General features: G+C 41.8%; 2 protein-coding genes across 3 annotated transcripts; one reads left to right on the top strand and one right to left on the bottom strand.

The window, feature by feature from the left end:
- The first annotated feature begins 269 nt into the window (after positions 1 to 269).
- On the top strand, positions 270 to 92,638 carry mfsd4aa (major facilitator superfamily domain containing 4Aa). The gene is made up of 10 exons (XM_034167395.1): positions 270 to 610; positions 41,027 to 41,225; positions 41,307 to 41,570; positions 48,034 to 48,163; positions 51,503 to 51,618; positions 66,081 to 66,254; positions 74,780 to 74,927; positions 75,021 to 75,091; positions 85,442 to 85,562; positions 92,470 to 92,638. The coding sequence occupies exons 1-10, from the start codon at positions 384 to 386 to the stop codon at positions 92,526 to 92,528; spliced, it is 1,509 nt and encodes a 502-aa protein (XP_034023286.1). The 5' UTR covers positions 270 to 383; the 3' UTR covers positions 92,529 to 92,638.
- On the bottom strand, positions 9,172 to 40,105 carry LOC117507524. 2 transcript variants are annotated; one of them, XM_034167393.1, is made up of 4 exons: positions 39,598 to 40,105; positions 25,745 to 25,827; positions 14,626 to 14,780; positions 9,172 to 11,986 (listed from the first exon to the last, which is right to left on the bottom strand). In XM_034167393.1, exon 4 carries the CDS (start codon positions 11,737 to 11,739, stop codon positions 10,111 to 10,113), a length of 1,629 nt encoding a protein of 542 aa, XP_034023284.1. In that variant the 5' UTR covers positions 11,740 to 11,986; positions 14,626 to 14,780; positions 25,745 to 25,827; positions 39,598 to 40,105; the 3' UTR covers positions 9,172 to 10,110. The 2 variants fall into 2 exon arrangements, with proteins under 2 accessions (XP_034023284.1, XP_034023285.1); XM_034167394.1 differs by lacking the exon at positions 14,626 to 14,780.
- Positions 92,639 to 111,699: the final 19,061 nt, after the last annotated feature.

The following is a 111,699-nucleotide window of genomic DNA, read 5'->3' as shown; positions in this document are numbered from 1 at the left end:
CCATTGCATAAGTGATCCCTGAAGGTCACACCAACAAGGGTTGACCAAGACACATGTAGCAAGAGCCAGTTTTGACCATGTTATCACTGCTGAGAAATAAAAATAAATAATCTGGTCTAAAGTCATTATAACCAAAAAAAAAAAAAAAAATCATACTAGCTGCAACTAATTAAACTTCATTGTATCATTCCACAAATGTCAGAGGATTGTGCTGAACAGTGGCATCAACCAATCAGCATCATGCCTGTCAGTGGGCACTGTTTAAACTGCACAGTGCTCAAGGTGAAGCAGCAGTGTTTACCTTCTCTGACTGCCCATTTGGTCTTTTAGTGACTCATTCTAAATGAAAACCTGACAGCTCTGCCTGCCCGTATATCAACAAGATGCTGGATGAACGGATCTGGACCGTCTTTAAGAACTACTGGCAGCAAACTCTGACCTACTGGAGTGTGTTTTTTAGCTTTGGAATGTGCATTGCATTCCTCGGACCAACAATTTCAGACTTGAGGTGTCAGACTGGCTCCACCCTGCAGCAGATCACCTGGGTCTTCTTCACACAGCAGTTCTTTCTGTTGTTTGGCAGCAGCTTGGGAGGACTCTGTAAGAAAACGTGAGTCTGACTAACAAACGTTTGGACAGACTTTTTTTCGAATAAAGTACTTCTGTGGTCAGGTTAGTATGTACTGCACCTCTGGAAAGTTTTTTATGTTTTTTTGTTTTTTTTAATGTTACCAGTGAAGCAGATAAGTATGATTTCTAGCCAGAATTGTTCACTTGGTGATGCAGGCATCAGATTTGACATGAATGTTCTTCATAAATCGGTGTTTGAGAAAAAAGCGCTGGCCACTTGAAAATCCAATATGGCGGCTAGGTAGGGGTTAATGAAGAATTACACAGGGGTCAAAATCTAAAAATGCTCCAGTCATTTTGAAAAGTATCACACATTATTTGTCTGATCATAAATATTCCAAAAAGGTAAAGTTTGGACTATCTATGACTGAATGTTATGGAGTTATGGGGTAAAAACAGCAAGAATGGTGACAAAGGCCAATTTCAGTTTGTACAGAGGTCAAAAGATAAAGTTGCACCAATTTTTGTAATATGTGATGCAAATTACTAGTTGAGATAATGGGGTTTTAAAAAGAAACAGTTTGCACTATGTGTCATGCTCAGGTGTTACGTTACAGGGTAACATATGTCACATACCATAGAATCCAGTGGACGTCGACATTGTTTGACATTTATTTTGCAAACCAAGCATTCAACACAGTCAAAACAACTCCATTTATTAATCCTATTAGTTCAACCAATAATTTGCACCACGTTTTACCAAACTTGGGGCAACTTTAACTTTTGACCCCTGTACAAACTGAAATTAACCTTTGTCACCATTCTTGCTGTTTTTACCCCTTACGTCCAGAACATTCAGTCATAGATCATCCAAACTATACCTTTTTGCAATCTTTGTGATCAGACACATAATGTGGTATAGTTTTCAATATGATTGGAGCATTTTTAGATTTTGAGCCCTGTGCAATTCTTCATTAACCCCTACCTGGCTGCCATATTAGATTTTCAAGTGGCCAGCACCTTTTCCTCAAACACTGATTTATGAAGAACATTCATGTCAAATCTGATGCTTTCATCACCAAGTGAAGGATTGTTTCAGTTATCTGCTGCACTATACAGCCTTATTCTAAGATAAATTGTTTAAATTGGAGTAAATTTGTTTTGTCCATTTTTTGTTGCCAATTTATTTTTAAAAAGCTAAGAATTCACACTCACACCCTTTGCTCAATACTTTGTGATGCACCTTTGGCAGCAATTTACAGCCTCAAGTCTTCTTGAATATGATGCCACAAGCTTGGCACATCTGTCTTTGGGCAGTTTTGCCCATTCCTCTTTGCAGCACCTCACAAGCTCCATCAGGTTGCTCCAGAGATGTTCAATCAGATTCAGGTCTGGGCTCTGACTGGGCCACTCAAGGACATTCGTTACCCTGAAGCCACTCCTTTGATATCTTGGCTGTGTGCTTAGGTTCATTGTCTTGCTGAAAGATGAACCGTGACCCCAGTCTGAGGTCAAGAGCTCTCTGGGGCAGGTTTTCATCCAGGATGTCTCTGTACATTGCTGCATTCATCTGAAAAACATCCCCACAGCATGATGCTGCCACCACCATGCTTCACTGTAGAGATGGTGCCTGGTTTCCTCCAAACATGACACCTGGCATCCATACCAAAAATTCAATCTTTGTCTCATCGGACCAGAGACTTTTGTTTCTCATGGTCTGAGAGTCCTTCAGGTGCCTTTTGACAAACTCCAGGTGGGGTGCTATGTGCCTTTTCGCATCTCCTCCACTCTCCCTTATCTCTCTGCTTTTAATCTTCAAGTCCCTACTCCACCAGACTGTGAATTCCTCAAAACTATATTGGATTCTGGATCTATTGGACTACTATTGGATTAACCATGGAATTGATCAGCTGGTCTCTGAACGCTATTGACACCATTTTTTCTACAAGAAGGTCAGGACCGGGGGATCCTACCTGCCCAGATGGAACGTATCCTGCGGGCTATGTCCTCGACTCCAGGAGTTCATGGCGTGTTGCATGCTTGGCGCCTTTCTCTGTCGGGGATGTTGAGGATTTATTCATTTTTGGTCTCATGGCAGCAGGGCTGGTACTTTTTGGCTTATGTGCTGCCCTGATCTACCAGAAAATTGGCAAGACGGCGGCATCAAGAACCACAGCCCCTCGCTTGTCCATCATGATTAACGAGGTTGGCAAGGCAGTGCATTCTCAGACTGCGTTGACTCTTGAACTCAGACGCAAATTGGATGACACCTTGGAGCTGATGCATGCCTTGCAGTTGAAGCTGAAGGTTTCGGAGGCCGGTGAATATTCTTAATTCATAATTGGGATTTGGCTGTGCGAGTGGAACTGTTAAAAGTGTTTTTCACTGCTCGGCTGCAACACTACAGGCTATCTAGCATCAAGGTCAATTGCCCACTGTTTACCTCCAGAGGAATTTATCCAGGCTCTGGTGAGATTATTCTGCTCCATTCTTATCTCAACCCACAAGGACAATAAACTGACACTTACACATGGACTGAAGCATGCTCCAGTTTTCTCCTCTCACCTCTCTTCCTGCCCCTCCCTCCCTGCGGCAGGCCTCCGTTCTTTCCCAAGCTGGCAGGCAGCGCAACTTGATAGTTGCAGCGGCTACCAACACACTCACATTGCCTCAATTGGAAAATGGACTGTTTCAAGTTTAGTGCACATAAACAATGTCAAATGTATATGTGTTGTCCTAATTCTGATGTGTGTCATTATTACGGTAAACAAGTAATAATTGTAGATCAATTGCTGTTTGTATGTGGAATGTGAGTGCGGAAATTTCGTTGTTGTTATGACAATGACAATAAAAGCTATCTACATCTACATCTTTTACTAAGGAGTGGCTTCCATCTGGCCACTCTACCATACAGGCCTGATTGGTGGATTGCTGCAGAGATGGTTGTCCTTCTGGAAGGTTCTCCCCTCTCCACAGAGGAATGCTGGAGCTCTCACAGAGTGACCATCGGGTTCTTGGTTACCTCCCTGACTAAAGCCCTTCTCCTCCAACTGCTCAGTTTAGATGGGTGGCCAGCTCTCGGAAGAGTCCTGGTTGATACGAACATCTTCCATTTATGGATGATGGAGGTCACTGTTCTCATTGGGACCTTCAAAGCAGCAGAAATGTTTTTGAACCCTTCCCCAGATTTGTGCATTGAGACAATCCTGCCTCAGAGGTGTATAGACAATCCCTTTGACTTTATGCTTGGTTTGTGCTGTGACATGCACTGTCAACTGTGGGACCTTTTTATGTAGACAGGTGTGTGCCTTTCAAAATCATGTTCAAACAACTGAATTTACCCCAGGTAAACTCCAATTAAGCTGCAGAAATATTCCAAGTATGTGGAAAAGGGTGAAGCCCTGTGAATACTTTCTGGATGCACTGTACACTTTACTGTGAATTGCTGGAGCAGGGCTCACTTTACTTAGCATCAATGTGCACACTGTTTAATAACAAATTGTAAAGGATAGGAAAACCTCACACTGTCACCATGGGTTATTCCTCAATGTTTGACTTAACCAAAGTTTGCTTTAGTTTGTTTTAGTCCAACAGCCTTCATAATTATGTTTCTGTATCACAGAGCATGCTAATGTAACCGGCATCAGATCTAGGGGTATCTGGGCCGGCAACATGTGATACACAGGCTAAGGAGCACTGTGGATCTGTGGTGCCCTGGCTCTACGCGCACAATGGATCACTGTGGATCAATGAGGAGAGACAGCAAATTAATATCCTTGTCAAGCCAGCGCCATTTATTTCTGATTTTTAACAAAAATATCTTTTATCCAAACTCTCAACATAACTCACATAACAGAAAAACAGGATCTCATTTTCAATGCGGGTCAATAAATTGTATTATATGCATGAGAAAGATGTATCAATGTCCATTAAAAAAAGAAAAGTGAATCCTGTGCAAACAAAATATAAACTGCAAAAGCTGCGTAAATAAAAGATGGAGAATTAGAAAAATAAATTAAATTGAATCACTGAAACAGGTTAGTGATAACCAAAATAACAAATTTGTAATAAAAAGAAACTTTTTGGACATAGCTGCATTACAACTCTTGTGCTAACGCTTCTAATTCAGCTTAAACATTCACAGTATTTTCCACTGGCAATATGTGCAACATCGTGACAGCAGCTTAACAATATAAACAGTGCTAATGCTCTCTCCAAGAGAAAGTCCACGGTGAACTCACCTCTGCACACTGGAAACAATAACTTATTTTACTAACCTGTACATACACCTACCTGTCTCAAATCATCAGTATGAGATCAAAGGATTTCATTTATAACCTTGTTCTACTGCATGAGACATGCAAACTAGCATGTCGGCTAATAATAGCTCTCGGCAGATACACTTCATTAACTACACAACTAAACGCTATATATCTGTTATAGTCATCCTAACACACAGGAAAGTGGTTTCTCAGTCATTCACGTTTGTGTGAATATAAACTAATGAGTTTAGAGGGTGTTTTTACAGTACCTGTGGATCAATGAGGAGAGACAGCAAATTAATATCCTTGTCAAGCCAGCGCCATTTATTTCTGATTCGCGCCAGGTAAGGCCTGAGAAGAAATAGCTCTGTCTGATCCACAGGAGCAAACAAGCGCCATCTACTGATTTGGTGGAGTAGAATCCACGCATCTGTGATGCGTTCAAGTCACTCTACTAGAGTAGTTCTTTACAGTATTATCTCCAAAAAAAAAATAAGAGGGGGGTTTGCTTCATAATAAAAACTCTGTCTGTAGCATTTTCAACCTATTACACTCTCCCCTGCTTTAAGAGATGTCTCCGGACATCTAGAGCCAAATTAACTCCAGAAAGTCAAGTGTCAAGGAAATCGGAACTTCAAAGTAACGTCTTTCGCAGTTGTACAAGTGAATGTCTTTTAAGTCAAGGTCCATAGTATCACAGGTCTAACATGCCCATACCAGTGGGTAATAACAGGGTTCGGGAATAGCTGGGTAATATGGCATGGGGTAAGGGACACAGGCAAACATCAGGTTTGCTCCAGGCCTCCAGGGCTGGTAGGAGGGTTGTCCAGGGTAGTCATATGTGAGTATTTCTCGAGGTTTTGTTGCTCGGGTTGACCTTCTCACAGGCAGCACTTCCTCTCCCAATGGCTCCGTAACAGGCACACTCTTTTCAACCTGCTCCTCTGTACCTACATCCTCCATAGTGTCATCCCTTCCTGGTTCCTGCTGTAGCTCCTCAGCTGATGGTATGGCAGACAGCATCTGCACCTGCACTGGATCTGGCACTGCAACTGGCTCAGGTTCAGGTGGCTGCTGCATTTGCGCTGTCTCAGTTACCGGTCTCGTTGGCTGAAACTCTGGAGCTACCGCACTGAGTTCACTGTGTGGTTTTGACTGAGGTACGGGAGGTCTGACTCTCTCCCTATGATACACAGGTACGGTCCTGAGACAATAGGGGTAGTCTTCCTCTTCATCAGAGTTTTCAGACTCCTGTTCCACTGTGTTTCTGTCTTTTACCTCAGTGTGGTTTTTTTGTACTTTTTTGGCTGCCCGCTGACTTTCATCTTGTTCCAAGGGTAAGTCATTAACAAGTAACAGAAGGTTACGATGCAGGACACGGAGGTTCTGGTCTCCTGTTTCTGACTGAACTTTGTACACAGGTCCATCTCCAATCCTTTCAACAACGCGATGAATTCCCTTTTCCCAATAAGCTCGAAGTTTCCCTGGCCCACCCCTCTCTGACAGATTTCTGACCAGTACCCGATCTCCAGGCTGCAGCACAATGCCTTTAACACGCCGATCATAGGACTTTTTTCCTTTAGCAGAGGACTTTTCACTATTTTCTGAGGCAATCTTGTATGCCTCCTGCATACGAGAAGCCCATTTCTGTGCATACTGTTGTCTGGACTGTGACTCTTGTTCAAGTTTGAGATCAAAGAGCAAATCAACAGGCAAGCGTGGGGCTCTTCCATACAGGAGAAAGAACGGTGAATAGCCTGTTCCCTCATGTCTTGTGCAGTTGTATGCATGGACTATGTGGGGCAAGTGGTCTTTCCACTCAGCCTTTTTCTCCTCTGGTAGAGTTCGCAGCATCTGTAGAAGGGTCCTGTTCAGACGCTCAACAGGGTTCCCCTGTGGGTGATAGGGGGTAGTTCGAGAGTGGGCAATTCCAGCCAGCTGCTGGAGTCTCTGGAAAAGGCTGTTCTCAAATTCCCGCCCCTGATCATGATGTAGCTTTTCAGGGTACCCGAAGCGTGGGATAAAGTCATAGAAAATCTTTTCAGCTGCTGTTCTGCCTGACTTGTTCTTGGTCGGGTAGGCTTGTGCAAAACGAGTAAAGTGATCTACCAAGACTAAGATATATTCATAGCCACCTTTACTTGGTTCAAGGTGGAGATAGTCAACAGAGATAAGCTCAAAAGGGGCACTGGTTGTTATAGAACCCATTGGTGCTCTCTGTGGGATGCTTGGTCGTTTCTGTTTAACACATGGGCATTGTCGAATGACATAGTCTTCAATTTCATGCTGCATAAAAGGCCAATAAAACCTTTCTCGAGCCAAATGAATAACCTTATCTGCGCCAACATGCCCCATGTCATCATGCAGGTGTTTCAGAACAGTCAACTTCAGTTTACTGGGGAGAACCAACTGTTTCCTTTGCCCTGTCTGCCTGTAAAGTATTCCTTTGTCAAGTGTGAGTCTGTTCCATTCATGTACTAGTCTGCGTGTCTCCCGTCCCATTCGTCTCTTATCTTTATCATTCGGACACCATCCACTTTTTTTTTAGGTTTATCACCTCACAGATAGGAGCATCTCCCTTTTGAGCTGCTCGAACACTTTCTGGAGTGATAACCGGAGTGCCTTCATGAGGTATTTCATCTGCGCCAGCATGCAGTTGCAATGTGGCTACCCATGGCACATCACTGTCTCTTTGAGCGTTGTCCCCCTGCCAGATGGCCGAGACTACATCTGGGGGCATTATTTCAGTGTACTCATGCAGGTGGTCATGAAGTTGCACTGGATATCGTGACAGGGTGTCAGCATCTGTGTTTGACTTGCCTGGGCGATATCTGATGGTGAAATGGAAATCGGCTAACTCACCCACCCACCGATGTCCAACTGCATTCAACTTGGCTGTGTTCAATACATAAACAAGGGGATTGTTATCCGTGTATACAGTGAAGGTGGGTGCATAATAGAGGTAGTCTCTAAACTTATCACAGATTGCCCACTTTAGGGCAAGGAACTCAAGCTTGCTAGAATGGAGATGGTAGTTCTTTTCAGCAGGCGAGAGTGTCCTTGAACCATAAGCGATGACACAGAGTTGGTTCCCCTGTTGCTGATAGAGCACAGCCCCCAGACCTTCATTTGAGGCATCAGTGTGCAGAACAAAGGGCAAATTGAAGTCTGGGTAGGCTAAGATGGGCGGACTGGTTAGCATGTCAACAAGGCGGGATACCACTGCACTGTGTTCTGGTGTCCATTGGACAGGGACTTTAGATGAGAGCTGGCCCCCTTTTGTGCCGTTAGGCTTGGTCTTGTTAGCTCGAGCTCCGGTAGATGTCTGGCAAGACTCACCTGGACTTTCTATGAGCTTAAACAGTGGCCTGGCTATCCTAGAAAAGTCCTGTATGAATGTCCTGTAATAGCCTAGAAACCCTAGGAGGGCTCTGACCTCTCCTACATTCTTTGGCTCTCTGTCCTTTAAATGATGAACTGCCTCAAGGTCTTTAGGGTCTATCTGAACACCTTCACTGGTCACTAGACGCCCTACATACCTGATCTGCTTTTTGAAGAGTTCACATTTTTTGGGGCGTAATTTCACACCATGCTCTCTCAGACGGCAGAGTACCCGCCTCAAGTCATCAACGTGGTCGTGAAAGGTCTTTGAAAAACAGAGCACGTCATCCAAGTAGGGAGAGCAACACTCATCCCTTAGGCCATCAAGGACTCCCTCCATACAACGTTGAAATGCCGCCGGGGCGTTGGTAAGGCCGAATGGGAGGCGCACCCACTCGTATAGCCCCCAAGGAGTGGTAAAGGCAGTCACATGTCTGGAGCTCTCATCAACAAAGCCCTGATGGTAAGCACTACCTTGATCGAGTATTGAGAACCACGAGTACCCCCCGAGGTTATCCAGCAGATCTTGGATGCGTGGGAGAGGGTGGCGGTCGGGGACAGTTTTGTTGTTCACACCTCGGAAGTCAACACACAGACGTAAGCTCTGGTCCTTTTTTCTGACACAGACCACTGCAGATGAGTAGGGTGAGGTGGACTTTGTGATCCAGCCCTGACGGAGCAGGTTTTGGACATATTCCTTTACCTCTTTGTACAAAGGCTTGGGGACTGAATTGTAAGATGTTTGGACTGGAGTTTCATCCTTTAAGTGGATTTTCAGTTGCAAATTTGGAATGCAGCCAATATCAGAATCATCCTGAGCAAACACATCTGATTCCTCATACAACATGTCTCTGACAATCTTTTGTTCATCCTCTTCCAAATGTGACACATCGACAGGTGGGTACCATTTTGTTTTGCCATGTTTGTGATGTCAGGTTTATCATTTCTTTACCCTGCCTGTCTGTACTTTGTTGAGCCGAGTTTACAGTGGGATGGTAAATGGGCTCTGAATCACCGGGCAAACAGTTAACTGGTTTCACCTCAGTAACTTCCACCAATGTACCTAGAACTATTCTCTTGGGGAGGTAGATATCATGTTTTGTAGGGTTCTGAACAGGGATTTTAACAGTTTTCGTTGACCCACTGGGAACATCCACTAACGCAGGAAATGGCTCTAGTCCCTCAGGGCAGCTACTCACTACATTGGGTTGAAAAAGCATTGCACCACACCTTCGCCATTCTCTGACTCTACATTTAACCTCATAAATCTGCCCTGCTGGAATAGTTACACCTCTCTTCCCAGTTCTGAGGCTATACTCAGGAGTCATCTCATCAGGGGTCAAAATCTGAACACCAGAAACAAGAGCATCCACTGCACTGTCATTGATACTTAAAGCTTCCTTGAGTAAAGCAGAAATGTCAGTCTCACTTCTGTGTTCTTTGTGTGATTCAATTATCTCAGCTATGACATTACTGCCTAGGAGAGGACAGTTAAGAAAGTTTTGACTGATTAGTAAGGGTACTTGTATGGTGACATGCCCATGACTCTTGCTACAGAGCTGGAGTTCAACATCTGCCCACCCGTCAAAGGGAACATCTGTGCCATTAGCTGCAGTAATCTCCAACTGTCGGTCAGACAGTAGGGATTCAAGCGGATTAATTTGGACATGAGGAAGTGTTTCTTCTAACCAGGCTCTCCCCACCATCGTCACTTGAGCCCCTGAGTCAAGTAACATCTGGAAAGGGACTCCATCAACAGCACATGAAACCATACATCGGTTCCCTATCAGTTGCGCTAGACGTTTCTTTGGTTGTGGTTGACATGGTGTATTTACCCTCTTAGGGTTGGCTGTTTTTGAGTGGCTAGCCGGTGCCGGGGGCCCACTGGCTATTGTGGTCACTGGCTGCCCCTTTCCAGTGACCTCACCCCGTTTCCCGACATCTTCTTTTGCAGACAACCAATGGCCCGATGTCCGGCTTGACCACAAGCAAAACAGTGAGGGCAGTTCACCTTGCTCTGTTGTACACAGTCACTGCACCTGCCCCGGGTCTCAGCTGTTGGTACCGGAGGATGAGCCACTGGTTTGCAGAGGTTCACAGGTGTCATGTTGTCAAAAGGTTTCACCATCTGGGCCAGATGTTTGGTCAGTGAGGACACCTGTGCAGTCAGTTCTTTAATAGCAGAACGATTAGCCTGTAACTCAGTGTCAACTTTAACCTGCTTAGCTGGGTCACTACTGTCAAGCTGAGCTGTGCTTACAGTCACTGGTCGAGTTTTAGCTACGGTACCAAGACGTTTCAGTCTCTCTGCCTCCTCACTAGTAGACTTGGTGATTTGGTCTAAGAGAAAATCATCAGTAACCTGTAACTCTGTAAGAAGGGGTTTGAGATCATGTCGAACATGAGTGCTTTTCTCATTTAACCCTTGGTAAAGCGTGTGGAGAAAGGTACCCTGAACAAGCTTTTTGTCATAGCTAAACTCAGCATCAGGCTGTTGTGACTCAAAGAGAACACGCTGTTTCAAACCCATTATCCTGTACAAGAACTGCTGTGGGCTCTCTTTGTCTTGCTGTTTAGCATTACTTAACTCTTGAAAGAGTTCTGTACTGTTTTTGTCCCTGATGTGTGCGCAAAGAAACCGCTTTAGTTCATTCACAGTTAAGCCACCTTTATGAGTAAACATTTCCCTGAATGCACCAGGTTTTACGATCCTAATCACAGTACGAATTACTTCCGACTCAGTAAAACCTTCTTGTAACCCTTCATCCATTTGTTGGCAAAGGTTACTGTAAGACATATCTGAACCAACATCAGTGATTTGTCCACCATGCAACTTAAACTCTCTGCGTGGGAGCAGAGCTGTAACATCAGTCAACCTCAATACCTGGTCTCCGACACTGGAAGACTGACTCACTCCACCAAGGGAAGCACCAATGACACCTGCTGTGGGTGACTTGACTGATGCTGTGGAGGAGGGATAAGTAGGTGGCACACTGCTGCTCCTTCTCGCAAGTGATGGAAGCGAGTGAGGGTCCCTGTCCCCTTCAGCTGGACACGCATTTCGGTCAGGCAGTGAGGGTGGCAGAATGGGAGTGTCACTGTTCAAATTCAATGAAGGGATGGGAATATCTACGGCTGGTGTTGCTGGAGGTTGGTCGGAATGGTTGTAGTCAGGGGGAGGTGGAGTGGAACATCCCTGTAGATTGGTCATCACAGCTCCTGTTGCAGGGGGCATACCCTGACTGGCTTCAACTTCTTCGGTGTCGGTGGTAAGCAGGTCACTCAGCATGTCATCCAGGAGAAGGAGTTGGGCCATGCCTTCATCCTCCAGGGTTTTCAACTTATCACTTCTTAGGTAGTCAACGATCAGATCATACAGCTCTGGTTCACTCAGGTGGTCCACGCTGCGCACTACACCGCCATCCTCAACTGAACTTGCAACTGTCATTAAGTGACTTATACTCAAGCCAGAAAGTCTCTTTTGGATATTGTAGATCAGCATTCGCCGTGGTGTGACAGTGGACATGGTGACACAGGTGGCCTCAGCTCTCTGGATGACGTACTGGAATACAGCCTTCCCTGAAGCTTTGGACAGGAGTTTCACACTGTCTTGGCACTCACTTCACCCAGCTGTGATGCTAGATGATCCCGGACGAGCCCCCAAAATGTAACCGGCATCAGACCTAGGGGTATCTGGGCCGGCAACATGTGATACACAGGCTAAGGAGCACTGTGGATCTGTGGTGCCCTGGCTCTACGCGCACAATGGATCACTGTGGATCAATGAGGAGAGACAGCAAATTAATATCCTTGTCAAGCCAGCGCCATTTATTTCTGATTTTTAACAAAAATATCTTTTATCCAAACTCTCAACATAACTCACATAACAGAAAAACAGGATCTCATTTTCAATGCGGGTCAATAAATTGTATTATATGCATGAGAAAGATGTATCAATGTCCATTAAAAAAAGAAAAGTGAATCCTGTGCAAACAAAATATAAACTGCAAAAGCTGCGTAAATAAAAGATGGAGAATTAGAAAAATAAATTAAATTGAATCACTGAAACAGGTTAGTGATAACCAAAATAACAAATTTGTAATAAAAAGAAACTTTTTGGACATAGCTGCATTACAACTCTTGTGCTAACGCTTCTAATTCAGCTTAAACATTCACAGTATTTTCCACTGGCAATATGTGCAACATCGTGACAGCAGCTTAACAATATAAACAGTGCTAATGCTCTCTCCAAGAGAAAGTCCACGGTGAACTCACCTCTGCACACTGGAAACAATAACTTATTTTACTAACCTGTACATACACCTACCTGTCTCAAATCATCAGTATGAGATCAAAGGATTTCATTTATAACCTTGTTCTACTGCATGAGACATGCAAACTAGCATGTCGGCTAATAATAGCTCTCGGCAGATACACTTCATTAACTACACAACTAAACGCTATATATCTGTTATAGTCATCCTAACACACAGGAAAGTGGTTTCTCAGTCATTCACGTTTGTGTGAATATAAACTAATGAGTTTAGAGGGTGTTTTTACAGTACCTGTGGATCAATGAGGAGAGACAGCAAATTAATATCCTTGTCAAGCCAGCGCCATTTATTTCTGATTCGCGCCAGGTAAGGCCTGAGAAGAAATAGCTCTGTCTGATCCACAGGAGCAAACAAGCGCCATCTACTGATTTGGTGGAGTAGAATCCACGCATCTGTGATGCGTTCAAGTCACTCTACTAGAGTAGTTCTTTACAGTATTATCTCCAAAAAAAAAAATAAGAGGGGGGTTTGCTTCATAATAAAAACTCTGTCTGTAGCATTTTCAACCTATTACACTAACGTCTCCCTAAAATGTCTTATAAATCACTTCAGATGTATTATCTGGTTTAAATAAACAGAGTTTTTAGATTTAGAAGTGTTTATTTCTTGCTCATTTTCACAAAAATATATGAGAAAAAATGTCATATATGATTTCCACACTTTTAGTTAAAGTGACCAAGGAGTACTAGTCTTCGTGTTTAGTAGCTAGCAAATTGTTAAAAAGTAATTAAAACATGTCTTCTCCCAGTGATGTCAAAGATTCTGCATGCAACTGGACTCATCTGCGATCTGTTTTTTCATCTGTTTTTTGTTTTGTTTTGTTTTGGGGGGGGGAGATTTCAGAATCAAATTTTATTGCCAAGTAAGCTCTCACATACAAGGAATTTGATCTGGTGTCATTGGTGCATACAACAATAAAAAGAAAAGCAAAAATACATCTGCAAGAAGTAAAGGAGTCAAACAGACAAATAAGCAAATAGGCAAGACTATGTTCACTGTCAAATAAATATAACATAGTGGAATGGGGCTGTGCAAAGGCATGCAGATGTGCAGTACTTTTCAGTGCAGGGATGAACAATCTGTACTTTGTGGGAGTGAGGGGAGGAAGGCAAGGTAAATGGGGTCTCTGGCATTATTTATGTCTAGTTGCGGATGGAAAGAAGTTGTTTTTGTGTCTTGAAGTTTTGGTCCTGAGCAGTCTGCCAGAAGGGAGGGCGACTAAACGTTTGTGTCCTGGGTGAAAGCGATCAGCCACAATCTTCCTTGCTCACCTCAGGGCCTTGAGGTGTACAGGTCCTGTAGGGATGGCAGATTGCAGTCAATCACCTTCCCTGCTGCAGTCTGCACCTGTCCTTAACAGTGGCGGCAGCATTCCAGACGGTGATGGAGAAGGAGATGATGGACTCAATAACGGCAGTATAGAAGTTCACCATCATTACACTGTTTTGGCAGGTTGAACTTCCACAGCTGCCGCAGAAAGTACATCCTCTGTTGTGCTTTCTTGATGAGAGAGCTGATGTTCAGCTCTCACTTGAGCTTCTGGGTGATGGTGATCCCCAGGTAACATGAATCTGCAAGTCCCAAGTCAAGTCTCAAGTCAGCTTGCAAACACTTGGTGGTCATTATGACTTGAGACCTGACTTGGGACTTGCAGATTCATGACTTGAGAGTGACTTGATGGTGACTTTGTGCCACCTCAGTTCTGAAGTCAACAATTTATGTCCCTCTTCACCATTACTGTTTCTTCTCACATCCCCTTGTTTTACGATATTTCTTTTTTTTTTTTTTTTGGCCCTTTGTTGTGATCTCTTGTGGTTTCACTGTCTGTTACTACTTCCTGGTTTAATCCTTCACTCTCCTATGTGTCAGAGGTTCTTTTTACTTCTCATCTGCCAGATTATTGTGGTTCGATACAGACTTCTCATGGTGTTTTGTAATGACTATCATTCCAGGGTCTGAGTATGTTTTATCGCAGGGGTGTCCAAACATTTTTTAGTGAGGGCCAAATACAGAAAAATAAACAAACACACTACAGGAGACATATTGACACATGAATACTGTGTGTATTTCTAACTCACCTATAATGTGAAGAACATTGCACTCAGTGGGAGCAGTGATGCTGTCCTTTGGATTGAAGGATGGCTGACATTTCAGGAGAAAGTTTGGTGGTTGAGACACGAAGGACTTCACAGAGATGGCTATCAGTCATTCTGGTTCTCAGTCTGCTTTTGTTCTGATTTAACAGAGAAAATGTTTGTTCATATATGTATGTTGAGCCGAACAGGCTCATCATTCTTTTTGTGTGGCGTCTCATCAGAGGAAACTTGGCATTATCCAAACTCTGATAGAATTCAGGGAGGGAGAGAAGCTGATGTTGACTGGTGGTTGGCTCTCACTGCGGTATTGTATCACTTCCTGTTCCGGAGCACAGCGGTGTTTTTCTGTATCTGTTAGCTGTTTAATCTGCGCAGTTAGATTGATCTAGTTAACTAGATAACGATTTGTTTCACAGTGTAATCTTCACGTGCCTTAACTAAAGCACTCCCTCTGCTGAATCACCTCTAAATTATTTACACATTATACACTTTGTGTGTTTTTAGGAATCCGCTAGCTTAGCGCAGCTACTAGCTCTTAGCCGGTTTAGCATGGCGGCTTCTCCTGTCTCTCCCGCACTTTTCTGCTCTGGGTGTGAAATGTTTAGTTATTCCTCGGCCTCCTTTAGCAGTAATGGTACTTGTAATAAGTGTAGCTTATTCGTAGCTTTGGAGGCCAGGCTGGGCGAATTGGAGACTCGGCTCCGCACCGTGGAAAATTCTACAGCTAGCCAGGCCCCTGTAGTCAGTGCGGACCAAGGTAGCTTAGCCGCCATTAGTTTCCCTCTGGCAGATCCCGAGCAGCCGGGAAAGCAGGCCGACTGGGTGACTGTGAGGAGGAAGCGTAGTTCTAAACAGAAGCCCCGTGTACACCGCCAACCCGTTCACATTTCTAACCGTTTTTCCCCACTCGGCGACACACCCGCCGAGGATCAAGCTCTGGTTATTGGCGACTCTGTTTTGAGAAATGTGAAGTTAGCGACACCAGCAACCATAGTCAATTGTCTTCCGGGGGCCAGAGCAGGCGACACTGAAGGAAATTTGAAACTGCTGGCTAAGGCTAAGCGTAAATTTGGTAAGACTGTAATTCACGTCGGCAGTAATGACACCCGGTTACACCAATCGGAGGTCACTAAAATTAACATTGAATCAGTGTGTAACTTTGCAAAAACAATGTTGGACTCTGTAGTTTTCTCTGGGCCCCTCCCCAATCGAACCGGGAGTGACATGTTTAGCCGCATGTTCTCCTTGAATTGCTGGCTGTCTGAGTGGTGTCCAAAAAATGAGGTGGGCTTCATAGATAATTGGCAAAGCTTCTGGGGAAAACCTGGTCTTGTTAGGAGAGACGGCATCCATCCCACTTTGGATGGAGCAGCTCTCATTTCTAGAAATCTGGCCAATTTTCTTAAATCCTCCAAACCGTGACTATCCAGGGTTGGGACCAGGAAGCAGAGTTGTAGTCTTACACACCTCTCTGCAGCTTCTCTCCCCCTGCCATCCCCTCATTACCCCATCCCCGTAGAGACGGTGCCTGCTCCCAGACCACCAATAACCAGCAAAAATCTATTTAACCATAAAAATTCAAAAAGAAAAAATAATATAGCACCTTCAACTGCACCACAGACTAAAACAGCTAAATGTGGTCTATTAAACATTAGGTCTCTCTCTTCCAAGTCCCTGTTAGTAAATGATATAATAATTGATCAACATATTCATTTATTCTGCCTTACAGAAACCTGGTTACAGTAGGATGAATATGTTAGTTTAAATGAGTCAACACCCCCGAGTCACACTAACTGCCAGAATGCTCGTAGCACGGGCCGAGGCGGAGGATTAGCAGCAATCTTCCATTCCAGCTTATTAATTAATCAAAAACCCAGACAGAGCTTTAATTCATTTGAAAGCTTGACTCTTAGTCTTGTCCATCCAAATTGGAAGTCCCAAAAACCAGTTTTATTTGTTATTATCTATCGTCCACCTGGTCGTTACTGTGAGTTTCTCTGTGAATTTTCAGACCTTTTGTCTGACTTAGTGCTTAGCTCAGATAAGATAATTATAGTGGGCGATTTTAACATCCACACAGATGCTGAGAATGACAGCCTCAACACTGCATTTAATCTATTATTAGATTCAATTGGCTTTGCTCAAAATGTAAATGAGTCCACCCACCACTTTAATCATATCTTAGATCTTGTTCTGACTTATGGTATGAAAATTGAAGACTTAACAGTATTCCCTGAAAACTCCCTTCTGTCTGATCATTTCTTAATAACATTTACATTTACTCTGATGGACTACCCAGCAGTGGGGAATAAGTTTCATTACACTAGAAGTCTTTCAGAAAGTGCTGTAACTAGGTTTAAGGATATGATTCCTTCTTTATGTTCTCTAATGCCATATACCAACACAGTGCAGAGTAGCTACCTAAACTCTGTAAGTGAGATAGAGTATCTCGTCAATAGTTTTACATCCTCATTGAAGACAACTTTGGATGCTGTAGCTCCTCTGAAAAAGAGAGCTTTAAATCAGAAGTGCCTGACTCCGTGGTATAACTCACAAACTCGCAGCTTAAAGCAGATAACCCGTAAGTTGGAGAGGAAATGGCGTCTCACTAATTTAGAAGATCTTCACTTAGCCTGGAAAAAGAGTCTGTTGCTCTATAAAAAGCCCTCCGTAAAGCTAGGACATCTTACTACTCATCACTAATTGAAGAAAATAAGAACAACCCCAGGTTTCTTTTCAGCACTGTAGCCAGGCTGACAAAGAGTCAGAGCTCTACTGAGCCGAGTATTCCTTTAACTTTAACTAGTAATGACTTCATGACTTTCTTTGCTAATAAAATTTTAACTATGAAAAAATTACTCATAACCATCCCAAAGACGTATCGTTATCTTTGGCTGCTTTCAGTGATGCCGGTATTTGGTTAGACTCTTTCTCTCAGATTGTTCTGTCTGAGTTATTTTCATTAGTTACTTCATCCAAACCATCAACTTGTCTATTAGACCCCATTCCTACCAGGCTGCTCAAGGAAGCCCTACCATTATTTAATGCTTCGATCTTAAATATGATCAATCTATCTTTATTAGTTGGCTATGTACCACAGGCTTTTAAGGTGGCAGTAATTAAACCATTACTTAAAAAGCCATCACTTGACCCAGCTATCTTAGCTAATTATAGGCCAATCTCCAACCTTCCTTTTCTCTCAAAAATTCTTGAAAGGATAGTTGTAAAACAGCTAACTGATCATCTGCAGAGGAATGGTCTATTTGAAGAGTTTCAGTCAGGTTTTAGAATTCATCATAGTACAGAAACAGCATTAGTGAAGGTTACAAATGATCTTCTTATGGCCTCAGACAGTGGACTCATCTCTGTGCTGTTCTGTTAGACCTCAGTGCTGCTTTTGATACTGTTGACCATAAAAGTTTATTACCGAGATTAGAGCATGCCATAGGTATTAAAGGCACTGCACTGCGGTGGTTTGAATCATATTTATCTAATAGATTACAATTTGTTCATGTAAATGGGGAATCTTCTTCACAGACGAAGGTTAATTATGGAGTTCCACAAGGTTCTGTGCTAGGACCAATTTTATTCACTTTATACATGCTTCCCTTAGGCAGTATTATTAGACGGCATTGCTTAAATTTTCATTGTTACGCAGATGATACCCAGCTTTATCTATCCATGAAGCCAGAGGACACACACCAATTAGCTAAACTGCAGGATTGTCTTACAGACATAAAGACATGGATGACCTCTAATTTCCTGCTTTTAAACTCAGATAAAACTGAAGTTATTGTACTTGGCCCCACAAATCTTAGAAACATGGTGTCTAACCAGATCCTTACTCTGGATGGCATTACCCTGACCTCTAGTAATACTGTGAGAAATCTTGGAGTCATTCTTGATCAGGATATGTCATTCAAAGCGCATATTAAACAAATATGTAGGACTGCTTTTTTGCATTTACGCAATATCTCTAAAATTAGAAAGGTCTTGTCTCAGAGTGATGCTGAAAAACTAATTCATGCATTTATTTCCTCTAGGCTGGACTATTGTAATTCATTATTATCAGGTTGTCCTAAAAGTTCCCTGAAAAGCCTTCAGTTAATTCAAAATGCTGCAGCTAGAGTACTAACAGGGACTAGAAGGAGAAAGCATATCTCACCCATATTGGCCTCTCTTCATTGGCTTCCTGTTAATTCTAGAATATAATTTAAAATTCTTCTTCTTACTTATAAGGTTTTTAATAATCAGGTCCCATCTTATCTTAAGGACCTCATAGTACCATATCACCCCAGTAGAGCGCTTCGCTCTCAGACTGCAGGCTTACTTCAGCTTTCAGGTTCCTCTCCTGTGGAACCAGCTTCCAATTCAGATCAGGGAGACAGACACCCTCTCTACTTTTAAGATTAGGCTTAAAACTTTCCTTTTTGCTAAAGCTTATAGTTAGGGCTGGATCAGGTGACCCTGAACCATCCCTTAGTTATGCTGCTATAGACTTAGACTGCTGGGGGGTTCCCATGATGCACTGTTTCTTTCTCTTTTTGCTCTGTATGCACCACTCTGCATTTAATCATTAGTGATTGATCCCTCCACAGCATGTCTTTTTCCTGGTTCTCTCCCTCAGCCCCAACCAGTCCCAGCAGAAGACTGCCCCTCCCTGAGCCTGGTTCTGCTGGAGGTTTCTTCCTGTTAAAAGGGAGTTTTTCCTTCCCACTGTCGCCAAGTGCTTGCTCACAGGGGGTCGTTTTGACCGTTGGGGTTTTTTACGTAATTATTGTATGGCCTTGCCTTACAATATAAAGCGCCTTGGGGCAACTGTTTGTTGTGATTTGGCGCTATATAAATAAATTGAATTGAATTGACTCTTCAGAGAATCATCACATTGCATTTCAATCAGTTCTAACTGCAGACTCTCTTCCACTTCTTCTGCATCCACCAGTGTCCCTAATTGTGTTCCTCTGTGAATATGTGTTCCATTGACTTCTATGTTGGGACCTCTGTTGTGTCTTAGGGCTTCTGAGTTTGCCTGACTAACACTGGTGCTGTCATTCACCATGTTTATGTTCTGACCAATGTTACATGTCTCATCTTCAGAGTTTATATAATGCTTGATGGACTTTGTTGCCTTAAATGGACTGCTTCTATGATAATGACCCACTGCTTGATTGAGATCCCTCCTGAGGTTCCTGTATGAAGACTGTTGCTGTAGCTGAAAACTGTGTTCCCAGTGTTTCCTAATGAGTATTCTTCTCAGTGACTTATCCTGTTTAATATTCTCAGCATCTTCCAGGTGAAAATTATTCTGTTTCCCCTCTCATGAGCATTATTGCCAGTATAACAAAGTGATCATTCGTGTTCCAGTGACGCCTGAGTTTCAACTTTTGCTGTACACCTTGACTGTTGAATTAGCTTGACATCTCAAGGAAACTGTTGCTAATTTGTTTTTTGACTGTCCTTGTGTTGTGTGTGCCCTTTCTCTGAACTATATTTATCCTTCTGTAAGACTGCAGGTAGCCAGATAACTTGTGTTACAATCAGTGATGCCGGTAACGCGTTACTTAGTAACGCGTTACTCTAATCTGACCACTTTTTTTAGTAACGAGTAATCTAACGCGTTAATCTTTCCAAATCAGTAATCAGATTAAAGTTACTTCTCCATGTCACTGTGCGTTACTATTATTTTTCATTGTGGGTCGATAGCAGCATTAAACTTGGTCCGCGGTTTTTTGCAGCTGCTCGACTCGTCCTCGCCTCTTAAAGCGCGGTGATCAGCACACCTGCACTGAACTTTACAAAGACATTTTTATACTTTTTTTCCTCCTTTATTTAGAATTCTGAGCTGAGCCGCTCTGTATCTGGTCGTTAAAAACAGCTGATCCTCCACGACGCGTCAACAACTAACACTATTTTCCACTCAAATGCACCTAAACTCTCTTTCTGAGGACCACATGATGTGAAAACGCAATAAAACTTTCTTACCTGTAAATCTGGTCATGTTTTCTGCATAAATAAATGTTATCCATTCTTTGTGCTCAAACGCCAAAGCAGGGGCGAATCCAGATGGAATGGGGGCGTGGGGCAAGGATGTGCCCCCCTCCCCCACAACACCCCTAGATTAAAGGTGCAATTTTGAAGCCGTTTTTTACTACAACTAATATTGCTTAAAATAATAATAATTTCGACAAGTAAAATGTTTAGAGAGAATTTAAATGTTAGAAAAATGTTAGAATTTAATAGTTACCTTTATAAACAATGTAGGCTCGAAATTGCAAGTTTTACTGTTACAGTGCTGTCAACAGTTAAATATGAGATCAAGAAAGACGTCTTTATTTTACTTTTTATAAAACAAGTATTTATTTTCATTGAAGTCAAGAAAGGGTGACTATAAAGGGAGTTTTGGCAAAACAGGTATCATTGTCATGTTGAGGTGGCAGAGGGTTGTTGTCGGCAGCTGGGAAAAGTAACTAAAAAAGTAACTAGTAATCTAACTTAGTTACTTTTACAATTGAGTAATCAGTAAAGTAACTACGTTACTTTTACAATTGAGTAATCAGTAAAGTAACTAAGTTACTTTTTCAAAGTAACTGTGGCAACACTGGTTACAATGTTCTTAGACTTTGGATGTTTGTTGTGATAAGCCTGTCAGCTGGACTCTGCCTGCATCCTGTGTACTTTGACCTATGCCTGTTTAAGTTCTGTTCTGTAATAAAGTTGATTTAACACCACTTAACATTGTTATACACAAAGAGATGGCTGATATATATATATATATATATATATATATATATATATATATATATATATATATATATATATATATATGTTTGTGTGTGTGTGTGTAAGGATTAAACAACTCAAAGCCGTGCATTATATGGTTTGAATGCATGATGTGGAGTCTAAAACACCATGATGCGAAGCGGAGTGGTGTTACTCCGCGAAGTGCATTCAAACCGTATAATGCACAGCTTTGAGTTGTTTAATCCGCTTATACCATGGTCCCACACAGTGAGCTAACACACAAATATTTATTTAACAGATCTTGATAAAAATGTGTAACTATTTGGGACTATTTTATGCCAGTCTCAAGATATTTTCATCCTTGGCAACCGTTCTCTTCTTCTTTCCCATCTTCAGTCTTGTCCAGTTCGTCCAGTGTTAAATCTTTACGCCATTGCTTTTGCTGCTCTTCTCATTTGCTCTCCTTCTCTTTCTGTTCCTCAAATGTTTTATTTTGGCCAAAAATATTAAAATTCACTTGGAAATCCATGTTTTATCGCGTTTCTGTCATTCACCTGTCAAAACACAGCTGATTTGCACCAACTGATGAAGTCCGGATTGAAAAGACATTCCTCCTTTGGGGAATTCAGCCCAAACTGTGAAAAGACAATGAAGATGAATGGAAATTCATCTCCACAGTGTACTAAATCACAGGTGTCATGACATGTCCCATGATTTGCTTTGTATTTGGGATTATTTCTTGCCACCACAACCTCCACTCCAGCAGCTTCCATTCATTCTAATGGTGTAGTGAGTGAGAGGTATCATGGCAGGCTTCCTTTATCTGCTGAGCCTGAGATTCAGCAAATAACAGCAGATGTACAGAGTTTTGTGATTGTGTCATAACTGTGGCAGTGGACATTAGCCTGAAAGAGGCAAATTATTTATTTATTTAGGGGTTGGCGAATACGAGGTGGATTATTTATTATATAGAGGTAGATTATATATATATTTTTGGTCCTGTCGCTCTGTGTACCTCACAGCTGATTCACAGCACACACACAGACAGACCAACACAGAGTGAAACATTAACCCACATAGAGTCTGGGGTGAGTATAACCTCATACATAAATCATACATTAATTCCTAACACAAGGCCAGTGGAGCGAAACTAAAGCACAACTCAAAATTGGCTCAACAAAGGAAAAATGACCACAAATCTCAACAACAATTAACAAACAAAACAGAAGACAAGGACAACACAATGACAACATGAGGACAAATGGTGATTCACAACAATTTTCTTATTTAGCCCACATTTTACAAAGGACAGACATTGAAACAAACAGCAAAGATTTGCACCATAGCTGTAGATTATGCTACTTAATGCAGACAATGACAAATAGTGCAGAGCGCAGCGTCTGGCTGTGCGTGTCTGAGAGGGAGAGCTGAAGAGAAGATGGAAGCTACCATATATTAGTTTGCTGTATGCCATTTAAAGAGCCTTTAATATATCTGTCAATAATGAATCATTTATGAGCCTTTCACACTAAACGCATTCAGGGCTTTAAATGCATCACGCATCGCTCAGAAATCATTATTTTCAGTGAGAAGCGTCAAGACCGAGCTAATGGCATAAACCGAGCTAACGCGATGCTCCGCCGGGAGCGTGCATTGCCGTTTGTCGTCAGGCCCCCACGGTCACAGTTCAAACCAATCCAACTTTCAATGCTCTGTACTGTGACGTAGCTTCACGCATCCAATAGAAACACACCTCAGGCCAAAACACGGGAGACTACAGAGTGCAGAAATATGTATACACAGTTTTCTGACGAAAATCCTTACAATTTGTTTTTACCTCAAGATTAATTTGATTACTGTACAGTTTGAAGTAAGAAAAAACATTTCTTACATTAGAAAACTTGTAATTAATAGTTTTAAGTAAAAAAAAAAAAAAATAGAAATCATTGTTCATCTGTTAATTAAAACCATAACGTATCTGTTGTTGTTGTTTCAGACAAGATAACTGCTTGATTAGCATTATATTAACATTTATTTTTAGACCAATAAAATAGCATGAAAGTAATGTGTACATTTTTAGGTCTGGTACATTCATTCATTCATACCTGCATTTCAAAGAGATGACACCATAAACAAATATAAATATTTCTTATAAACACAACAGATGTGTCTGTTAATTAGGATTTCTCAATGTGAGATAAACCTCATGATGAAATCATTTTTTAATTTAGTCATTTCAATATTTAATTATGTCCCCATGCAATATTTGATTGCTTTTAATGTTGTGATCAGGAGAGAGTATTGTCTAAAATATGAATTTGACTATTCTAGCGATTGTGAATGCTTTGAAATTGTGCACAATAGGGGCAGGGCTTCTTCTACCAGTGCAAGTGTCTTTTTGACTGAACTTTGACTTCATGGACATGTTTAATGATTCATTCATTAAATGTTAAAATATAAAAGCAAACAGCTTTTTCAAGTAACAAAATAGTTTCTCTTCAAAGAGCTTTTGTTTTATTTAGAAGCGTAGCAACAGGTGTTGGTTTTCAGAGACGACAGGTGAGATGGACCCTCAGGACATTTAACCAGATGAAGGTCTCCGCTGCAGCTTCGACCTGTTGGTGGAGTTTTTGGAGATGCTTTCCTCACATTTTGAAGAGCAGAGATGTTCTCTTTTTACTTCTAGAGTTCAGGTTTTGGGGTTCAGCTCCATTACTGGAAGTTCTGAAGTGAACAGTTTAAAAAAAAAAATCTAAGCTATTTAAAGCTATTTAAAGTTGAGCCTTTTCTTGTAGTCACAGCAGTAACAGAACTGTGTAGCTTTATTTGATAAAAATAAAAATAACAATAGATTGAACAATTCACAAAACAAAACATGAAGTCAGCTCAACAGAATGATTCTGCAGCTAAAGGCTAAGCTAATGGATAAATCTTCAGCAGTGCACTACGTCACATTTTATTCTCACAAACAGGTGTAGGTGTGTGTGTGTGTGTATGTATATACATATACATATATATATATATACATATATATACATATACATATATATACATATATATACATATACATATATATACATATACATATATATATATATATATATATATATATATATATATATATATAGATTGAGTGGGTCCGCTCGATAACACCGTCTGCTGTGTCTCGCTCTGCCTGGGTCTGCGGCCTGAACAAAGGCTGCTGTGTCTTGTTCTACCTGGTGTCGCAGTCTGATCAGTCTTCCCACCTGATCAGTCACCCCTTGGCTCGGCATTACTCCGACTAGTTGCTGAAGAAAAGCTCCTCTGAGCAGGGTGATATGTGCCACTCATTCTTCTGCTTTTTTCTCTTAATATTGTGATTAAGACTGGGAGACTTTGCTTCGCTTTATCCTGATGTAAAGCCAAGATGGTGACTGTCTTGCTTGTTCACCTGGCCCTCAAAAAGCCAGCTAGTGATGTAGAAATCCCCCCCCCCCCCCCCCCCGCCATGTCCAACACGTTCAGTGCCTTCAATGCATTCTTTTCTGACACTTTTCTGCTTGGGACTCCGACGAGAGCGGTCGCATCTCCTCCACTCTCCCTTATCTCTCTGCTTTTAACCTTCAAGTTCCTACTCCACCAGACTGTGAATTCCTCAAAACTATATTGGATTCTGGATCTATTGGACTACTATTGGATTAACCATGGAATTGATCAGCTGGTCTCTGAACGCTATTGACACCATTTTTTCTACAAGAAGGTCAGGACCGGGGGATCCTACCTGCCCAGATGGAATGTATCCTGTGGACTATGTCCTCAACTCCTGGAGTTCCTGGCGTGTGGCATGCTTGGTGCCTTTCTCCGTTGAGGATGTCGAGGGTTTATTAATTTTTGGTCTCATGGTAGCAGGGCTGGTACTTTTTGGCTTATGTGCCGCCCTGATCTACCGGAAAATTGGCAAGACGGCAGCATCAAGAACCACGGGCCCTCGCTTGTCCGTCATGATTAACGAGGTTGGCAAGGCAGTGCATTCTCAAACTGCGTTGACTCTTGAACTCAACGCAAATTGGATGACACCTTGGAGCTGGTGCGTGCCTTGCAGTTGAAGCTGAAGGTTTCGGAGGCCGATGAATATTCTTAATTCATAATTGGGAATATTCTTAATTCATAATTGGGATTTGGCTGTGCAAGTGAAACTGTAAAAAGTGTTTTTCACTGCTCGGCTGCAACACTACAGGCTATCTAGCATCAAGGTCAATTGCCCACTCTTTACATGACAGGTGACATTATTCGGCTCCATTCTTAACTCAACCCGCAAGGACAATAAACTGACAGACTTACACATGGACCGAAGCATGCTCCAGTTTTCTCCTCTTACCTCTTGTCCTGCCCCTCCCTCCCTGCGGCAGGCCTCCGTCTTCCCAAGCTGGTCATGCGGCGTTGACTTGACAGTTGCAGCAGCTACAAACACACACATTGATTGCCTCAATTGGGAAACAGACTGTTTCAAGTTTAGTGCACATAAACAATGTCAAATGTATATGTGTTGTCCTAATTTTGATGTGTGCCATTATTACGGTAAAAAAGTAATAATTGTAGATCAATTGCTGTTGTATGTGGAATGTGAGTGCGGAAATCTCATTGTTGTAATGACAATGATAATAAAAGCTATCTATCTATCTATCTATCTATCTATCTATCTATTCAACGCAAGCAAATCCATCAAAATGATCAAATGACACATTCAGTACTGAAAGGCCCATTAGTGGGAACTCTGCTGCCCTACCCATGAGTGCCTGCAGGTTACAGGTTGACCAACAAGTCAGTGTCTCTCTTTTATAATGATTCTTAATTTTGCTGAGGATACTAAATTGTTTTATGCAGGGCATGATGTTTGACTCAGTATGCTGCAAAATGGTTGTGATAAATCAGTATCAGTGTCTATTTTAAGTTGTTACAGTTGGAACACATTTTGTAGTTCATCCCTTGTGGCATCTACAGAACAATCATTCTTGCATGTTTTGTTTTTGTTTAAAAAAAAAAAATGCCATGTGCCAGTATGTATAGAAATCAATCACCAAATGGAGTGAGTGAGTGAGGCTTTTGTATCAGGTCATTGTGGGTAATTCTCTGCTGTGTTGTACAATACTTGCTGTGAGAAGGTGTTGTTGCTGTAATTTAGTATCTGTGAACTATACCATCGATCACTGTTACTGTTACTCTTTATGTTCTGTTTTTCTGGTAGGTGCTGCCTGCTCAGAAAAACACCTGTGGTAGCAGCACACAGGAACACACATTCATTTTGTCGGTTTGTGGTGTCATTCAGCAGGGCATGACATTTATTTACGTCTGCTTGAAATGAGCATGACTACTAACTGTATTTTATCTTTGGAGCCCGACGATCAATGAACATATGAAGAAGAACTCAAACTAGTGACATCATCACAATCTCTGTACTTGTTAGCCCACCCACCAAATGTCACCACCGACCATCACTGGGTACACAGCCTGGGTCTGTGACAGCTCTAGTTTCTTACCTTATAGACTGGACAAGACCTAATTATCACTGACTTAATTTACATTTTGATATGTTTTGTTTTTGTTAAATCTGCATCAAATACAATAGTGATAATATTAATAATATTAATAATAATAATTATTATTATTTCAAAAATACTGCTTGATGAACAAAATGAGTGTAATATATTATATACTTGTACTTCTGTTTTCATTTTTACACCATTTTTCAGCCCTGTTCATGTTTCTTTGTAGATTTATTCATACCTGTGCACACAGTATGACAGTTTTTTTTTTTTTTGTATTTTATGTTTTTTTTACATTTCCTGGAATCTCCAGAGAACCCAGTTTAACATCACAACACTATGAACTGTGTCTCACCCCCTGATGCAAACTCTGTGAAAATGAAGAAATCTTTGAATATTCTCCTTATGGCTACATAATTTTCATGCACATATGTTGTATTCTCATTGCAGATCTGGAAGTGGACAAGGAAAGGCATTGAGGTTATTTAAATTATATATATATATATATATATATATATATATATATATATACGTGGTCTATTAGAAAAGAAACCGACCTTTTTATTTTATTTTTTCAAAAACGATATGGATTTCATTCATATGTTTTTACGTCAGACATGCTTGAACCATCGTGCGCATGCGTGAGTTTTTCCACGCCTGTCGGTTACGTCATTCATCTGTGAGCACACCTTGGGAAGGAGTGGTCCCGCCCCCTCGGTGGATTTCCATTGTCTGGAAATGGCGGAATGAAAAGGACTTTTTTCCATCAGAATTTTTCAGAAGCTGTTAGAGACTGGCACCTGGAAACTATTCGAAAAATTTATCTGGCTTTCGGTGAAAATTTTACGGGCTTCACAGAGAATAAGGACTGTTACTACACCTTTAAGGACTGCTTTAAGGGTGGTCGGCGCGCCGCGCTCCGAGCTGCGACGACGAGGCACAAACCACCGGATCATTTCTAAACGGTTGGGACATGCCTGTCTCGGCTTTCAGTGCTTACCAGTCGAGTGAGTATAAGAGAAATTGTGGAGAGCTGGACATGTCCCAACTTGTCCTCTAACACTCCAAAACGGAGGTGTTTCTTTGTCTCGCTTCATCAGCGAATCGGTCGTGATGCGCGAAGTCTCCGCGCGGCTTTCCATGACAAAATCTCTGGTTAAAAGTGAAATCTGCCGGAAAATGGCTGATGTCCAGCTCTTGTGATAACCAGAGAAAGAGCACACGATGGTCTCGTATCCACAGAGCCATCCGTTTAGAAATGATCTGGTGGTTTGTGCCTCGTCGTCGCAGCTCGGAGCGCGGCGCGCCGACCGTCCTTAAAGCAGTCCTTAAAGCTGTAGTAACAGTCCTTATTCTCTGTGAAGCCCGTAAAATTTTCACCAAAAGCCAGATGAATTTTTCGAATGGTTTCCAGGTGCCAGTCTCTAACAGCTTCTGAAAAAATTCTGATGGAAAAAAAAGTCCTTTTCATTCCGCCATTTCCAGACAGTGAAAATCCGACGAGGGGGCAGGACCACTCCTTCCCAAGGCGTGCTCACAGGCGAATGACGTAACTGACAGGCATGGAAAAACTCATGCATGCGCACGAGGGTTCAAGCATGTCTGACATAAAAACATATGAATGAAATCCATATAGATTTTGAAAAAAATAAAAAGGACCATTACTTTATTGACAGACCTCGTATATGGATTTGAATCACGTGAGATTACATCAGACAAGCTTGAACCCTCATGGGCATGCGTGAGTTTTTTCACGCCTGTCGGTTGCGTCATTCGCCTGTGGGCAGGCTTTGAGTGAGGAGTGGTCCACCCCTCCCGTCTATTTTTTCATTGTTTAGGAATGGCTCAGAGACTGCCGCTTTGCTTGATCAAACTTTTTTCAGAAACTGTAAGGCACATCCGAGCGGACACCATTCGAGAAATTCACTTGGTTTTCGGTGAAAATTTTAAGGGCTGATGAGAGATTATGGAGTGTTACTGTCACTTTAAGGACAACCCACAGAGCCGGAGGGTGCGCCGCGCTCCGAGCCGCCGTCGTCAGCCTGTTTTGAGCTGAAAACTTCCAAATTTAAGCCTCTGTTGACCCAGGACGTTGTGAGAGAACAGAGAAGTTTCAGAAGAGGTCGGGATCAGCAGTTTATCCGGACATTCCACTGTTAAAGGAGATTTTGTAATGAAAGACGTGTGGACGGATTCGCGCGTCGGCAGACAGCTGCTCATGCACCACAGAGAAACACCTCCGTGTTGATAACCATTCGTACAATTCAGGCGGCTTTCGATGGTTTTCAGTTGAGTGAGTATCCGAGAAACTGTTTAACAGCTGGACATGTTCAAACTTATCCCGTAACGCTTCCAACGGAGGTGTTCCTCTGATCCCGACCTCTTCTGAAACTTCTCTGTTCTCTCACGATGTCCTGGGTCAACAGAGGCTTAAATTTGGAAGTTTTCAGCTCGAAACAGGCTGACGACGGCGGCTCAGAGCGCGGCGCGCCCTCTGGCTCCATGGGTTGTCCTTAAAGTGACAGTAACACTCCATAATCTCTCATCAGCCCTTAAAATTTTCACCGAAAACCAGCTGAATTTCTCGAAAGGTGTCCACTCGGATGTGCCTTACAGTTTCTGAAAACATTTTGATCAAGCAAAGCGGCAGTCTCTGAGCCATTCCTAAACAATGAAAAAATAGACGGGAAGGGTGGACCACTCCTCACTCAAAGCCTGCCCACAGACGAATGACGCAACCGACAGGCGTGAAAAAACTCTCGCATGCCCACGAGGGTTCAAGCTGGTCTGACGCAATCACACGTGATTCAAATCCATATGGTTTTTGAAAAAAAATAAGGTCAGATACTTTTGTAATAGACCTCGTATATATATAATTGAAAAACGATCCATATTAAATCCACTGTAGGTAATGGGAGCCACCACAGAAAGAGGAAGAAAATGAAATCAACCCCGTACAATTTTTGACCATGTCAAATGAAGGTGAAATGTGTTTGTTATCATCATTGTCATGGAAATCCTTTGACAGCAAGGAAGGTGGTCTCTTGCTCGATTACTGGATGGGATGGTGCACCCAGAGATGACTGAACAGGAAACTCACCGAGTAAATAAAACTTAGTGGAGCTGCACCTGTCAAGGTGACTTTGAAATCCCACACGTCCACCTGGAAATGTGCTTATCAAGCCGGTCTGAGCTTGCAATTTGATAACAAGACTCACTGCAGGGCTGACTGAAAGTAAAAATGCCCTTGATGTTTCTTTTTCCTCTGTTATTCATCAGGCTGCTTCAACAAAACTGAATTTAATGTTCATGTTTGTTTTAAAATTGAAACAAAATTTACAAAGTACTTTGTGAGAAAAGGAAAAGATACAGTAACCAGGACAAAATGTGAGACAAAATATGATAGAATTTCCAAACTATCCAGTAAAGTGATTAAAAACAAAGATAAATATACAACCCCAAATCAGAAACTCTTGGGACAACATGGAAAATGCCAATAAACAAAACCAAATGCCAGTGATCTGAACATTTATGGTATAACCCCAATTCCAAATAAGTTGGGACATTGTGTGAAATGTAAATAAAAACAGAATACAATGATTTGCAAATCCTCTTCAACCTATATTCAATTGAATACACCACAAAGACAAGATATTTAATGTTCCAGCTGATAAACCTTATTGTTTTTGTGCAAATAACTGCTCATTTTGACCAGGTTAATTGGAAACAGGTGAGTGTCATGACTGGGTATAAAAGGAGCCTTCCCAAAAGGCTCCGCTGTTCACAAGCAAAGATGGGGTGAGGATCACCACTTTGTGAACAACTGCATGAAAAAATAATCCAACAATTTAACAATTTCTCAATGTTCAATTGCAAGGAATGTAGGGATTCCATCATCTACAGTCCATAATATAATCACAAGATTCAGAGAATCTGCAGAACTTTCTACAAAGCAAGGCTGAAAACCAACATTGAATGCCCGTGACCTTTGAACCCTTAGGTGGCACTGCAGTAAAAACCGACATCATTGTGTAAAGGATCTTACGGCGTGGGCTCAGGAACACTTCAGAAAACCACTGTCAGTTAACACAGTTCGTTTTAACACAGTTAAAACTCTACCATGCAAAGCAAAAGCCATACATCAACAACATCCAGAAATGCCATTGCCTTCCCTGGGCCCAATTTCATTTAAAATGGACAGACGCAAAGTGGAAAAGTGTGCTCTGGTCTGATGAGTCCACATTTGAAATTGTTTTTGGAAATCATGGACGCTGTGTCCTCCAGACAAAAGAGGAAAATGACCATCCAGATTATTACCAGCGCAAAGTTCAAAAGCCAGCATCTGTGATGGTATGGGGGTGTGTTAGTGCCCATGACATGGGCAACTTACACATCTGTGATGGCACCATCAATGCTGAAAGGTACATCCAGGTTTTGGAGCAACACATGCTGCCATCCATGCATCTTTTTCAGGGACGTCCCTGCTTATTTCAGCAAGACAATGCCAAGCCACATTCTGCACGTGTTACAACAGCATGGCTTCGTAGTAAAAGAGTACGGGTACTAGACTGGCCTGCCTGCAGTCCAGACCTGTCGCCCATTGAAAAAGTGTAGCGCATTATGAAGTGCAAAATCCGACGGAGACCCCAGACTGTTGAACAACTGAAGTCATACATCAAACAAGAATGGGAAAGAATTCCACCTACAAAGCTTCAACAATTAGTGTCCTTAGTTCCCAAACGCTTATTGAGTGTTGTTAGAAGGAAAGGTGATGTAACACAGTGGTAAACATACCACTGTCCCAGCTTTTTTGAAATGTATTGCAGGCATCCATTTCAAAATGAGCAAATATTTGCACAAAAACAATAAAGTTTATCAGGTTGAACATTAGATGTCTTTGTGGTGTATTCAATTGAATTCAGGTTAAAGAGGATTTGCAAATCATTGTATTCTGGTTTTATTTACATTTTACACAACATCCCAACTTCACTGGAATTGGAGGGTTGTACTTTGACTTCTATTTTATTGCAGACAGTATGATCCCATGATAATTCATATTTGTTATACATTCATTGCTGCATTTAAGGCCTGCAACGCATTCCAAAAAGTTTATAAAAGAAATTACAATTAAATTATCAAGTTTACAGCCAGTTTTCTTGAGACAAGTCAGGAGATGGGTAAGGAACATTTCTGTTTCAAATGTGACTGATATTATCAAATGAAATAAAGTTGACCACACAAAACATAAAACAGAATTTACAATGTACTTTGTGAGAAACGGAAAACAGTAATCAGGATAAAAAAAATGAGACAAATATATGATATTAAAGAAATGTCCAAACTGTCCAGTAAAGTCTCTGGACTGGACTCAAAGCCACGACAAGCATCATATGCCACTTAGTACACCACCTGTGGGAGAGGATGTGCACCGCCATGGGATCAGTGCCCTGCACTGCAGAAGGCAAGAGATAACTACAAATGAGTCAGTCCAAGGGAGGGCACACCAAACATGTCAGCAAGCACAAGCAAAGCTACACAGCAAGCATAGGTTTTAGGGCACAGACCCCAAGCCCAAATGCAAGGCATGACCAGGACTCTATAGAAAGGGCAAGCCAAAGTACCTCCCTGGGTCCACCCACTGGGGCACAAACCAGATGCACTCCTAGGCATCACTGTATCCTCCAGGATCAAGGTCAGCCCAGGGGACCCAATTGCTCAAAGCAGGCCTTACTCTGCCAACATCCACCCACCAACCATCCCACAGGCCTTGCGTGAATTTTTGTATGAAGCTGACTGGAGGTAGCAAAGGAAATCAGGAGGCAGCAGGAAGGTGGCCCACCGATGAGGAAAAAAGTGGCACCTTTCTCCCCAACAAAAAGTCTCCAGTGACAGGCTTCAAAGCAACAAAAATCCTCAGGAGTGATGATTGCCTCTCAAGCACCAGGGGGCCCACAGACATTGACCCACCAGCACAGTCAAGGACCTAAGGGAAGTGGGGGGCAATGGGAGTACTACCTCCCCATACCTCCCAATGACAGGGTAAGGGTCAGAAATGGGGTGCACCAAGAGAGGGCAGGTAGAGAGCCAACCAGGCCCTGTCCCAGACTAGCACAGATCACCACCAAGTAAACCTCAAATAGCATTTAAAAAGGGACCAATCCAAATAACTGGATTTTATATATATATATATAAACACAACACTTTTGGTTTTGCTCCCATTTTGTATGAGATGAACTCAAAGACCTAAAACTTTCTCCACATACACAATATCATCATTTCCCTTAAATATTGTTCACAAACCAGTCTAAATCTGTGATAGTGAGCACATCTCCTTTGCTGAGATAATCCATCCCACCTCACAGGTGTGCCATATCAAGATGCTGATTAGACACCATGATTAGTGCACAGGTGTGCCTTAGACTGCCCACAATAAAAGGCCACTCTGAAAGGTGCAGTTTTATCACACAGCACAATGCCACAGATGTCGCAAGATTTGGGGGAGCGTGCAATTGGCATGCTGACAGCAGGAATGTCAACCAGAGCTGTTGCTCGTGTATTGAATGTTCATTTCTCTACCATAAGCCATCTCCAAAGGCGTTTCAGAGAATTTGGCAGTACATCCAACCAGCCTCACAACCGCAGACCACGTGTAACCACACCAGCCCAGGACCTCCACATCCAGCATGTTCACCTCCAAGATCATCTGAGACCACCCACTCGGACAGCTGCTGAAAAAATCGGTTTGCATAAGCAAAGAATTTCTGCACAAACTGTCAGAAACCGTCTCAGGGAAGCTCATCTGCATGCTCGTCGTCCTCATCGGGGTCTCGACCTGACTCCAGTTCATCGTCGCAACTTTGCACAGCCATTGAAGAGGAGTGGACCAACATTCCACAGGCCACAATTGACAACTTGATCAACTTTATGCGAAGGAGATGTGTTGCACTGCATGAGGCAAATGGTGGTCACACCAGATACTGACTGGTATCCCCCCCCCCCCAATAAAACAAAACTGCACCTTTCAGAGTGGCCTTTTATTGTGGGCAGTCTAAGGCACACCTGTGCACTAATCATGGTGTCTAATCAGCATCTTGATATGGCACACCTGTGAGGTGGGATGGATTATCTCAGCAAAGGAGAACTGCTCACTATCACAGATTTAGACTGGTTTGTGAACAATATTTGAGGGAAATGGTGATATTGTGTATGTGGAAAAAGTTTTAGATCTTTGAGTTCATCTCATACAAAATGGGAGCAAAACCAAAAGTGTTGCGTTTATATTTTTGTTGAGTGTATATATATATATTGCGTTTGATGCAGTTACATTTGAGTCATTTGAAAGGTTAACAGTGAAGTTATTAGCAGTCAGTCTGCTCTGTGTCAGCCTGATCCCATCAGATCTCAGAAGCTAAGCAGTGCGGGATCTCATTAGTACTTGGATGGGAGACCTCTCTGGAACACCAGCAGCTGTGTGTGTTTCTCCAGGTAACACTGGAGTTGCGTCAGGAAGGGCATCCGATGTAAAACTTGTGCCAAATACCAGTGCAGATCTGGCTGTATCCGCTGTGGCAATCCTGAACAAAAATGGGAGCAGCCGAATGGACAACAACAACAACAGTGAAGTTATTAGTCAACTAAGTGCCATTCTTGAATGTATATTTTTTGTTTTATATATCTGTAAAACTGTCAGTGATACAAAGTGGTAGGACACAACTGCAGGACTCAGACATGCAGGGTTCGGTACACAAAAAGGCTGGCCATTACCAGTGGTGGGCACAGTTCAGCTAATCCGATAGCAGATAATTATCGAAGCTAATGTTTTTGCTAGTGGATTAGCTTTTCAGATAAGTTATAAAACCATCATCGGACCAATTATCTTCCAATAAATTTAGTTCCGTTAACTTTCAGTCCGATAACATTTTTTTGCTGGTAAGGTGAGCAAAGTTTAATGGTCAAAAACATTTGTAAACCCTAAAATCAAACATTTTAGTCCATCTGTTGTGTGTTTGTAGCAGACTTGGCTGGCTGCCGCTTGCTGATGATGTCATCATTAAGTGCAAAACATGATTGCCCGGTCGACACAGGGAGCATTGTGGGTACTGTAGTTCAGGTTCACTTTGGACGTTACAGCGAGTCGTCCACTCGAGACAAAAAAAAAAGACAAATTTTAACATTATTTTATTTTATTTCTTTAAAAGGACACTTTATATGGATTATTTATTCAGATGAATTCTACTGAAACTAACAGGTAAGAATTTATATTTACTACGTGTATTTTACTCTGCCAATCAATAATGGATGTACTTTGGTTGTTTAAGCCACAGGGTTCAAAGCATGTGAAAAAAGCAGCAGCTTTTAGCTCGTAAATGACGGTGTATCTAATACTATGATAAACTGTGACTTCTTTAACTTTTCAGTTATCTGATTAATGGTTATCGAAGCTAACTTTTGGTTAGCTGTGCCCACCACTGGCCATTACAAACAAAAGTATCCAAAGCATCAGGTGGAGAACAGGGTCCAAAATACAGGCAGGTAGGTCAAAAACATGGCAAGGCAAAAACAGGACTAGACACAGAATGAAATGCTCAAAAGAGGCACATGGCATAACAATCTCACAAGGAGGTGAGGGAAAAGGTGCAAAAAGCAGGTGACAGTGAGCGGCGCCTACCGCGCGGTGGCCCGTGCAGCTTTGGGACTCTCAGATCACGTGATGTCCACTTGATCCCCACGTACAGACAGAGACTTAAACTCTCTAAACCTGTTGTGAGGACGTCTAAAGTGTGGAGCAATGAAGGTGTAGAGGAGCTACGCGCGTGCTTGGCCACCACGGATTGGGATATGTTTGAGGCTTCAACACACAGTCTAGATGACTACACGGACACTGTGATGTTATATATTCATTTCTGTGAAGACAGCATCATCCCACAGCGTACCAGGGTGAGATATAACAATGACAAGCCCTGGTTCACACCTAAACTCCAGCAGCTCCGTCAGCAGAAAGAGGTGGCTTTCAGAGAAGGAGACAGAGACAGCTATAGAGGTGCAAAGTACAGATTTAGCAAGGATGTGGCAAAGGCTAAATCCATGTACAGTTCACGTCTGCAGCAAAGGTTCTCTGCCAACGACTCGGCCTCTGTGTGGAGGGGGTTGAAAGAGATCACCAACTAAAAGCCCAAAGCACCTCGTTCGATTGACGACCTGAAGCTGGCCAACGACCTGAACATCATCTATTCACGCTTTGAAGACAAGGACTCACACCTCCCCACCCCCCACACAACTGGATATTCAAACACTCTGGACCTCCCCCCTCTCACTGCTGCCCTCCCCACTCCCCCGTTGCCCTCTCGGTCCAAGAGGATGACGTGAGGAGACATTTCAAAAGGCTGAATCCACGTAAGGCCTCGGGCCCAGACTGTGTCTCTCCTGCCACCCTGAGACACTGCGCTGATGAGCTGGCCCCAGTCTTCACGGGGATCTTCAACACCTCCCTGGAGTCATGCCATGTTCCAGTCTGTTTCAAGTCCTCAATCATAGTTCCAGTCCCCAAGAAACCACGCGTCACTGGACTTAATGACTACCGTCCTGTGGCTGTCACGTCTGTAGTCATGAAGACTTTCGAACGCCTAGTTTTATCCCACCTGAAGTCTATCACCGACCCCCTCCTGGACCCCCTGCAGTTTGCCTACAGAGCCAACAGGTCTGTAGATGACGCCATAAACCTGGCCCTGCACTCCATCCTGCAGCACCTGGACTCCCCAGGAACCTACGCTAGGATCCTGTTTGTGGACTTCAGCTCTGCATTCAACACCATCCTTCCAGCTTTGCTCCAGGACAAGCTTTCTCTGCTCCACGTGCCCAACTCCACCTGCAGGTGGATCACAGACTTCCTGACGGACCGGAGTCAGCGGGTGAGGCTGGGAAAAAATGTCTTGAACACTTGGGCTCTCAGCACAGGATCTCCACAGGGCTGTGTCCTTTCCCCTCTGCTCTTCTCCCTCTACACTAACTGCTGCACCTCCAGCCATGACTCTGTAAAGCTCATCAAGTTTGCGGACGACACCACCCTCATCGGACTCATTTTGGATGGGGATGAGTCTGCCTACAGAAGGGAGGTGGACTGGCTGGTGACCTGGTGCAGCAGCAACAACTTGGAGCTCAACGCCCAGAAAACAGTGGAGATGATAGTGGACTTCAGGAAAGCCACAGCCCCCCCGCCCTCCCTCACCCTCACCAACAGCCCCATCACCACTGTGGTCTGTCACCGCTTCCTCGGCACCACCATCACCCAGGACCTCAAGTGGGAGTCAACCATCAGCTCCCTCATCAAGAAGGCCCAGCAGAGGATGTACTTCCTGCGGCAGCTGAAGAAGGCCAAGCTGCCTGTCCAGCTGATGGTGCAGTTCTACACGGCCATCATCGAGTCCATCCTCTGCTCCTCCATCACGGTGTGGTACGCCGGGGCCACAGCCAGGGACAGACACAGACTGCAGTGCATTGTGGCCTCTGCTGAGAAGGTGATCAGCTGTAGCCTTCCATCTCTCCATGACCTGCACGTCTCCAGGACTCTGGGCCGAGCAGGTCGGATCACAGCTGACCCTTCTCACCCTGCACACGGTCTATTCAAACCACTCCCCTCAGGCAGGAGGCTACGGTCCATCCGGACCAGAACCTCCCGCCATAAGAACAGTTTCTTCCCCTCTGCCGTTAGACTCATGAACACCTCATAACTCAGTCACCTTAAGCTTAACTCTGTCACTTTATCATTTTATCACGGGTCACTTTAGACAATGTACTTTGGTTTTTAATTGCACTCCTCCCACTGCACTGGTTTTCTGTTTCTCTGTTGCACACAGCCTTTCATATTTCATATTTTTTTTTATCTTATATTTTATCTTATTTTAACACATATGTTATATTTTATCCTAGCATTTTATCTCTTCTTAATGTTGCACCATTGTACCGAAGCAAATTCCTAGTCTGTGAATCCTGTTCACTGGCAATGGCAATAAACTTCTTCTGATTCTGATTCTGATAATAAAGAGGTAGTGATTAGGAGGAAATTCAAGACAGGTGTGGTAGAAGGAACTGGAATGGGGCGTGGGAAACAGGAGGGAGGACAGGATGGAAACACCAAACACCAGACAAGAGAAATCCCTAATACAAAACCCAATCATGAAATACAATAAAGACAAAAACTCCAAACTTTACTTTACTTTATTTATCTCCAGGGGCAAATCTAGAGATAAATTCATGGGGTGGCAAGCAGGGACAGGCACTATTATGTGGGGTGGCAATGTAATGTTTATGTATTATGCTATTATAGGTCAGGAATCTGGATTATAGCGTCACGAGTCCAAGTTTCATATAGCCTAGAGCAGCGGCCCGCAAGCTTTTTGCGCCATGGACCAATTTTCATGTAACGTTAAAACATTTTTGCAGACCAATATAGAAAAAACTATAAATAATGTGTGTAAAAAATGCGTGAGTGGAATGGTAATTTCAAGCGCTTCAATGGGCGTCATCGATCTGTAAATTGTGTTTTCATGATCAAAAATGAACATTGCTGTAGTAGTGCAGCAGATAACCAAAACAATTGTTCAGTTTGTGATAAAAGCATGAAATGTGGCATACATATTCTAAATTAACTAATGTTTATTTTCAGATATGGAGACATCCTGGAGGTGACCTCTAATGAGCTACAGGGGTCAATAAAGAATTACACAGGGGTCAAAATATAAAAATTCTCCAATCATGTTGAAAACTATACCACGCTATTTGTGTGATCATAAGGATTCCAAAAATGTATAGTTTGGGCTATCCATGACTGAATGTTATGGAGTTATGGGGTAAAAACAGCAAAAATGGTGACAAAGGTCAGTTTCAGTTTGTACAAGGGTGAAAAGTTAAAATTACTTCAGTTTTGGTAAAAAGTGATGCAAATTATTGGTTGAGTGAATAGGATTAATAAATGGAATAGTTTTGACTGTGTTGAATGCTTGGTCTCCAAAGTAAAAGTCAAACAAGGTTGACGTCCATTGGATTCTATGACATGTGACATATGTTACCTCGTAACATGATAACTTAGCGTGATAGATGGTGCAAACTATTCCTTTTTAAAATACTATTAACTAAACCAAGAATTTGCATAATTTTTTACCAAAATTGGAGCAAGTTTAACGTTTGACCCCTGTACAAACTGAAACTGACCTTTGTCACCATATTTGCTGTTTTTACCCCATAACTCCAGAACATTCAGTCATAGATAGTCCAAACTATACCTTTTTGGAAGCTGTGTAATCAGATAAATACTGTGGTATACTTTTCAATATGATTGGAGCATTGTTTAAGTTTGACCCCTGTGTAATTCTTTAATGACCCCTGTAGCTCATTAGAGGTCAGCTCCAGGATGCTTCCATATCTCAAAATAAATATTAGTTAATTTAGAATATTTGTGCCAAATTTCATGCTTTTATCACAGACTGAATGATTGTTATGGAAATTTTAGGGCAATTCTACGGCAACGGAATTACAATCTGACCTAATCTGTAGTCGTTAGATGCAGTATGTCCAGATTTTGCTGCTGTTGTAATTCCGTTACCATAGAATTGCCCTTTAGCTAAGCTGCACCACTATAGTAGAAAACAACATATTTAATCAAATGATAGCAGAGAAGCTGTGTGAGTCTTACCTGAGCTGAAGACTTACAGAAACACACCTCAAGGGTGAGTGTATCAGCGCTTGTCCTCTGCTCATCCTTCTGTACTCTGTCCATCCCTCTGTCCTCTGTCCATCCCTCTGTCCTCTGTCCACCCTTCTGTCCTCTCCTCACACCCTCTTCTCTTGTTTCCAATGTTCCTCTAAATCCACAACAAAGTGTTTTCTCCCCTCAGCAATAAAAAAAGTGCTCCACTGTCGCGTTATGAAATGAAAGTGAAACCTAAAAAGCGTACATTGCCGCACGCGTGCACGGACCTTCGTTAACACAACACACGACTTTAAGGTTGGACGAAACATCCCTAAAATCTATGAGAGACACGAGTAAAGCTGAAGTCTAGCTACAAAGAAAGTTTTGCCGGCTGATGTGACCAGTGTTGACGTCCGTCCTTGTTTTCAGTTCACCTGAAACGACGAGGGAAACAAGAGGTTCCGCCCTAATAAAAATACCACTGAAAACTTATTCCTCATTGTTTATTAATTTATACAGCACTTGGTGAATGTATCAATTTTATATTTCTTTCTCCGCAAAGTTTTCCTGGCAGCCGTGTGTGCTGGTGTGTCGTCGTGTCTTTTAGGGAAAGTTTGGCGTCAAAAACAGGTGGGGGGTGGCAGGGAGAGCGCGCGAAGCGCAGCTTGTGCTGCATTTAAGGGCGCTCAGAGAGCACAGTTTTCGCCGGTTAAAGTCATTCGCGAGGTCCCTTTTTTGAAAAAAAAATGTCACCCACTTCTGATTGGGGTGGCAACTGTGTTGGCAAGAGCTATTTTTAGGGTGGCAGTTGCCACTCCATGCCACCCCAGTAGATCCACCCCTGTTTATCTCCTTTGGGAGACATTTGGTTCAGACAGAGGCTTCCCTTACCAAAAAATAGTACTGATAAGTATATAAAAAGTAAACTAGAAGTATACTTGAAACATACTTGCATATACTACTTTTTGGTAAGGGTTGTTACACATAGGACATTACAATGCCGACAGACAATAAACAGTACAGCACAAGAAATAAAGCCCCGATCCCAACAATATCAGTATCAATATGCAGTACATTTACTCCACACATTTGCCCAACTTCACTCAGCACTCCCTCTCCCAAACACACACTCTTCCTTCCTGTCACTTCTAGACATTTAACAGCTTCACCAAAACAGGGACAAAAGAAAGTTTATAACGGTTATGCCGACAAAGAGGCACCCTGTATCTCCTCTCTGAGCTCAGCAGCTGGTATTCTGTGTGTAACACGTGTACGGTCAGAGAGGATTCTCCTGGTCTGTCTCCTCATGGAGAACAAACCCCAAGAACAAACCCCAAAAGTCTAATCATGACAGAAACTCAACATGATGAATAATGTCATGGCTTTTCATGCATGCTTTTTTAACACAATTTGTTATTCCTGTCTTCTTCAGAATTGGGTTTTCCCTGTCAGCCCTGTTTACCTGCACACTCATCATCTCGTTCGTGTTTGCCATCATTCCACTATGTGATAATGTGGTGCTGCTGTCCATTGCCATGGCGATTGCTGGAAATGCCATGGGGATGATTGACACCATCGCCAACCTGCAGCTCGTTAAGCTGTTTCAGAAAGACTCCGCCATTTTCCTTCAGGTCAGAGACAACGTGGTGGGAAGGGGATGTACTGTATGTTTTTTGCCAGTTAACACACTTCATTTCATGTCTGTACCACAGGCCTTGCATTTCTTTATTGGCCTCGGTGCCCTGATCAGTCCCCTAGTTGCTGATCCTTTCCTGGATGAGGACAGCTGCGCTGTTGGTGTCAATTCAACAACCAACTCTTCATCATCCTACTCATTCTCAGATCTAGGGGACCTTCAAAGCAACTTGACTAGGCCAGGATCATTGAGCCACAACATCTCTGAATATTCTCTGCACACTGAGGGAGTCTTAAAAACAAGGGTCTCCTTCGCTTTCTGGATCATGGCTCTCATCAATGTGAGTGTTTTCTTTGCAGCTCAAAGGATTACAGTTCACATCTCTGACAACACGTCATATGAACTCTGATGGCATGTAACTAACTTCAGTGTATAGTAGGCCAGATCAAAAACTCATTTTTGAAATCTGTCTGATAAAGATGTTCCATTTCAGGTTACACAAGCTGTAAATTATTTTTGTTCATGATCTGGCAAACTAACAGCACCCGATCAGTAGACAGTCTTGTTTTTAGTTTAAACTAAGCGGTCAAAACTACACTCAACATGATTGTGCCACATATATTAAAACCACGCTTCCCCCACCCCCCCAAAAAAAGACAGTCACCTTTGTTCACTGAGTACTTGCATGACCTCATGCATAAGGCTAGAGGTCTAGAACAGAAATGGCATAGTTTAAAATTAGAAGTATTCCACCTTGCGTGGTGTGATGCTATCGTAGACTATAAGCATGCATTACTGGCTACAAAGCAGACCTATTACTCTGATTTGATCAACAGAAACAAGCATAACTCAAAGTTCTTGTTTGACACAGTGGCAACATTTATTCATGGACAACCACCTATAAGTCGCTCTTCTTTTACAGCAAAAGATTTTCTGGATTACTTTGAGAAGAAAATAGATAGATGACATTAGGTTAAACATATCCCAGCATGCCTTAACCCAGCCACTACACCCTGCTATTGAGGTGGATCCCATCACTGAGGTATTAACTAGATTTATAGAATTTGATAGGATCTCACTACGCGTGCTGACGAAACTCGTAACGTCTACAAAAAGCACAACCTGCTTATTTGATCCCATACCAACAAAACTGTTGAAGGACCTCTGGCCCACTCTTGGGCTGACTATGCTGGGAATTATTAATCTCTCATTAACCCCTATATGTGTTCCCAAATGTTTCAAATGTGCAGTGATTAAACCCTTGAAAAACTATAGGCCGATATCAAATCTATCATTTGCTCTAAAATTCCGGAAAAATGGTAAATGGTAAATGGACTGCATTTATATAGCGCTTTTCCATCTGCATCAGACGCTCAAAGGGCTTTACAATTATGCCTCACATTCACCCCGATGTCAGGGTGCTGCCATACAAGGCGCTCACTACACACTGGGAGCAATAGGGGATTAAAGGCCTTGCCCAAGGGCCCTTAGTGATTTTCCAGTCAGGCGGGGATTAGAACCCATGATCTTCTGGACTCGTGGTTTCACTGCAGTTTGTGGACCAACTTACTGAAAGTAATCTTTATGAGCCACTGCAGTATGCTTTTAGAAAATATCATTCCACGGAGACAGCTCTCACTAAAGTGGTGAATGATCTTCTGCTTGTAATTGATTTGGACACCACTACGGTTCTGGTGCTGTTCGAGCTTAGTGTTGCGTTTGATACCATGGATCATCATGTTCTCCTTGATTCAAGAATTCAAAAGGATTCAAAAGGAGTTTATTGTCATATGCACATAAGGAACATGTTCCCTGCACAATGAAATGTATTTACTGCATGTTTACCCATCCTAATTGCCAGTTAGGAGCAGAGGTCACCTTTTAGGGTGCCCCGGGACCCAGGTCCAGATGTATATCCCTGCCCTAGGTCACGAGCAGGGCTGAGCAAACCTTAGGCTGGACAATCATTTTAGGTTGACTGGGAATGCCCTTGCATGGTTGACGTTATGCCTCACCAGTCGTTCTCACTGTGTTTTGTACAATAACACTACCTCTAACCTTAGTGACATGAAATTTGGGGCTCCACAGGGGTCCGTCTTTATATAGTACCCCTTGGGCACATATTGCAGTGTTTTGGGATTTCCTTTCATTGCTATGCTGATAATACTTAATTATACATGCTGATAACTGCTGATAAACTCATTCACATAAAATCCTTAGAAGATTGCCTTGCATCAGTGAAATGCTGGATGTCTAGCAATTTCCTACTTTTAAACCCTGATGAGACTGAAATGGTTCTTGGTCCAGTGAGACATCGGCATCAATTTGACCAGCTAATGCTTAGCCTAGGCTTGTGTGTCATACATCACACTGACAGATTCTGGAACCTTGGGGTAATTTTTGATCGATGTGGCAATCCCAGCTGACAGCAACATCAGAAAGAAGGAGCACGAGAAAATCGAGAAGTACCAAGGGCTGAAGGAGCAACTAGAGCAGATGTGGAACGTAAAGTCCAAATTGGCCCCAGTGGTAATTGGAGCACTAGGAGCTGTAACCCCCAAATTGGAAGAGTGGCTCTACTAGATTCCAGGCACAACATCAGAAGTCTTTGTCCAGAAGAGTGCAACATGCAAGAGAACAACTAACTACTATGCCAAAGCCTCAAACTCCCAGGACTCTGGTAGAGGACTCGAGCCTGAGGAGCAAACATATCACCCTCCCCAGGGGGAAAGATTGTTTTATATATATATATATATATATATATATATATATATATATATATATATATATATATATATATATATATATATACATACACACACATACACACATGTGGGGATCCATGGGCTCAAGATTGGGTAGTGTTTATAAAATAGGTAGCTGACATTTTTCAAGGGTGGTAATAAATTAAGCAATGAGTTGGAACCCAGAATGTTTTCAGAACCCTAGACCTCAACAGTTTTTAGAAAAGGAACTCAACCCTTTTGTTTCCTGTTAATTATGTAATTTTCAGTGTTAATTACTGTCTTGATGTTTTTCTAAATTGATTAGGTTGTTGTTATCATATGTACACTGTTATTATTATCATTATCATCATTATTTTGTCATTTGATTTTTAAATGGACCACAATGTTGGGAAAGTGTAAGTACACGGACCCACAACAGGGGGCGCAAATGAACGGACAATGAAGAAAGTCAAATAACAAAGCTTTACTGTTGTGAACACGCACAACAAACACAACAAATTACAATTTCGGTCACAAGTCAAATTCCAACGGTGTCGTGTGGGCAGGCTCGACGATAGGAGACGTCTGTCCAAGTCGAACCGGAACCACCCGATTTCCTCCGCCACCGAACCCCGGGAATACTGGAGCCGCCAAGTCCCGAACTCCCAGGTGGTCACTGCCTCCGCTCGTCGGATCCGGTACTGCTGGCGAGGAACAGAAACAGTCAGATGTGGGTGCGGCTGCACCCAACAACACGTGGGGTGGAAAACACCACCTCCACCTCTAATCAGACACAACACTGTAATGTGGGAATAAGAGTACTTATCCAAATACGTCCTTCTCAGTCTTCAGTTGTTTTATACACAAGCAACAAGGTATTACTCCGTATGGCTGGCTGAGTTCGTTACCTCCTTGGTAGAGCGATATCTCTGCAATGAGGTGGAGATGCCGTCCAGCTGATATACCCCTCCGCTGATGGATGTCAGCTGTCTCAGTTGATAGGTGACGGCTGTCATCTTGGCTGCTCCTGTGAGGCGGCAGCGCCCTCTGGTGCCTGGAGCCCGCACTCCAGGCAGGGCGCCCTCTGGTGGTGGTGGGCCAGCAGTACCTCCTCTTCAGCGGCCCACACAACACACAATGGAAATAAGTGTTTCACTTTCTTGTGTCATCCATGTATTTTTAATGTCTACAGTTATTATGCACTTACACTCAGTTTTTAATATAACGATGATTTACTGCCCCTGCAGGAAAGGTGTGTGAATCCAAAATGTAATTAGCAACGTTAGCTAATATTCATAGCTTTATCAGTGCCATTCATCCTTGACCTAAAGTACATAAGCATGCCAAACAGCAAATGTCAGCTGTGCTGTTTGTCCCTGATCTAAGCTCACACGCACACGCACATGCACAGCTGCTGTAAGCAGATGGTTTTAATTTGCAAACAAAGACAGTGGCTGAAGATATTAAAACCACTAAACATTTCACTCATTGTACCAACATGAAAGTCACTTATGGTAATAGCAACATGAGATTTATCTAAACTAAACAAAGTCATTGAGATACAAAAACACAATAGATAAAACATTTAAAACCCCAAACTCCCATGGTGCATTGCAGCACAGCATTCATTGTTTATTGGTGAGCTAAAATTGCTAATTTCTCCAAAAATATTTGTCCTATCAACTTTCCATTTTTGCAGCATTCATCCTTGACCCAAAATACATAAGCATGCCTAACAGCAAATGTCAGCTCTCCCCGGTTTTTGTGTGATTAAAGCCATACACACACAGAGAGGCCACTTAGCTATTATAATATCTAATATCAGTGGTGGGCACAGTTCCGATAATCTGATAACTGATAATTATCGAAGATAATGTTTTCATTATTGGTTTATCTTTTCAGATCACTTTGAAAACCATTATCAGGCTAATTATCTTCCGATAAATTTTTGTCAGATAATTTTTAGACCGTTAATGTGGTAAACAAAGCTAAACAGCTACAAACACTTATAAAATTTAAAATCAGTTGAGCACCCACCTGTTAAATGTTTTGTAGCAGAGAAGAGCTATTTCTAGAAGAAACCACTCTATCCTTTGCAGGCAGAGAACTGGTCACCAAATAAAAAACCTAATTTCTTTTAACCCCATACTGATACGCGGGCAATATCACCCAAGTCATCCATAGGCATACATTTTTAACTTATGGTTCAAATTTTAACCAAACTAATTTCAGACAAGTTATTTAAATTAATGTCACCTCTGAAGTTTTAGAAAGTGAAAATATCAGTTTTAGTTTTAAAGTAATGTGCTAATTTTTAAGGTTTTAGTGTGGGCATGCTGTCATTATGAGTAGGATAGGGCAATCTCAGTACATTCATGACATGAGAAATGCATTTGAGATACTGTGATCAGGCTCCACAGACAACAGCATTAAAATCTAGTGCCTAAAACTCTCGTGAATACATTCTCTGGGTTTATAGACGTTATTGTGTTTGCGTTTATTAAATTCCACGCATCTTAAACATAGCAGACAGAGATTATCTGGAATTTTGTTTTGGCAAGTTTTCAAGGTCTCTACTGCCATCTACTGGCCAGTAGTGTTCATGGCAGTATTCTCCCTGAAGCTGGGCTGATATTTTCAATCACTGTACTCAGTTCCAGTTCAAACTGTACGACAGAACCGCACGGTGTATAAGTTCAGAGCGAATGATTTATGTTCTCACACACATTGTACGGTCAAAAACCACACGTCAGTCTGGTGTTTCCAGAAGCAAAACGTAAACAAGCTTTTTTTTTCAAACTTAATTTCCAAAAACTCTCGATGGGAGACATCAAAGTTTAAAAAAAAATTACAAGACAGGTCTGCGAGAGAGGTTGGACGCTTGTAGTGCTTCAGCTTCAGCAGCGGGATACCCTCACGACGGCCGAACAGAATATCAAACAGGTTTGATTTTCATCTGACCATACGATCGGCGATCAGGAGGTGGTTATGAGATGTTAAACGCAGCTCGTTACTCCATGTATACTAAACGATGCAGGACACGCGATTAACCTGAAACTCTGTGCAATCCAAAAAATTCTTGCACGAATGAAAAATCAACTGAAAAAGGGCCAAAACTCACACTGGCACCAGTAGATCATGGCAGTGTTCTATTTATTTTGACACCGGTTATATCAGATGGTTATCTAATTACTGACTAACTTGGCTTTTTTTTTTTTTTGAAAATGCCTTTTTTTACAAATAAAAAATGGCATATTTTACAAAAGCACATTTATCTGTAAACACCAACCCACGACACACTTCACATTAACGTGTTGGTTTACATAGAATGAATGAGTCAACCAATCAGTGTTAGCGGAGGTACATTTTACCCAGAATGCCATCTGTCTGTTTGTTACAAAACTTCAGAATTAGTGCATTATTCAACATTAAAAGATATATGTTATATCATAACTTTGCACAAATGACAGAATTGACATTAATGGAGTTATTCTATCAGTATTCATTTTATTTACACCAAACCATAAGTCAGCATTGCTTTATTTTCCAAGACCTCCACCTGATGGCAGTGTTGCGATTGAGTAGAGAGTTGAGCCTTGTGGTTCCTTTCAGCTGCGTTTGTGCTGGAAGCCATGTAGTAAACTGGAACTTCCAGCAGAGGGCAGGATGCTTAAAGACAGAAGTGCTGATTCATTGTTTGGGTCTGCCGTCACCGTTGATGCTTCCAGAAGTGATCGTTCTGTTAAAACTCAAAATCAACTTGTTAGTAGTTGCAAGTGTGCTGGAGACAATACTGGAATTTATCAGTTATCTGTAACTTCCGATACATTTTTGGGTGGCTTATTGTTTTAGCTTTATAAAAGATAACTTTTCAGTTATCTGATTATCTGTTATCGAAGTTCATTTTTTTGGTTATCTGTGCCCACCACTAATATATAAAGTTGACCGTGTGTGTGTGTGTGTGTGTGTGTGTGTGTGTGTGTGTGTGTGTGTGTGTGTGTGTGTGTGTGTGTGTGTGTGTGTGTGTGTGTGTGTGTGTGTGAGTGTGTGCGCACGTGCATGTGTGTATCCTCACAGCTCCCGGTGCCTGTAGCAGTGCTGATGTTAATGTACCGTGAAAGAACTGTGGTGTGCTCCACTCATGGTCCACACCTGTTTGACAGAGACTCCCATTCGAGCATAAGTCCTGGAGGGCACGATGGTCAAGGTAAAGACAGACTGTGGCAACTGTATAAAAAGGAAACAACAAGCCTCTTATCTTGGGTATCTTGGGACCTGGGTAAATTCTTGACAACTGGAAAATAATTTGTTCAAATGAAACGCTCATTAAAAGAACCTCAAGTAACCACATCATGTTTATATGATTAATAAAAACAGTTTGTTCATATTCAAATGTAAGCTGTGGAAATAGATTGATATATAAAATTTAAATAACATACTTGTAAGAATATGTGTGCTCAGTATTTTAGTAGGGCAGCATGGTGGCTTAGTGGTTAGCACTGTTGCCTCACAGCAAGAAGGTCATGGGTTCAATTCTCGCTTGTGGCCTTTCTGTGTGGAATTTGCATGTTCTCCCCGTGTTTGTGTGGGTTTCCTCCGGGTGCTCCGGTTTCCTCCCACATATATATATATATATATATATATATATATATATATATATATATATATATATATATATATATATATATATATATATATATATATATATACGAGGGCTGTCAATAAAGTTACGGTCCTTTTTATTTTTTTCAAAAACTATATGGATTTCATTCATATGTTTTTACGTCAGACATGCTTGAACCCTCGTGCGCGTGCGTGAGTGTTTCCACGCCTGTCGGTGACGTCATTCGCCTGTGAGCACTCCTTGTGGGAGGAGTCGTCCAGCCCCTCGTCGGAATTCCTTTGTCTGAGAAGTTGCTGAGAGACTGTCGCGTTGTTTGATCAAAATTTTTTCTAAACCTGTGAGACACATCGAAGTGGACACGGTTCGAAAAATTAAGCTGGTTTTCAGTGAAAATTTTAACGGCTGATGAGAGATTTTGAGGTGATTCTGTCGCTTTAAGGACTTTTCACAGTGCGAGACGTCGCGCTGCGCTCTCAGCCGCCGTCGTCAGCCTGTTCAAGCTGAAAACATCCACATTTCAGGCTCTATTGATCCAGGACGTCGTGAGAGAACAGAGAAGTTTCAGAAGAAGTCGGTTTCAGCATTTTATCCGGATATTCCACTGTTAAAGGAGATTTTTTTAATGAAAGACGTGCGGACGGGTCCGCGCGTCGGGACGCAGCCGCCGCGACGCTCCGCCACAGGAAAAACACCTCTGTTGAAAGCCTTAAGGACAAGTTGGAACATGTCCTGCCTGTTAAACAATTTCTCATATACTCACTCCACTGAAAGCCATCAAAAGCCGCCTGGATTTTACAAATGGTTATCAACACGGAGGTGTTTTTCCTGTGCCGCCGCACCGCGTCGGCTGCGTCCCGACGCGCGGACCCGTCCGCACGTCTTTCATTAAAAAAATCTCCTTTAACAGTGGAATATCCGGATAAAATGCTGAAACCGACTTCTTCTGAAACTTCTCTGTTCTCTCACGACGTCCTGGATCAATAGAGCCTGAAATGTGGAGGTTTTCAGCTTGAACAGGCTGATGACGCCGCCTGAGAGCGCAGCGCGACGTCTCGCACTGTGAAAAGTCCTTAAAGCGACAGAATCACCTCAAAATCTCTCATCAGCTGTTAAAATTTTCACTGAAAACCAGCTTAATTTTTCGAACCGTGTCCACTTCGGTGTGTCTCACAGGTTTAGAAAAAATTCTGATCAAACAACGCGCCAGTCTCTCAGCAACTTCTCAGACAAAGGAATTCCGACGAGGGGCTGGACGACTCCTCCCACAAGGAGTGCTCACAGGCGAATGACGTCACCGACAGGCGTGGAAAAACTCACGCATGCGCACGAGGGTTCAAGCATGTCTGACGTAAAAACATATGAATGAAATCCATATAGTTTTTGAAAAAAATAAAAAGGACCGTAACTTTATTGACAGCCCTCGTATATATATATATATATATATATATATATATATATATATATGAGGTCTGTTAGAAAAGTATCAGACCTTTTTATTTTTTTCAAAAACCTGATGGATTTGAATCATGTGTGCTTGCATGAGCAAACCTTGAACCTTCGTGTGCATGCGTGAACTTTTTCACGCCTGTCGATTGCATCATTTTCTGGTAAGCAGCCTTTGTGTGAGGTGTGTGTCATGCGCTCGGCGTTTTTTCATTCCAAGGAAAAAGACGGAACGACTGGAGCAGCGCTGCATCAAATTTTGCCAGAAACTGAGTGACAGCCAGATGGAAACCATTTGGATGATTCAGACGGCTTTCGGTGACGATCCTATGGGTATCACACAGATTAAGGAGCGGTACAACCGGTTTAAAGATGTCCACACAACAGTGCAGAGCGAGCCGCACTCCGGTCGGCCATCATTTCCCGCAGATCATTTCCAAAGTGAAAGCTGTAGTGATGCGGGACCGTTGTGTGACTATCCGAGAAATTGCGGAAGAGGTGGACATCAGCATTTTTTCGGTACATTCCACTGTGACAGAAAAGCCATGAAAAGAGTGGCGGTGAAATTCATGCTGCTGCTGATGGCACAGCAAAAGTGCCTTCGTTTTGAAGTCTCACAGGACATGCTTTGACATGCCCACCTCTTCCACAATTTCTCGGATAGTCACACGACTGAAAAGCCACCGAAAGCCGTCTGAATCATCCGAATGGTTTCCACCTGGCTGTCGCCCAGTTTCTGGCAAAATTTGATGCAGCGTTGCTCCAGTCGTTCCGTCTTTTTCTTTGGAATGAAAAAACACCGAGCGCACAACACACAAAGGCTGCTTACCAGAAAATGACGCAATCGACAGGCGTGAAAAAGTTCACGCATGCGCATGAAGGTTCAAGGTTTGCTCATGCAAGCACACGTGATTCAAATCCATCAGGTTTTTGAAAAAAATAAAAAGGTTGGATACTTTTCTAACAGACCTCGTGTATATATATACATATATATATATATATATATATATATATATATATATATATATATATATATATATATATATGTAGGTTTTTGAAAAAAATAAAAAGGTCCGATATTTTTCTAACAGACCTCGTATACATTGAATGCTGGAACATACCATTCAACTTGGCTTCACGTTGTTGAATGACACATTCCAGCTTTCACCAAATTAAATATTCATACCATTAAACATTTATTATTTGTATAATAATTGGTATTTGCCAATTTATCTTTCAACTGTTGAGTCATTATTGAGACAGTACATCGTTTTATGTTTCTATGACTACCTATATAAACTCCTACGAAGAGTCAAAGAAGCTCAGTTTATGATTAAGAATGAAGGTGTAGTAATTATTGTCAAGTGAGAAGTTAATTTGCATTCGCTAATGATAAAATAGTCTTTATTAGTGTTGAAACATCATGGGGTAAAGTGGAGCACCATGAGAATGCAGACCTAAAATGACATTTCTTCACAGGCCATGGCGTTGGGTTTGAATGCTGTAACCTGAACAAACTTCGCAATCGCCCTATTACATTCTTCATCATCCACACTTTGGGAGGAGCCATTCTCTTCATTACTGATGGAATTATAGTAAGACTTCCTGATTCCAAAACCCAAATATACATATATTGTTATATCAACTTTTAGACATATATAATTTGGAGTTCATCACAATTCAGGCATCTCAAATGAGAATCTGATGGTAGGATTAACACATACACTTACTTCCTTGCAAAAGTATTCAACCCTGGTGATTGTATTTTTTTATTTGTTTATTTATTTAATTGTTGTATGGTATCAAGTTAAAATGACAAACAAAACTCTGGCTAATTTATGAGGTAATTCTAAAGTAATCGTCTTAAGTCTCAAAATGAAAACAAATCTATCCATCTCGTTGATGTAAAAGATCTGGATGTACTGCTGATCCCAGTGCAAAGAACAGACAGAAAAGTGAGTCCAAAGATCTCAGTTCTTAACCCTCATCAGCACACGTTGTGAAACCAACATTCCAGGCAACCTGCGGTCCATTCAGATCCCAAGAGAAAAACAGGAATTCTGCATTAAAATGTGACATAAATGCAGCTTTTATTTGCATTTATGTTGATGAAGACTTACTGACTTGCATTCAGGCACTTTGAAATGAAATATAACTCTATGAGAAAATGCTTCAAGAAACAACAATTGAATTCAACATCAGGAAAATTAAGGCTTATATCAACACTTTCTGATAACCATGATCTTAACCTAAACCTTAACCTATAGAAGATCAATAATACGGCAATTACATCAAGAAAATGTTAATTAAAATGACCTCACAGCACACATGGAACCTGATTACAAAACTGCAGACCTTACTTTCATCTTCATCAAGAGAAGCTCATGGAATAATGCAATTACTTCTTGGTAACGCTAATTAAAATGTCCTTGTAGCATACAGGTACCACATGCATGAGAAATGTTCTGTTATCTACTGTAAGAATGATTCACCTTCTCTCTCTCTCACTCTACAGTATTTACATGCACTTATCACACACGATGCTTGATGATGAGTGAGTTTTGCACAGGACTTCCACATGCACTGTATGTTTGGCGTATTTTCTTGTCAGCTTCTCTTGGACACAAGATGCAGCCTCTGAGAGGTGATCCTCCTCTTCAGAAGCTGATTTATTCCCAAAGAGAGAGTCATTGTCACTACGTCCATCATCATCGTCATCACTTGAGGATTCTAGGATTCGTTTTAGGACTTCTACAGCTGTGTATCTTGCCATTTTTATTTACGCTTGCAATTTTTCCCTCTAACCTGTAAATACAGGAGAGGAATAACAATGTTTGAATGTTGCAAAGAAGAAATACATGGAACATCATATATAGTTTCAAAACACATTTTCTTATGGTCAAGCATCAAATAATCCTGGGGTCTGTGTGAACCCCAGTTTAATTTATTTTATTTATGTAGTGCCAAATCACAACAAAGCTCCCTCAAGGTGCTTCACACAAGTAAGGTCTAACCTTACCAACCCCTAGAACAAACACACAGGTGACAGTGGTAAGGAAAAACTCCTTCTGATGATTTGAGGAAGAAACCTCAAGCAGACCAGACTCAAAGAGGTGACTCTCTGCTTGGGCCATGCCACCAACACAATTGACAAAATGAGTATACAGGAAGTAGTCCATGCCGGTGCACAAGACGGGAGGCTTACAGAAGAAGACACCACCCCCTGGATGGAGCCGCACCTCAAACAGGGAGGAAGAACAGAATCAGGCATCAGGAAAATAACAAATACAATATAATTTGTCAGGATTAAGCGACAAGAAAAACAGAAGAAATACGAAGGTGATCACCAGCCACTAGCCCTAAGCTTCACTAAAAGACCCGACTTTAGATAAAGTTGAGGCTGCGGCCCACTCTCTTTACTAATAAATTCATTTTAAAGGGTAAAAAGCATAGTAACATACTATGCCAGTATGCTAGCCATACGAAAGGGAAAATAAGTGCATCTTAAGTCTGGGCTTGAAAGTATCGACAGAATCTGACCTTTTTATTGATGCAAGGAGATCATTCCACAAAACAGGGGCACAAAAAGAGAAATCTCTGTAACCCACAGACTTTTTATTCACCCTAGGGACACAAAGTAGTGCTGCACCCTGAGAACGCAGAGCCCAGGCCGGTACGTAGGGTTTAAGCAGTTCAGCTAAAGAGGGAGGTGCTAGTCCAGGAATAATTTTATAGGTTAGTGACAGAAACTTAAAAACTGAACTCACAGCGACATGAAGCCAGTGAAGAGACGCCAAAATGGGTGTAATGTGGTCAGACTTTCTGCTTCCTGTCAAAAGTCTGACAGCAGCATTTTAAACCAATTGGAGTCCCCTAATGCTTGACTGCAGCAAATCAGAAAATAGAACATTGCAGTAGTCCAATCTAGAAGTAACAAATGTATGAATCAGGGTCTCAGAATCAGCCATAGACAGGATTGGATGAATCTTTGCTATATTTCACAGGTGGAAGAAAGCAGTCCTTGTAATATCACTAATGTGGAGGTCAAAGGACAACGTAGGATCACAAATGACCCCAACGTTCCTCACTTTGTCAGTGTAATGTATAACACATGAGCCTAGGCTAAGCGTTAGCTGGTCAAATTGATGCCGATGTCTCACTGGACCAAGAACCATCATTTCAGTCTTATCAGAGTTTCAAAGTAGGAAATTGCAAGACATCCAGCTTTTCACTGATGCAAGGCAATCTTCTAAGGATTTTATGTGGATATTACCAGCAGTTATCAGTATGTATAAATGAGTATCATCTGCATAGCAATGAAAGGTAATCCCAAAATGCCGCAATATGTGCCCAAGGGGTGCTATATAAAGGGAGAAAAGCAGGGGCCCTAAGATGGACCCCTGTGGAACCTCAAATTTCAAGTCACTAAGGTTAGAGGTAGTTGTATTGTACAAAACACAGTGAGAACGACTGGTCAAGTATGACATCAACCATGCAAGGGCACTCCCAGTAATCCCAAAATTATTCTCCAGCCTATCAAGTAGAATATGATAATCCACGGGATCAAATGCAGCACTAAGTTCTAACAGCACCAGAACAATAGTGGTGTCCGAATCCATTGCAAGCAGAAGATCATTCATCACTTTAATGAGCACTATCTCTGTGGAATGATATTTTCTAAAAGCAGACTGCAGTGGCTCAAAAAGGTTATTCTCACTAAGGCAGTCCATGAGCTTCTGTGAAACCACCTTTTCCATAATTTTAGAACAAAATGATCAATTTGATATCGGCTGATAGTTTTTCAATACACTCGGGTCAAGATTAGATTTCTTAAGTAATGGTTTTTGAAACATTTATGAACAGATCCAGAGGTTAATGAGAAATTAATAATTTCCAGCACAGTCAGCCCAAGAGTGGGCCAGAGGTCCTTAAACAGCGTTGTTGGTATAGGATCAAATAAGCAGGTTGTGCTTTTTGTAGATGTTACGAGTTTCGTCAGTACACCTAGTGAGATACTATCAAATTCTTTAAATCTAGGTACGACCTCAGTGGCATCCACCTCAGTAGCAGGGTGTAGTGGCTGGGTTAAGGCATGCTGGGATATGTTTAACCTAATGTTGTCCATTTTCTTCTGGAAGTAATCCAACAAATCTTGTGCTGTAAAAGGAGAGTGACTCACAGGTGGTTGTCCATGTACAAGTGTTGCCACCGTGTCAAACAAGAACTTTGAGTTATGCTTGTTTTTGTTGATCAAGTAATATGCCCGCTTTGTAGCCAGTAGCGCATGCTTATAGTCTAAAGGCCCTGTCCCACTGGGGAGAGGACCAATTGCGCATGAATTGATTAATACACAAATAACGGGCATTCATTGTTGTCCGCAACAAAAATGGCCAAAAATGACAAATGTCCCAGTATGAATTACGGATATATTAATAATATATAGCGAATATATGATGAACAATCACGGCTATATAACACATGTAGTGAGGAAACTGATCCGACACATTGAGATTATCAAGGCAGTATTACTGGTGTATTATGAATGCATCGCGCACCTGTTGCGCGTGCACGGCATCTGCATTGCGGTCATAAAATAAGCGCACTCACTCCTTTCGGCATCACTATTCACATCAACAATACAGGCTCTGGAGCATTTGCTGGACTTGCACAAGTTGATCACAGAGTTAATGTTCATTTTGTCATGCGAGGGTTAACTGTTCATGAGTTTGGGGAGCGGGAGGGGGGAAGCCGCTTGGTTTTTTGGGGGGGGGGTTTTTTGAGCGTGTCACAGAAAACAAACTTCAGCGTGAGTTGTGGCTAAACAGCAGTTCTTCCTTTTGTTGGTGTTAAATAAAAGTCCTGGATTGCAGCAGCTATTACGTCTTTGTGGATTTACACAGCCAGACCGGTATTGACTGGCAGGTATGTCACTTTCTGCCACATATAGTACTTTGGGTTTATGTGACGTGTTTGTTATGCATTCACAGATTGTCCGCAAATCAGCTGCAAAGCAGATGTAATAAAAAGGCTTTATTCATGGCCAATTTGTATGCATTCGCTACAACTTATTTTAGTTTGTGATGTGGACATGATGGGCATGCAATATATCTGTTTTACACACTGTCCCGGTCTGCTGCCAAGCCGCAAATCCCCGTCAGTTGCGGATATCAGTGGTTAATGGCAGATATACAGCGCATAGAGTGAGTATGTATTGTGTATGAATTGAGTATATATGGCATATGTAAGGCAGATATTATCCGTATCCAGATTTTTGAACAGCTAAAAAATCCTGGCTGCGGATATGCGTGCCTCTGCAGATGATCACGGGCATGTTTGGATGACGGCCAACTCATACAGGCATGTTACATGCATATTGCAGATGGTTGGTGAATATGGGCCAATTTTGTGCACAATCCATATGCAAATCCTCCTAAACGCCAGTGGGACATGGCCCTAAGACAGCATCATGCCACGCAAGGTGGAATACTTCTAATTTTGAACTATGCTATTTCCGTTCTAGACCTCTAGCCTTATGCTTGAAGTCATGCATGCTTATAGTCTAAGATAGCATCAATATAGGTGGTGCAATCATGTCGAGCGTAGTTTTGAGTACTGAGTTTAAACTATCCACGAGACTGTCTACTGATTGGGCATTTTCCAAATGTGAAGATAAGATAGGCAGTCTAGTTTTGAGTTCAGTTATAGTTGAGGAGTTAATGTGTTGCTGCAATGAAAAATAAGATTGTTGTTCTACTAAACACGACAACGAAACTGTAAACCTAATAAGTGTGTCATCAGAGACCACTGATGCAAGAGGCATGATGTCAACATTTGTGACAGCAATACCAAGTGGGAGAAACAAAACAAATTTCCACTAATGTGCTTCGAATCCTGAATGCATTGCTGAAATCCTAATACAGTACATCCATAAGTTCCGTATGATTTGCAGAGGGGTTCAGAAGGCTTACCTATATGAATGTTGAAGTCAGCAATAATCAAAATTTTATCTGCACTAGTTGACAAGTTAGAGATGAAGTCACCAAATTCATCTAAGAATTCAGAGTATGGGTCAGATTTTTATTCTTCTGTCCTTGGTAATACATGGCAACGTGGGCAGAGTGGAGAATCAGATGTTCAGATGAATTATATTTGTGACCCCAACAGCTAATAGACTAAAATTAGATTTATAAATATGAGCAACACCCCGCCTGGATGTGACTAAGTGTGTACACTGGTGGGCAGGCCTCATTTAAGGGGAGGACATTTGTAGGTGTAAGCCAGATTTCACATAACTCAATTATATCTAAGTGATGATCCATAATTACATCATTAATCAGCAATGATTTTGAGGACATTGATCTTATGTTAAGGAGACCCAGACTATGGACCTCAGTGGGGTTGACAGTTGGACTGTTTGGATTTAGGGGTGGTTCCAAAGTAGCATATATAAGATGCCTGGAAGTAGGTTTAAGGTTTGTAACATTCCATGTGGGTTGTAGGTAGCAGACCAACCCAGTCTCACAGCAAGTCGTGATACAGCAGCATGAAATATACATTAATCTATTGGTTCATGATATTGTGATGAAAAGTGCCTCATTTTCATCACGGCAGCACCAATTCATTGTAATTCATTCCGTGATGGCTGCACAAAATTAAAAGTGAAGCGGAGGGGTCAGGGGTGGTTATGGTTAGGGTGGGGGGAAGGAGTAAGATTAGATTATGGTTAAGGTTAGGGTTGGGGGTAGGAGTAGGGTTAGTAATAGTGAGTTAAAACAAAAAAACCCATCACAAAAATTTGACTCATTTCATCATGGAAGCACAAAAAAAAAAAATGTAAGACTGGACTGAGCAGACAAAAAATATTTGATATTGTTGGAACAGCCAGCTGACCATCCTCAATTTCAACATCATCCAAAGTAGTACTGGGTATTATGATTGCAAAGCATATACATGTCTGCAGAAACAGGCCATAGTCTCAACTGGACGAATTTCCCTCCCTGCGAGATAAACTGCACTATCACCATAATGGAATTTCTGCATAATTTCCCTACAAAGCTAATGGATTCCACACCCGCATTCATCATAAGTCATCATCGCCTGCTTTGTGGCCTGCTGTAAAGTCCTAATGTTACCCTCCATGTAGAGCTGTATCTATGTTCACAGGCAAGATGGCGGTGCCTTCCCAAGTAGGGTGAAGGCCATCCAGCATCAGCAAGCCACGGCGGCCCCAAAACGAAGGCCAGTTATCAATAAAACTAAAGCCTTTGGATTCAAAGGATTCAAAATAATTTTATTGTCATATGCACAAAAGAACATGTTCCCTGCACAATGAAATGTGCATTTAACCCATCCTAATTGCCAGTAGGAGCAGAAGTCGCTATTAGGTGCCCGGGGACCAGCTCCAGATGTACATCCCTGCCTTGGTCAACAGCAGGGCTGAGCAAACCAAGACCGACCCATAACAAACGACACACAACACACAACACACATAGGCCGGCCCGGTACATAAACACATATTAGAAAAAAAAGCACACACAAGGGAAAAAGGAGAGAAAAAAACCCTCATAGCCGCTGCGTTACACAGCAGCAATGAGGAAAAAAAAACCCATCAGCACAGAAAAACAATAATCACACAGACAAACAAAGACGCAGGATGACAACCGAGATTTGAAGGTCCAGTTTATCAGAACACTCCGGAGGCAGCCTATTTGGCGCCGTCAACGGCCTTGTCCGACAATCCTGGAGGGGGAGGGGCTCAGCCCTGAGCAGTCCACTGTCCACAGTCAACGTCAGAACTGGAGAAGCTGAAGGGAGGGGGATGACCAGGGGAGCGAGGCTTAAGTGTTGATCTTCTTGAGGAGGTTTTTTATCACAGCGGCCTTGGAGTGCAGCTGTGTTTTGGGGAGGCAAAATGAATACCAGATTAGCAGACACCTGAAAGATTCCACAGTTCTGAGAACAGAGTGGCTCTCAATGCATCTGAATGTAGAATGTGGTCTTTACAGACGGTCAAAGCGGGTTTCCAGAGCTGCAATCCTGCCCAAGATGTTTTCCAGGGTGCGGTTAACACCCGCCAACTGCGCAGCCACTGCCTTCCCAATCGAATCAATCATGTAGGGCAGTCTGGACGGCCCAATCAAAGCTGCCTCCACTTTTATGATTTTCCGGTAAACCAGCGCCATGCCCACTCCACACAGCAGAAAGCCGGTCACCACCAAGCCAAATATATACACATCTTCGACGTCCTCCACAGAAAGCATGTAAAGGCACATGACCTGCCATCTCCTCCACGAGTCCATCACGTAACCCATCACATGCGTCCCGGCAGGACAGGTCGGGTCCTCCGCCCCCGAATGTCTTGTAGAAAAAATAGTGTCAATTGCATTCAAAGACCACTTTAACAGATCCATTTTTGTCATTTTCCAGAAGAACAAAGCTGCAGCCTCACAGACAACACGCCACATTGTTTGACCCCAAAAGGAAAATTTAATTAAAAAAAATCCTAAACAGTCAGTCAACATAGCATAGGTGGTTGTGAGGGATTAATTAGATGTGGTTCCAAATTATTGGCCCATGGTCAAAACTCAGAAGATCAGTCAGCGAGGAAACAGTGTCTGTGAAGGACTAAGGGTATTATCTCAATGATCTGTGACTTTTGGGGAGTATTTGGAGACACAAATTAGTGACAAAGCATAAAAATTTGTGACAATTTTTCAGTTGAATCTCACTAAAATGATGACACGTTTGCAAACAAAGCACTCAGGATGGCTGTGGGCTGCTATGATGCTGCTATAATGCTGTTATGTGACAAGAGGCTGTGGAAATTCCCCCGACTGTAGACAGGGAGGAAAATGCACTGTAAATAATAAAATAAAATAATAAATAAATAAATAGATAAATGAATAATATTTGTGTGATGGCAATGCACTCACCAGTGGCAGAAACGCCATCCAGCAGATTGACATCCCCACTCTGTGTTTTCAGTGTTGTCCCTGGTAGATCCACTGAAGGAGGAGTAGATACAGATGTCCACCTCTCTTCTCAGGAATGACCAGTATACGATCCTCTGCTGGACGGGATCTGGGTCACACACAGGCTGAGGGATTTTGTGGAAGCACTCTTTCACGTGTATCAAATTTCCCTCTGTCCAACTGTTCCATAACTTCAAGTGCTAAAATATGGCATTAATTTCAAATGTATATATGAGGGGTAACAAAGCAGTTTTGAGTCCAGTAAAAGTAAGGCATGGTTCTCTATCTTTTGTATTCTGAGAAACCAACATTTCTGAACATTGCACCCAATGAGTCAAAACTTCATACAGTTGAAACGTTGGTTTCAACTGAAAAATTGTCACTAATTTGCATGTTTTGTTGCTAATTTGTATCCCTGTTGGGTGTAACCCTCACCAGGGACTGTGGAGAGGTGGAGAGTTTGACTGGGGTGGTACACCTGTCAAATTGTAACGCAAGTGTCCTACGAGAGCTCGCTTAGGGCTCGCCTCACCAGCTGAAGTGACCCCCCCCAAAAAAATAGATATATTTTTGCAGAGATAAGATCTGCGATCAAGATTTCCTGGAGTAATTAATCTGTAAACTACTTAAACTGAAAGAACATAAATATCATGAATGATATTCATGTTTTGCGACGTGTTGTGTAAGACCTGCATTCACATTTTGTGGGATATTTTATTCACGGTTTGCAGCAAAATTATTAACAGTTCACAGATATTCACGGTTTGCGTAATGTTTCATTAATGGTTTGCAGATAATTCAAGATCTAAAATGGTCTTGTGTTGACAAGGAGCAACACGGAAGGCCAACACGGGTGTGATACCCACCTGAGAACCGAGGGGAAAAGTATCTTTCAATGTAGCCAGGCAGGAAGACCTCATTCATTGGTGTGTGAACATCTGGTTACAACCACATCTCTCTCTCTCACAAACCTAATTCATGTTATAGCACCAGATCATTAACCAGCAGTGGACTCCATCCAACACCACATGCACAGCAGTGCACAATGCAACTGAAGTGACAATACTCCTTTCCACCCAGTGCATTTGTGGTTTTCACATACATGTAACATTTGTGCTGTAAGGCCAAAAAGCCTCAAAATTGAGATTCAAATCAATGTTTTTGATCACAAAAGTAAGAGAACTATTTACAGAACAAGTTTTCAGAACATGAATATTCTTGTGTATGAATGAACAACAGAACAGCCTCAGAATTGACATTCAATGTAGTAGGAAATCATGAACTAAGTCTGCATGAACACGAGTTGTCATACTCAACACAACTTTCTTTTTTTTTTTAATTTTATGATCAAACTGTGATTTTTTTTTTCAATTATTTATTTATTTTTACTACCTAACATTCTTGGCATTTTTCCACACAAAGTTAAACAATATTGATTAAGGTGTGTATGTCTGTGTGTGCATGTGTGTGTGACTGTGTGAGAGGGAGAGAGAGTGAGAGAGGTTGATCGACTAATTTATTTTTATGAACTGCAGTGAGAAAGTGTCAGATACTGCATGCAGCCATATTCAATAAAAAATATTAATATAGACTACTCTGTGTTTTCAGCTATATGTGTGTATGTGTGTAAGTGGTCTCTAAGACTGTTTATTTTTTAATGATCTGTGTCAACTTTGTGATTCATGTAAACATCCAGTAATGGCAAACAGTATTCTTCTCAAAAGCACAGCATTTAGTAGGGGCAAAGTTTTCCAACTGACTTTATATCACCCAACCAAATGAAGAGCAAGCAAAAGGTTAAAAAATAAATAAATAAATAAATAAAAAACCCGACCAGGAGTGGGGGCTGCCTGTCTTACTAAAATCTGATCTAAAGTCTAGAACATGGAAACTAATGTGAGATATAAATATATTAATTAAAAATCAGCCCAAAGCTAAGTAGGGCAAATAATAATAATAATAATAATAATTTATTTCATTTATATAGTGCCAAATCACAACAAAGTTGGCTCAAGGCGCTTCACACAAGTAAGGTCAAACCTTACGAACCACCAGAACAAGTACACAGGTGACAGTGACAAGGAAAAACTCCCTCTGATAATTAGAGGAAGAAACCTCAAGCAGACCAGACGCAAAGGGGTGACCTCTGCTTGGGCCATGCTACCGACACAATTTACAAAACAATTCACAAAACAAATATACAGGAAATTTTGCCGGTGCACAAGACAGGAGTGTTACAGAAACAGACACCACACCCCATCTCTGGATGGAGCCGCACCTCAAACAGAGAGAAAAAAAAAAACAATCAGGCATCAGAAAGACAACAAATACAGTATAATTTGTCAGCATTAAGCAACAAGAAAAACAGAAGAAATACTAAGGTGATCGCCAGCGACTAGCCCTAAGCTTCGCTGAAAGTTCTGTTTCGTAATAAGATGAATTTAAAAGGGTAAAAAGCATAGTAACATACTATGCCAGTATGCTAGCCATACAAAAGGGAAAATAAGTGCGTCTTATGTCTGGACTTAAAGGTCTCTACAGAATCTGACTCTTTATTGATGCAGGGAGATCATTCCACAGAACAGGTACACGATAAGAGAAAGCTCTGTGACCTGCAGACTTTTTATTCACCCTAGGGACACAAAGTAGTCCTGCACCCTGAGAATGCAGAGCCTGGGCCAGTATGTAGGGTTTAATTTCTGGATGTGCTGTAAATATACAACCCCAATTCCAATGAAGGTGGGACATTGTGTAAAATGTAAATTAAAAAAAAATACAATGATTTGAAAATTCTCTACAACCTGTATTTAATTGAATACACCACAAAGACAAGATATTTAATGTTCAAACTGATAAAGTTTGTTGTTTTTGTGCAAATATTTGGTCATTTTGAAATGATGCCTGCAACACATTTCAAAAAAGTTGGGATGGGGCACAAAAGACTGGGAAAGTTGATGAATGGTCAAAGAACACCTATTTGGAAACATGATTGGGTATAAAAGGAGTATCCCCAAAAGGCTCAGCCATTCACAAGCAAAGATGGGGCGAGGATCACCACTTTGTGAACAACTGCATGAAAAAATAGTCCAACAGTTTAAGAACAATGTTTCTCAACGTTCAATTGCAAGGAATTTAGGGATTCCATCATCTACAGTCCATAATACAATCAGAAGATTCAGAGAATCTGGAGAACTTTCTACATGTAAGCGGCAAGGCCGAAAATCAACACTGAATGGCCGTGACATTCGACCCCTCCGGCAGCACTGCATTAAAAATCAACATCGTTGTGTAAAGGATCTTACCGCGTGGGCTCAGGAACACTTCAGAAAACCATTGTCAGTTAACACAGTTCATTGCTACATCTACAAGTGCAAGTTAAAACTCTACCACGCAAAGCGAAAGCCATACATCAACAACATCCAGAAACGCCGTTGCCTTCTCTGGGCCCGAGTTCATTTGAAATGGACAGACGCAAAGTGGAAAAGTGTGCTGTGGTCTGATGAGTCCAGGTTTCAAATTGTTTTTGGAAATCATAGACGTCGTGTCCTCTGGACAAAAGAGAAAAAAGACCATCAAGATTGTTACCAGCGCAAAGTTCAAAAGCCAGCATCTGTGATGGTATGGGGATGTGTTAGTGCCCATGACATGGACAACTTACACATCTGTGATCTCACCATCAATGCTGAAAGGTACATCCAGGTTCTGGAGCAACACCTCTTTTTCAGGGATGTCCCTGCTTATTTCAGCAAGACAATGCTAAGCCACATTCTGCACATGTTACAACAGCGTGGCTGTCACCCATTGAACGTGTGGCACATTATGAAGCGCAAAATGTGACAAAAGAGACTCCGGACTGTTGAACAACTGAAGTCGTGCATCAAGCAAGAATGGAAAAGAATTCCACCTTCAAAGCTTCAACGGTTAGTGTCCTCAGTTCCCAAATGCGTGACATGTGAATTTCTCCTCTGTGAGATCAATAAAGTTTATCTTAGCTTACTGAGTGTTGTTAGAAGGAAAGGTGATGTAACACAGTGGTGAACATACCACTGTCCCAGCTTTTTTGAAATGTGTTGCAGGCATCCATTTCAAAATTAGCAAATATTTGCACAAAAACAATAAAGTCTATCAGTTTGAACATTAAATATCTTGTCTTTGTGGTGTATTCAATTGAATATAGGTTGAAGAGGATTTGCAAATCATTGTATTCTGTTTTTATTTACATTTTACACAACGTCCCAACTTCATTGGAACTGGCGTTGTATACTATAACAACTGTCATTAGATAAAACATACATAATTAAACACAAGTGGTGCTTCCTGGGATATTTTCAATAATACGGACTCTGGTGTACATACAAATAAAACTGTTGAATATGTTTGTGTTTATATAACAACATTCTATATGTTTTAACCCTCTGGGGCCAACGCCATCGTATACGACGGCTAAGACCAAACTTTACTAAATTATAAATAACTTTTTAATGATATGAGATAGAAACTTGCCTTTTTTTGCTGAAAAGTTAACTTCGTGGACTTTCGAGCCAGTCATCGGCCATCTTTGTACTCCTCATAGAAGCTGTGTGATGACATGCGCAATGTGAGTGTCCAATCGGAATTGTTTCACCGTCACATGGTTTTCCAAAATCCAATCGTAGGGCAGATTCACCTCACGTGAAAGCCAATAATCCTTTTCAGGAGTGATATGTTACTAGTTGGCCCATTTGAATAGCCCCCTGGGTGCTCCAATGAGTACATACTATTGGTCTCCAATGCACCCTGTGCCATTACGCACAGTGATCAGTGAAAGCAGAGGGAGCAGACGGAGAGCCTCTGATGACAATCTCACGTGCTCAAACAAAGAGTGTGTAAGTATCAGGATTGTTCCACTAGTTTGCATGTGAATGTTACTGGATAACTCTGTTGCTTTCTCTGCGTAAAGCACTGTTTACCATATCAATGGAGCGAGGGGGAGGGCTGCTCCTCAGACTGTAAGGAGCCAAAATGGGCCAAAGTGTGAATGAAAGCTGCTTTAGGAGCAGCACAGAACAGTCCAAAACACAGTAGAAGTAGAGGTTTGTGATGTAACCTTTGTGTAATAGCAGACAGAAATTGCTTTGAGATGCAGACAAAAAAATGCATAGACCATTTTGTATATATTGTTCAAAATGTGCATTTGTGTTTATTGTTTGAACCATTTTGTTGTACAGTCTTTCACACAAGACCTCAAATTACCTTTATACAGTGTCAAAACAGTTGTTTATTATAGTTTGCTGTGTGTTTTGAATAAATGTGTGTGGTTAATTATTTTCCGCTTTACTTTTTCCTTTATTATTTCTGATTGTAAACCTTTACTACACTTGTAAAATACAACAAAAGCATATATATTATGAAAGCACAGGTTGTCCTGAAAAAAAGAGACATAAAACCTGATTGTGGGATGCAGGGAGAGCTGTTAACAGCAATAATAAAACATTTATGCCAGGCGAGTGAACTGTCCAAAAAATGCCCTCGGACCCCAGAGGGTTAAACAAGATTTTGATCATGCAACATGTGTGAAATTGGTAGCAAAGACATAAAATGTAAATTACAGCTATGTTATTTCTAATTAATATATTTTTAATTTCTATAACCAAACTGGTTGAGTTTGCCGAGCAGCATTACCAATTTTTGGATTAATTTATTAGTTATTTCTAATTTTATTCAAATAGGAATGACATTTTGTACTTGATATCACAACTGACTCTCTTGTCCCCAAAAATATAGAAATGCATTCATTACAAGACAATTCTTCTCATTTTATGAGAAGCCCTTGCCATTATCAAGTTTAGCAGGGTTTGAAACCTTTGATATGTTGTTCTTTACACCAAATAGTACAATAATCATAAAGCATTTGCTTGGAATGCTTTTTTGTTTGTTTGTTTGTTTGTTTGTTTTGTTTTTGTGGTCTGTGGTATATTGCCCTGACCACCCTGGGGCCCTCTGCATGTGGCCGCAGTGAAGGAATGTGCATTATATAATGATTCAAACGGATGGTGTTGTGTCTATCAGACACATTTTCATAATGAATTGTGTTTCTTGGCCTGCAGGGCACTTACGCTGCCTTTGTCTACACTTACGCTGTTTCTCCTCCTCTGATGATGGGTCATAAGACCGCCGGCTGTTTGGACAGTGTTTTCTGGGCCTGCATCACAGTTGGCAGACTAGTTTTCATCTATCTGTCATACAGATACCCAGCAGCAAGGCTCCTCATTATCAGCCTGGTAAGAAAACTCATTTAAAGCACAATTCCACACTAAAATGACTGCAATACATGGCAACACACTGATATTATTCATGTAAAAATAATGAAAACCTAAAACATTAGCACTAATAAGTACTAGTAAGATAAGCAAGTGCGATTTTAAAAAGGAAGACAAAGTTGCATTCTGTGTTATTATGAATGTAACATGAATATCTGAACACATACTGCACAGAAACCAGCAAAGGTGCTGCTGCCAGATGAGCCACAATCCAGTGGAGAAACGTGTCTGTGTGTGTGGGTGCCTGTGTCTACACAAATTTGTCTACACTCTAATGTGCAAAAGTTTGGATTGCCCACACACTCCTTATCTAGGAGCTTAGTAAATTAGAACCAATAACACCACAGATGCCAACAAGAACTGTGAAACAAGGGGAGGGGGAGCAACAATCAAAGAAACAACAAGCTGTGATTACTTGAGGAGGTGCTCAGTTCAATAGCAGTGATAATTGAAATATGCAGGATTTTATGTGAATGTGCGTCTTTGTTTTCATGAGTTCTCTCCCCCTCCCAAGTCCAAAGACATGCATGTACAGTGAACTGGAAACTCAGTACTGACTGAGTTTGTCTGTGTACAGGATATGTGTTGGCCTTGCCATAGACTGGCAGCCTGTCCAGGATGTGCCCCACTGCTGTCCCAGTGACTGCTGGGATCAGTTACAGCCCCCTTAAGTGGACTGAGCAGGGTTATAAAATGAGTGGTGAATAGTCGTCAATACAAATCGTTGCTTAAGACAAGTCATGAGGTGCATTTCCAAATGACCGAATGTGCCTTAGCTTCAATTACAGTGAGGAAAATAAGTATTTGAACACCCTGCGATTTTGCAAGTTCTCCCACTTAGAAATCATGGAGGGTCTGAAATTTTCATCTTAGGTGCATGTCCACTGTGAGAGGCATAATCTAAAAAAAAAAAAATTCCGGAAATCACAATGTATGATTTTTTTTTAAATAATTTATTTGTATGTTACTGCTGCAAATAAGTATTTAAACACCTGTGAAAATCAATGTCAATATTTGGTACGCTGTTTGCAACTGCAGAGGTCAAACATTTCCTGTAGTTCTTGACCAGGTTTTCACACACTGCAGCAGGGATTTTGGTCCACTCATCCTTACAGATCTTCTCTAGATCTTTCAGGTTTGGAGTTTCAGCTCCCTCCAAAGATTTTCTATTGAGTTCAGGTCTTGAGACTGGCCAGGCCACTCCAGGACATTGAAATGCTTCTTATGGAGCCCCTCCTTAGTTACCCTGGCTGTGTCTTTGGGGTCATTGTCATGCTGGAAGACCCAGCCATGACCCATCTTCAATGCTCTTAATGAGGGAAGGACGTTGTTTGCCAAAATCTCGCAATACATGACCCCATCCATCCTCCCTTCAATACGGTGCAGTTGTCCTGTCCTCTTTGCAGAAGAGCACCCCCAGAGTATGATGTTTCCACCCCCATGCTTCATGGTTGGGATGGTTTTCTTGGGGTTGTTCTCATCCTCTAAACATGGTAAGTGGAGTTGATTCCAAAAAGTTCTATTTTGGTCTCATCTGACCACATGACCTTCTCCCATGCCTCCTCTGGATCATCCAGATGGTCACTGGTGAACTTCAAACAGGTCTGGACATGTGCTGGCTTGAGCAGGGGGACCTTGCTGCCCTGCAGGACTTTTAAACCATGACAGCATCATGTGTTACTAATGTAATCTTTGTGACTGTGGTCCTAGCTCTGTTCAGGTCACTGACCAGGTCCTCCTGTGTAGTTCTGAGATTTCTCAGAATCATCCTTACCCCACAAAGTGAGATCTTGCATGGAATCCCAGACTGAGGGAGATTGACAGTCATCTTGTGTTTCTTCCACTTTCTAATAAATAATCATAACAGTTGTTGTCTTCTACCAAGCTGCTTCCCTGTTGTCCTGTAGTCCATTCCAGTCTTGTGCAGGTCTCCAGTTTTGTCCCTGGTGTCCTTAGACAGCTCTCTGGTCTTGGCTATGGTGGACAGGTTGGAGTGTGATTGATTGAGTGTGTGAACAGATGTCTTTTATACAGGCAACAAGTTCAAACAGGTGCAATTAATACAGTTAAAGAGTGCAGAATAAGAGGGCTTCTTAAAGAAAAATTAACAGGTCTGTGTGAGCCAGAATTCTTGCTGGTTGGTAGGTGTTCAAATACTTATTTGCAGCAGTAACATACAAATAAATTGTTAAAAAAATCATATATTGTGATTTCTGGATTTTTTTTTTTTTTTTTTTTTTTTTTTAGATTATGCCTCTCACAGTGGTCATGCACCTAAGATGAAAATTTCAGATCCCTCCATGATTTCTAAGTGGAGAACTTGCAAAACCGCAGGGTGTTCAAATACTTATTTTTCTCATTGTATATCAATCATCTGAAGTAGCTATAGTCCATACAAGAAGGAGACTAGTGAGGAAAGCCACCAAGACAAAATTTTCAAGGTTTCATAGGCTTCTGTGGCAGTGAGAGAAAATGTGTTTTGTCACTTGCATCACCAGTTATCTTTAGATTTATCTTTATTTCTTTGACACAGACATGACAAAAATATTGTAGTTTTAGTGCATACATCATTACGCACAAGTGCTTGGTGCACTGGCTTTGTGTGTAGCGAGATGCTATTGTGCAACATAGTCCAAAGGAGCCAAGTTAAAAAAAAACATCATGGTGGAGTGGCATAAAAAAAGAGAAACCACTGGCAAGATTTTTTTGCATCCCCCTCCTCATCTCTTTAATATCTACAAAAACACTTGGGACTGATGTATTTTTCCCATGTTGATTTCTGTGGTACAAGTATCAGTGTCTCGTGTAACCAAAGAGATGATGCTGGATAGGATGCCGTGTGCATGTCATGTTACTGCACTTCAAACAGAGGAAGCAAATGTTTAAACTGGGTGGGAATTCACACAACTAGATTTGATGGCATCACTTCCAAAATATTAACATTCTATGATTACAGACACCAGGATCTTCAATCAAAAGTAATTGCTTCTTTCTGTTGTAAGGGACTATAACTACGAGGTCTATTAGAAAAGTATCCGACCTTATTATTTTTTCAAAAACCATATGGATTTCAATCACGTGTGATTACATCAGACATGCTTGAACCCTCATGGGCATGCGAGAGTTTTTTCACGCCTGTCGGTTACGTCATTCGCCTGTGGGCAGTCTTTGAGTGAGGAGTCGTCCACCCGCTCGTCGATTTTTTTCATTGTTTAGGAATGGCTCAGAGACTGTTGCTTTGTTTGATAAAAAATGTTTCAAAACTGTAAGGCACAACTGAGTGGACACCATTCAATAAATTCAGCTGGTTTTCGGTAAAAATTTTAACGGCTGATGAGAGATTTTGGTCTGGTAGTGTCGCTTTAAGGACGGTCCACGGCGCCTGACGGCGATCTGCGCTGCGAGGCGGCAGCGTCTCGCCGTTTCAAGTTGAAAACTTCCACATTTCAGGCTCTGTTGACGCAGTAAGTCGTCAGAGAACAGAGAACTTTCAGAAGAAGTCGGCATGAGGAGTTTATTCGGACATTCCATTGTTAACGGTCATTTTGTAATGAAAGAACGTGCGGGCAGAGTCGCATGTTGGGCTGGACCCGACCGCGGGGGGTCGCGGCAGGAAAAACACCTCCGTTGGAAATCTTAACGGACAAGTTGGAACATGCCCAAGCTGTTAAACAATTTCTCAGTTACTCACTTGTTGAAAGCCATTAAAAGCCGCCTGAATTCTACAAATGGTTTTCAACACGGAGGTGTTTTTCCTGTCGCGGCGCACACAGATTTGCCGAGTCGTCACGGAAACGACTCAGCGAATTTGCGCGTACGTCTTTCATTAAAAAAATGTCCTTAAACAGTGGAATGTCCGCATAAATTCCTCATGCCGGCGTCTTCTGAATCTTCTCTGTTCTCTCACGATGTCCTGGGTGAATTAAGCCTTAAATTAGGATGTTTTAATCTCGAAACAGGCCGATGACAGCGCCTGGAAGCGCTGCAGGACGTCCCGCTCCGTGGGAAGTCCTTACACCGACAGAAACACCCCATAATCTCTCATCAGCCGTTAAACTTTTCACAGAAAACCATCTTAATTTCTCGAATAGTGTCCACTCGGATATTCCTCACAGGTCCAGAAAAAATTTTGATAAAGCAATGCGCGCCGTCTCGAGCAGCGTGTGAAACAAAGGAATTCAGCCGAGAGGGCGGGACCACATCTCACTCAAGGCCTGCCCACAGGGAAATGACGTCACCGACGCGTGAAAAAACTCACGCATGCGCACGAGGGTTCAAGCATGATTGGTGTAATCGCATGTCATTCAAATCCATATAGTTAAAAAAAAAAATAAAAGGGTCGGTTTATTATCTAAGAGACCTCGTACAATAATAATGGCGGGGGGGAGCATGGTTGTGGGAGGAGTTCAGAAAAACCATGGAGAGGGACTTTCGGTCGGCACCAAGGTGCTTCTGGCGGACCGTGAGGCACCTCAGTAGGGGAAAACAGGGAACCATCCAAGCTGTCTACAGTAAGTATGGGACTCCTGCATCAGACCGGTGCAGCAGGGGCAGTATTGTATTCGCTCTACCGTACTGTTGTGACAAAAAGGGAGCTTGGCCAAAAGGCGAAGCTCTGCAAATCAGCAAACTCACAGGATAGTAACCACCTCTGCCACAATCATACATGGCCATCCTGGAGCATGTCGCCAACCATCTGGAGTTTTTCTAATATTTATTTCATTCATTTAAAAAAAAAACAGAAAAGCAGAAATAACAAAACATTACAAACCACTGAATGAAAAGGAGCAGATTGGAAGAACAAGTCTTATAATTTGCTCTCCCTTGGGATCATGGGATTGTGTTGGGATCATTGGGATAACGAGGAACAAAATTTTGGACGATTCAAAATTTTGACTTTGATAGAAATCATCAGGAACCAGACCGGGTCACGGGCAAGCTTGCAGCAACTTAACCAGCCATCTGCATCGTCCCAGGAACCCTGCTGAAAGCTGACGGCATCTGTTATCCTACACCTCCCCACAGCAGTCCAGGAAGCAGGCGGCAAAATAGTCCATCCCATGACTGTCACCAGTGCCAAGTTCACTGCCAGTTTCAGCTCCAACCCTTTTTGCAGCTTCAGATGCTGCTTGCTTACCTATATATATATATATATATACGAGGTCTATTAGAAAAGTATCCGACCTTATTATTTTTTTCAAAAAAAATGATGCCCAGCTCTTCCATCATTCGGAAGATTCAGACGGCTTTCGGTGGCTTTTCAGTCGTGTGACTATCCGAGAAATTGTGGAAGAGGTGAGCATGTCACAACATGTCCTGTGAGACTTCAACGTGGTGGCACATGCGTGAAAAAATTCACGCATGCGCACAAAGGTTCAAGGTTTGCTCATGCAAGCACACGTGATTCAAATCCATCAGGTTTTTGAAAAAAATAAAAAGGTCGGCTACTTTTCTAACACACTGTTATGGATAAGACGCGGATTGAGGAGCGGTCCAGTATCTGACTGAACCCAGCATGAAATAATCAGAAGCAGTTCCAAAAAGAAAACATTTATTTTTCTCCCTTTGTGCTATACATAAAATACTAAATAATTTAAGTTCTGGTGAGGTGAAAAGGCGGCGCGCTCTCTCAGCGTCTCAACAGTCGGAGTCCGAACGTTCAGGACTCAGGAGTTCCGCCAACACCCCCGATTTTTTTCATTGTTTAGGAATGGCTCAGAGACTGTTGCTTTGTTTGATAAAAAATTTTTCAAAACTGTAAGGCACAACTGAGTGGACACCATTCAATAAATTCAGCTGGTTTTCGGTAAAAATTTTAACGGCTGATGAGAGATTTTGGTCTGGTAGTGTCGCTTTAAGGACGGTCCACGGCGCCTGATGGCGATCTGCGCTTCGAGGCGGCAGCGTCTCGCCGTTTCAAGTTGAAAACTTCCACATTTCAGGCTCTGTTGACGCAGTAAGTCGTCAGAGAACAGAGAACTTTCAGAAGAAGTCGGCATGAGGAGTTTATTCGGACATTCCATTGTTAACGGTCATTTTGTAATAAAAGAACGTGCGGGGAGAGTCGCATGTTGGGCTGGACCCGACCGCGGGGGGTCGCGGCAGGAAAAACACCTCCGTTGGAAATCTTAACGGACAAGTTGGAACATGCCCAAGCTGTTGAACAATTTCTCAGTTACTCACTTGTTGAAAGCCATTAAAAGCCGTCTGAATTCTACAAATGGTTTTCAACACGGAGGTGTTTTTCCTGTCGCGGCGCACACAGATTTGCCGAGTCGTCACGGAAACGACTCGGCGAATTTGCGCGTACGTCTTTCATTAAAAAAATGTCCTTAAACAGTGGAATGTCCGCATAAATTCCCCATGCCGGCCTCTTCTGAATCTTCTCTGTTCTCTCACGATGTCCTGGGTGAATTAAGCCTTAAATTAGGATGTTTTAATCTCGAAACAGGCCGACGACAGCGCCTGGAAGCGCTGCAGGACGTCCCGCTCCGTGGGAAGTCCTTACACCGACAGAAACACCCCATAATCTCTCATCAGCCGTTAAACTTTTCACAGAAAACCATCTTAATTTCTCGAATAGTGTCCACTCGGATATTCCTCACAGGTCCAGAAAAAATTTTGATAAAGCAACGCGCGCCGTCTCGAGCAGCGTGTGAAACAAAGGAATTCAGCCGAGAGGGCGGGACCACATCTCACTCAAGGCCTGCCCACAGGGAAATGACGTCACCGACACGCGTGAAAAAACTCACGCATGCGCACGAGGGTTCAAGCATGATTGGTGTAATCGCATGTCATTCAAATCCATATAGTTAAAAAAAAAAATAAAAGGGTCGGTTTATTATCTAAGAGACCTCGTACAATAATAATGGCGGGGGGGAGCATGGTTGTGGGAGGAGTTCAGAAAAACCATGGAGAGGGACTTTCGGTCGGCACCAAGGTGCTTCTGGCGGACCGTGAGGCACCTCAGTAGGGGAAAACAGGGAACCATCCAAGCTGTCTACAGTAAGTATGGGACTCCTGCATCAGACCGGTGCAGCAGGGGCAGTATTGTATTCGCTCTACCGTACTGTTGTGACAAAAAGGGAGCTTGGCCAAAAGGCGAAGCTCTGCAAATCAGCAAACTCACAGGATAGTAACCACCTCTGCCACAATCATACATGGCCATCCTGGAGCATGTCGCCAACCATCTGGAGTTTTTCTAATATTTATTTCATTCATTTAAAAGAAAAAACAGAAAAGCAGAAATAACAAAACATTACAAACCACTGAATGAAAAGGAGCAGATTGGAAGAACAAGTCTTATAATTTGCTCTCCCTTGGGATCATGGGATTGTGTTGGGATCATTGGGATAACGAGGAACAAAATTTTGGACGATTCAAAATTTTGACTTTGATAGAAATCATCAGGAACCAGACCGGGTCACGGGCAAGCTTGCAGCAACTTAACCAGCCATCTGCATCGTCCCAGGAATCCTGCTGAAAGCTGACGGCATCTGTTATCCTACACCTCCCCACAGCAGTCCCGGAAGCAGGCGGCAAAATAGTCCATCCCATGACTGTCACCAGTGCCAAGTTCACTGCCAGTTTCAGCTCCAACCCTTTTTGCAGCTTCAGATGCTGCTTGCTTACCTATATATATATATATATATATATATATATATATATATATATATATATATATATATATATATATATATATATATATATATATATATACGAGGTCTATTAGAAAAGTATCCAACCTTATTATTTTTTTCAAAAAAAATGATGCCCAGCTCTTCCATCATTCGGAAGATTCAGACGGCTTTCGGTGGCTTTTCAGTCGTGTGACTATCCGAGAAATTGTGGAAGAGGTGAGCATGTCACAACATGTCCTGTGAGACTTCAACGTGGTGGCACATGCGTGAAAAAATTCACGCATGCGCACAAAGGTTCAAGGTTTGCTCATGCAAGCACACGTGATTCAAATCCATCAGGTTTTTGAAAAAAATAAAAAGGTCGGCTACTTTTCTAACACACTGTTATGGATAAGACGCGGATTGAGGAGCGGTCCAGTATCTGACTGAACCCAGCATGAAATAATCAGAAGCAGTTCCAAAAAGAAAACATTTATTTTTCTCCCTTTGTGCTATACATAAAATACTAAATAATTTAAGTTCTGGTGAGGTGAAAAGGCGGCGCGCTCTCTCAGCGTCTCAACAGTCGGAGTCCGAACGTTCAGGACTCAGGAGTTCCGCCAACACCCCCCCCAAGGTGACTTTATATATATATATATATATATATATATATATATATATATATATATATATATATATATATATATATATATATATATATATATATATATCGGGCTGTGTTAGCAGCACATTTTTACTGCAACAAATGGCTAAAACATGTTTATCACATGCTTTTTGTAGTTTTAATAGTCAGATTCTGCAGAGGCCAAATAACCTTCATTGCATGACAGCTGTTCTATGTTTCAGGTGGGAGTTGTTCTGGTGCAGGTCCTGCTGTTGATATTTTACACCAGCAGTGTATTTCTCTTCATTGGTACCTGTGTGTTGGGATTATTCATCAGCAGTGTTTTCCCATCTATGCTGGCTTTTACAGAGGACATCCTGGACTACAAGGGTACAAACACAGGCACATATATTAAAGCCCACGCAACCCTTTTGTCATCTTGAAAAGTATTACAAGAAATGATGTGTCTCTTGTCTTTCAAAGGATGTGCAACAACTGTTCTGGTGACCAGCGCCAGCACAGGAGAGATGCTGCTGCAGGTTATTGCAGGATCGGTAAGACATTCGACAGTAATATGAACTTGTTGGATGTGGGGCACGTCCAAGTACCTTTTGCTGTTGAGAGAGTAAGTAAAGTAGAAGCAAAGCTTGGCAAAACAGTGTAAGATTTCAATTTCAATTCAATTTATTTAATTTATATAGTGCCAAATCACAACAAAGTTACCTCAAGATGCTTCACACAAGTAAGGTCTAACCTTACCAACCCCTAGAATAAGCACACATGCGACAGTGGTAAGGAATAGATTTATGCTATTCATTAGTTATTCCCTTGAAACAAAAGTGCACGAGATACACAGTGCTATGTATTAACAAACTGGACGTAAATGAAAAGCTTTCCAGTGAGTTAATGGATTAGTGCCATCCTGTCAGAATTTCAAAAAAAAAAAAAAGAAACAGACAACAACCACCAAAGCTCCCTGAGGTGAAATTTTTGTTTGTTTTCCATGAGAATTTAGTTTTATTTAATGGTTGTTTTTGATTCACTTCATTGCATGTTATGGCATATACTGTAGTACTGCTGTAGTATTGCTGTGCATATAACTTCTAGTAATAGTGCATATAACTAGTAATTAAGTAATTGACACCAAACTTGCTATGGTCACTGGGGCCCTTAGAGTGAAAGCGTAATTGCGCGAAAACACACACAAACACGGTCAGCCTTATCTATTAGATCATGACCCGCTCACTCAAGCCCTTATTTTCACAGTGCATGTGGTACTCAGATCAGGTAGCAAGCATCACACTTTACGTACTATGTAGTAGCAGCTGGCTAGGGATCACTTTAATTACAATCCTGGTGTGCATTTTTCCGTTAAAATGTACCTGCTGTGTATGGCTTGCCAGAGCATTCCAGTGATATGACATGATATCGCCTTTTTATCATCATTCCCTTGAGTCTCATTAAAGTCACAAATTGCTCTATGAAAATTAATGATGACAACATGCACACAATGCAACTAACCACACATTAACTAAAGTGACATGAAATATAATGACATGGCTAAAACTCTTCTTTATTACCCGGGCGTAGAATGGGTAACTCAGCTAGTAATAATAATAATGTCAAAAAAGAACGCTGAACATCAGAGAGGAAACCAATATATTATTGGAAAAAGAAACACTAATACTAAAGATTCAAGCAAAAGCACAACAAGTTAGAAGGTATAAGAAAAGACATAGCTTTATTAGACAGAATAAGACCTTCAGAGAAGATGGAAGGAAGTGCTACCAAGACTGGGGAAAGCCTAAATGCAAATTAAACAACTTTCTAGAATTCAAGAAGGTGAAGATTTCTGCAGTAAAATTGATGAAAATAAATGTCATGAAGCATCAACACCTTGGATCCAACAACAGGATTAAAATGAAAACATAGAAAGCCAAGATTGGTCAGATATCTGCATCGGAGAGACAATTACCATCAATAAGACCAGCAAATGGAAGTCACCTGAACTTGATGGAATAACACATTTTTGGATCAAAAATCTGCTCAGCATTCATCACCACCTTAAAGATGCATACAATCAAATAATTTAAAAAAGAAAAAAAAGGCATAATTTAGATGCTTCCCAAGACATAAGACATTGAAAACCACAAAAACCTCCAGATTCAGGAACACCAACAATGTACAAGATCCTTATTTCAGTTATCTCTGAGAGGATCTACACCTTCTTAGTTGCCAGCAACTTGTTACCAAGAGAGCAGAAAGGATGTCAAGGGGAAGCTGTGGGTGCAAAGATCACCTACTCATAAATAAAGGCACATTTAAATAAGCCAAATGAAAAAAGAAAAACTTGCCAACAGCAGGGATTAATATCAAAGTAGCCTTCACCGGGTACCACACAGCTGATTAGTGAAGAGCCTTACGATCTACAATGCATCCATAAAGTATTCACAGCGCTTCACCTTTTCCACATTTTATGTTGCAGCCTTATTCCAAAATGGAGTAATTTTTTTTCCTCAAAATTCTACACACAATAACCCATAATAAGAATGTAGAGTTTTTTGTTTGTTTGTTTGTTTTGTTTGTTTGTTTTTTTTTTGGGGGGGGGGGGGTAGGTTTTTATTAAAAAATAAAGAAAATAAATCATATGTACGTAAGTACTCACAGCCTTTGCCATGAAGCTCAAAATAGAGCTCAGGTGCATCCTTTGTCCACTGTTAATCCTTGAGATTTGAGATGTTTCTACAGCTTAACTGGAGTCCACCTACAGTAAATTCAGTTGATTGGACATGATTTGGAAAAGTCACACACCTGTCTATATTATATAAGGTTTCACAGTTGACAGTGCATGTCAGAGCACAAACCAAGCATGAAGTCAAAGGACCTGTCTGTAGACCCCCAAGAGGATTATTTCAAGGCACAGGTCTAGGGAACTGTACAGAAACATTTCTGCTGCTTTGAAAATCCCAGTGAGCATAGTGGCCTCCATCATCCATAAATAGAAGAAATTTGGATCCACCAGGACTCTTTCTAGAGCTAGCCGTCCATCTAAACTGAGGGACTGGGGGAGAAGGGCCTTAGTCAGGGAGGTGACCAAGAACCCAATGGTCACTCTGTCAGAGCTCCAGCATTCCTTTGTCGAGAGAAGAGAACCTTCCGAAAGGACAACCATATCAGGCTGGCTGGTCAGGAAGTGCAGGACACAAATGCATGGCTCGAACAGACAGCTCTGGTTGTAAAAAAGCTTTACTTGAGTGGATAGCAACAGTCAGTACACAAGTAGGCAGTCAAGAAAAAGCAGCAGTACAAAAATCATCAGGCAGTTGGCATGGTCGAGGCAACAGGCTAGAGGTCAGGTACACACGATGAGGCAGGCAGGACTATGGAATGCAGGAACAGAGATGGAATGCAGGTACAAGGAACAACAAACTGGCAACTAGCAAACACACCAGTGAGCTTATGTAACCCCAGGTGTTAATCAGCAAATCAGAAACAGGTGTGGATGGAAAGCACCAGAACAAGGGCTTGGCCAGAAAAAGGGAAACACCCATCACCAAGAGACAGAAAAGAGAGATAGTGAAAGACAGACCCAAGCAGTAAAATCCAGCAAGAGAAAGAACACACAGAAAAACAAAACACAGCAAAACAGAAAAGTAACAAAACAAACCAAAGAAAATAAAACAGAAAACCAGACAAATATTCAAACCCTGACAAACCATCTCTGTAGCAATCCACCAATCGGGCCTGCATGGTAGAGTGGCCAGATGGAAGCCACTCCTAATTAAAAGTCACATGGCAGCCCGCCTGGAGTTTGCCAAAAGGCACCTGAAGGACTCTCAGATCATGAGAAACAGAATTCTCTTGTCTGATGAGACAAAGATTGAATTCTTTAGCATGAATGCCAGGTGTCATGTTTGGAGGAGACCAGGCACCATCCCAACAGTGAAACATGGTGGTGGCAGCATCATGCTGTGGGGATGTTTTTCAGTGGAAGAAATTGAGAAACTAGTGAGGATTGTAATTGCTGCATTCATCCTCAGAGACATCCTGGATGAAAACCTGCTCCAGAGCGCTCTTGCCCTCACAATGGGGTGACAGTTCATCTTTCAGCAAGACAATGACCCGAAGAACACAGCCAAGATATCAAAGGAGTGGCTTCAGGACAACTCTGTGAATGTCCTTGAGTGGCCCAGCCAGAGCCCAGACCTGAATCTGATTGAACATCTCTAGAGAGATCTGAAAATGGCTGTGCACTGACGCTCCCCATCCAACCTGATGGAGCTTGAGAGGTGCTGCAAAGCAATATGGGCAAATCTGCCCAAAGATAGGTGCGCCAAACTTGTGGGATCATATTCAACAAAACTTGAGGCTGCAACTGCTGCCAAAAGTGCACCAACAAAGTATTGAGTAAAGAGTGTAACTCATAATGTACATGTACACACACATTATGTACATTTCTTACTTTTGAATAAATTTGCAAAATTAAAAAAACAAAATCATGTTGTCATTATGGGGTGTTGTAAGTAGAATTTTGAGTGAAAAAATGAATTTACTCCATTCTGGAGTAAGACTAGCATAACAAAATATGGAAAAAAGTGAAGCGCTGTGAATACTTTCTGGACGCACAGTATGATGAGGCTGAACCCACAGAATTAACCAGGAGCATGGCGAGACACAGGGCTGGTCCAATGCACTATATATAATAAATAAAATATTAGTAGTAGTAGTAGTAGTAGTAGTAGTAGTATGAAGAAATGTGTTCAAACATGGACCTTTACTCTAAGAGTATTGTTGGAGGACTGCTGCATCCTCTTTCTGTCTGGATAAGCCCCCAACCTGCATTCTGTGAACAGGAGGAATGCAGAATTTGTGCATTTATATGGAAAGTGCAACTTGTCACCTGATTGACAGGTGAGAAGGTTTTATCCATGTTTCTAATCTCGTGCAACTTTTGTTGCTCTGTTTTTCACTGTTGCTGTTTTGACCACACTAACACAGCCAGAGGACGTGCAGAGACTTTGAAAGAAAACCAAAGCATGAATATGTTGCAAAACCCACCTCGGATGTGCTGCTCTTTGTTGTTGCTAACGCAAACTGCTTTTTTCAGCTCGGAGCTGCTGCACAAAACACTGGATTAAAAGCTCATAACATCCAATGTCAAAAATATGGGGACTGATTTCCGGTTCGCTTACCCAAGGTCTTATACCGGCACTTTAATAATACCATGATCCCCTAAATATCAGTACAAAATACCACATGATATCCAAACATGGTCAATAATTAGACTGGTCAATCCAAATCAAACAAGATCTGCTTACTTAACCAACCTGAATTACAAAGAGTAAAAAAACACATAGTCAGCTGGTAGTTCTGTATTATACATGTTACTAATAATATATAAATAAATAAATGTGACTTTAAAGCTTGGACTTAAATGGCTCAATATAACTGGACTGCTTAATGTCAGCAGATTGTTCATTTAAACCAATGTAGGACAGCCATAAGCAAAGGCTCTTCTCTACATCCTGCAATATAAACTATTATTATATGGCTGTGACACTACGTGCTCTCTGATTGGCTGGTTTGGGGCCAAATATTTTCCCATATCAGACCGGTTACCATGACAATCTGTCCGGAACACATATTTTTCACCGCGCGAAATAAAACAAAACAAAAAACAAACAAAGAAAATGTTGGAATTAACAACAAACAAACTCAAAGCGGACATGTAAAATGAAGACCATGAAAATGAAAAAAAAACTTCAAACAGTCAAGAACAGAGTGACAACTTTGTTACAAACCAAAAAGCTAAAAACACAGTTTAAAAAAAAAAACAAGTCGGACATGAACATATTCCATAAATATCTAAACAGCATTGGAAAAACACAAACATTGAAAACTTACCAGCTAATGACCTTGACCATCTGTTAAGCAAATTCTTCATGGACGTGAAGAAAGCGAATGGGTCTGATGACGAGCTGAACACCATCAACAGCTTTCAGAGAAGTATACAACGATACCTTGAAGAGAATAAATCCCACCTGAACATCTTGAACTCCATAAGGAGTTCAAAACGTCATGAATGGTCCTTGCAGCAAAGAGAAAGTCCCTTATCCAAAACGGCAAAGGTAACAAACCACAAGCAAAGTCTTTAAAGGATGCAGATGAGGAGGCATGTTTTTCTACTGGCCAGTTCAGTGACCACACCCCAGAAGTTCTGCAAAGGACACTTTGGTGGTTCCTGTCCCTCCAGTTTGGATTTGGAGCAAGAGATGAAAACCGGAAATTGTGTTGGAGAGATGCGCAACTGCAAACAGCAAGCAATGGCGAAGCAATGCTTGTTTGGCTGAATGAACGCAGTGCAAAAACTCATACAGGCCAAGGAAAGGGCCACCAGAGAGCTTTTCAGCCAAAGATTTATGCCATTGGAGGGGAGAGATCCCAAGTGAAATACAACCCCAATTCCAATGAAGTTGGGACGTTGTGTAAAATGTTAATATAAACAGAATACAATGATTTGCAAATTCTTTTCAACCTATATTCAATTGAATACACCACAAAGACAAGATATTTAATGTTCAAACTATAGTAGAGAAGCTTGAATTTTCGACTGGACTGGGTTGCTTGACGTAAGGACGTTTCGCTTCAAATCACAGAAGCTTCCTCAGCTACAATTCTTGCTCTGGTAGTCTGACTTCTATCTTGACTCTTGTAGAGAAGAATAAACCAGAAGCCAACAAAAGCTGGAGTTTTTTTAACCTAACCAGACCCCACCTACCGAGAGGCTGACTGCTATAGGCTAGTGACTAAACAATAGCTCTAATTAGCACCTTTTGTGCTCTAGTTAGCACTCTCCTAATGACAGGACAGAAGCCTCCCCTGATGGCTCCCTTGACGGCTCTCTCCTGATGACGTGAATGAATCATTACCAAGAACAAAAGACTGAAACTGCTTTGACCTGAATACCACATTGTAAACAGGGGACAAAGCGTGTCTGAGACCCGCTCCGCTGTTAAGGCTGGGTTTCAACTGTTTTACAAAGAATGCTCCCTTGACACCTCTCTCAAACCATTTCTTCTCTCTGGCTAAGATTTTAACTTCCTTTCCCCTTTGAGGACAAGGAAGTTAAAATCTTTGAAACCCAGCCTTAACCGCGGAGCGGGTCTCAGACACGCTTTGTCCCCTGTTTACAATGTGGTACTCAAGTCAAAGCAGTTTCAGTCTTTTGTTCATGGTAATGATTCATTCACGTTATCAGGAGAGAGCCGTCATCAAGAATTATAGCTGAGGAAGCTTCTGTGATTTGAAGCGAAACATCCTCACGTCAAGCAACCCAGTCCAGTAGAAGATTCAAGCTTCTCTACTATGGAAACCACCTGGACAACTGAGAGCCTACACAGAAATGTTCAAACTAATAAACTTTTTTGTTTTTGTGCAAATATTTGCTCATTTTGAAATGGATGCATGCAACACGTTTCAAAAAAGCTGGGACAGTGGTATGTTTACCACTGTGCTACATCAGCTTTCCTTCTAACAACACTCAATAAGCATTTGGGAACTGACGACAGTAATTGTTGAAGCTTTGTCAGTGGAATTCTTTCCCATTCTTGCTTGATGTACGACTTCAGTTGTTCAACAGTCCGGGATCTCCGTTGTCGTATTTTGCGCTTCATAATGCGTCACACATTTTCAATGGGCAATAGGTCTGGACTGCAGGCTGGCCAGTCTAGTACCCGCACTCTTTTACTACGAAGCCACACTGTTGCGACACGTGCAGAATGTGGCTTGGCACTGTCTTGCTGAAATAAGCAGGGACGTCCCTGAAAAAGATGTTGTTTGAATGGCAGCATGTGTTGCTCCAAAACCTGGATGTACCTTTCAGCATTGATGGTGCCATCACAGATGTGTAAGTTGTCCATGCCATGGGCACTAACACACCCCCATACCATCACAGATGCTGGCTTTTGAACTTTGCGCTGGTAACAATCTGGATGGTCTTTTTCATCTTTTGTCCAGAGGACACAACGGCCATGATTTCCAAAAACAATTTGAAATGTGGACTCAGACCACTTTTCCACTTTGCGTCCATCCATTTCAAATGAGCTCGGGCCCAGAGAAGGCCGTGCCATTTCTGGATGTTGTTCATGTATGGATTTCGCTTTGCATGGTAGAGTTTTAATTTGCACTTGTAGATGTAGTGACTAACTGTGTTAACAGACAATGGTTTTCTGAAGTGTTCCTGAGCCCACACAGTAAGATCCTTTATGCAATGATGTCGGTTTTTAATGCAGTGCCACCTGAGGGATCAAAGGTCACGGGCATTCAGTGTTGGTTTTCAGCCTTGTTGCTTACATATAGAAAGTTCTCCAGATTCTCTGAATCTTCTGATTATATTATGGACTGTACATGATGGAATCCCTAAATTCCTTGCAATTGAACATTGAGAAACATTGTTCTTAAACTGTTGGACTATTTTTTTCACGCAGTTGTTCACAAAGTGGTGATCCTCGCCCCATCTTTCCTTGTGAATGGCTGAGACTTTTTGGGATGCTCCTTTTATACCCAATTACGACACTCACAGTTAGTGTCCTCAGTTCCCAAATGCTTATTGAGTGTTGTTAGAAGGAAACATGATGTAACACAGTGAACATACCACTGTCCCAGCTTTTTTGAAAAGTGTTGAAGCTATCTATTTCAAAATGAGCAAATATTTGCACCAAAACAATAAGGTTTATCAGTTTGAACATTAAATATCTTTTCTTTGTGGTGTATTCAATTGAATATAGGTTGAAAAGGATTTGCAAATCATTGTATTCTGTTTATATTTACATTTGACACAACGTCCCAACTTCATTGGAATTAGGGTTGTACTACAAAAAGTTAAAAGTTCACAGACCCAGGGAGATGAATGCTCCAGATTCACCATGTTTCCTAGCAATAAAGCATAATTGTGCAGCCAATGATCCAGTGTGGTACAAGAAATCTCCACGTGGAAAAAAACAGATTGGGAACTTTTGTATCCGTGGCATTCCAGGGTGGAATCCACCAGGGTGTAGGAGCTAAAGTGTCTAATCACTCAGTTCAGACGATTAATATTTCATGCCTTCGAGATGCAAGTATTCCAGAGAATTTCATTGCACAGCTTAATGGCCATAAATCGACCGAAAGCCTCCAATCCTGCAAGACAGGTGGAGATTCCACCCATTTTGGCATCTCTTCACTGGCTTCCTGTCCCTGTGAGATCAGATTTTAAGGGTCTGCTGCTAGCCTATAAAATTGTTCACGAACTGGCACCTCCCTACTTAGCTGACCTAATTAAACCTTACGTACCTGCCCGGGCTCTGCATTCTCAGGGTGCAGGACTACTTTGTGTCCCTAGGGTGAATAAAAAGTCTGTGGGTCAGAGAGCTTTCGCTTATTGTGCACCTGTTGTGTGGAATGATCTCCCTGCATCAATAAAACAGTCAGATTCTGTAGATACTTTCAAGCCCAGACTTAAGACGCACTTATTTTCCCTTTCGTATGGCTAGCATACTGGCAGAGTATGTTACTATGCTTTTTACTGTTTTAAATTCATTTTATTAGGAAACGGAGTGGGCCACAGCCTCAACTTTATCTAAATTCTGGGTCTTTTAGTGAAGCTTAGGGCTTGTGGCCGGCAATCACCTTAGTATTTCTTTGGTTTTTCTTGTTGCTTAATGCTGACAAATTACGCTGTATTTGTTGTCTTTCTAATGCCTGATTCTGTTTTTTTCTCTCTCTCTCTCTGTTTGAGGTGCAGCTCCATCCAGAAATGGGTGTGGTGTCTGTTTCTGAAACCCGCCTGTCCTGTGCACCGGCAACACTTCGTTTTGTGAATTGTTTTGAATTTTTGTCTGTAGCATGGCCCAAGCAGAGGGTCACCCCTTTGAGTCTGGTCTGCTTGAGGTTTCTTCCTCAGAGGGAGTTTTTCCTTACTACTGTCGCCTGTGTGCTTGCCCCAGGTGGTTGATAAGGTTAGACCTTACTTTATGAAGCGCCTTGAGGCAACTTTGTTGTGATTTGATGCTACACTGAAAAAAGTGAAACACAGTGCACTTCATTCAAAGTACTTATTTACATTGGTCTAATGGAAAATTGTGGTTTCCCGTTTAAATCTGCTGGAATCACTTTACAAAATCATAAATATACATTGTGAGAAACTAAAAAAATTAGCTGTAACAAATTACATCAATTTTTTTAAGTTGTTCCAAAGTATCATTTTTTTCAGTGTATCTATATCGGCTTTAAAGGATTATGTCAAAGCTACTTCACAGATTCTCATCAAATGTGCACCACAGATAGATATTAGGGCATGGAAGACACTACTGAATTTTGGAGATGATGTGGATCTGGATTGGCAGACATCAGAAATCTCTGATTGCTCTTGTTGACTGTGTGTTTGTTTTATACAAACCATTATTATTATTATTGTCATGTTGCCGTGGCTGGAGAAGGGGATGCCCACACACGTCACCAGGCTGTGGAAAGTAGATGGTTTACTTTTGTGTGGTAGGAGTGAACCGGTTGTCTGCTTGGGTGGTTGCCATCCTGTACTCAAGGCAGTTCCGTAGTATCATGGATGTGGTGAAGCGCAGTACCAGTGCATGTTCCCAGACTTGACTTTACTTGTTGAAGTTGTTAATAAAAATTATTTCTACACATAGTTACTTGAAATTAACTTCAAATTCAGGTTAATGTTTAAGTTTTAAAACCTTTCCAAAGTGTTTCATCATGGATGGAGACTGGTCTGCATTAGAATTATTGTGGTGATGCACCTGAATGATTGAGACACAAACAGAGATGAAAATCCTGTTCTCTGGCTACATTTGTTTTCTCTGGCAGATTAAAAACCCTCCGATTGTTTTGTTTTTTTTATCCCACAGGTGATCAACACTCAGGGCAGCTATTCTTTCATGCTTTGTGGCACAATATCATCCTGCATTGGTTTGAGTTTATTCTTGCTACTCCTTTATGTCCACAACATTCACAGGAAACAACACACAGGTATATATATATATATATACACACACACACACACAAACCAGATTTTTTTGTATTTTTACATTAGTTTAATGACAGTTTCAATGTAGTTTGATAAAAGAAGCTCAGCCTTAATGTACATCCGGAGTGGTTGCACATCATGAACTAGGCTTATCTGAATTTTGTATCATATAAGTAGCAGAATAACTTTTGGTTCAACTTTAGGGCATATTTTTGTTGGTCTATGGTGCAGTTGCTTTCTGCTGCCTCAGGATGGCGATGTACCAGCACTGCACCTGACATCTTTTAAAGACCAACACACCCATGAAGAACACAATCCCCAACTGTGGGGACCCATCATTCCTGGAGTTGTATTAAAGAAGCTAAATCAACAGCGGTGACCCAAAAGACGATGTTTTACATTATACCTGTGTTTATTTATTTGTCTGTCTGACTGACTGTTTGCAAGATTACGTCAAAACTACTACACGGATTTTGACAAAATTTTCATCTTCTTCTTTGTCTTTCGGCTGTTCCCGTTAGGGGTCGCCACAGCAGATCAGTCGTTTCCATCTCATCCTGTCCTCTGTATCTTCCTCTGTCACACCAATCACCTGCATGTCCTCTCTCAGCACATCCATGAACCTCCTCTTTGGTCTCCCTCTTCTCCTCCTGGCTGGTGGCTCCATCCTCAGCATCCTTCTCCCTATATACCCTGGGTCCCTCCTCTGCACATGTCCAAACCATCTCAATCTTGCCTCTCTGACTTTGTCTCCAAACCGTCCCACCTGAGCTGTCCCTCTGATATGTTCATTCCTAATCTTGTCCATTCTTGTCACTCCCAAAGAGAATCTCAACATCTTCAGCTCTGCCACCTCCAGCTCTGCCTCCTGTCTTTTTGTTAGTACCACTGTCTCTAAACCATACAACATAGCTGGTCTCACTTTGTAAACTTTCCCCTTCACTCTTGCTGATATTCTTCGGTCACAAATCACTCCTGCCACCTTTCTCCACCCACTCCACCCTGCCTGCACTCTCTTCTTCACCTCTCTACCACACTCTCCATTACTTTGAACAGTTGACCCCATATATTTAAACTCATCTACACCACTTCTACTCCTTGTAACTGCACTATTCCACTGGGCTCCCTCTCATTCACACACATGTACACACTCTTGCTTCTACTGACTTTCATTCCCCTTCTCTCCAAAGCATATCTCCACTTCTCCAGACTAGACTCAACTTGCTCTATACTCTCACTACAGATCACAATGTCATCTGCAAACATCATAGTCCATGGGGACTCCTGTCTGATCTCATCTGTCAACCTGTCCATCACCACTGCAAACAAGAAAGGACTCAAAGCTGATCCTTGGTGTAATCCCACCTCCACCTTGAATGAGTCTGTCATTCCGACTGCGCATCTCACCGCTGTCACACTATTCTTGTACATGTCCTGCACTACCCTAACATACTTCTCTGCCACTCCAGACTTCCTCATACAATGTCACAACTCTTCTCTTGGCACCCTATCATAAGCTTTTTCTAAGTCCACAAACACACAATGTAACTCTTTCTGTCCTTCTCTGTACTTTTCCAGCAGTATTCTCAGAGCAAACATTGCATCTGTAGTGCTCTTTCTCGGCATGAAACCATATTGCTGCTCACAGATCACCTGTTTTCTAAGCCTAGCTTCTACTACTCTTTCCCATAACTTCATGCTGTGGCTGATCAGCTTTATGCCTCTGTAGTTACTGCAGCTCTGCACATCACCCTTGTTCTTGAAAATAGGAACCAGCACACTTCGTCTCCACTCCTCAGGCATCCTCTCACTTTCCAAGATTTTATTAAACAATCTGGTTAGAAACTCTACTGCCATCTCTCCTAAACATTTCCATGCCTCCATTGGAATGTCATCTGGACCAACTGCCTTTCCACTCTTCTTCCTCTTCATAGCAGCCCTCACTTCTTCCTTGTTAATCTCTTTTACTTCCTAATTTACTCTCACCACATCATCCAGCCTTTTCTCTCGCTCATTTTCTTTATTCATCAACTCTTCAAAATATTCCCTCCACCTTCTCAGCACACACTCCTCACTTGTCAGCACATTACCATGTGCATCTTTTACCACCCTAACCTGTTGCACATCCTTTCCAGCTCTGTCCCTTTGTCTGGCCAATCGGTACAAGTCCTTTTCTCCTTCCTTACTATTCAACTTCTTGTACAGCTCGCAATATGCCTTTTCCTTTGCTTTTGCCACTTCTCTTCTCGCCTTACGCCGCATCTCCTTGTACTCCTGTCTACTTTCTTCATCTCTCCGACTATCCCAAAACTTTTTCGCCAACCTCTTTCTCCTTATGCTTTCCTGGACCTCTTCATTCCACCACCAAGTCTCCTTGTCTTCCTTCCACTGTCCAGATGTCATACCCAGTACTGTCCTAGCTGTCTCCCTCACCACATCTGCAGTACTTTTCCAGTTGTCCAAAATTGCTTCCCCTCCAACTAGTGCTTCTCTCACCTGTTTGCTAAATTTCACACAACAGTCTTCCTCCTTCAGCTTCCACCATCTGATCCTTTGTTGAGCTCTCACTTGCTTCTTCTTCTTTACCTCTAAAGTCATCCTACAAACAACCATCCTATGCTGTCTAGTGACACACTCTCCTGCTACCACCTTACAGTCTCTGATTTCTTTTAGCTTGCATCTCCTATAAAGAATGTAGTCCACCTGTGTGCACCTTCCTCCACTCTTATATGTTATCCTGTGCTCCTCCCTTTTCTTAAAGTAGGTATTCACCACAGCCATTTCCATCCTTTTTGCAAAATCAACTACCATCTGTCCTTCCCCATTCCTATCCTTGATACCATATCTACCCATTACTTCCTCATCACCTCTGTTCCCTTCACCAACATGCCCATTGAAGTCTGCTCCTATCACCACTCTTTCATGCTTGGGCACACTCTCCACCACCTCATCTAACACACTCCAGAAATCTTCTTTCTCCTTCATCTCACAACCTACCTGTGGGGCATATGCACTGATGATATTCATCATTACCCCTTCAATTTCCAACTTCACACTCATCACCCTGTCAGACACTCGCTTAACCTCCAACACACTTTTAACATACTCTTCCTTTAAAATGACCCCAACACCATTTCTCTTCCTGTCCTCACCATGGTACAACAACTTGTACCCACCGCCGATGCTCCTGCTCTTACTTCCCTTCCACTTGGTCTCTTGCACACACAATATGTCTACCTTTCTCCTCTCCATCATATCAGCCAGCTCTCTCCCTTTACCAGTCATACTACCAACATTCAAAGTCCCCACTCTCATTTCCACCCTTCTAGTTTTCTTCTTCTCCCGCTGTTCGTGGCAATGTTTTCCTCCTCTTCTTTGTCGTCTTCACCCAGCAGTAGCCCAATTTCCACCGGCACCCTGTTGGGCAATAGCACCGGTGGCAGACGTTGTTAACCCGGGCCGCGACCGATCCGGTATGGGAATTCGATTCTGTGTCTGCATAGTTGGGTTGGCTTGTTTTACGCCGGATGCCCTTCCTGACGCAACCCTCCTCATTTATCCGGGCTTGGGACCGGCACTCAGAATGTACTGGCTGCACACCCCATGTGGCTGAGTTAAGATTTTCATGACAGTTAGAAAATAGACCAAGGAAGACTCCATAAAATTTTGGAGGTGATCTGGATGTGGATTCTGGATCAAGTTTCACTTTATATAGGTTATGAAAGATTACTTCAACACTACTTCACGGATTGTCACCAGATTTTCACCACAGACACATATGGGGCCATGGAAGACTAGGTGATCCGGATCTTGATTCTGGATCAAGACTTCACTTTATATACACTTTGAAGGATTATGTCAAAACTACTGCATGGATTCTCACCAAATTTGCAGTATAGATAGATATTAGGACATGGAAGAGTCCACTGAATTTTGAAGGTGATCCAGATCCGGATTCTGGCTCAAGATTTCACTTTATATAGGCTTTGAAGGATAACTTAAAAACTACTTCACAGATTTTCACCAAATTTGCACAACAGATAGATATCAGGGCATGGATGATTCCAATGAATTTTAGAGGTGATCCGGATCCAGATCTGGATTCTGGATCAAGATCCCATGATATAGGCTTTGAAGGATTACTTCAAAGCTACTTCACAGTTTTTCACCAAATTTGCACGACAGATAGATATTAGGGCATGAAAGAATCGACTGAATTTTGGAGGTGATCTGAATCTGGATTCTGGATCAAGATTTCACTTCTTATAGGCTTTGAAGGATTACGCTATGGAAGACTCCATTAAATTTTGGATGTGATCTGGATCTGGATTCTGGATCAAGTTTCACTTTATAGGCTTTTTAGGATTACGTCAAAACTACTTCACTTATTCTCACCACAGTTGCACCACAGATACATATTCGGACATGGAAGACTCCACTGCATTTTGGAGGTGAACCAGATCCAGATTGACAGATGTCAGAAATCTCTGATTGCTCTTGTTTTACTGTATTTTTCTTTACATAACTATTCTGGCAGCCACAGCTGTTTACTGTAATTTAACAGTGGGACAGTCCTGTAATCTTTTTACAGTAATAAGCTTCTGTATGGTACACAGTAGAATAACAGCATAAAGATGGCAACTCTAGCTGTCAGTAGTAGTACAGTGTGGTCCTTCCATTGTCAGTGGATGCACATAATCAGACAAATTTCATATTGGACAAATTTCATATTTGACGCTTTCAACTCTGTCATAGTTTTCTCATGGGTGTCTTGGTGGCTTCCCTCAGTTACTTTCTTGGAAGGTTTTTTGAGAACTGCCTATTCCAGACAGATATAGTACTATGCTGTTTGCATTTATTAATGATGGACGTAAATGGAGTTCTAAGAACATTCAGTGTGGGACAGAGACAATGCCGGTGAAATCTACACTACAAGAGCAGCTTGATTGCTCATTTCAACTACTATAGGCCAGACTGTATGCTGTGGCAGACTGACTTCATCACTTACTACAGCAGCTACAGGTCCTACAGCTATGAACATCTCCCTTTCTCTCAAAAAAAATATGACTGGTATGCCTCTCTGTCACTCCACTCCACTAATGGACTGGCACAGTTTTCAAGATTTTAAACATCTCCAGGCCTTCACTGGTATTTCTTTGAGAGAAAGTACCTTTCCACTGTCCATCCCCTTCATAGCTGTCCACACTTCATCCTTCCTGATCCTTATACCACCATTACACTCAAGGCCGAATGAGCCCAAATGCCAACCAAATGAAAATCAACCTCCATTTGGGCAAAGTTGAGGTGCATTCAAAAACCTCAGAGAACTATTTGCACTCTAAACAGTTTGGCTCATTTGCGCAGCCAGTCCGAATGTAGAGCACATGCACCCAACTCTTCAGGTGCGTTCGAGGTGGAAAAGCTCAAAAGAAGGTTGAAGTTCAGTCTGAGTGTGGATCTGCTGCTCTCCTGCTGTTCAGAGCAGCTATCCTCTTGCAGTTTACACATTTACAATCAGATCTACTACGTAGGATACATGGATCCGTGGTTGAAACAAAGAGGTTATATATAGCCTCTTTGGGTTGAAATGACTTTACAGTTCAACAGGAGCTGCTGTCTTTCATGTCACACTAGTCATTCCATTTACAGTGAACAATACATAAAAAACACATAGTACAACCCCAATTCCATGTTGGGGAAAGTGTAGTGACACGGACCCACAACAGGGGGCGCAAATGAACGGTCAATAGATGAGCCAAAAGGTAACAATTTAATGTTGTGAATGTGCACAACGACTATACAGACAATCTCAGAATATGATAGCAGTCAATACACAAAGGTGACGTGTGGGCACGCTCGAGGATAGAAGACGTCTGTCCTGAGAAGAGCCGGAACCACATGATTTCCGAACCTGGTGAATACTGGAGCCGCCAAGTCCCGAATTCCCAGGTGATCACCGTCCCCGACTGTCGGATCTGGTACTGCTGGTGAGGAGCACAAACAGTGAGATGTCGGTGTGTGCACACCCAGTAACAAAAACAGTCAAAAGGTGGAAAGTCACCTCCCCCTCTAATCACACACTCGTGCAGCTCCTGTTAAACCACTTATCTGGTTTGGGTGTGAAGCGAAGCCGTCGCTGTTCACACCAAACGCCAATCCAGCAGATAAGGCACACCACAGGAAAACGGCTGCAAAAGAGTTCAGACTATTATTTAGTTTTAAGTCAGCAGAGAAATTACCTTCACAGGTAGATGATATCTTGGCAATGAGGTGGAGATGACGTCCGGGTTTTATGGAGTAGTATGATGAAGCGTAGATGGGTGACAGCTGTCATGAGATAATGAGTGACAGCTGTCACCCCCGGCTGTGTCCGTGGCGGCAGCGCCCTCTCGTGCCTGAAGCCCGCACTTCAGGCAGGGCGCCCTCTGGTGGTGGGCCAGCAGTACCTCCTCTTCTGGCGGCCCACACAACATTCCAATGAAGTTGGGACATTGTGTAAAATGTAAATAAAAACAGAATACAATGATTTGCAAATACTCTTCAACCTATATTCAATTGAATACACCACAAAGACAAGATATTTAATGTTCAAACTGATAGACTTTATTGTTTTGTGCAAATATTTGCTCATTTTGAAATAGATACCTGCAACACATTTCAAAAAAGTTGGGACAACGGTATGTTTACCACTGTGTTACATCACATTTCCTTCTAACAACACTCAATAAGCATTTGGGAACTGAGGTTGTAGATCAGAGCATTTTTATTGCATTCATGCATGTAGATTCAGTGAACAGAACAATATTCTGACTGGATTCCATTCCAATTTCCAGTTTCAGACAGAGAAGATCTGAAATGTGACCTTCACTATATTTTGGACAAAAATGTTTTTTGCTGTTTCCTATTCAGGTTTGTCTACAAATACTGAGATGACAGAAAAGCCCAAATCAGAGGGAGCCTCATTTTAGGAAACCAGACACCAGAGATACAGATTACTTATAAATCCATCTCATCTCAGCACTTTGAAGATTTAGATGTTGCTGCAGCATCCTCCTCCATGTCACAACGAAAATTCACTTTGACTCCGAGGACGTCGACAATGAAGCTTAATGATCAAACGGCAGATTAACTGCTATACCTGACTGAATGTACGTGTTGCTAGAATCTTTTCATTCAAAGCGTCATAATGTTCGCATGTGATTTGAAACAGAATGTGTATAGCCTCTGCAGCATCACTGTTACTGTAATCACAATCAAGATCCTCACATGAATCACATATCTGCTTAAAGTTAGGAAAATTCACCCTCCCCTCTGGCAGACGGCTGAGGTCCATCAGGACTAAAACCTCAAGACAGCTTCTTTCCTTTCTCAGGTAGACTAATAAATAATTCCAGAGACCCCCACTTACACTGCTCCCCCCACTCACACAAAGTACAGACTGATCATCCTGCATTGAAAGGTACTGTACGTCTGCATGCCTTTGCACAGCCCCATTCCACTATCTTAAATTTGACAGTGAACCTAGTTTTGCCCATTTGTCGAGTTGACTCCTTTACTTCTTACAGAAGTATTTTTTTCCTTTTCTTTTATTGTTGTTTATGCACCAATGACACCAGGTCAAATTCCTTGTATGTGAGAACTGACTTGGCAATAAATCCAATTCTGATTCTGATATTCTCTATCAAGCAGTGTTACTTTTCCACACACACTTTAGTCAAGGCAGGATACATTTTTGCATCCTGTCGGAGAAGAAATTAAATGTCTTCTTTCAGCACCAGCAATTAGTCCATGGGCCACTCATCAATTTTGACCAAATTGGTACCATTTAAGGGGAATAAACAACACTTTGAATCCAGCCTCAGTGTATCGTGGCCTACACAAAAATGCATGATAGTCATCCCAGGGTGGTAGCTGTAGTCAGGTAGGGGTCAATGAAGAATTACACAGAGGTCAAACTTTAAAAACACTCCAATCATGCTGAAAACTATATCACATTACTTGTCTGATCATAATGATTCCAAAAAGGTATAGTTTGGACTATCTATGATGGAATGGTCTGGAGTTACGGGGTAAAAACAGCAAAAATGGTGACAAAGGTCAATTTCAGTTTGTATAGGGGTCAAAAGTTAAAGTTGCTAAAATTCAGAAAGAAAATGATGCAAATTATTGTTTGGGTTAATAGGGTTCTAATAAGGAATAGTTTGCACCATCTGTCATGCTTAGTTATCATGTTACAGGGCAATATATGCCACATGTCATAGAATCCAATAGATGTTAAACTTGTTTGACCTTTACCTTGGAGACCAAACATTCAACACAGTCAAAACTATTCCATTTATTAATCCTTTTACTTCAACCAATAATTTGCATCATTTTGTACTGAAATTGGACATGATTGGAGCATTTTTAAAGTTTGACCTCTGTGTAATTCTTCACTGACCCCTACCTGGCTGCAGCTACCGCCATGGGATGGCTATCATACGTTTTTGTGTAGGCCATGATACACTGAGGCTGGATTCAAAGTGTTGTTTATTCCCCTTAGGTGGTACTGAAAACCTGCTTGGCTCATGGACTAGATGCACAGCTGCTTGCACCACTGTATCATGAGTGTAACGGTGTCCTTTCAGGTGTTCTTTCAGCTTCAAAAAAGGTTGTTGGAGTGTAATGATATGTGTAATTCTACTTCCTACCACAAGGTGTCAGTAGCGTTCCTTTTTAATGAATGATCACTGTTGTACACAGATCAGATTTAGCACAGACATGATTCAGTGAAGACGCATGTAAAGTATGCTCCATGATTAATAAAATACAAGTGCTAAACAAAGTTCTTTTATTTACAAAATGAAGAACAAAACATGGTACCAGGAGTGAACAAAGTACACTGAGTGAGGCTACGTTTTGAAAAGTTGACTGCAACACCAAGAAATTAGACGATGATGGAGTTAAAATCACTGCAGCACCTGAAGTTGACCGAGAATGTCGACAGTAATTGGCGCGCTTTTTAGCAGCAGTTTCGACTCTACATCGAAGCAATGGGGCTGGAATCGAAACCGGACACCAGAAAGGTAGCTTTACTGCTAACTATAGCTGGGCCACAAGCCACTGAAGTATACAATACTTTAGTTTATGAGGAGGGAGAAGACCGCTTAAAGTTGGACACTGTGCTAGCCAAGTTCGAAGCTCATTGTTCTCCTAAGAAAAATGAGACATACGAGAAATATGTATTCCGTTAGAGGCTGCAACAGCCAGGAGAAGGTTTTGATAGCTTTGTTACAGACCTCAAGATAAAGGCACAGTCATGTAAGGTCAGCACTCTCAAAGACTCAATGATAAGTGTTGGGAAAGTGTAGTGACACGGACCCACAACAGGGGGCGTAAATGAACGGACAATGGATAAGCCAAAAATAACAATTTAATGTTGTGAATTGCACAACGGAATACAGACAATTGCAGTTGAGAAGTACAGTCAATTGTACAAAAGGTGACATGTGGGCAGGCTCGAGGAAAGAAGACGTCTGTCCAGAGAAGAGCTGGATCCCACATGGCTTCCACCGCTAACGGATCTGAAGAACACCGGAGCTGCCAAGTCCTGGGTCCCCAGGTGGCTACCGTCTCCAGCTGTCAGACCTGGTACTGCTGGCAGAAACAGAAACAGTTAATGGTGGGTGTGTGAATCCACACCCAGTAATCTCTCAGTACTCAGTTCCTCCGGGAGGGAGAACCTCCACCTCCAAAATAGGAACATCCGTGCAGCTCCTGTCAGTTGCTTCTCTGGATGGAGTGAGAGGCGAAGACGTCGCAAACCCACACTATGCGCCAATCCAGCAGAAGACTGTATCCACAGGAACAATGGCTGCACACAGAACAATATTTAGTCACGGTAAGGCACAGCAGAGAAGGTTACCTGAGTGGTAGCTGATTTCTCAGCGGGGAGGTGGAGTTGCAGTCCGACTTTTATGGTGATGTGGATGATGATAGTTGAATGAGTGACAGCTGGTGCTGTTGATGAGTGACAGCTGTCACTCTCTGTTGCTCCGACACCCTCTCGTGCTTGAAGCCCGCACTTCAAGCAGGGCGCCCTCTGGTGGTGGTAGGCCAGCAGTACCTCCTCTTCAGCGGCCCACACAACAGTAAGGGATCAGATCGTGTTTGGCATCAAAGATAAGAAGGTTAGGGAAAGACTGCTAAGAGAGACTGAACTGAAGCTAGATGAAGCAGTGAAGATTGGCCAAGCTAGCGAACTTAGCAAAAAGCACATACGGACGTTCAGTGAAGCAACAACTAGCAACGTGAATTTGAGAGAAACAGCAGACGTTGGTGCCGTGTCCAAGCTACACAACGCTCAGCAAGGACATTGTAGCAGACAGAGAACGGGGCAGTTCCAGTGCAAACGGTGTGGCACACAGCATAAGCCAAGAGAATGGCCTGCCTTCGGTAAACAATGCAGCAACTGCCAGGGCAAGAATCACTTCGCCAAACAGTGTTTTTCAAAAAGAAAAGAGAAACAGAAAGTAAGATCGGTGAATGTCATGGAAGATCCGAATTTAGGTGAGACATTCTTTGTTGGCATGGTGAACTGTGAAGAAGAACCAAAAGCACAGATAAATGCTGTCAAAGACAAATGGATAGCACCACTGTAAATTAATGGGACTATAGTTACACTGAAGCTAGACACTGGCGCAAAAGCAAACTTAATCAGTATGTCAGATGTGAAGGCAATGAGAGAAAAACCAAAAATACAGAAGAAAACACTCGCACTGAAAGACTACGAGGTCTGAAAAGTATCCGACTTTTTTATTTTTTGCAATAACCTTATGGATTTGAATCACGTGTGATTGCATCAGCCAAGCTTGAACCTTTGTGTGCATGCGTGAGTTTTTTCACGCCTGTCAGTTGCGTCATTCGCCTGTGAGCAGGCTTTGAGTGAGCACTGGTCCTCCCCCCTCATCGGATTTTCATTGTGAGGAAAATGCCTGAACGGCTGGAGCAGCGCTGCATCAAATTTTTCCAGAAACTATGAGAGACAGCCAGGTGGACACCATTCGGAAAATTCAGATGGCTTTCAGGGACGATTTTATGGGTATCACACAGATTAAGGAGTGTTAAAGACAGAGCACAATGGCGGAGGGCACGCCGCACTCCGAGCGGCGATCCACAGGCTGAAACGACCAGATCATTTCCAAACTGAATGCTGTGTTGATCCGGGACGTCGTCTGACTACAAGAGAAATGGCAGAAAAGGTGGACATAGCACTTTTCCGGCACATTTCACTGTTAAAGGAGATTTTGTCATGAAAACAGGAGCAGAGGAATTCGCCACGGAGCCGCTAATGGCGCGGAACGAAAGCACCTCCGTGTTGGTCTCACAGGACATGTGACATGCCCAGATCTTACACAATTTCTCGGATACTCACTCGACTGAAAAGCCACCCAAAGCCATCTGAATCTTCCGAATGGTGGAAGAGCTGGGCATGTCCCGTGAGACTTCCAACACGGAGGTGCTTTTTGTTCTGCGCCATTACGCGGCTCCGTCCTGACGCGCGAATTCCGCCGCATGTCTTTCATTACAAAATCTCCTGTTACAGGAGATTTTGTAATGAAAGACGTGTAACAGTGTAATGTGCCGAAAAAGTGCTATGTCCACCTCTCTTGCCATTTCTCTGGTAGTCAGACGACGTCCCGGATCAACACAGCCTTCACTTTGGAAATGATCTGGTCGTTTCAGCCTGTCGATGGCCGCTCGAAGCGCGGCGCGCCCTCAGCCACTGTGGGCCGTCTTTAATCTGGTTGTAATGCTTCTTAATCTGTATGATGCCCATAAGATCTTCACCGAAAGCCATCTGAATTTTCCGAATGGTTTCCACCTGGCTGTCTCTCACAGTTTGTGAAAAAATTTTGATGCAGCAAAGCGGCAGTCGCTCAGCCATTTTCCTGATAATGAAAATCCGCCGAGGGGGCTGGAACACTTCTCCCACAAAGTATGCTCACAGGCGAATGACGCAACCGACAGGCGTGAAAAAACTCACGCATGCGCACGAAGGTTCAAGCTTGGCTGATGCAATCACACGTGATTCAAATCCATATGGTTTTTGCAAAAAATAAAAAGGTCAGATACTTTTCTAACAGACCTCGTACAATGGACAGAGCATCGAGTGCTTAGGCACATGCAAGCTGAAAGTCACAGTCAGGGATAAAGTGTATCACCTACTCTTCTCATTTGTTCCTGAAGGACTCGATTCACTGCTAGGGGACAAAGCCTGCGAAAGTCTGGAGCTCATGAAAAGAGTGTATCAGATCAACACCAGCATGACTGACTCACCTGACTCTGCTGACACGATTGTGCAGAACTTCTCCAACGTCTTCAGAGGTTTTGGTGTGCTGCCATTCACGTACAAAATTCAGCTGAAAAACAACGCACAGCCAGTTCATGCCACAAGAAGAGTTCCGCTGGCACTCAGAGCCAGCTTGAAGAAAGAACTGGAGTGGATGACGGCACTTGGTGTGATAAAGAAGATTGAGGAACCGACAGAGTGGGTCAATTCCATCGTCTGCGTGAAGAAAAAGAATGGAGAGTTGAGGATATGCATGGATCCAAAAGACCTCAATGAAAACATCAAGCGTGAACACTATCAAATACCCAAGCGAGAGGAGATCACCAGCGAGATGGCAGGCGCCAGATGCTCCAAACTTGATGTGTCACAAGGTTTTTGGCAACTTAGGCTGGATGAGAGCAGTACCAAGATGTGTACATTCAATACACCCTTTGGACGATATTGCTTTCAGAGGCTGCCCTTTGGAATTATATCCACTTCTGAGATCTTTCATAGGGCAATGGAACACATAATCGAAGGCCTGGATGGAGTAAGAGCTTATGTGGATGACATAATCGTATGGGGGTCCACAGTCCAGCAGCATAATCAGAGACTGACCATTGTCCTGGAGCGAATACAGAAGAATGGATTAAAGCTCAACAAAAACAAATGCCAGTTCGCTGCTCAAGAGATTGTGGTCCTGGGAGACAAGCTCTCAGCTCAGGGCATACAGCCAGATGAAGAAAAGATCAACGCCATACTGAACATGCCAAAACCCACAGACAGACCAGGTATAGGAATGGTAAACTTCATTCTTACCCAACCTCTCAGCAAAGACAACTTACCTGTGTGAACTGCTCCACAAAGACAACAACTTCGACAACCATGAATGCGAGTGGCAAAAGCTCAAAGATACACTCACTGCCACACCTGTGCTGACCTTCTTCGATCCAACCAAGACAATCAAGGTGTCTACAGATGCTTCGAAAGATGGAATCGCTGCAGTACTACTACAAGCTGAAGGTGAGCACTGGAAACCTGTAGCATATGCATCTAGGTCTATAACAGAGACTGAGTGCAGATATGCACAAACTGAGAAAGAGTGTCTTGGATTAGTGTTTGGCCTTGAGAAGTTTCACAGCTACATATATGGCCTACCCACCTTCACTGTAGAGACTGACCATTGTCCACTCATTGCAATAATTAAAAAGAACCTGAATGAAATGTCACCAACGATACAGTGCATGATGATGAAAATGCAGAGGTATGACATCGAACTCATCTACACACCTGGCAAACACCTCATTCTTGCTGATGCATTGTCCAGAGCTCCTGTCAAGGGTTGTGCGAGCACGACCGAAGAAGATGTCCAGGTGCATGTCAACACAGTGTCTGCAACGCTTCCTGTGTCCGACACCAAGACACGGTAGATCATCGACGAGACAGCAAGAGACCCAGAGCTACAGCGCGTGATGGAGAACATGCGGAATGGATGGGCTGCAGGATCCTGTCCACAGTTCTACCACATCAGAGGTGAGCTGAGTGTAGTTGATGGACTGTTGTTAAAGCAAAACAGAATAGTCATTCCAAGTACGCTCAGACAAGAGCTACTGCAGAGAATACACAAAGGACACCAAGGTGTCGAAAAATGTAAAAGAAGGGCAAGAGAGACAAACTGTTCTGGCCTGGGCTTAACAAAGACATTAACAACACGATAAGCAGATGCGAAACATGTCAGAAATACAGAAACAAACAAACAAAAGAGCCAGTGACTGTAACTGATGTGCCAACAACACCGTGGCACAAAGTGGGAATGGACTTGTTCCACCTGAAAGGAAAGGACTACTTAGTAGTAACTGACCATTTCTCAAATTACCCCGAGATGGCATTACTCTCAAGTACATCGTCCAACTGTGTCATTACACATGCCAAATCCATCTTCGCCAGACATGGCATTCCACATACAGTAATGAGTGACAATGGACCATGCTTCAGTAGCAAAGAGTGGCAAGACTTCGCAAAAGTCTATGATTTCAAGCATGTCACATCTAGCCCACTGTATGCACAGTCTAATGGCAAAGCAGAGAAAGGCATTCACATCCTCAAGCAGCTGTTGAAGAAGACTGCTGACAGTGATGCCGATCCTTACCTGGCTCTACTGAGCTACAGAGCATCACCTCTGGTGTGCGAGCTGTCACCTGCTGAGCTGCTGATGAAAAGAAAGCTATGACAACACTTCCAACCTGTTCAAAGCAAAAGAAACACCTAAAACTGGAACAGAAGTTGAAACATCAGAAAATGAAACAAAAGACTTTCTATGACAGAACAGCAAAGCTTTTTCCACCACTGTATAGGGATGACACAGTCAGGATTGAAAGTCCTGAAGGATGGACGACGAAAGCCACTGTTCTTCAAGAGGTCGCTCCACAGTCCTACACCGTGAGAATGCCCGAAGGACAGATCATCAGGTGAAACCGGCGCAGTCTCCTGAAGACACCAGCAACACCAGAGACTGTTCCAGACCAAGAGCTCAGTCAAGCCCAAGCTGAGTCTGAGTCCAACTCTGCACACACTACACACTGCAACACAGACACACACACTGAAAATCTAACCAGTACATTTATTCCAGGTGAAACAGCGACAAGAAGATCCACAAGAACAATCAACAAAGCTGAAAGACTTGACCTGTAAAAAAAAGGAGTTAATGAGACTTAACCTATAAAAAAAAGAGTTAATGACCTTTGATATGTGTTGTGTGTTATGGTTATATTAATGCTTAAGTTTAGTCACAGTAATTTGCCATTGTGTCTTACAGTAGCTGAGTACTGAGAAATGAGTTATGAGTTATGTTGCTACTACCAATAGTAAGATAAGTAATCTATGCAAGTTAAATGAAAAGTTATCTAAGGTAAACAGTTAAAAAAAAACTGACACCTGTAATGCATTTCATTTGGTTATCTACTTCAAAGAAAGGGGGATGTAATGATATGTGTAATTCTACTTCCTACCACAAGGTGTCAGTAGCGTTCCTTTTTAATGAATGATCACTGTTGTACACAGATCAGATTTAGCACAGACGTGATTCAGTGAAGACGCATGTAAAGTATGCTCCATGACTAACAAAGTTCTTTTATTTACAAAATGAAGAACAAAACATGGTACCAGGAGTGAACAAAGTAAACTGAGTGAGGCTACGTTTTGAAAAGTGTGTGGTCGAGCATCGTCATACTGAAGAACTGAACCTGCTTCAAGTATGTGCGCTGCTTTTGCAAAGTGTCCACATATTGGTTAGAGTTGATGGTGTTGCCAGGTTCCAAAAATTCTGTGAGTGTTAGGCCATCGCATCCACAGTTGATGCTGTGTATCTGTGACTGTTAAGTGGCGCCCCCTACAGGCCTCGTCAAGCAGACTCATCGTGGGTTGATTTTCAGTTTTCAAATTCCTCGCCCATTTCCTGTTTGGGTGATTCTTTAACTATGGGCACTACTGGCCTTGTAAATGTAATTTCCGCCACACCATTGCCTTACAATATAAAGCGCCTTGGGGCAACTGTTTGTTGTGATTTGGCGCTATATACATGTGCTCTGATGTCACTGTTTATCTCCATAAAAACTACCCAAACAATCTTTCATACAAACTGTTTAGGGACATTACAGTGTTGTGGTGGAAATTACAGCAATAGTGTGGGACAACTACATTTTGTTTAAAAAAATCACAACAGTTGTATGACATTGAATACCCCAATTATGTTTTGATTATTTTACTGATATTTTATTCAGAGATATTTTAAAACATTAGAAAAAACATTTCTTTACCATTCATTTTTATCATTGAAGATCAAAAGTCTGGGTGTGGGACAAGCACAAAACGGCAATATTTGCATATAATGATGCTGAAAAAAGGTGAAAAAGTCATCACAGACTACTAGAACAAAGTTCTTAACACACTTTCATTGTAAAGATAAGTATAAAAGTGTGAAATTTCCCCTTTTTTCTGTTTTTCATACAATATGATCAAAGGACATAATAAGTGCCCGTAGTCTAAGAATCATCCGTTTATGTTGCCATCCACACAGCTGTTGCCAAAGACAGAACTCATTCATTGATGAATGTCTGCGGTTCACAGCCCTCCGCCATGAAGAATTCAATAACAGCACATTGTTTCGAATCCATGCCAAAATGCATCACCATTTTTTACTGACTACTGTGTGCATGTGTTCCGTCAAATTCTCCATACCACATATAGGAAAATGAGACCCAGAATGCATTGCATCATTTTTTTTTTTAGCTGATCTACGCATTTTTGCTTAGCAGCGCCTGGCTAATGTGCTTTATTTTGTAATTAGTCTCAGTGTTTGCTTACCGTTACTTTCACGTGTTATCTCCAAGTCTGTCATCATGGAGGACTGTGAAAATTTCAGGAATATGATGTCCTACTGCTGAAAATTTTTTCGTCACTGTAAGGGGTGTACCCTGCCGTGGAAAACTGCGCCAAAAGCTGGGGAGTCTTGAGGAGAAAGCTGCACAAATATACCCAGTTTTGGAGAAGTGTGACCACAAAGAGTCTGAGAAAAAGTGACGGTGGATGTTCGTAATCCCAAGGAGAGAGCCGTGATGTGGACACGGGACTTGAAACAGCTACCAGCCGTTTCTGTTGGCAGTGTTACCTGTTTATTGACTGTGGATGGACAAACGAAAGTAGAACTAAAAGCCACAAAGCCATGTGTAACCGGTGCAGCGCCAGACAGCAGAATGATATTCTATGGCTTCTGTGTGCGAACACGGGAGAAGTAAAATCAGTGGGATGCGGCTGTGTTTTAGAGTATATGTTGTGTGTTGGGGGGGTGTGGCTGGACATTTTGGTGTTCTTTTCTTTTCTTTGCTCTCCAGGTGGTATGAAAACTGATTTGTCTGTGGAGAAGGTGCTGGCAGAAGAGTCCTTCACCCTCATCAACGTTATGTGCAGCACCTGTGGATGGTGCTCACATGCAACCTTAAAGACTTTCAGCTGAAGCAGATAATTAGATGGCGTTCTGCATTTAAGCCATGTGTGATTCAAGCAGAATTGCCGGGAACTCGACCTTGTGATGTTCGTTTGTGAGACGCTGAGGACCGCGCCTGGGTTTGACACATCGTGCCTGTGAAGCAGGAAGGGTGAGGGACACATGCTGTCAGCACACATCAGAGGTGATTAATTGTTTGACTACTTGTTGATAGTAACTTGGTATTTTGTTACGCAGTATATTTGAATTGTGATGAGAATTGTGCAGCTCGCTCCTCACTGCTGTGGCGTGCGGACAACTGATCTTCCACCTGTTGTGAGAAGCTGCTCATTTACATAAAGCTTAAATACAGACCTGAATGTGTTGCTGATAGTGTGTGCCTTTTGAAGGATATTGCTTGTAACTGCTGACTTACCTCACCTCTTCTATCCTTCGCAGAGAGTCGGTTTGTCGTGTCCACCTGGGGGGTGTTTGGCGGTAAAAGTGAGTCCAGAAGCACCGGGCTTCGATCCTTTTAGGCGCTGGAGAGCGTGCCAGCCTTCACTCCACCAGACTGACGCATCTTTTGTTCTTTCACTTTGTTATGCACCAGAGGGTGGAAAGAATAAATTGTTTTGTTATTGGAACCGCTTTCTGGTTATTTTAGCGCTGGGTTCCGTCAGACGCAGGTCCGCTCCTCAACCCGCGTCGACACATAACAGTATATCTTTATTACTACTTTGTTTGTGGTCATTCAATCTTATTTAGACATATTTGATGTTTATTTTTTGTTTTGTCTGAATACATTGTGGCATAGGAGCCGGAGCTGGAAATAAGCTAGTTGGCCAACCTTGGAAAATTCAGACAAAAACAAAAAAAATTAGCATTCTTGAAATTTTACAGTGTGTGTGGGTTGTGGGATGATCTGCAGAGAAGATGGCTGCTTAATGGGATCGTTCTTGCCAAATTTTTCCCCATTTTAATAAATTTTCCGCCTTCCACGCATTTTGTCCACCAGTCATTTTGAACTTTTTAAAACCCATGCTGCGATGGCGGACCGGGGTGATCCACTTATTCGCTGGCTGTTGCCAGAGTGTCGCCATCTTGGTTTGCATCTGACAGCCAGTTATAAATCAAAATTGATGGGCATAATCAATGTTTTCAAGAGAGTTTCACCATAAATCTTCATTTTCTGTGCTATTAATGTGCTGTTACTTTCATTCAAACTCAGTCCCCCATTTGTACAGCCAGTATTTGACAAAACAAATAGAGAAGACTATCAGACTATTTCTATAATACTCAAATGAATTTGTTTGTCCCAAAATAGAAAATAATACCATTAGTTGTCAAACACACTGCCTGTCACAACACGAGATACTAGTCTGATCCTTAATTAATTTCATTATGAAGTTAAGTTAAAGATGGGAAATAATCGGGGGTGAAAGTAAGAGCTCCGCATGCTCGCATCATATGAAAGATATTAATATTAAAGACTGCTCTTAACCCATCTGCGGCGCCGCTTTAACAGAGCACTTCTCCGAAAATTTCAAATAAAATCAATGAAAGTCACGCACGAAACTTGGGATTCAGACATCCAGGACAAATGACTGCACTGGGTTCATCGTATCCAAAACAGGAGGCTCAATCGGCAACCAGAGTGGCGTACTTCTTGGCAAGTAGAGGAGGTCCTCGTGGAGGCTGATGAGGATGAAAAAGAGCAAATGAAAAAGAAATGTACCACCACCACACAGTTATAAAACGATGACAGAAAGCATGTTAAAGTTTTGTACTAGACCACCTGAATGCATTAGTAACACACAAATACACACTCACAGTTACAATCTACATAGTTCATTAACATATCCGAAAATGTAGTTGTACCCTGAATATGAATAAGTTGAAATTGTAAGTGAAACTGTGTAAATGTAACTCCATCAGACTATATTGTATAACTCTTAGACAGTGATGCCGGTAACGCGTAATATAGTAACGCGTTACTCTAATCTGACCACTTTTTTTAGTAACGAGTAATCTAACGCGTTAATCTTTCCAAGTCAGTAATCAGATTAAAGTTACTTCTCCAAGTCACTGTGCGTTACTATTATTTTTCATTGTGGGTTGATAGCAGCATTAAACTTGGTCTGTGGGCAGGAGGTCGGGGTTCGACTGAACTGACCACTTTCAGTGAGCTGTGAGCTTTTCATCCACGGTTTTTTTTTGCAGCTGCTCGACTCGTCCTCACCTCTTAAAGCGCGGCGATCAGCACACCTGCACTGAGCTTTACAAAGACATTTTTATACTTTTTTCCCTCCTTTATTTAGAATTCTGAGCTGAGCCGCTCCGTATCGTCTCGTTAAAAACAGCTGATCCTCCGCGACGCGTCAATAACTAACACTATTTTCCACTCAAATGCACCTAAACTCTCTTTCTGAGGACCACATGATGTGAAAACGCAATAAAACTTTCTTACCTGTAAATCTGGTCATGTTTTCTGCATAAATAATGTTATCCATTCTTTGTGCTCAAACGCCAAAGCAGGGGCGAATCTAGATGGAATGGGGGCGTGGGGCAGGGATGTGCCCCCCTCCCCCACAACACCCCTAGATTAAAGGTCCAGTTTTGAAGCCGTTTTTTTTTACTACAACTACTAATATTGCTTGAAATAATAATAATTTGGACAAGTAAAATGTTTAGAGAGAATTTAAATGTTAGAAAAATGTTAGAATTTAATAGTTACATTTATAAACAATGTAGGTTTGAAATTGCAAGTTTTACTGTTACAGTGCTGTCAACAGTTAAATATGAGGTCAAGAAAGAGGTCTTTATTTTACTTTTTATAAAACAAGTATTTATTTTCATTGAAGTCAAGAAAGGGTGACTATAAAGTGAGTTTTGGCAAAACAGGTATCGTCATGTTGACGTGGGTTGTTGTCGGCAGCTGGGGAAAGTAACTAAAAAAGTAACTAGTAATCTAACTTAGTTACTTTTACAATTGAGTAATCAGTAAAGTAACTAAGTTACTTTTTCAAGGAGTAATCAGTAATTGGATTACTTTTTCAAAGTAACTGTGGCAACACTGCTCTTAGATAAATAGATGAGCTCACTGAGTTCCTCTTGTTTGCTTCTTTGCTGTGTCATTAGACTATAATGTATGCAAGTTAAGTGTGTGTATGCTGACTAATCATTATATGTATATCTCATATATATATATATATATATATATATATATATATATATATATTGTATTTCTATTCATATGGGATGTGTATTTTATATGTCTATGGAAACGTGTAAATTATCTAATGATTTTAAAACTAAAATCATCATTTATCTAACATGATTGGAATTAATGTTCACAGGTGTTTACATAATGACAGTGGGTCGAGTTGAATGATAATGTGTAGTGGGGAGTGGAATAACTAATGGTGGTCGTTGACCCCCAAAACATGAATCTGCTGCAAATCATGAATTATCTGCAAAACATTAATGCAAATTCAAAACTCTGAATATCCACCCAACAGTTCATAATTTTACTGCAAACCGTAGATAAAATATCCCACAAAACATGAGCGCAGGTCTCGCAAAACGTGAATATCATTCATAATATATATTTTCTTTTAGTTTAAGTAGTTTACGGATGTCAGTCAATTACTTCAGGACATCTTGATCGCAAACCCTATCTCTGCAGTGATATTTTGTTTTCTTTGGTGGAATGTGGGGGGGGGGGGGGGGGGGGGGGGGGGGTTGTCATCACTACACCCGGTGAGTCGAGCCCCGAGCTCATGCTTCTGGTGTCAAGCACCCAGGCCCTGCTGGGCATGCATGACCTGCTCTGGAGACAGTGGCAGGTGGGAGTTTGACTGGGGTGGTACACCTGTGAAACCATAAGGCACACAAATCAAGGAGTGGCGTGAAACGCAGTCATAACCACACAGATGGGAGCTAGCTGTATTGGCTCTTCAGTCAGACACATACAGTACATCAAATCGTGCCGAAATTACCATCATGCGACATGTGTCCACATTTCGGGAGATATTTTTCAGTATTCACATTTTGTAATTCATGGTCAACGGATAAGTTATGATTTGCAGCTGATCCACGTTTTGGGGTTTCACAGGATTAAATAGATCCTGGCACTTAGCCTGGTCTGGAGCAGGCTAGCTCCACAGAATAGATCTCCATGGTTTCTTATGTCACAACACATACCACTTTTCCACTATTGTACAGATCACGGATAAATTGAGCCAGGATAACCACAAAATCTCGGCATAATCCCTTATCCTACTTTCATGCAATGGGACCCTGGAAACAGAGACCAAGCACTAATGCTGCATTTACACATGACAAGTCACGAATGCCACGAAGTACACATTCTTGGCCGCTGATCACGAATGTGCTGATTCGGGGCAGAGGCGTCAGGTGTCCTCAGGAACTGCTGCAACCTGTTACCACACATTACGATTAATGGCACATGTTGCCAGAGAATTATCAGGAACCATTACGCACGGTCAAGAATAGTGTTCCGCGTTGTTACGCGCTATTGCGCGTTAACAGCGCATCGTCAAGTTCTGTCACGTTGTGAACGAGGTGAATTGTCTCCACACACACACCCATATTCATCCAACCGAATTCAGATCGCTCTAGTTTTTCAGAACTTTGTGACTGCATGCGTCGTTGGGCTCTGTGCCATGGAGTGGCGCAGAGAGGAGGAGGACAGCGCCAGATGTGTGGCTTCATGCCGGTCTCGTCTGGCGCATTTTCCCAAACATCAGGCACATGCAGCAGGTGGAACACCTGCAGGAGCGCACTGAAGAGCGCTGAAATTTGACTTTTAGCCGGCTTGGTGTCAGCAATCAAAGTGAATGTTGTGCAGCAGGGTTTAATTGTGCGCGCGCTTCTTCCTCCGCCGGACTGGAGGAGGTGCAGAGATGTCTGGCTGCACGTGAGTCTCCTCTCACTCCTCTGATTCCAGAGGGTCAGACTCGTTCTCCCGCTCATCGGTTACAACAGCAGGTGGAACACCTGCAGGAGCGTCCTGAGGCGCTTCAGCAGGAACTGTGGACCGACATTTGGAGCCGAGTTTAATTGTGCGCACGTGACAGAAAACTTGATTCGCCGTGGCGCGCAGTGAAATGTGACGCCGCGTTACAAATCGTGTCAAAAGTTGACAGGTTCCGTGTCACTTCGTAATGACGCGTGACAGTTTGGGCTCCAAGAACCATCACAGGAACCACTACGAACGTTGTCACATTCTATTAAGGATCAATACTCATCAAGACGGATCAATACGCTCAGTTGCGACCTCCACGACGTGAGACGAAATGAGGATGGTGTGTGACATTCGTGGAAGATTTTTTTGACAGGCAAAAACATGCTCCACGAATATCAAGAATACCACGCACCAACACGCACTATTAAGAAACCTATTCAGATGCATTAAGTCACATTAAGAATGTCAGGAATGTCATAAATGACAGAAAAATGACATTGATGACTTGACAAAAATGACTCGGTTATGTGTAAACGCACCTTAAGATGGACCATTTGTATCTCAATAACTGATTGTTTTTGTTTTTTGTTGTTGGGTTTTTTTCCGTTTTTTATTTCTTGTTTTTTTTCCTGTCATCTTTTGTAAAAACCTTGTCACTGTTTGAATGGCCCAAGCCGTGGGTCACCCCTCTGAATCTGGTCTGCTTTAGGTTTCTTCCTCAAAAACACCAGAGTGAGTTTTCCTTAGTGCTGTTGCCTGTGTCATTTCTCAGAGGGTTGGTACAGTTAAACCTTACTCGTGTGAAGCACCTTGAGGCAGTGTTGTGATTTGGTGCTATATAAATAGAAAATAAATTGAATTACTTGGAGAGCAGGGCAAGTCAGAGAACAACAAAATAAAACAATGAGAAAAGTTACAGACGCAGTCAGACAGCTTTTATTACAAGTCTCATCTGTGTCTTCAATTAGAAACGTTCCTCTACGTCTAACATCAATACGCCACTTAAGACAAGTAGCTTGTAAACATTTCAAAAGCTTTAAACAATACATGAAACACATATAGAACAAAACAAAGCAAGGATGGTGTAATTTGTTTTAAAATTAGATTTTACATTTCAAGGAAAGTTCCAGGAAAAGCATCAGAGTACACAAATTAAGAAATTTACAAATGATGATTCCAAGAAGCTTGAGGGAGGAACCTTTCAGGTGTGCTTTGGGGGTCATTATCACACTATTTTATAGTAAGAATTACATTTGATGTGGATAAAAAAAAAAAAATTCAAATAAATATTTAATAGTAGTGCCCACTGATTTAGATAGGGTGATCTTTTGCAGTGTACATATTATATCTGCAAATTTATTGTAAATCTGTTGATATATACATACACATACATACATGCACTCACTGCAACAGAATTAATTCCTGTCTGTGAAGTATAAAATACAAAGTGGTTAATTTTATCCTCCCTTTGGAAAAAATATACACTTTGTCAGTATGCAAACATCAACATCTTATTAAGCATTGTAGAAAATAGAATCCAATACTACAGGAACCCCAAAAAGTTTTAAGTGCAAACATCTCATCACAACATCTGCTTTTACAATATCAACACCAGGTCAAAACAATTCACATACAAAACTGATTTTTCTTTCTCCCTGTAAGGCTTTGATTCCCAAAACAGCCAAGAACCACACAGAAAAGAAGCAACAAAAAGAAACACATGTACATATGTAACATTAAATCAGAAAACCCCAAATAGCAGTCATCTAACATTTGGCCATTACAAAAATAAAAATTAATCTCAAAATGCTATTGGTGTTAGAGGAATATAAAGAAGAATACAGACACAAAAAACTAGATATATAACAGATTAGTTCTATTTGACATTTCTACTAGAAAGAGACTACTTGGCTGCCTCAAGTCTAGACATTGCCCAAAAACATTTACTAGTGATGCATTTTTTTTTCTTCATGTACAGAAATGCATCTCAAAGAAAATAAACACATAGGACTGAAAAACAGAAAAAAAAAATAAAGAATTTCCCCTAATGTTTAACTTCAGGGACTCAGGTATGGTTTATGCAAAGGTATGATTTAAAAAACACCATCACTCCCATAGTGTTAAATATATATATATATATATATATATATATATATATATATATATATATATATATATATATATATATATATATATATATATATATATATATATATAAAATTTATGAAATTGTACAATTCCATCTACTATTATGAGATAAATTTGGGCTTTTCTGTGGTAAGGCACCATATTTCAATGCAATAAACTGTAGGCTAAGGGGCTAAATGTCTCATTGAACAAAAATAAGTATTGGCTGATCATCCATCCCTGGGTTAAAAAGTGACACTTGGGTAAACACTGTGATCCAAGCATCATGTGTAAACATGTGCAATGCATAATTTCCATGTTTAATAGCATAGAAATGCAGGCTCAATCTCTCCAGTCTGTCTTAGATTTATGGCTTTAAAGACATTTACAAAATCCATGTAAGATTTTCAAGGCTAAACATCTAAACAGGCTTTTTAGGGCAAGAAAGGTGCTTTAAGGTTCCAGGATTCCACAATCCTCAGGATTACAAGATTAATGCATGACAGATGGCAAAAGTTAAGTGAAAAGCAAAACCAGACTGATTAAACTCCAGCAAAGAAAATCTAGAAATAGAACCTCAGTTAAAATATGTGCATTCACACTGCAAGAAAAAAAAAAAAAGAACTATTCCACACCTACTTCCTGCAAAGATGAAAAACAAAGGAAAGTGAGCTGACCTGAGGATGGTTAATAAATCATATGAGTTAGATTTAACTTTCTGTCAGTATACTAGCTGACTCTTCAGACTGCTTCCCCATCAGCATCTCTTGGCTTTGTGACCAAAAAAAAAAAAAAAAATTGAACAGATGCCGAGTGTGGTCATTCATGGATTCAGTTATGACCTGATTTGAAGCACTACATCTCAAAAATGATATTTGAGAAACCTGCTGCCTTCATCTTTGTTATGTTAAAGCATTAAGGCAAAGTCAGGGAACAATAAAAAACTGAGGCAACATTTCAACCAATATCTCCTGCCACAAAAATGATTTCTCAAAAAAATAAAAAAAATAAAAAAAATAAAATAAAATAAAATAAGTTCACGTTTAAATTTGATAATTAACATTTACTCATCTCCAGTAGGCTGCTAATGTTAGCTTCAGGGTGAGTATTACTCATTTCACAGTAAAGCTCTTGACTGTGGACTGCAGCTGCCACTGATGTGACATTAAAATGCTCTTAAAATGTGCAAACAGCATCACCTGGAAGGAGAAACACTGGACATAATTATTACAAAAAGGTGTGCACAAGTCATTTCTCTAAACTCACAAGAATAGCACAGAACTGGAGAACCTGGATTTTAGTTTGTTTGTTTGTTTTTTTTTGGTGTGTGTTTGATAATTTAAGTTGCAGCAACACCATCTGAGCAGGTGCACGAATGAAATGAATGAGTGGATGGATGGATGAAGAGGACTGATCCCATCATCCTCTATTTCCACTCCATCGTGGGGCATAAAAACCGTCAGCTGTTGGTTGCAGAGTCAGTGCAGATCACAGGTTGTGGCTTCACTGAGACCACACCGGCTTCCGAGCGATTCTTACATCTATACTGTGCAGGATGCAGCAAAAACAAATATATACAGCAACCTACAGAAGAGGCATCAGTTAAGGTTGATCTTGGATATGGCCATAAGACATAAGGAAAGGGTCCTAGTTAATATGGCTAGTTTACCAATTTTCCCCACACAAGGGCAGGTGAGGAAAAGTTTAACATTTAAACTCAGGTTAACAAAA

This window comes from Thalassophryne amazonica, chromosome 3 (genome assembly GCF_902500255.1).
Source record: "Thalassophryne amazonica chromosome 3, fThaAma1.1, whole genome shotgun sequence".
Taxonomy (NCBI): Eukaryota; Metazoa; Chordata; class Actinopteri; order Batrachoidiformes; family Batrachoididae; genus Thalassophryne; species Thalassophryne amazonica.
The sequence above is the reverse complement of the archived record's forward strand: the minus strand, read 5'-3'. Positions and strand labels throughout refer to the sequence as shown.

Bases quoted from the DNA above. Each gene is read 5' to 3' on its own strand.
- mfsd4aa (XM_034167395.1), top strand. From the start codon at position 384: ATGCTGGATGAACGGATCTGGACCGTCTTTAAGAACTACTGGCAGCAA. The intron at 41,226-41,306 runs GTCAGAGACAAC...TCTGTACCACAG, and splicing joins ACTCCGCCATTTTCCTTCAG to GCCTTGCATTTCTTTATTGG. The intron at 51,619-66,080 runs GTAAGACTTCCT...CTTGGCCTGCAG, and splicing joins TCATTACTGATGGAATTATA to GGCACTTACGCTGCCTTTGT.
- LOC117507524 (XM_034167393.1), bottom strand. From the start codon at position 11,739: ATGTCCACTGTCACACCACGGCGAATGCTGATCTACAATATCCAAAAG.